The sequence below is a fragment of the Nyctibius grandis genome, chromosome 12 (assembly GCF_013368605.1).
Source record: "Nyctibius grandis isolate bNycGra1 chromosome 12, bNycGra1.pri, whole genome shotgun sequence".
Classification (NCBI taxonomy): domain Eukaryota; kingdom Metazoa; phylum Chordata; class Aves; order Nyctibiiformes; family Nyctibiidae; genus Nyctibius; species Nyctibius grandis.
In genome coordinates, this window is record NC_090669.1 from 20,679,534 (window position 1) to 20,818,711 (window position 139,178).

Below are 139,178 nucleotides of genomic sequence, written 5' to 3' on the forward strand. Positions count from 1 at the left end.
AGAAAAGCCTGGCCATGGCACTTAGTGCCCTGGTCTAGTTGACACGGTGGTGTCAGGGCAATGGTTGGACTCGATGATCCCAGCGGGCTCTTCCAACCTGAATGATTCTGTGATTCATTTAAGTAGGTCTGAAATGTATCCCTCCAAGTTGAAGGCAAGCGATCTGAATTGAATCTACATTGAATCGAGGAGCCGAGACATAGTCTAGGTCAGCTTCTGTCTGTCTTTCTAATTAATGTTTGTTTCTGAGAATGTTTACTGGACAGTGAAGCTTTCTATCAGACTAGTACAGTTCTTGTTGCCTCGCTCCTTGTGGTTGGTTGTCAAACTGACAAGTTTTACTCTTGGTCTTAGCGAGAGGTGGGGTAAGGCTAAAATCTCGTTCTGAAGCAGTGAATAGAAGCAGGAGGCCTCCAGTTGGGTCCTGCTGTGGAGTTCCCTGCAGTTCAGATCCCACAAAAGCAGGAGGTCTGAGGTTCAGCTCCCTGTCCAAGGAGGAGACGAAGGTTTGAACCGTTGTCTCCCTGCTGTGCAGCAGTAAGGTGTGATGGGCATTACGAAAGGGATTGGCTCTTGGTCAACAGCCTTCCCTAAGCGTGAGTCAGGCTTGCGGGAAAGGAGAATGTTTTCACTTGTTAAATGAAAACATGCATCCAGCTCACAAGCAGCGAGATAAACGTGTTCCAGTGGCTGTTTCACTCCACATCCACGGCTGGATGAAAAGATACCCTGGAAACAGCAGTGCTCTGGCAGCGTGTGTGCAGAGGAGACTGCAAATCGCAGGCGCTCCAGGAAGAGGACTGTTGTCTTTGTACAAACACCTCATGAAATCCAACCTATTGTTCCAGAGGCAGATGTTATCTGAGCAAGCCTGTTACATCAGCTATGTGAGACTGTCAGCCAACACTGCCTTCTGAGCTGGTGTGTCTCCTGAGCCACGGGGAACGTATTTTATTCTTCCTAACTAGATGTCATAATCCAGCTTTGATCGTATATGTGCTAATACAGCCTAATCTCTCCTCGCACGTACTCCCCCCTCACCCTCGTAAGACAAAGCAAAATGTGTATCATCAGTCTGTGACCTGATGGAAACGCTCCCTGTGACTTAACTGTTGAGACATGTTGCTGGAAGGAAAGCAGCTTTTAAGGCTTTGTCTTTCCTGGTTTTTTATCTTCTGTTTGCTTTTTAAATGAGATCCTTTGAGTGCTTTGCCACCAGTAGAAGCCCAGGCTGGCTTTAAGCAAAAAGGACAAGCACTGGGGTGCTCAGATCTTATCTCACCTGTCCTATTTGCATTGAAGGCTGGACAAAAAGCAGTAATTTCATAAAGCAAAGCAACCTGCAGCCACGGTGGCTCTTGTGAAAGCATGAGGAAGCTGCTGGGCTCAGCAAGGGCTGTGTTCCCGTTCCCTGCTGATGTACTGAACCTGCTGCAGGAGCAAACGCTTGGGTCCTGGCCGGCCCATCAGCTGGGTTCATCGTCGGAATTCAAGGTAACTCCTTTGAAAATTTCTGGGGAAGAAATCTAGGGGAAGGTGTCTGCGTCTCTGTTGCAGGAGTCCTCATGATAACTGGGAAGGTGGCACTGGGCATGGATGTCTTGCTCTTTTTTTTTTTGTTTTATTAGCAATTAATGACATGCAAGGTTGTTTTTTTCCCCCCCCTATTCACCAAGATTTGGAAATTTGGCATTTGCCTGCCCAGACGTTTTAACTCCCAGCTCTTACCTTATCCATAGGACCTCAGGCACTTGGAAATGCAAAATTAGTCCCATGTGGGATTCTTTTTTTTGCACTCTCAACCCTAATATTTCAAAACAGTGATAAACAGACCCTGCAAGTATCTGAAAATACCGGTACAAAGTGCTTGGGTTTCTGATGCTGGATCCATGTGAGTGCTCACCTTGAATCCTTTAGTTGTGAGGGGGAGAGCGAAGAGCCTTGAGCACGTGTTAACTTCAAGCAGCCACTTGGTTTGAAATAATGATCAAGGTGACCTGAGACCCACGAGTCGTGTCCCCTGGTGTATCACCAGCTGGTGGCCATGGGCGCTTCCAGCTGTGGTCAGAAACTCCACGTACAGATCCAGCTTGAGAAACCCAGCAGAGAGTTTGGGGGACCCATAAGCATTATTTACACTGAAAAATGAGACCGCCTTCAAATTGCTGGGAGAATCAGTGGCTGGTTGGGGCTAGATGCACGTTGGGAATGGTCTGTGCTCCTCCTGGCTTGTGCGGCGTCACGAGTGGGAAGAGCAGATGGGTGGCAAGAGCCAAGGGCTGTCTTGGATCAGCTGCTCACGCTCACGATGAGATACCTGTTCCTGGGGGGACCTACTGGTGCCGTATTCTCTCTGAGCTCATTGCTCTGTGTGTGTATGAAGGCTTTGGGGGTTTTCTTCTTCACCCAGCAAGTGAAGCAGTCTGCAGCTGGAGTTTTTCCCTCTTCCTCCCTCCCATCTGCCAGCTGAGCTGCTCGTGGGACGTTCCCTAGCCTATGTCAGCATGAAAACAAGCAAAGACCCACCACGTAACCTGTTCCAGCTCGTTAGAGCTGACGTGGGCAGCAGCCGAGCGGTTCAGCTGGCAGGATGAGGGAGCCGCAACCTCTTTGCCTGGTACAGCTGGAGCCGGGGGCAGGCAGATGTGCAGAGCCCTGCGGAGATGCCCCGTGAGAGGTGGCCTCCTGCCCCCGAGAGTTTCTTATCTCAGCGGCAGAGACGCAGGCCGAGGAGAGGTGACAGTGACAGATGCAGGAAGCCAGCGCTGGTCTCTTTCCTCCCTGGCTGGAGGCCTAATCGCTGTTTGTGAACCGTCTGGAGGTGCCGGGGCGGAGGGCACGGCCGAGGGGGAAGGAGCAGGCGGAGGCTAATGGAGGAGGCTGTTAGCGGGGTGGGCTTGCGGTTGACTGCAGCTTGGAAAATGGCCTCGAGGGGAAACGCGCTCAGCGTGCAATTTGTGAGCTGCGCTTCCAGTTCGTGCTTCAACTCGGCTGCTGGAGCGGAGCTGGGTCACCCACCGGGGCTGGGCCAGATCGGGCAGAGCAGGCTGGGCAAGCTGCTCCCTTCCCATCCTGCCCGGGCTCCCAACTCAAGTTAAAGATCTCAACCCATCACCCTCCTGCGCCGCAAACCCCTCGTTTGCTTTACCCATCACCCCGCAACCAGCCCTCCCGCAGCAGGCAGCGATTTCACTGCGCTGAAATATCCGCTGAGGACTTCATCGATTTTTCTTTCTTTTTTTTTACTGTTGCTTTCAGACCACATTTTCACCCAGCCTTCTCATCCCAAAGTACACCCTCGCTGCATCTTTCCCTTTGCTTTTCAGCCATCGCCCTGTGGAAGGTGGCAGACGCGGATTCGGAGAGGACGGAGGCGGGTTGCTGGTGGGGGGGAAGGTGGAAGCGGTCCATGCTCCGCGCGTGCCGGAGCTGTCATGAGGGAGGCAGGGAGCTCTGCTCTCAAAAACACCCGGTAGGTGGGCTGGGGGTAAGGGGTAACTCCTTGAGTGCTCCCGGGCAGCACCGCGCCGGCTGCAGCGCGGCGGCACTTCAGCTGGATGCGGGCAGGACCGGTGCCAGGGATGCCCCGCTCTGCGCAGCGTCAGCCCACGAGGGCCACGAGAGACAGCGCAGCCCTTCCTAGAAATGCGCTCCCGAGCTTAAAAGATGGACCTAATTGAAAAAACGCATCGAGGTTGTACCAGGGGATAAAAGGGGAAAGCTGGGCCGAGATTATCCTGGAGCTCAGCGAGCCGAGCAGCGCGGCTGCAGCGGCCAGGTCCCCGAGCCAATTCCCAGCCACGGGCTCCCAGCCGCCCGCTGAACCCATGCCCGGCAGGGAGGCGGTTTGCTCTGGATGCAGGGCTGGCAGGAGAGCCCGGCACGCTCTGGTTCTGGGCTGCAGGTACGTGCTCGCTTTCCGCTTTGCTTCCTACCCCCCGTCGCAGCAGCTCCGGGCTCGCTCCCGAGGGCTGCTGCCACGGCCCGGTGGGTTTTCTTCGGGGTGTTTTCTGCCTGCACGGTTCCTGCCGGTTATTCGCTCTGCCAAGAGCCGGTGCTTGGGGAATGCTGGAGCTGCTCCAGTTCCCCCAGAGCCTGCATCTTCAGCTGCTTCCTCGTGACATCCTCCTCCCTCCCCGCGCCTGGCGTCCCCTCCAGGTACCGCTCGCCTGCCCTGGGCGTCTGCGAGCCTGCCCTGGCTTGGGGCTCCAGGAGGGCCTTTCCTTTCCGCTCCCAGCACCCACGGCCTTGTTGCCACCTCGGGCTTCAGCAAGTCCCACACCATGGCCCTGCAGCCCCTTTCTATGGCAATTTCTGAGCCAGGCTGGGACCAGCCCTTTCTTTCCCTGACCCAGGGGAGCAGGCGGCCTCGTCGCTCCGTTTGCACAGAGCCGGGGTGACGTGTCCCCTGCGTTAGCAGACCCTGGGACTCCGCACCCCAGAAAGCTGCTTCCCCTCCCTCGTTCCTAACACAAGCCCAGCTGGCGTTGGCAGGAGCCAAAGCTTTTCTCGTGGCTGGTGTCTGCAGAGCACATCCCTCTCCGTGCGGTTCCTCTGGCATCTGGGAAGCCGTGAGCTCACCCAGCCCTTCCCCTTCCAGGGAACTTAGGAGATTGCCCTCCATTCTCACCCCCTCGTTGGTGCTTCAGCCCCCTCCACCCTGCTCTGCACCAGGGCAGGATGGGGCCAGTGGGTTGGGGAGCACTGAGCCCAGGGAGAGGAGCAGCGTGGCTGCCAAAGGGTTGTGGCCAGAACTGGAAACCAGTCACCAGCCACATCGGAGGACTACCCAGGGTGGTTGCCTGGGCTGGAGGGACGAGGCTCAACCCCCTGGAGAGGTCAGCCAGCTCCGTACCAAGGTGGCTCTCAAGGTGGCCAGCTCCAAAGCCATGAACTTGCCCCAGGGAGCCTTTGCCTCCCAGCCGGCGGGGAGGAGAGGAAGGGGTGTGCAATGCTGTGTTGGTGCCTATCGCGTGTCGCCACGCCAGCCGGAGCCGTGCTGAGCCCGCAGCGCTAACCACAGGTATTTTAGCAGGCTGATGGTTGTGTTTACCTCCCTGCTGCAGCAAACCATCGCTCGCTCACGGATTTAGCAAATACCGCTGAACCGGGACAGGCTAATTCCAGCCCTCTTGGGTTTGGGGCTGGTTTGTTCTCACCCGACAGCAGCAAACAGGTAGTTTTGGAGAGAGGCATCAAAATAGCTCACGTGGAGGGAGGATTTCTGCTGCTCGGACTGGATTTGTGCTGCAGCGAGGGGTCCCTGACCCCGTGGGATGCTGCGTGCACTGACGTTGGGATGGCACCCAGAAAGCCCGGGCTTGCCAGGCTCTGGCTCAGCCCTTGTCCTCTAGCTCGTGGCCTTTGCAGCTGAACAGGCAAAAAAAAAACCCCACATGAACCAGTTAATTTGTTTTTCTGGGGCAAAACTGGAGCCATGGGTTGGAAACATCCCTGCCCTGGCCTCATGTCCAGGATCAGTGCCTGCAGTGCCTGCAACCTTCCCCCCATGCTCTCTGCCCGGCTCTTGAGCTCGAAGCTTTTGCAATAACTCAGTTATTTGATAAATCCGAGGAGCCAGAAGGGGAAGGCAGTCAGCCCTTTCCATATTTGTGATTTTCACCAAACATGGCAGGACCGGGCCAGCAGAAACTGGAGCAAAACCACCCGTTTCCCCTCCCCGCTCCCCTTTATGCCCACCCCAGCAGGGCTTGGTCTGGCGCGTGGGGCTCTGATCTTGCTGGAGACCTCCCAAGCGCCTGGGATCCGCTCGCTCCCACCTCCCGGTGAAGTTCAAAGCTTTCCCTTCTTCCCTGCCTGTAGCCGCGGGGTGTTTCATGTGCAGTCGGCGTTCCCTGGATGCGACCCGCTTGCTTTTCAGCTCTGAGAAGGAGCCGTCTCGGGGCCTCGCCTCTTAATTGCGGAGGAGGTGAACATGAAAAACCCTCTGTCTGCTTTTAACGCAGGCAAAGGCGGCTGCTCCGGAGGCAGAGCCTTCGCCCAGGCATCCTCGCAGCGGGGTGGTACCCACCCCGGAGCTCTCATCCTGGGGGGGGGTGAGAAACCCTCTGCCTGGTGCCGTTCCCGCTGCTGGGCGGCTTTTTGGGCTGGCAGGTCAGACGGGAGGGAGAGAAGAGGCTTTCTGGAAGCTGGAGAAGGTGAAGGTGCTCCCAGAGCTGCGAGCGTGGCTGCTCTCTAGCCGTTAGGACCTCAGGGATGCTGGTGGGTCCTGCTAGAGCTGGGTGTGGTACCCTCAGAGCAAACCAGTACTTGCCTTTCTAGGCACTTGGTAGCCCATCCGACTGCTTGTAGGGATGTTCAGTGGTCCAGGGGTTTCAGCTGCAGGCGAAGTGCTCTCCTGCTCCTCTCTCTCTCAGCTCCAGGCTGGATTGTGCAGCGGGGTGAGAGTAAAGCAGCGTTTCCTCATCACCCAGGGGCTTTGGGGCTGGAGCAGGGGACGGATGGGAGGAGCCGGGACTCCGCTAACCTGATTAACCAGGTTAGAAACCAACCTTGCAAAAATCCAAGCCGTCTCGCTGCGACCTCCTCCCACCTGCCCAGAGCACGGCTGGTCCCGAGGGGCAGCCCCCCACCCAGCCTCGCGCCCCTGCTCCCCTCCTGCGCCCCAGAGCAGCCGGGGAGGTGGGATGCGACGGCGGGCACCGTGCCTCCGGCTCCTGGGACCGGGTAAGTGTCACCCCCTCGGAGCACCACGGCCAGCTTTGGCCCTGCTACCCCTCCCCAGCGCACCCCCAGCCCCGCACAGCAGCTGAGCATCCCCCTGTGCCGCCGCTCTGGTCCGGGGGGTTTTTGGAGCGTGAATTCATCAGGGATGCAAATACTTCTTGACCTGGTGCTGGCATGGCAGCAAAGTTGAAGCCCCAGCACCAACCCCCAGAAATCCTGCTGAAACGCTGCCCGGGGGGGGCATTTCTCTGCCCAAGCATCCCTCTCGGCGGGGATGGGGCTAAGAGCCAGTGGCGGAGGGGAGGGGGCTGCTGTGTCCTGCAAGGGCTTGGCCACGGGGGTCCGGTCCCAGAGGAGACCCCCCCTGTGCCGTGGGGCTGGGTCTCCCCTACACAACCCTTCTCCAGCTCCAAGTGGTGGGGGTTGCTGGTGATGTGGGCCACCAGTGGGTGCCAAAACCCAGAGAACTCGCCTCAAAAGAGGTTTCTTGATACAATAGCTGCAAAGTGGGGGTCCCAGGGGGCTTCACTCCCAGCCCCAGGGCGAGTGCCCGGCTGTGGGGAGCTGATAAAAAATGCAGAATTAAAACCAGCGATGGCAAGTTCCTGCTTCCTCTTGCTGGCTGCTGCTGGGCCATGTCAAGGCTGCTTGGAAAGGCAAAGTACAGCCATGGCCGAGGTCGGGCAGGGGGAGCGGAGGGTTTGCTCAGCTCTCTGCGGGTCCCGGAGCTCGGAAGAGCCGAAATGAGTCACGGCCCCTCATCCCAGTAAGCTTTTCCCAGCAGCTGTGGGCAGGAGGGATGCCCATTTCCCAGTAAAGGCATTTTTGCCCAGAATAATTTTCAACTGAGTAAGAGAGTGACGTACTGCAATGGGAATCATCCACCCGAGAGCTCTTGGGGCATCGGGGATGCCCAGACAGAGCAGGACGGTGTGAGCCCCAGCAGTGCATCCCCAGCAGCCCAGGGGTGATGCTGCAGCCCAGCATCCCTCTGTTTCCCGCACGTGGGCTCAGGGTTTTCTCTGAAAACACCAATTCCCATCCTAAACAACAACCCCATTCCTCCTGCTCGTGACCTTCTCGCCTGCAAAAATGACCCCGGGAGCGGAGAAGCCAGGATGGGACTCCCCACCTGGCAACAGGCTTCTTCTCCGCCCTCCCAAAAAGTTCCTTCTGAAACTTGGTGGCCGAAATTGAGTCACTAAAACGCCGTGACATCACCGGTGGTTTTTGCTACCGAGCAGCCGTGCTTCCTGTTGTGCCCGAGCACCTATAGATGTATAGATACCGCTCTGAGCGAGCGGGTTCACTCTCCTTCCTCCCAGCGTCGCTTCCCACAACCCTCAACTCTCTTTTTCCAGCGCCGGCGGCCAGGACCGGCGGCGGGGCTGGAGAGCTGCGTCCCGTTAAGAGGATGAAAACATGGGGCTCAAGTTATCCTGCCTGAAAGGTAACTTTTTGAGGGGGTGTCGGGGGGTTTCTCCTGCTCCTTGAAGGCGTCTGGGGGATGGTTGTAGGTGGAGAAGCTTTAGGTGTTTCTGCCGCGGGGAGAACTGGGGTGGTTTTGGTGCTTAAAGGAAATCCTACAAGTGATGTGTTGCTCATGCATCACCCCGCAGCTGATTTCCCCATCCCCTACCCTATAAAAATATAAAGTTTTTGTGCTGCGTTTGCTTTTGCATCCTTTGCTCTGGAGCATCCTTGTGTTGATGGTATCCCTCAAGAAATCAAATGGGGGTTCCTTAGAGGTGGGATGCTTGGGGTCAGCCCGGAGGCCGGGAGCCGGGGTACCCCGGCTCCCGGCCTCCGGGCTGACCCCAAGCATCCCCCAGGGATGATTCGAACGCAGGAGCTTTTTTATCCTGCTATTTTCCTCCTCCCAACTTTAATTTTCTTAATGGAGTTCGGCTGAGGATGGCGGCAGCGATGTCTGCAGAGAGAGGGGAAAGCAGGAGCTCTTAATGCTCCCTGCCTCGCTGCGTCGGGTGAGCAGGCTTTATAGAGCAGCTCCCATTAGCTGAGCCCAGAGTGGTTCGTATTAATCATCCTTGGGCTTCGTTAGCGATGGGAGCTAACGAGCATCCCTCGCTGAGATGCAGAGCTGCTTCTTCCCTGCCTTTTCCCCAAGCCCAAACCCTACGTGAGATGCTGGCGTGGCTTTGGATGCATCACCCAGAAAGGAGCCCTGTGCCCACATCCCCCCCTCTCAGCAGCGCTGGGGGATTTGGGGGTCCCATGGACCCACCCCCCAGCCTGACCCAGGGACATGGGGTGACCAGAGAGGGGAAACTGAGGCAGACAGGGAGTGCTCATCCTGCCTTCCCTCCTCCCTAAAGCCACCAGAGAGCCCCAAAATATCCCCCCACCCCTCCAAACCCCTCCAACGAGCTCAAAGTCTGCAATAAAATAAAAGACACACACACCCGCCACCCTGTTTTCCAGCTCCCTGACGTAAGGCAGGGCTTTAGCCTTAATTAAAAAGAGATTAAAAATATCAGTGTCTGTCCCCTCCGGGTATTTTCCTGCTTGGGAAGAGCTGAAACCTCCCCGGCTGCTGCCTGCGCTGTGCTCCTGATTAAAAAAGCAGATTAAAGCGATCTGCTCCTGGGGGGGACACGGGCAGGCGGTGGGGAGGGGGTGGCTGTGGCTTCTCTGGTGGCTCGTAAGGGGCTGAGCTGGGCATGGAGGTCTGGGGAGAGCGGAGAGGTGGGGGATGCTGCAGCCCCACGCGTGATCACTCCACCTTGGTGTCCCCCCCCTATTTCTGCAGGGTTGAAGTCGTGCGTGAGCAGCGGGAACGGCAGCGACGGGACCCCGGCGGCGGCGTCCCCGGGTGAGGATCGCCTGCACGTGCCCTCCATCATCGTCACGCCGCCCACGCCCACGGCGACCGCGCTGTCCCGCGACGCCCGGCGTGGGGACGGGACGCCGCCCCGCAGCCGGTGCTGAGCGCAGGGATGGGGGACACCAGCCCCGCAGCGTCTGTCCCCTCTCTGCCAGGATGGAGGCGCAGCCGTCGGGATGCGAACGGGCCGGATCCAGCACCCCGGGAGCTGCTGGGGGACACGCGGGGCACCCACCTCGCGGGTGGGCTCGGACACCGGTGACTGGTTTTTCTCTCTTTTCCTAAAACCACCGGGCTCCTCCCCAGTGAATAAAGCCCCCAGGGGCTCCGCGCCCCCCGGTTTGGCACCCACCACCTCCCTCGGGCTGTGTCTCCCCCCCAAGCTGGCCCTGTGCCGGATGGGGAGCCCAAAAGCGGGGTGCCCCCCACCGCTCCGCCAGGACTGAAGAAGCTGGTTGCAAATGGCACCAGAAAAATGAACTCGGCGTCGCCCGCAACCCGCCCTCACGGCCCCGGCAGCTCGGCCGCGTGCCAGGAGGGAGCTGGGGGCGACGCTTCCCGGGGAGCGGCGGCACCGGGAGCCGGCGGGAGGAGCGCGGAAGCAGATGGAAATGTAATTTTTTAATGACAGGAGCAGATGGCAAAAGAGGCGCCGGCGGAGCCGCAGCCGGTTATAGAGCGACCGGCACCGCGGGGGCTGCTCGGTGAATGGATGGAGGGGGGTGATGGGACCCTCCTCCTGCAGCCCGGCGGTGGTTGGGGGGTCCCCAGGGGTGCCCATGGGGTGATCCTCACCCCAAGGGTCGGGGTTGCTTCCGTGTGTGCACGGGGCTGAGGCCGAGGTGGCTGCAGAGGGGGACGGGGGAGAGCTGGCATCGTTTGGGGTGACCCGCAGGCCAGGCTGCAGCCCCCCGAATCGCCCGGAGTGGTGGGTACCAGCACAGCAGGTACCGGTGGCTTCAGCTGCTCAACGGGGCTGAACGTGAGTGGGTGGAGGGAGGGATGGAGGGATGATGTGGTGCACGGACAGACGGCAAGAGGAGGGCTGATGGCAGCTCTGGGGTGAGCAGATAGAGGGTGGGTGGAGGCGTGAATGGATGGATGAAGGCCTGGACGGATGGATGGAGGGGTGGATGGAGGCATGGACTGATGGGTGGATGGATGGATGAGGGCATGGATGGGTGGGTGGATATATAGATGGATGGGTGGGTGGATGGAGGCATGGATGGGTCTCTGGATTGCTGGATGAAGACCTGGATGGATGGATGGAGGGGTGGGTGGATGGATGGATGAGGGCATGGATGAATGGGTGGATGGAGGCACAGATGGATGGGTGGGTTGATCGATGGATGGATGGATGGATGGATGGATGGATGGATGGATGGATGGGGGCAAGGATGGGTCTCTGGATTGGTGGATGGAGGCACGGATGGGTGGGTGGATGGTTGGGCTGATCAACGGAGGGAAGGGACGGATGGGTGAAGGCAGGTGCCTGAGCATGGGTGGCTGCACCGGGACAGTCAGACAGACGGACAGAGGGACCGGACAGAGGGACAGAGGGACAGGACAGCCGGACAGAGGGAGAGGGACTGGAGAGAGGGACAGATGGACAGAGGGACAGCCAGACAGCTGGACAACCGGACAGACAGCCAGACAGGACAGCCGGACAGAGGGTCAGAGGGCCCAGACAGAGGGATAGAGGGCCCGGCCAGCCAGACAGAGGGACAGGGGGACCGGCCAGACGGCCCGAGGGCCCGGCCAGCCGCCCGCCGCCGCCGGTCCGTGCACGGAGGGACGCGCCCCGGCGGGGCTGAGGGCGGCGGCCCTGCGGACACCTACCCGCCGCCAGGGGGCGCTGCCCCTCCCGGCCGCCAGGGGGCGGCAGCGCAGGCCGCCGCTCACATGCGCAGAGCGGGAGGGCGGGGGCGCTGCGGGCCCCGCGGCGCCCCGGCAACAAGTGCTGAGCGCTGATTGGTCGAGCGCCCCCTCTTCCCCCGGGGGGCACTGGGATTGGTCCCTCTGCGACCGACCCAGACCCGCCCCCGCCGGGCCCGGCCGCGGCGGTAGTAGGACAGCCATTCAGAAAGGCGTGCGCCGTGATAACCAATGGGCGGCCAGCGCCGCCCGTGGGAAACCAATCAGCGTGCTCCGAGCTGCGCCAGACCCCGCCCCCTACGCGGAAACCGCGAAAACGCGCCCGGCGGCGGGAAGAGGGGCGCTGTGGGCGGGGCCTCGCCGGTGCGCAGCCAATAGGGAGCGTGGGCGCGTGGCAGGCCCGCTCCCGGTTCCGGTTTGGGGCCGGTGCCGGTTCGGGGCCTGGGCCGGGCCCCGTCGCCACCGCCATGGAGCCGGCCGAGGCGGAGTTCCTGGCCGAGAAGGAGCTGGTGACGATCGTGCCCAACTTCAGCCTCGACCGGATCCACCTCATCGGGGTCGGCGGGGCCGGGGGGTGGGGACAGGCCCTGGGGGGGGCCTGGGGACAGGCCCGGGGGGGCCTGGGGGGCAGGGGCTGGGGGGACAGGGGCTGGGGTGGGCCTGGGGACAGGCCTGGGGGGGGCCTGGGGGGCAGGGGCTGGGGGGACAGGGGCTGGGGGGCTTGGGGGGCATAGCCTGGGGACAGGGCCTTGGGGACAGGGGCTGGGGGGCTTGGAGAGAGTGTGGGGGGGGTTGAGGACAGGGGCTGGGGAGATGGGGTACAGGGGCGTTTGGGGACGGGGAGAGAGGCTGGGGGGACATGGGGAAGGAGCTGGAGGGGTTGGGGTCTGGTGTGATGGGGGGATTAAGGGATTGGGGAACAGGGGCAGAGGTGAGGAGGAGAGGGGGGAGCGGGTTGGGAGAGGAGGTAGGGCAGCCCCCGAGGAGGTTTGGGGGGGCGGTGCTGTCCCCCACATCTCTGGTGCCTTCACCCGTGGCACCTGAGCCGTGGCTGAGGGGGGGGTGACCGGGTGCTGAGCCCCCAGCTCTGGCAGTGGGTGCCAGGATGTGCCATGCGGGTGGCACGAGCTGTGAGAGAAAGCGCCTCGGCCTGAGCCCGGGGGGGGCTGTGTTTCCAGGAGAGATGTAATTTCTGGCTGTAACTTCTGTGAAACGCTTTGAAATAGAAAATGGACTGGAAACGTTAGTTATTACTTCTCAAGGGAAGGGAGGAGAAGTCTGAGAGCAGGAGTTACAGGAAGCGAGAGGAGAAAATTCAGATGCTGCTTGACTCAGGCTTTTCAAAATCCCCTGGAAACTCATGCTCTCTCGAGATGGCCGGGGCCAAATTAGCAGGGGAGTGCTGCGGCGTCCCAGCCCTTACTGCTGCCTTACTCTTGACTTCAATTCATCTTCCAGGGAGATCTGGGTCCGTTCAATCCTGGCTTGCCAGTGGAAGTGCCTGTCTGGCTGGCCATTAATCTGAAGCAGAGGCAGAAGTGTCGGCTGATTCCTCCGGAATGGATGGACGTTGGTAAGGACGGTGGCCTCGGCTCTGGGCTTTGGTGGGTGCAACAGGAACACGAAATAGGAAAAATAAAAATGTTTTTCACCGTTAGTGGGAGGCTTAATTCAACAAACACAGAGTGACTCTGAGAGAAGGATCTAATGTTCCACCACTGGAATTCTTTATGTTTGCAGATGTAATCTTCCCAGTGAGCATTCCTGCTTTGGTCATTCAAGGGCGCAAACACTAATTAGCCCAAGTGCTTTGTGGGTGAAGGGACCATCTCCTGACAGGCGATCGGTTTGAGGATCAAGCTGGTGTAGATCCAGCCTCCCTGCACAGCGTGCTGAACATGGCTTCCATGTCCCTGTCAGCAGCCGTGTCAGCATTCTTCCTAATGTCCAACCAGGGGAGGTTCAGGTTGGACATTAGGAAGCATTTCTTCTCAGCAAGGGTCATTAGCCATTGGAAGGGGCTGCCCAGGGAGGTGGTGGAGTCACCATCTCTGGAGGGGTTTAAGAAAAGCCTGGCCATGGCACTTAGTGCCCTGGTCTAGTTGCCATGGTGGTGTCAGGGCAACGGTTGGACTCGATGATCCCAGAGGGCTCTTCCAACCTCATTGATTCTGGGATTCTGTGTGTGCTTCATTACAGAAACCTTTTTCTGTCCGCACACTGATTCGAGCTTGGACACTGAGTCCATCCTACAGAAATCACACGTGGGTTTGCCTGGGGGGTAAAAATGTGCCTGGAGCATTGAAGGTCTGGCAACGCCTGACCCTTCCTGGTTGTATTTTAGAAAAACTGGAGGAAATCCGAGACCAGGAACGTAAAGAGGACACCTTCACTCCGATGCCCAGTCCCTATTACATGGAACTCACAAAGCTGCTGTTAAACTAGTAAGTAGGAAATGGGACAGTTTCACCCGAGTTTGAGATTTTTCAAGCTTTCGTTGGCAGCGACCCCAGAGGGCGGTGGGAAAGTGAGAGTTAATGGAGGTGTGTTCCACAGCGTGCCAAGGTCTCGTTGCAGCAGTTTTCTCGTGGTAACTTTGGGTTCCGGTAACCCGGGGATTGCTTGTTGTGTGCCCTGATAATTGAGGCTGTGCCGCTTTATTGGGCGGCAGCTGAGCGTAGAGGCCTTGAGGAGCGGCAGCGCGTTCCATGGCTGCAATCTGTTCAGCAGCCCAAACCCTCCAGGCTTCTTCCTTGGCTCTCCTTCAGGAGGAAAGCTCCTCTTCCCTCAGCCTGAGAAGCAGGAGACCAGGGATATTCCGAGTCTGAACTCGTGCCTGCTGAGGCATTTCACTTGTAAAATGTGCTGGCTAGTATTTTTCTCAGCGCAGACTCCTCTGACTTTAAGCCCTCGGTTACGGCAGGGTGGTCATTTAAGCGCTGGCTTTTCCTCTGGAGATGAGGCTCTTGGCGTGCGGCTCCTTCCCTCACGCTACAATAACCCTGACAGCTCTGTGCCTGTGAATTGATCCCATCTCTCGAGGTCCTTATGGCAGCGCTGAATTGCCTTAATGGGAGGATGCGGCACAGCTTGTCCAGTCCTTTCAACTTAATACTCTCTGATAGAGCCCCGAGAGCACAGAGCCGGGGCTCTAATCGCAGCTGAGTCCTTTCAATTCCCTGGCTGCCTGTGACTTTGGCCGGGTTATTGGCCCTCCATGTACCTCGTACCAGCTGGGCAATTAAAGAGCAGAAGGATTCTAGTGAGAACCAGATGCTGCATCAGAGCTGAGCATTCCTGGGTAAATAAACTATCCCAAAAATCCCAGCAGCAGAAGTACCAGGCTGGATTTTAATGTTGAGTTGCAGGTTTTTTTTCTCTCTAGCAAACTGCTTATGCCTCAGAGGGCTGAAGAGCTGCCAACACGACTTACGCCGGTGACATAACGTACGAGTCCCTCGCAGCCTGTTCTGCTCCTCTCTCTCTCCTCCTCTAGTGCCTCAGACAACATCCCCAAAGCCGACGAGATCCGGACGCTGGTGAAGGACACGTGGGACACGCGGCTCGCCAAGCTGCGGCTGTCTGCGGACAGCTTCGTCAGGCAGCAGGAGGCTCACGCCAAGGTGCGGCGGGGACGCGCGGCGAGAAGAGCCTGGGAGGCTTCCAGATGCCGTGCGAGCGCGTGGGCTTGTGACTGATGAGAGCTGCTCGTGAAAGTGCTGGTTGGGGCATGTTTTTCCTGGGCTGTGGGTACGTCAGTTGGGAGCTAAAGCCATATGCTGAAACCTGGCTCTGCAGGCTGGTTGCAGCTCCCCGCGCCGTGTGGAAGTCGTGCTATCGTGGCTCGTGTGTTGCTCTTGACCGGGGGGTGGCAGCTGGGCTGGTCCCTTGGGGTGTCACCGAAGGAAAAGCGTGGGCTGCAGAGCTGCTTTCTGAGTTCCTTGTCCTTCTCTGCGACAGGGCTGTTTCCCCACATTCTGTTCTTTTCCCTTTTAGCTGGATAACTTAACCTTGATGGAGATCAACACGACCGGGACTTTCCTTACTCAAGCCTTAGATCACATGTACAAGCTCCGGACTAACCTTCAGCCTGGCGAGAGTGCCCACTCCCAGGATTTCTGAGGTACCAGCAAACCTCCCGGGAGAGGGCACTGGAAGGGAGCAGGCTCCCCTCCTCCCCCTTGGACCTTCATCTGGCCGACCTCCACCTCCCTGCACAGATCTGAAGCCACCAAGCCTGGTCTCCCCTCAGCTGCGTGCAGCCCCACCTTGGCAGCAGCTGCGTGCGGGCAGGGGAGAGAGCAGGCAGGGGGGAGAGCAGGCAGGCTCAGAGCCAGATGGGAATCACTCCAGAGCTGCCCATGGCACAGGAGCATCCCTGCACGGTACCTCCTACACGCTGCCCCTTTGCAGAGGTGGGTTTCTCCCGTGGGTTCAGAGATCTGCTTGGTGCAGGTGGTGGCTTGCCCAGCGCTGGGCTTGTTGTCTAATGGTGTCAGGCAGATCTCTCCACCCTGGAGAGTGTGGGTGTACTTCATAGAGGGAACTTCTGAGGGCAGCACAGGCCACACACTGGCTTGAAAGCAATAAATTTCGAGGCGGTGCTTCGCCATGAATTTTCTCAGAGCCTTGGAAAGGGGGAAGATGTGGCGGCAGTGAGAGGTGTCTGCTGCTCTGCTGGGGAGATCAGCTGGGAAGCAGGTCCATCTGCTCTTTGGAGAGGGACAAAAGACAATGGCTTTCCCTCTCCAAAGCCAGGTTGTCTTGTTATATCATACACCTGCCTTTTTTTTTAATGTGAAACTGTGTGTACAAAAAAAAAAAAATAAAAAAATAATTGCAGCTGAATGAACGGCATCAAATTAGTCTCTGTCTTGTCACACGCTGCGCATCCAGCGTACGTGGGTTAAACAACGCTCGGCAAAACCCATAGCTCCTCCTCTGGCTCCGGCCCCGCTCCCCTGCGGCAGAGCGGCAGGCGAGGGCAGGCTCCTCGCCGGCGTCAGCCCGTGTCGGTGGCAGATGTAATTATTACGGGCGAGGGGGAGACGCTGGCTCCAGCCCAAGGGTGGCAAGCGGCGAGCGACGCCCGTCCCCCGGCATCTGGGCCAGCCTTGGCGCGGGTCCTGGCACGGTGAGATGGCAGGAGCCAGGCTGGGGGGGTACTCGGAGCAGGGCTGCTTTCACTGGGAGGGGGAGAAAGAATCCTTTGCCATCATTGTGGAAGAGTTTATTATCATTTCTTTTTTTTGGATGTTTTCAGAAATTACAGCAATATATTCATAAATACCTAATTACTACATTCAACAAATAATATATTACATTACAATTAATTCAAACAAGTACACTTAGAACATGTTTAGGGGTTGTTTTTTTCCTCCTTTTTTTGGTTTTTTGTTTGTTTGTTTCCTTTCACAGCATCTAAACTGCTCTGCCTCGCCTCTCCCTCCAGCTGCACCGGTACGTACAGACAGCCCCTGAGGGGGAATAATTCTGAGATATTGGTCAAAAAACGTGACCATGGGCTGGTGAGGGGGGCGAAGCTCAGTACAGAGCTGCTACGAAGCGAGGCTACATCCCAGCCAGGCTCCTGCCCGCAGCCTCATCGTGGCACAGCGATAAATTGCCGATGATTTTCCATCCTCAGCTTCTTCTCCCTCCACCAGAGCACAGGGGAAGGGAAAGAGCGTTATTTTGCCATGTTAAAATTCACTGTGAAGCCCAGGGTTGGCAGCAGCAAGGCCAGGGGCTGGCGATGCGATGGGGGGATTTAAAAAAGATTAAACTAATTTCTGTCACAAGGGCATTTTTGCTTTTTAATCTTGCACAGCTTCTTTTTTATTTGGTGAAGCCAATGGGAGACCGGGGAGCGAGGGGAGGGGAGGGGGGTTAATGCTTTCTTTGCGAGCTCAACAAGGGAATTTAAAGCAGAAAGCAGAGGTCACCTTTTCCTGTAGACGTGAGCTTGTCTCATGGCGAATTAAACAAAATTAATAAATAATTTAAAAAATAAGAATAAAAAAAAAGCCTCCCCGGGGAGTTGGGGCACGTGGTGATTAGAAAGTGGCTGAAGAATGGCACGGGTGGGAAGAGCTCGACCCACGTTGTCCCCTGTGGTGCCACCAACCCCAGCTGCCTCAGTGCCTCTCTGTGTCATTTTTTGGGGGGGACAAGGACACCCCAGTGCCGCCCATCCCCAAACCCTCCAGCCCTCTCGGCGCAATCGCTTCGTGTTTTTAATCTGAGAGACGGAGCCCACGCAAGGCTCAGAAACCACCCCATGCTGTGACACCCACAACTGCCCAGTTGGACCAGAAAAAGACCCAGAAACCAAAGAAAAAGGGTAAAAACAAACCAAAAGGAGGAGAGGGGGGTGGAAGGGCTCAGCTCCGGGGTCCCGAGGGACCGGCGGTGGGACGGCACCTGCCCCGCTGCAAAAAGGGATTTATTCTTCCTGGTTTTAAATTCTTTTAAAACACTTCACTACTCTCTTTTCTGTCCTGACCAGCAGCAGTACAAACACTAAAAGCAAGTTTAAAAAAAACAAAACAAAACAAAAAAAACAAAAAAAAAAACCAAAAAAAAAACCAAAAGAAAATTAAAAGGGGGAGGGAGAAAGGGAGGGATAAAAAAAAAGGAAAAAAAAAAAGCAGAAACATATAAAAAAAAGGCAAGCTTTTTATAACAATAATTAAAGTAATAAAAACATACAAAACTTTTTTTTTTTTAATATATATACACAGTACAAGGCTGAAGCACCTTTTTTTTTTATGACTCTTAAATCGTGAAGCCAGGGTGACTGGCTCGGAGGAGATGACCCCGCCGGGGCCACCGCCAGCGCGTGTCCGTGCCCCTTCCCCGCCAAACAGGAACAAAAAGGGACCTTCAACCAGTTTATTGACTTTATTGTTTTATAGCGAAGTGCATTTCCAGTGGAAAGCCCCGGGGTGGGGGGGGAGGCTCCCGATGCCGTGTCGGGGACCGGGGCAGGGGGGCTCGGCAGGCCGCCCATCCCGCACCCAGCCCCGCGGGGCTCCTCCGGCCGTAGTGTTGTCGGTGGAGTCTTTAATTGTAATTTTTTTTTAAAAAAAAAAAAAAAAAATGAGCACTATAAAGTGTGGGTGGGTGGAAGGGGGCCGCAGCGCCCTGTCCCCGGGAGGAGAGCCCCAGCCGGGCTGGCGTTGGCGCGGGAGGGCCCGGGCCGGGCCGGGGCCTACTGGCCCTCGGGTGGGCTCCCCGCTCCTTTGCTTCATGCATGGCACATTCTCCATTTATTTTAATTTTTTTTTAATTTTTTAAATTTTATTTTTTTAGCTTCAAACCTCCCAGTGAAAAATATTAAATATTCAAGGTAATAAAATAGATTATTATTTCTAGACTATATGTTCGGCCTAGCCCAAGGAGCGTCACCTGGGATACCCCTTGAAATAACCCCTAGACCACTGCATTGCAGGCAAGGCAAGGCACTTCCGCAGGTGATCCAGCTCGGCTTGCAGGCGCTCGCGCTCCGACACCATCTTCTGCTTCTGGGTCCTCAGTTCCTGTGGGCAGCAACGGGGAGAACACGCCGTCGGGGCGGGCAGGGAGATGGGCTCGCCTGGGTGCCCCGGCGGGGGTGTGGGGTGTCTGGGTGGGGGCATAGGGTGGGGGCACGGCAGGGGAGAGGGCACTGCAGGGACGGGGCACTGCAGGAATGGGGCACTGCAGGAATGGGGCACTGCGGGGACAGGGTATCGCAGGGGACGGGGTATCGCAGGGGACGGGGTATCGCAGGGGACGGGGTATCGCAGGGGACGGGGCACTGCAGGGACAGGGTATCGCAGGGGACGGGGCACTGCAGGGACGGGGTATCGCAGGGGACGGGGCACTGCAGGGACGGGGTATCGCAGGGGACGGGGTATCGCAGGGACAAAGTGTCACAGGGGACAGGATACTGCAGGAATAGGGTATCGCAGGGGATGGGGCACTGCAGGGACAGGGTATCGCAGGGGACAGGGTATCATAGCGGACAGGGTATCACAGGGACGGGGCACTGCAGGGATGGGGTATTGCAGAGGATGGGATATCGCAGGGGACAGGGCACTGCAGGGATGGGGTATCGCAGGGATGAGGTATCGCAGGGTCGGGGGTCGGGGCGCGTGGCGAGGCCGCACTCACCGCCATGCTGTGCGACAGCTGCTCGGCCGTGAGGCTCAGGCTGTAGTGCTGGGCCTCCAGCCGCCGGCACTGGCTCTGCAGCACTTGGCGCTCCAGGTTCTGCTCTGGGGGCCCGAAGGAGAGGGGTGAGCACCGGCGCGGGACCGTGCCTGAGCACCGCGGGGCCTACGGCTCCCCAGAGCATCCCCAGCCCCTGCACTGCCCACGGGGACCCGCCAGGTCCCGCTGGGATGGCACTGGGCAGCCGTGAATACACTAATTTTTCACGTATACATCCATTTTCACCAGCACTTGTTGGTTTTATCCCACTCTGCAGCGCAGGGGAGCCCCCAGCACCTCCCCAGCCCGTCCCAGATGGAGCCGGAGACGCCTGCTCAGGGCACAGTGTGGTTTGGCACAGGGGAAACTGAGGCACGAAGTGGGGGTTCACCCTCCCTGCCCCACCCCCTACCTTCTATATGTTCCTGGTAAGCTTCAAAAATTGCCTCGATCCCTTGCCACTTGGGCCTGGGGTACTCCTCCTCCTCTTCTTCCTCCTCCTCTTCCTCCTCCTCCTCCTCTTCCTCAGAGGCCGAGTCGTGGGGCAGGGGAGGCAGCGGGCGGTGGGGCAGCGGCCCCTCGGCCGTGCCGTTGTGGGGGGGCCCGCCCAGGCGGCTGGACGCCTGCAGCTCGGGGATGTTGTAGTGGATGGAGGCGTCGAGCTTGTGGTTCTGCTCCGCCGTCCCCCCTGCGGGCACCCAGCGTCAGCCCCCTCATCCCCCCTGCAAGCACCCAGAGTCAACCCCCCCCATCCCCCTGTAAGCACCCAGCTCATCCCCTTCATCCCCCTCCCCAGTGCTGCCCTCCCTGAGAAAGATGCTCCCCTCGAGGTATTAATCCCCCCACCCCAGGCCATTTTTGGGGGGGCTGCAACATTTCCCGTGGGTTTTCATCACCCCCCCCCGGCACAATGGAGTAACTTGATTTTCTTTAATCATTCAAATGAGTCTGGGGCAGGGGAATGGAGCCACTTTATCCCAGCACCTTCTATTTGTCTCCATCAACGAGCTCCTGGGAGGCTCCAGCAACGGTTACTGGTGGATTTTGTGCCCTCAGTGGTGCCAAACCCCAATGTGGGGGGGGACGAAGGTGCCTCCCACCCCTCAGGGTGGTACCCAGCCCGCTGCCCCCAGCCCTGCCCGTTACCTTTGTGCTTCTGCAGCGCCTTCTGCGTGGACTGCAGCACCGACTCGTGGAACTGGTGGGCGAACTCCTCGGCGATGAAGGGCTCCCAGGGCTTGCTCTTGCCGTTCATGCTGTGGGACAGCGGCACTGGGATGTCCTTGGGCAGGGGACCCCTGACGTAGCTGAGGATGCTCAGCGCCTTCTTCCCGGGGTGCCCGTCGCTCAGCCGGGGCTTCTCCGCCAGCACGGCGGCTGGTTCCTTAGCCCTCGGCAGCTCCTGGGGTCTCAGCTGGTCTAACCTGCCGGGCTCTGCCATCTTCTGCACCTCCGGCACGGAGACAGCGATGCCCACGGGTTTATCGGGGTCCAGCAGCAGCGGCGGCACCGGCAGCTCTTTGGGCAGAGGAGGAGCAGAGTCAGCTGTGGTCCCCCCGTCCCCCAGCGAGTGTAGAGGAGGGCGACCAAGCAGGTGAAGGGTCTGGAGGGTCTGACCTACGAGGAACGGCTGAGGGAGCTGGCGGGTGTTTAGCCTGGAGAAGAGGAGGCTCAGAGGTGACCTTAGTGCAGTCTACAACTACCTGAAGGGAGGTTGTAGCGCAGTGGGAGTTGGCCTCTTCTCCCAGGCAACCAGCGCTAGGACAAGAGGACACAGCCTCAAGCTTGGCCAGGGTGGGGTCAGGTTGGACATTAGGAAGCATTTCTTCTCAGCAAGGGTCATTAGCCATTGGAAGGGGCTGCCCAGGGAGGTGGTGGAGTCACCATCTCTGGAGGGGTTTAAGAAAAGCCTGGACATGGCACTTAGTGCCCTGGTCTAGTGGACATGGTGGTGTCAGGGCAATGGTTGGACTTGATGATCCCAGAGGGCTCTTCCAACCTCATTGATTCTGTGATTCTGTGATCCCACCGGGCAGGGGATGCTCCCGGCCAGCAGGAAGGACCAGGGGTGCTTACCGGCAGCAGGGCCGCTGGGGCTGTCCCGCGGGGAGCTCTTCACCACCACGGCGCCCGGCGTGGTCTTCTGCTTCATGGCCTGCAGCATCTCCACCAGCTTCTCCTTGTCTGCGGCATGGGACACTGAGGTTTAGTGTAGCCTCTGCCCCGTGGCACCCCCAAACCAGGGAGCAGGGACCCCCCCCCCGAGCAGGGCTGGCCCCGAGCGTGCGTGGGGCATGGCTGTTACCTTTCCTCTTCTCGGCGCTGATGTGCGTGAGGTTGAAGATGGTGAGGAAGCGCTTCTTCTCCTCGAAGTTGGGGCTGTTGTTCATCTCGTCGGGGCTGTAGCGGGTGGAGAGGGGGAGGCGCGGGGAGGGCGTGCGGCGCTTGTTCTGCACCGTCGGCGGCGAGGGGCTCCTCTCCCGCAGCATCCGCCGGCGCTTGCGTCGCTTCTGGCTCAGCAATTCCTCCTTCTGCTGCTGCGTGGTGAGGCCGAAGAGCTGCAGGAACTCCAGCTTCTGGGGCAATGAGGGGGAGAGCAGAGCAGGGTCACCCCCAGATCGGTCCCTGTCCCCATCCCCATCCTCATCTCCATCTCCATCTCCATCCTCATCCTCATCCCCATCTCCATCCTCCCCATCATCTCCTCAATCTCCTCAATCTCCTCAGTCTCCTCAGTCTCCTCAGTCTCCTCAGTCTCCTCAGTCTCCTCAGTCTCCTCAGTCTCCATCATCTCCATCCCCATCTCCATCCCCATCTCCATCCACATCTCCATCCTCATCTCCATCACCATCTCCATCCCCATCTCCATCCTCATCTCCATCATCATCATCTCCATCCCAGACCCCCTGGCACCTCTGCAGCCGGCTGGGGACGATGGCTGCCCTGCAGCACTGGGAGCTGGTGCCCGAGGAGGGGCTGCTCCCCAGGGGGACGGTGGAGGGGACAGGGGACGGCAAGCGTCGGCTGTACCTCGGAGGACGTGTCCAGCTTCAGGGGGGGCTGCTCGGCCACGCAGCGGAGATGGGCCCGCACCTCCTCCTCGTCGCTGTCGTCACAGGAGTCGTCCAGGTCGTAGTAGTAACCTGGGGATGGGGAGAGGCTGGCGTGAGGCTGGGGAGACCATGGGGACCCTGGGGACCTGCTGGGACCCAGCCTGGGACAGGGATGCAGCAGGGTGCTGGTGCAGTGGGGTGCCGGAGGGGAGCGTTGGGGGTCCAAGGTGGGTGCCAGCGGGGCAGGGGGTCTAACCCAACAGAGCCCTGTCCCCCCTCCGCCAGCTGCGGGACCCCGGGGGGCATCACCCGCCCCCGTGTCCCCCCTCAGCATCGCTTTGGGACGGGCAGTGGGGTGAATGGGGCACGGCCGGGGGGGCTGCAGCTGACCCCATCCCCGCTGGAGGGGGGACGGCAACGCCCGTGTCCCCCCGCAGGGCTCCATCTCCTCCTCGCCGCTGGCGCAGCCCCATTAATATTTAAAGCCTGTTTATTAGCCTCAGTTCATCATTTATTAATTGGGCACGTCTAGAGTGGAGGATTTACCGAGCCGCTCGGCTTGCGGCAGCGGTTTGCTGCCGGCATCCCGGGGGAGCCCCACCGGCCGCCCCCACCCCACCCGGTGCCGGTGCCGGTGCTGGGGGTCCCCGGCGCGGTGCGAACCCGGCCCCTCACCTTTCTCGCGTGCCTCCCGGCGCCGGCGCTCCTCCAGGTCCAGCTTGCTGACCAGCCTGCGGTGCTGCTGCACGAACTCGTCGTAGATGTACATGGGGTCCTGGGCACGGGGCGGGGGGGGCCGGTACGGTGAGCTGGGCTTGGTGGCCTCGGCGAAGGGGGTGGCCGGGGGTCTTTGCTGGCTCAGGATGCTCTGCGTGGACTTCTCCAGCTCGGCGAGGAAGGGCGCGTGGGGGAAGCCCCCGTGCTCCGGGGCGCCGGGCTCCCGGCCTGGGGGGTATTTCTCCAGAGCGTCCCTCTTCCTCGCCCCCTCCTCCAGCTTCTCGGGGCAGAAGACCCTCTCCACCTTCACCAGCGGGATGCCCTGCCGGCTGGGCTCAAAGGGGGCTGGGTGGCCGTGGAGGGTGTGGGGCTCGGGGAGGCGCCGGGGGGGCTCGGGGGGGGTGTCCATCAGCGAGACGGGGTTCCAGAGGGACGTGGTGACGGGGTGGTGCTGGGGCTTGGGGGAGATGAGTGGTGGGGGCCCGCTGAAGTGCTGCCCCGGCTCCCGGCCGCTCGGCTCGTGGCGGCTCGATCCCGACCTGTGGGGAGGGGAGAGGATGGAGAGGTGAGGGGTCGGCACCAGGCTGCTTTTGGGGGAGAAACACAACGGTTAGGGCCACCCAGAGGGGTTTGTGCATGTGGGGCTGCCACGCTCGTCCCCTCCTGCGCCACCACCCCGAGGGACGGGGGACAGAGCTAAGGCTGCTCCCGGGCTGAGCAGGGATGTGGCTGCATCCCCGGGGCACCGGGCAGCGGACCCCAGGCTTGATCCCCCCCCCAGCTGCCCACCATGGGGACAGGAGCCACCGGTGCTGGCACAGCCCCGCTCTCCCCGCAGCAAGGGCAGCGCCTCGCTGCAACCCTCCTCCGGCAGCCGGGGACGGCGCCAGCCCCTTAACGGGATAAATATTTCATGCGCCCAAGCTGTGCGTTTAACGCTTTTCCGCTCCAGCGCCCCGGGGCTCCGTGCACAGAGCAGCGAGTTCAGCGCCGCGCCGCGTCCATCCACCGCCCCGGCACCGGGTCATTGCCGGGGGATCGCCCCCGGACCCTCCGCGCTGGATGGCGGCAGCCCTGGGATGGGGATGGGGAAGGGGATGGGGAAGGGGATGGGGAAGGGGATGGGGATGATGGGGAAGGGGATGGGGATGAAGATGGGGAAGGGGATGAAGATGGGGATGATGGGGATGGGATGGGGATGATGGGGATGGGATGGGGAAGGGGATGGGATGGGGAAGGGGATGAAGATGAGAATGGGGATGGGATGGGGAAGGGGATGAGGATGGGGATGGGGATGATGGGGAAGGGAATGGGGATGAAGATGGGGATGAAGATGGGGATGAAGATGGGGATGAAGATGGGGATGAAGATGGGGATGAAGATGGGGATGAAGATGGGGATGGGATGGGGAAGGGGATGAAGATGGGGATGGGATGGGGATGATGGGGATGGGATGGGGAAGGGGATGAAGATGAGAATGGGGATGGGGATGGGAACGGGATGGGGAACGCGATGAGGAACGAGATGAGGATGGGGATGGGATGGGAAAGGGGATGAGGAATCCCCTGGCCGCGGGTGTTTTGGGGTGACCTTGCTCTCCCCTCTCCGGTTTGGGGTAGGAGGAGCGCACAGGGAAGGGAGCCTGCGGCGGGCACTCGTCTTTGTGCTGCCTCGCAATCTGCTCCTTATTATCCTCGATGAGCCGCACTAATCCCCTGCACACCCCAAAATAACAAAGGGAGCTGGCGGCAGAGCCGGCTGGCTGCTCCCGTGCCGCTTAAGCACTCAGTGATGGGGGCGAGCAAGCCTCTGCCATCAAGGGGTGCAGGCACGCTCCTCTGCCCCCCCACACCGCCTGGATTCGGGGCAGGTGCCCCCCCCAAAACGGGGCATCCCACCGCCTGGGTCTGCTGCACGGCGGGGAGCTGCAATTAGCAGTGCCGGGTGCCTGGGCAGCACCTGGCCACTCGCCGCTGGCCCCCGGCCACCTCCCGGGCTCGTTGCCCGCCGCCGCACAGATGTCGGGCACCGGCAAGGCCTGGCGCTGCCAGCGCAGCCGGCCCGGCTGGCACCGCGTGACGGGGACCTGCTGGCACCGGGTGCGCAAGGAGCGAGGGGCACATGGCTCCGGGATGCTGGCTACCTACAGCGGGGGCTGGAGCCAGCTAACAGCGGGGGCAAAGCCACAGGGCAACGGGGGAAAATCCTACTGATGTCCCAGCAGGGATGGCTGTGATGGGGCAAACGCCCCCGGGGTTTAGGGGGAAGCCCCATCCCCGGAGCGGGGCTGGCAGCGTCCCTACCTGGGGTGCTCGGGGCGATGCTCGGGCTCGGGCTGGCTCGGGGCGCGCCCCATGTCGAGGTGCTGCTCCAGCACTTGTTGCCGAAATTCGGAGACTTGGGATTGCCGGTCCTCCTTCTCCTGGCGCAGGCGGCGCTGCCGGGCCAGCCACTTCTCCTCCTCGTTGGTGCGGTGGATGAGCAGCGCCGTGGCCGCGGTGCTGCCGGGCAGCGGGAACACGGCGTGGTTGGGGATGAGGCTGGGCACGGCGTGGTGGGAGGCCGGCGGCTGGTGCAGCGGGTGCTGGATGGGCTTCGGCGTCGGCAGCACCGAGTCCTTGAGTTTCTCTGGGGTGGAAAAGGGGTGACAGAGTCAGAGCAAGGAAAGGGAGGGGGTGGCCACGGCCACGAGTGTTTTGGGGTGCTCTGGGAGCCTCCCACCCACAGGGATGCCCTGCCCACCAGTCAGATGGCACAGGCACCGAGAGCAGCTGGGCTCCTGGCAGCCAGGAGAGCCTGGCCCCGTCCCGAGCCACCTCCCGGGGCCACCACCCGCCTTGGCTTTGCCATCTGGAAGGGGACGGTGGCAAGCTGGCAGCCACCCCCCGCCGTGTCACCCGCGGGGACGTTACCTGGTCTGCTGGGCGCCAGCGGCTCCGCCAGCTTGCCCCGCTCCTCGGCCGGGTGCCCCCGCAGCCCGTGCAGCTCGGCCACGGGGAGGAAGGGCCCCTCCATGGCTTTCACCATGCTCAGCTCCTTCTCCCGGGCACGCTCCCGCTGCCTCTCCAGCTCCCGTTCACGCTCCTTCTCCCGCTCCCGCTCCAGCTCTTTCTCCCGTTCCCGCTCCCGTTCCCGTTCCTTCTCCCGCTCCCGGTCGGCTTCTCGCTCACGCTCCTTCTCCCGCTCCCGTTCACGCTCCCGTTCCCGCTGCCGCAGCTCCTCGTCCATTTGCAACCTGCAAAGAAAACGCAAAACAAACAAAAAAACCCCACCCCAGACTCCTGTTAGCAGCCCCCGGGGTGCCCTGTCCATGTCCCCCCGTCCCAGCCATCGCCCCCCCCCCATACCTCTCGGCGGCGAGGCTGGAGATGCGCTCGGACTGCAGGGCGGAGAGGGAGGAGTGCGAGAGCTCGGGGGGGTACCGGACCCCCGAGAGGTGCAGGTGCATGGCCGAGGGGTGCAGCGGGGGCAGCGAGCCCGGTGCCGGCAGCGGGTAGAAGGGGGACCGCAGCGCCGACAGGCAGTACGAGTCGTCCATCCTGGGGAGACGGGGACGCTCAGCGGGATGTGCTGGAAGGGGGGAGGCAAACCCCCAATCCCCCCCCCAGGAGCCATCCCAGGCTGGATGGGGGCTGCCTTCTGCTGGGAGGAGGGTTTGCAGAGCCCCAAAACACCCTCAGTGCAGCCCAACTCGATCAGGCTCCCACCTCCCCAGTCCTCAAGGCTCATCCTCCAGCCGCCCCCCGCCCAGGACCCCCGGGTGGGGGCTCGGCGATGCCCACCTGAAGGCGGGGTGCGGGAAGGGGTGATGCGTCAGGTAGCTGGGGTGGTAGTAAGCGGCGGCGGGGTCGAGGCCGAGGGGTGGCAGGGAGGACACGCGGAGGTCCTCGGCCGTGTGGTAGGGACGGAAGCTACGCAGGTAATCCTCGGTGACGGCGCTCGGAGGGACCACGTGGTGGACCGGCCGCTGCAGGCTGGGGGGGAGCGGGGAGATGGTCACCACCCCACCCTGTCCCCCCACGGAGATGTCACCTCCCGCCCCAGGATGCTCAGTGGGAGCAGACCTCGCAGGGGACGCCCGCATCCCGCATCCCCCCTGCATCCTGCACCCCACCCCGCATCCCACACCTCCCCCTGCATCCCACACCCCACACCATGTACCCCCTCGCCCCATCCATCACCGCCCGACTCACTTGAGAGGCGGGAAGCGGGAGTCCTGGACCACGGAGCTGGGGGGCAGCCCGAAGGAGTAGGGGGTCCCCAGGAGGTGGGAGGGCACCACGGGGCCCCCCGCTTTCTCCTGCACGAGGGGGGGCTCCGAGATGAGGCGCTCGCGGCCGCCGCTGCTGCTGCTGCCTCGTGACCCTGCTTCTTGCTGGAAGGAAATGGGGGAGAAACGCCGAGCTGGGCGTTAGGGGACGGCAGGGACCCTGCGAGGGATGGGATGGGGGGGTCCCTGCTGCCTCCCCACCCTGAGACCCTCAGCAGGTCCCCAGCGTGCCCGTGGGGTCCCGGGCTGGCACTGGTACCCCGGGGATGTGGCATCTGCCAGAGCATCCTCCCGCATCCCGGCTGTCGAAGGGGGGGCGGGAGGGTCTGGGGGGCCTACGCCGGGGGGCACGGGTGGGAGAGGGGGTGCTGAAGCAGGGGCAGCGCTGATGGCAGGACACACGTCACCTGCCTGGAGATTTACGGGCTGCTTTGTTCTGCAGAGCTATTAATCACCCGGGGAGGACACAGACACGGCTGGTGGGAGGCCAGCAGCCCTTTGACAGCGGCCATAAACCCTGGCGCCCCCCTGGCCCCACAGACAGCCCAGCATCAGCACCCCCACCCCACTGCGGGGCCTCCGCCGTCCTCCACCAGCTCCTGTCCACAGCGCTGGGACAGAGGTCACTCCCTCCTGGCACCCCCCCCGACTGGGGAGGGACCCCCTGGCAAGGGGGAACCCATTGGGGTGACAAGGGGCCCTGCAGGGTCCCACAGTTAGGGGGGGGACCCCCGGCAAGGCAAGGTGGGGTTTAACAATGATTATTTTTCATTACATCTTCTCTGTGTAGGGGCTAGAGGAGGATGGCGGCAGCCCCAGGCATCCCACGTCACCATACATCCCCTCCCCATCCAGTCCTGATCCCCAGACCCTCCAGGGCAGGTCGCAGGTCCCCGGCCATCAGGGACGGTCCCAAGGTCACCGCAGCCGGCACAAAGGGCGTCCCCCCCGCCATCCCCGCCGCCTGCATTAAGGGTTATTGTGCGTGCCAGGCTCTGCTCTAATTACCTCCCTGCTCGGGGCGTCACGCTGCGAGCGCGGCTCTGCCAGACAATAACCCCCGCTCGGTTAACCCCCGTGCCGCGGGGGTCACCGGAGAGGAGGTGACACGGCGGGGGGGAGCACCCGGACACCCCCCACACCCCTCCGAGCACCCAGGGAATTGCGGTTCCATTCCTTTTCCTCCCCCCTGCCCTGGGCGTCTCTCATCCCCTCCCACCGCCTCGATGCTTTGTGGTTTAATTAGTCTTTCCAAGTGGCATAATCCCCCCGGGAATCTGCTTGTGGCGTGTGGAGGAGAGGAGAACCACTAACGATGCTTCTTAATTAGCTGCTCGTCCCCCCCCCCTGCTCATTCTTCCTTGTGCTCCCCTCCGGATGGCAGCCTGGGGATGATGGCAGCACAGGGACATGGCAGCACAGGGATGATGGCAGCCTGGGGACGGTGGCAGCACGGGGACATGGCAGCACAGGGACGGTGGCAGCACAGGGACGGTGGCAGGGAGGAGAGGGACAAAATGGGGGGCAGCCCCGCAGTCCCCGGGGCACAGCGTGGCCGTGCAGCTCCTGGCACCTCAGACCACGGCTGGCACAACCCCACAGCATCCCACACCCTCCGTCCTTTGGGGGGGGGCCAGGCACCCCCCAGACACGGCCATACCTGTCTGCCCTCGCTCCTCCAGACCCCGTTGACCGTCTTCGTGGGGGCGATGGTGACAACGGGCGGCGTGCTGGGCACGCTGTGCCCCGCCGGGGGCACGATGATGGGGCCCATGGGGCCGCGCTTGGGCGTGCTGGCAGGGGAGCTGTGGTTGGTGGCCGGTGAGGAGACCGGGGACGACTCGCTGCTTATCGAGGACCCTGAAAAATGAAAATAAGCCCGGAAAAAGGCAGCCATTAACCAGCTGAAACCACCCTCTGAACAAGCTGAAGCCGTCCCGCGCCGTCACCAGTGGGATGCCCCGCTGCAGGGACCAGTGATGGGGCATGGGGATGCAGGCAGGGTGGTTGGCATCCTTCCAGCCCCCCAGGCTGGACACCCCAGCCAAACCCCGCTCGCACCAGCCCAGGGGCCACGCCGAGGTAAGGTTCCCAACATTCCAGCAGGGACAGGCTACTGGCCACTGAGGGGTGGCCCATGGCTACTGCAGGATGACATCCGGCACTGAGAGAGGCCTGGTCTACCCTGGGCATGCAAGGGGGCTCCTCACCCTGCAAGTGGGCAAGCCGGCGCCTTGCCCCATAAGGGTGTAAGCTGGCTCCTTGCCCTGCAAGCAAGGCTCAACAAGGCGCAGTGTTGGGTCCTGCACTCGGGGCACAACAACCCCCCACACCGCTGCAGGCTGGGGGAAGAGCAGCTGGGAAGTGCCTGGTGGGAAAGGACCTGGGAGTGTTGGTCGATGGCAGTTGGATATGACCAAGCAGTGTGCCCAGGTGGCCAAGAAGGCCACCAGCATCCTGGCTTGTGTCAGCACTAATGTGGCCAGCAGGACTAGGGCAGGGATCGTCCCCATGTATTCAGCACTGGTGAGGCCGCACCTCGAATCCTGGGTGCAGGTTTGGGCCCCTCATGACACGAAAGACCTTGAGGTGCTGGAGCGAGTCCAGAGAAGGGCAACGGGGCTGGTGAAGGGTCTGGAGCACAAGTGTGATGAGGAGCGGCTGAGGGACCTGGGGGGTTCAGTCTGGAGAAAAGAAGGCTGAGGGGAGGCCTTCTCGCTCTCTACAACTGCCTGAAAGGAGGGTGTAGCGAGGGGGGGTCGGTCTCTTCTCCCAGGTAACAAGTGATGGGACGAGAGGAAACAGCCTCAAGTTGTGCCAGGGGAGGTTTAGATTGGAGATCAGGGACAATTTCTTCACCCAAAGGGTTATCAAGCACTGGAACAGGCTGCCCAGGGCAGTGGGGGAGTCCCCATCCCTGGAGGGATTTAAAAGCCGTGTAGATGTGGTGCTGAGGGACATGGGTTAGTGGTGGCCTTGGCAGTGCTGGGTTAAGGGTTGGACTCGATGATCTTAAAGGTCCTTTCCAACCAAAACGACTGTGTGATTCTATGACTCTAAGGATGCAGCCTGCCTCCCCCAAGTGTGCAAGCTGCCTCCCCTGCGTGTGCAAGCCAGCCCCTTGCCCTGCAAGCGTGCAAGCTGCCTCACCCTGCAAGCGTGTAGCCCCCCTCCATCCCCCCCAGCACCGGGGTAACACCGGGAGGGAGCCGGGCCGGTAACACTGTGGGGAAGCCCAAGCACCCCCGACACCGGGAAGGATGCTGGACAGTGCGCAGGCCGAGCGCAGGCCAAGCGGAGCAGGCCGCAGCCGCCCGCTCTGCCTTATTAATAATTCCCGAGTCGCTCCGAATCGCTTTCATTGCAAGACCGGGCGAAAGAGAAAGGCTGCCCGCGACAAAGGCGGCCGCCGATAGGGCTCTGACACCCACTGAAGTCTATCTTGTCAGCGCAAGGCCAACAACAATTAGCGGCCTAATCCCCCCTGAGCTGGGGAGCCATTACTCACCACGCGATAGCGTTAACAATCAATACCATCACAATGAGCCCGGCAATTAATGAAGCTAAAGTCTTACTTCAGAACCTTAATTCTCGCTGTGTGGCTTTAAACGGGAGGGTTTGTGATCGTTATAATTAACTGGTGGTATTCAGCCAGGAGTTAGTCAATGAAACTAATCTGGATTGGAGATGACAAGAGGCACAGTGTGATGGTGTCACCTTTGTTTTCTGACCTCCCGCTTTCCGCTCAGCGATAGCAGATTAGCAGCCGGGGCTGACAGGCAAATGTAATTAACAGCTGAGACCCTGAAGGAGGAGGCGGGGGGGGAAAGAAAGGAATCAAGGGGGGAATAAAACCCACCCTGCAGACAGCCCGGGGTAGGACAGGAGCCCCCGGCCAGGCGATGGCTTCTCGGGGCTTTGCTGGGATGGAGTCGGTCGGGATGAGCCCCTGGAGCTGGGGATGTTGTGGGGGAGCGGGACGTCCCTGGGGACACCCCAGCTGCGGTGCAGCCACCGGCACCCATGGCAGCAAATCCGTCACCAGCCCGTAAAGACAGGGAAAAAAGCTGCCAGTCCTGGGTGAACCTGGTCAGCATCACCCCATGGGCTGTACCTGCCACTACCGAACATCTCGCGTGGTGGGTGAGGATTTGGGGGCAAAGGTGTTCATCTCCCAGGAGAAAAAAAACACAGCATGGAGAGAAAACCCCTTCCCAACATGATCCAAACCCACCTCTATTAAAAACCTCCGGGATGAGCCACTTCAGGCACCCAGATGGGCAAGGATGGGGGTTTTTTGCAAACAAACCTCACAGTAATTAAAGGGAAATCCAAAGGGAATGCAGCTGCTTCTCTCCAGCACCACAAAATCAATGCCAGACCCGCTGACGTCCCTTTGGATGGGCTGAGCAGGGTGGTGGGGACAGAAATGCAAAATAATCCCCCAACCCCAACCGACCGCCCCGAAGGAAGCAGATGGGCTCTGGAGGAGGCGACTTGGGAGAGCCTGGAGCTCGCTGTGAGGCTGAAGCATCATGGGGACCCGGTCCCCTCGGCGTCATGGGGACCCAGCCTCCCCACGAGCTTCCCTGGGAGCAGCCGATGGTGGAGGCTTCGGGTCACGGGCGTGCCGGGGTGTTTTGTGGCTGGTGAGGGGCTGTGAGGAGGGTCTTAGAGACGGTGCTTCCGAAAAAAGGGGTCTTCCGAAAAAAGGGGTCTTCCGAAAAAAGGGGTCTTCCGAAAAAAGGGGTCTTGGCAAAGCATCTGGTGTCCCCTCCAAGCACCAAAGTGCCCAGGCGGTGGGCAACGACGCAGTGGGGAGCACCCACAGGGGGAAACACCAGGGATAAAAACTATTTCGTTGCAAATGGACGATGCCAGCAGTATCCTGGTGAAATGCTTCGCAGCCCACCCCGGGGACAGGCTGACCCCCCCTCTGCATGCGGGACAGCCCCAGCGATTCCCAGAATCAATCAGGATGGCAGAGCCCTCTGGGATCATCGAGTCCAACCATTGCCCTCACACCACCCTGTCAACTAGATCAGGGCACTAAGTGCCATGGCCAGGCTTTTCTTAAACCCCTCCAGAGATGGTGACTCCACCACCTCCCTGGGCAGCCCCTTCCAATGGCTAATGACCCTTGCTGAGAAGAAATGCTTCCTAATGTCCAACCTGAACCTCCCCTGGCCAAGCTTGAGGCTGTGTCCTCTTGTCCTAGTGCTGGTTGCCTGGGAGAAGAGGCCGACTCCCACTTCACTACAAGCTCCCTTCAGGTAGTTGTAGACTGCACTAAGGTCACCTCTGAGCCTCTTCTTCTCCAGGCTAAACACCCCCAGCTCCCTCAGCTGTTCCCTCGGAGGTCAGACCCTCCAGACCCTTCACTGTGGCCGCAGCTCACACCCCCCATCGTGACCTGCACCCCACAGAGAGTAAGGGTGCGATGGAGGATGCGGTGGCAGGGCCATTGCAGGGTGACAAGGGACAGGGACATCCCAGGGGCACCCAGATCTGCCGTTTAGCTACGCAATTTGTCCGGGAAGGAAGAGATTTGAGGAGCCTCCAGAAAAAAAACAGCTTTTCAGTGCAGCGTGGCAGGAGGGAGGGCCAGGTCCCCCCGCGCCGTGCTCTCCCAGACGTCCTCCCGGGGTACGGCGAGCGGTACGGCACTGGGATTACTGCAGCTGAATTGAATTTCTAAACTGCCCCCTCGAGACACGATGCCAGGGAGAGACATTAGCTGGGGAAACGGCGAGAAAACGCCGTCCGGGTGGCGGCAGCAGGGACAGGCGCTGACGCTCAGCATCCCCCGGGGTCCTTGTCCCTGTCCCCATCGTGGTCCCCTACCTCTGGGCTCCTCGGCTTGCTTGGCGAGCTTGCGGAGAGCGGCGGCGAAGCTGGAGGAAGGTGCTGCCTGGACGGACAAAGTGCTGCTGGCTGCCGGGCTGCCATTGGGGACGATGGAGCCGTTGAGGGGCGAGGGGGTGAGGGGGCTGACGGTGGCCGTGGTGCGGGTGGCGGTGGACAGCATTCCTAGGGACGGCGACTTCGGCTCATGGCTCATGCCTGCGAAGGAGGGCAGCAGCGTTAGACGGGGACACGGGGTTCCCCAGACCCCACCCGGAGCAGGAACAACCAGCAAGACAAGCAACACCTTCCCCCTGGTTCACCCACCCCAAAACGCACCCCGAGCCCGTGCAAGGGGGAAAAGCGAGCAGGGTTATGGGGCAGCAGCTCGTCTAACAAAGCAAGCGTGCAGCTCGCCTGGGGAAAACACGGTGACGTGGGGGCCAGCGGCTGCCACCAGCATCCCACGGCCCCGCTGATCCCACAGGCCGGCCCCCTCCCAGGTGACAGGGCAAGGGAGAAGGTGTTTCATGAGCACGCGGGAACTTCGGCATCCCGATGGAGGTGATGGGAATGGGGCCAGTCCCCTGACTCCTGTGGTGCTGCCAAAACCCAAAGCACCACCACTGCAGCCCCAAATCCCCAGCATTGCATCCCTGGGTCTCCACCACTGCACCCCCAAATCCCCACCATCACATCTTCAACTCCTCACCACTGCAGCCCCAAATCCCCACCACTGCGCCCCCAAACCCCCACCTTTACACCTTCATTCCCTGCTGTGGCACCTTCAAATCGCCACCCTCAAATCCCCCTTATCGCACCCCCCAGTCCCCTCCACTTCATACCCAAGTCCCCACCATTGCACCTTCAAATCCTCACCACTGCAGCCCCATTGCACCCCCAAATCCCCCCCCCCAGCACCCCAAATCCCCACCACGGCACCCCAAGGCACAGAGGTGCTATAGGGCACGGTGGCCTCCAAGGGTGGGGGTGTGGGTGCTACTGGGTGGGAAGGTGCCGTGCACCCCATGCCCCCCCTGACTGTCACGGGTGGCTGCTCCAGGGCTCTCCACCTCCCAAAACAGCAACTGCTGATGTCAGGGCCCTTAAAATAGCCTGCCAAACGAGGAGCTTCGTTAACACCCGCCTAAAATTAGCCCCGCTCCCAGGTGGGCAGGCAGGTGGGGGGGTTAAGGGGCAGCCTCCAGCTGCCAGTGGGGTTGGGGGCAGCTCGAGGCACCGGAGTGTGCCATGGCAGAGGGTGGCCGGGTGCTGGGGGAGCTGGGGCTGCGAGTGCCACTCAGCCTTGATTAATCTTTGCCCCCCCGGCCCCCGGAGAGGCGGCCGGCACGGCGGCGCGCTCCCCTCTGCCCTCATTATACAAGCGTTTATTAACTCCGGGGCGCTCAGCCATTGACTGCCGCCGTGTTGACACGCTCGCCTCATGTAAATTCATTACCACAACAGCTGGGAAGCCAACGCCGCGCCAGCCCGGCCCAGGCACCCCGCGGACTCCCCGAGATGTGCCTGGGTGGCACCCCGGAGAGCTGGGCACCGGGCTCTGCCTGCAGCGCCGTGCATCCCTGCACCGTCCCAGGGGGCTGCGGCACCCCAGGCACTGCCACACATCCCCTGGGCACTGTCCTGCACCCTGTGGGCACAGCCCCGTGCCCCTTGGGCACTGCCACACATCCCCTGGGCACAGCCCTGCATCCCTGGGCACAGCCTGGCATCCCCTGGGCACAACCCTACATCCCCTGGGCACTGCCTAGCATCCCCCGGGCACTGCCCCACATCCCCTGGGCACTGTCCTGCACCCTGTGGGCACAGCTCCATGCCCCCTGGGGACTACCACACATCCCCTGGGCACAACCACACATCCCCTGGGCACAGCCCTGCATCCCCTGGGCACAGCCCTGCATCCCTGGGCACAACCCTGCACCCCCTGGGCACAGCCCTGCACCCCCTGGGCACAACCCTGCACCTCCTGAGCACTTCCCCGTGCCCCCCAGCTTCTCCCCAGTTCTTAACCCCGGTGTAACCCCCCCAGCCCCACTCCAGGGCTGCAGACCGTTTGCCAACCAGCTGGCAGGGCTCCGCACGCTCGCCGGGGCACGGGGGCTGGCGGGCAGAGCATCGCCCGTGTGACGTTCAGCTGATCTCCATGGCCCCAAACGCCTCCCAACAAACACATGATCCCGGCAGGATTTACTGGGCGATGGTGGGGCAGCAGCTGGCCGGGGAGCGAGCAGGGAGCTGGCACTGCCCGCGGGGCTGTAGCTGTGCCGCTGCCCCAGCCGGGCTCCGAACCAGTTGTGCTGCTCCTGCCCCATGATAAAATCGGCGCCTCCGCCCCGGCTGGGGCCCGAGCAGCGCCGTTCGCCCACCCTGCCCCGACCGACGTGGCGTCCGTCTGTCCGGGCGGCCCTGGGCTGCTCCGCGGGAGAGCTGCCAGCTGGGGAAACTGAGGCACACCGCGGCGGAGAGCATCCACGTGGGGATGTGGGACCGCGCCGCATCCCCCCCCATCCCCCTGGCATCCTGCAGGGAGGAGGAGGAGGAGGGGACGGCAGGACCATCACCACGTCCCCCCCACCCTTCCCCGTGCCACCCCGCATCCTGGCACCCCTTCCCATGGTGGCACCAGCCACAGGGCTGGCACCCCTGACGGCGCAGGACCCCAAGCCCCTGGCTCCCGGGGGGGCCACCCACCACCCCCCCGGCCTCCCGCGTCCCCAGGAGCTGGGACCGTGCCAGCTCCTCTCCATCTGCTCCCGCTGACGCCGGCGGGTGTTTTGGCAGCGGGCGCAGAACCAGTCTGGCTGGGGACGAACCCACCGTGCCACAGGCCAGCGCCGGGCACAGACAGGCTCCCAGCACCCCAAAACCCCCCCGGTGGGTCTCAGGGGGCTCGGCACCGCTGCCCTCCCCACCGCTGCAGGGGCACGGGTGGGTCCAGCCCCCTCAGCACCCCGGAAGGCCCCTGATGGGCACCAAGTGCCCTTCAGAGCAGATTGCCATCGAACTCCACCTCAAAAAGCAGCTATTTTTGAGCTCCCGAGCGCTGGAACTAATAATTTATTACCAAATACGATCAGGCAGCAGCTCCAGCCCTTGGCAAATGGAGCGGAAAAAAACCCAGCGCGGCGGGGAGAGCCCAGAGATGGGCACCCTGCATCCCCCCTGCACCCACCGCACCGCACCCCAGCTCCCCACGCTCCCCCCGGACGGGTCCCCGAGGAATACAGGGGGGATGCTCCACGGCACGAGGTCCCGCAGCGTGTCCCCCCCCTCTCCCTCCCTCCCAGCGCCTCGGCTCCCGCGCCGGAGCCGCATCCAGCTGCACGCTCCGAGTGCCAACAGCTGCTCACACGGATTTTCAATGCTAATGGCCTCGCGCTGTCACCCCCCTCCCTTCCCTGCGCTGCCTGAATGCAGCAGGCAGGGTCCCTGCGTGGGCAGGAGGGAGGGCAGCGCGCGCCCATCGTCCCCCCCCATGCACCTCGTCACCCCCTTAGAGCCAGCGGGCAGGGGACAGGCAGGGGACAGGCAGGGGATGGGCAGTGGGGACCACCTCCCTTCCCAGCGCTGTCCCCGTGATGTCCCACCGAGCCACCGCACATCTTCCACCCCTCATTACAACGGCCGCACCTACGACACGCTCCATTAATTAATTAATTGATTGATCAGAGCCCATGCTCCTGCCCCAACCCCATCCACCACCCAGCACGCAGCTGAAACGAAGGGAGGTGGCTGGGCCTGGTGTCCCCAGGTGTCCCCAGGGATGGAGAGATGCGGGCACAGCCTCTGCCCACCCCTGACGGCAGAGCCCAGGACCCATCCCGGGAGCATCGCCCACCTCGGTCGGCTCCCCAGCACCCTTGGAAGGGTCTGGATGTGTCCCCCGGGGTGGGGACGGCCTTGTGGCACAGCACCGAGCGCCGTGTGCCGGCTGGGCCTCCATCGATCGCTCCTCCACGGACCATTGATCTGGCGAACGACAACAAGCCAACTAATAAGAGCTCGTTTGGAGGGCGCAGCGTGGCGAGGGGCCGGCGTGATGCAGGGTTATTTTTCCCCCTTCCTTGCCCCCTCCGTGCCCAGCCCAACCAGCCCCGGGTGCTTGTGAAGCCTGCATGAAACCAGGCCAGAAGATTTGCTTTAAAAGCAACTTTCTTCCCCATTTTTGCCCTGGCAGAGCGAGCTGGGGGCTTTGAAAATAAAAAGCTTGTGCCCAAAGGATGCTGCTGGCCCCCAGGCCCTCTCCGCAGCACCCAGGTGGGCACGGTGGCTCCTCTTGTCTCGCAGTGCCTGGATCCAGGTGCCAGCCGTCTCCCGAGGCCTCCCCGGCTTTGGGAGAAGCAGGGCACAGCCCCCACCCCTCCTCTTGGCATGAGCTGCTGCCGGGGGCTGGACGGGTATGTGCGGTGTGCGGGGGGTGCTGGGCATCACACAGCACCACTGGGCACTGCACGGGGCTGTCGGGCACTGCACAGGGCTGCTGGGCACTGTATGGGGCTGCCAGGCACTGCACGGGGCTGCCGGGCACCGCACGGGGCTCCTGGGCACTGCATGGGGCTGCTGGGCACTGCATGGGGCTGCCGGGCACTGTATGGGGCTCCTGGGCACTGCATGGGGCTGCCGGGCATCGCATGGGGAAGAGCTGGGCACTGCACGGGGCTGCCGGGCACTGCATGGTGCTGCTGGGCACTGCACTGGGCTCCTGGGCACCGCACGGGGCTGGTGGGCACTGCAGGGTGCTGTCGGGCATCACACGGTGCCATGGGGCACTGCACGGTGCCGTCGGGCATCGCGTGGCACCATAGGGCACCACACATGGTGCCGTTGGGCATCGCACAGTGCCTGGGGGCCCTGCACGGTGCCATCAGGCACTGCACGGTGCCATCGGGCATCGCACGGTGCCGTCGGGCAACCCGTGGCTCAGAGCCGGGCACCGCACGGCGCTGCCAAGACTCGCACAGCACCACCAGACACCGCACAGGGCAGGAGCGGGCGATGCCCAGTGCGGCCAGGCTGCCCTCCCGTCCCCATCCCCGTGCCCGTGCCCGGCGGGCAGCGCTGGCTCTGCCGTCGGCGCCGCATTGTTCTCAGCGCGAGAAGCCCCTGCCCGGCAGAGGCAGATGGCAGGTATAACAAAGCAGCTTGCTGCGGCCAAGCCAATTATTTATCTAATTATGATTTACCACTTAACCACATGATCTTTCTGCAGAGTTGCGGGCAATTAAAACCGGGGTGATTATGTGGATTATGCAAATCGGCTGGAGCCGAGCGAATCAAATTGGAGATTAGAGTTTTCACGCAGGCTGGAGCTTGCACGGGGCAGGTCCCGGCGGGGCAGGGGGCTGGGGGGGGGCAGGACCCCGCTGAGCCGGGGGCGATGGGGCACGGTTAGGAGGTGCCAGGGCAAGGCGAGGGGATGCCCCCTCCACCCCGCTGCCTTTGAGGGATGGAGGGTGATGTGATGCTCGCTCCAGCACAGCCAAGGGGGTCCATAACCAAAACCAGCCCCCCACCACGGGGGTGGGTGCCCGCAGGGGACCCCCCCGCTGCCAGCGGCTCAGCCAGTGCCAGGGATTTCCCAGCGGGCACCCGAAAAGGTGAGGGGGCATCACAGGGTGCAGACCCCACCCGCCAGCAGCCAACGAAGGGCTCCGGCAGTGGGTATTAATAACGGGTATTAATGACGGGTATTAATCACCCCGCCTGGCAGATTACTCTGCCCGCCCGCCCCGGTATGAGCTTTACGCGTGGCGCGAGCTCCGGAAATACAGCGGCATTAATGGTAATACCTCGTGTCCTGGCAAAGGGCACGGCCAAGCTCCGTCAATCCCACTGCGGCGGCGGCAAACCGGGGGGGCTGGGTGGCACTGGGGGTCCTTTTCCTAATACTGGCACCTCCTAGTACCCATCGGTGCCCCACATCACCAGCAAAGACGCTGCGGTGATCTTTGGCGTGTACCACCCCCAGGAGCCCTGGGTCTAACGGCCCATGGGGTCCCCATGGTGCCACCACCACCTCGATGGGGCTCCCCCTTTCCACGAAGCCCCCCAAGAAAGGGGCACCAGCGAGGAGGGTTTGAAGCAGCAGCGATGCCCGTGGAGCCGGGTTGTGCCGGGGACGGGCACAACCACGCTGCCAGCACCGGCGGGATGGATCCGGCATGGGCATCGCAGGGGAAGGGCAACCAAACCCCAGGTGTGAGGATCATGGGTGGCACTGTTGGGTGCCGAGGGGAGCGGACCCCCCTTCCCACGCCGGGATTTAGGGTGGTTAGCGCCGGTGATGCCACGTGCCGGTGCCGAGGAGGCTGGCCGGTGCCCTCGCGAGTGCAGCATCTTCCCTTTTCGCCCACGGTAATCCTCAGCCTTTCGAGCAAATTATTAAAATTCACTTATATTTAATCTGCCTGCTGGAATTAATTGAATTTTTACGCTTGGCAAATGTCAGTGGGTGCACGCTGCCTCCCGAGGGGGGACCCGGCTGCGGGTGCAGCGGGCGCAGCCCCAGGGTTTTACCCCTCTCCGGGGACAAAACCCACCCTGGGTGGTGGGACAGGGCACCCACAGCACCCATCGGCAACGGGTGGTGGGACGTGTGGGTGCCAGCACCCCCCCAGCTCTCCGGGGATGCACGTGTCCCCCAACCCTGCTTCCCTCCCCCATTAAATGCTCCCCAAACCCCACGGGATTCCTGTGGCAGCTCCAAAGCCTCGATGGCTTCGGAGGGGACACGGGGAGCCCCTCACCTCCCACCCCACTCCTTGCCACTCACAGGAAGGGAGAGGGTCCCTCCTGCTCGGGGGGAGCCCGCACCGGGACACGGCACAGCATCATCCCGGCGTGACCCACGCGCCCACGGGGTCCTGAGTGGGTGGTGGGGTGGGCAGCATCACCGGCCACCACGCCGGGGACACTCCTGCCACCCCAGCTGGGTGAACCAGGACCGGTGCCCAAGTCCCTGCTCGGGGACACCCTCCCCATCTTCGCACCACGATGGAGAAGCTGATGGGTGGGACGAGCCCCGCGGGACCCCGGGGCCTGGCAGGCAACTTCCCAACTTGACTGGCGCTCGCACCCCTCCGCCGCCCACCCGGGATTATCATAAATTAAGACGTAATTACTCCATGGAAATTTACAGCACAAAGCTGAGCGCTAACAAGTGTGTTTGGAGGCACTGGGAGGGGGGGGATACAAAGCGCTATTGTCTGGCGGGCGCCAAAAAACCTGCTCTGCCCCCAAAGTGCCACATGCCAGTGATGGGGACGGGGATGGGGATGGGGACGGGGATGGGGCGACTCCATCGCAGTCACCTGAGTGCCACAGCGAGCCAGGCGCGGGGCTGGAGAGGGGCACGGTGCCCCAGGAGGAGGGTCCCAGCCCTCCAAGGGGGGGCGAAGGCTCCCTGGCACGATGGGTGCCCTCCTGTCCCACGCCAAGCGGTGCCACAGCTCTGCTCCCCGCCGGCACCTGCTAACAAAGACGTCGCCTTTGTCCCCTCGAGTAACTCTGCACCCGGCCAGCTCCCACCCAAGGGTGCTCCCACACAAGGGTGCTCCCACCCAGGGGTGCTGCACCCAGCAAACCCCCACCTCTGAGACCCCTTTCAGCACGCAGGGGGTTAAAAATAAATCCCCTGAGGACCTGGGTGAGGGGGGGGACACATGGGGACCGGTGCCAGCGCTGGCACGTCGTCCCCCCCCCGGCGCTACCACGCTCCCCCAGCTGCCACATGCATTAAAAAATAATAATCAACGTGGAAAAAAAAAATAAACCAACCCCAACAACCCAGCGCGACAGAATTCAGGCGGCTAAAACAAATCCGGCAATAAAGGAGCTGGGGATCCTCGCAAAGCTGGCTGTGCAATTAAGCAGTTTTCTGCTGTACGCCGATAATCACCTAATTATACTATTAATGACAGTTCAACCTGCTCGGAAATAAAAGGACATTCTTCCATAACAGGATGCCAGCTGTTTGTTACAGATGTCAAACATCTTTAAAGCGTTATTATTAAAAGAAAAAGGGGAGGGGGAAGGAGAAAGCTCGGTGGGGCAGAAACGCGGCCGCTTTCCCCCCCCCGCCTCAAAGCCCCTCGCAGGGAGGGGGGTGGGTGGGGGTATGTCCCCCTCTTTTTTAACCTCCCCGTCGAGTTTTGGTGTGATAAATCCCCGTGTTGGGGAAATAAAGTTAAAAAAAAATAAGATTAATAAAAAAATGGGGTGGGGGATATGCGCCCTGGTGCCAGGCTGGCCCCGCTCCCCCCCCCGGTGCCATGCCGTGCAGTGCCATGCCAAGGAGGAGCGTCCCTGGCAGGTGCCACCAGCCGGTGCCAAGGCGGTGGGTAGGGAAGGGAAAGGGGGGGGATACGCTGTAAAGAAAGGAAGCACCTGCTCCCCCCTAAAACCCCAGCGAGCGGTGCCCGCAGCACCCCGGGGGTGGGCATGGGGGTCTGGCGGGGAAGGGGGATGCTGGGGGACACGGTGGCAGGGAGGTGGCAGCGGTACCCCCGCTTCCATCGCGGGCCACATCCCAGCACCGCGGCTCCGTGCCAGTGCAGCCATCCCTGGGGGGCACCCGGGCGCCCACCCGCCGCGGGGCGATGCCGGCGCTGGCATTACACACCCCCAACACAGCCTTTACCCCCCGTCCCAGATACCTCCAGGCAAACCTGCCTTTGAACCCACGGGGAGCCAGGCTGAGCCCGGGAATAAAGGGATTACGGGGAGGGGGGGTGGGAAGAAAAGAGGGAGAAAAAGGGGGTGACTGGGAATAATTCACCCCCCTCCAAGCCATGTGGCTACCGACATCCTGGGCACCAGCACGAGCAGGATGGGTGCAGACAGGCACCAGATTTTGGGGGTGCCACCCACCCGATCGAGCCCCCTCCCCAGGGCAGGACCCCCAGCTCTGACCCCTTGGCACACACGGGGCTGGCACCAGCCCCCGGTCACCAGACGGGACCCAGCAGGGAAAAACCATCTGGGAAGCGTCACCCCGGGCGATGCCCCTCGTCCCCCCCGCCGGCGTACAGCCCTCGCCGCCCCCCCCTTCCCCTGGCTCCCCTCTTCCCTCCCCTCCTCAAACCATCACGGGGAAGCTGGAAAGTGGTTGACATGGTTGCCATGGCGACTGAATTTAGGACTGGCAAGAGGAGGAGGAGGAGGAGGATGGTGGGGTGGGCAAGGGAGGAAGGCGGGAGGGCTTCCTGGCACCCCAACACAGCCCGGTCCCCCCTGGCATCACCAGCACCCCACAAGCATCACCCTTGACCACACACCCGGCGAGGATGAGGAAGGGCAGCCCCCAACCCCAGCACCCAGCCGGGGGCTGTCACAAGGGGGGGGTTCAGCCCCCAGCACCCCAAACCCAGCCTGGGGGTGGCCGTCCCCACCCGGCGCTGCCAAAAGCCGCCGGTGACTCACGCCCCGCACCGGCGGCACCCGCCGAGCCGGTGTTTACCCGGCTCCCTCCATCTGCTTTGATCCACCGGCTAAATATGACCGGCCCCGGTGTAAAAATAGGAACCATTTGGGAAGGTCCTGAGTCAGTGGCACCCGCTGCCACCCTCCCCGTCCCGCCGAGGCGCCCAGGGCCCCGTCCCGCCTCGTCGGGGGATGCACCGGGGAGCCCCAGGGTCCCTGGAGCACCGGGGGGCTGCTGGCCATCTGGGGACACCCACAGGGAGACGGGACCCCAAAAGGCTGCGTGTGTTTGGGGGCCACCCTCGTGCTTGCTGGGGCAGCCAGCCAGGCCCTCTGGGGATGCTCCATGTCCCCAAAGGGTGCCACTGTCCCCAAAGGGGGATGCTGTCCCCGAGGGACGCTGGCACCGGCCATAGGGTGGCAACTGCACCCACGTATCTCAAGGCAAGCCAGCCTGAGCACGGTTCCCACACGTAACGGCACAGAATGGGGTCCCCTCCCTGGCCCCCCGATCTCAGCTACGCTTGATGCCGGGTCCCCACCATGGCCAGTGTCCCTTTGCAGCTGGCTGAGCCCCGTTGCACTTCTCCAGCCCCATGAGCAGAGGGATGGAGGGGACAGAGCATTGGTGACCAGAGGGATGCAGGGGACAGAGTATCGGTGACCAGAGGGATGCAGGGGACAGAGTATCGGTGACCAGAGGGATGCAGGGGACAGAGCATCGGTGACAGAGGGATACAGGGGACACAGAGGAGCTGGCCGGATCCCACACCAGCCAACTGGGAGAGCGTGAGACACGGGCCACGGCCAAGCAGTCCCCGAGGCGGCGACAGTCCCCAGCAGGACTCACGCCGCTGAGTCACGGCCACCAGCTCGGCGCTCCCGAAAGCCCTGCGAGCCCGCGGGGGGGAAGGTCCCCGGCTCCATCTGCTCCCACCCAACCCGGCCCACCAGCATCTCCCGACGCCCCGGCAGCTGCCGCCGGCGATTTCGCTGCTTGCCAGCGCCTCGAACATAATTTCCCTTAATTGCTTTAAATCTCACAGCCTGACACTTCCCTGCTCCTCTCCCTCTTGCTTTTTTCTCCTCTTGATTTTTTGATTTCCCCTCCGAGGCGGCTGCGAAGCCGAGAGCCGGTCGGAGCAGGGTTTGCCGGGGCGCAGGAATTAGCGCGTTAGCGACAATGGCGAAGGCAGAAGTTTCACGCAACAGGAGCCGCCGCCGGGAACCCCCCGCTCGCCCCGAGCGAGCTAAATATGGAATTTAAGGAGAAAAAAAACCCAACCACCCCCCCACAAGCCATCCCCCTGCACCTGCAGCCTTCGGAGGAGTCCCCGAGGCCGGGCAGGCATCGCCCGTGGCCGCTGTGGAGCAGACAAGGGGACGGGGTCGTGGGGGGGGGGGACAGGGAACGGACCCCCGCAGCCGGCACGGAGGAGGGCGCAGGGTGGGAGCGTGCCGGGAGCGAGCGGGGTGCCACGGGCAAGCAGGTCCCCACCGTGGCACAGCCCTGGAGGGGGATGTCACGGCACAACTCCTCCTGGGGTGGGGGGGACCCCCCAAGTCCGACCCCGTCGCCCCTCCGCCGCCCTCCTGGGCTCGCCTTCGTGCGCCCCGGCGCAGGCGCGCTCGGGTAGAGCCGCTCGGTCCTGGAACAACTGCCACATGCAAAAGCCATTTCCTGAAACAAACAACCTTCCGCGGGGAAACCGCCGCGCGGGGGGCACGGCCCCCCCACCAGAGGGGCCACCCCAGTGCCCCCCGGTGCCCCCCGCCTCTCGGAGCGTGCCTCGAGCTCACAGCCTGAGCCTGCACCCCCAGAGCACCCCGAGCTCCCCCCCCGAGCTCACAGACCGAGCTCACAGCGTGAGTTCACGGGGTGCACCCCGAGCCTGCACCCCAAGAGCACCCCGAGCTCCCCCCCCGAGCTCGTCTCCTGAGCACACACCCCGAACACGCACCCTGAGCATGCCCCCCCCCAGCGCGCACCCCGAGTGCCCCTCGCCACCGACGCTCTCCAAACCCCCCACCCCCCCCGTCTCTCCCCAGTTGCTGGGGGGGGGCGGCTGAGCCCGCACAGCAAACTTTGCTGCCCCAAGTCCCCGTGCCCGGGCAGCAGCGGGGCTGCCAGTGGGGACCCCCACCCCAAAACACAGCGCACCCGGCATTTCTCCCCATCCCTCCTCGGCCAGACACCCTCCTGGATCCCCAGGGAGGGGAGAAACCCCCCAGGGTGGGGGAGCAGCAGCAGGACACGAGCGGGGGATCCAAGCACCCCAAAACCCCACGGAGCCGTGCCGGGGCTGCCCGCTCCCCCCCACTAAAGCTCACCAAAACCTGCTGGGAGAAAGTAACTTCACCCCCAAACCCCGCTCGGCTGCCGCTGGTTCGGGTGGACAAAGGGGTGTCCCCAGGCTGGGGGGGACCCCGCAGGGAGACCCTGGGGGGGGGAGAGGGGCTGGGGGGGGCCGGCGGCAGCATCACCCGGTGCCTTACCTGGTAAGTAATAGAGAGGAGGTTTCAACCCAAACATGATTTATGTTACAGTTCCATTGCGGCCAGGAAAAAAAATGAAAATAAAAATAAAAAGAGCCAAGGTGAAGAGGATGTGTCAGGAAGCAAGAAAAAACATTAAAGAAAAATATAAAAAACAAAAAAATTAGCACCAAGCCACACGGAGGGGGTTGGAAAAATAAACCAGAGGCGAAAAAATACGGTGGAGAGGGGAGGAGGAGGAAGAGGAGGAGGAGGAGGAGGAGCGGGGGGAATCAAGTGCGTGGGGGGGGAGGAGGAAAAATAAAAATTGAAAGAGCAGCGAGCGCAGGGCGGAGGGGCGGAGGGGTGGCTGTCACCGTCCCCGGCGTGTCGCCTGCCCGGGGGCTCTCCTGCAGGCACACAAAAAGGCAGCGAGGAGGAGGAGGAGGAGGAGGAAGGAGGAGGTGGTGGTGGGACCCCAGAGCCGGTGCGGTGGGGTCCGTGTGCCCCAGCCCGGAGCAGGGTGCTGGTGGCGTGGGGGGGTGGGTGCGAGCCGGTGTCCGTCCGTGTGTCCGTCCGTCCCGGGGCCAGCAGCCAGCCCAGGCTCCCCCCGGGGCTGCGCCGGGGCGAGCGGGGGGGGGCAGGCGGCAGACTTGCCCCCTCGATCAATTTTCATGCAAGAATCATTATCGGTAAATTGGAAATCTGGCTCCTTGACAGCAGATTTGTCTCCCCTAATGACGGGGAGCGGGCAGGGGGGCGGCGGGCAGCTGCTCCCCCCGGCACCCCGCTCCCCCCGGGGTGCCCCACCACCAGCCGCCTTCCTCCCACTCCTCCTCCTCCCCTACAGACACAATAATTTCTATTTTATATTTTTTTTGTGGGGGCTTTTCCAGGATGCTGTTTTCAAACACGATGAGGGCGGGGAGGGGGGAATAAAATAAAAATAGAAAATCAAGCCCCCCCCCCCCCCCCCCCCCCCGCCCAAGTCGCTTAAGGAGGAAAATTAATAAATAAAACAATAAATAACCCAACTTTCCTTCACAAAAGGCTGCCTGCCCCCGTCCCTGCATGGGGGGCTGGCTGCCCCCCCCGCACCCCCAAATCCCCCCGCCGCAATCAGCCCCATCGCATGCCCCCCCTGCTCCCTCTCCGCTGATGCATTAGCAGATCCGGGAAGACATGCTCGCAGGCAAATCGGGCTAATAAATGCTATTAGGGGAGCGCGAGGGAGGCTGGCGAGCCCGGCTGCGCCATAGTAACGAGGGCCCGGCTTCATTTGCTTGAAGCAAACGATCTGCCAAGGCGGGGTGGAAAAGGAAGGCGGGGGAAGCGTGGCGCGCTCCAGGCACGCATGGGCGCGCTCGCATGGGAGGGCGTTTGCATGGGCGCGCTCGCATGGGCCCCACTTGCATGGGAGGGTGTTTGCATGGGTGTGCTTGTATGGGAGAGCGTTTACATGGATGTGCTTGCATGGGAGAGTGTTTACATGGATGCGCTTGCATGAACACGCTTGCATGGGAGAGCACCTGCATAGATGCGCTTGCATGGGAGAGTGCATGGATGTGTTTGCATGGGTGTGCTTGCATGGGCCCCACTTGCATGGGAGAGTGTTTGCATGGATGTGCTTGCATGGGCACACGCTTGCATGGGAGAGCGTTTACATGGATGCACTTGCATGGGTGCACTTGCATGGGAGAGTGCATGGATGTGTTTGCATGGATACACGCTTGCATGGGAGAGCATTTACATGGATGCGCCTGCATGGGAGAGTGTTTACATGGATGTGCTTGTATGGGAGAGTACTTACATGGATGCGCTTGTATGAGCACGCTTGCATGGGAGAGCACTTGCATGGATGTGCTCGCATGGGCGTGCTTTGCATGGGAGAGTGCATGGATGTGTTTGCATGGGCGCGCTTGCATGGGAGAGTGTTTACACGGGCACACGCTTGCACGGGTACGCGCTTACAGGCGTGTGCACGTTAAGCGTGCACATGTGCTGCCCCCCTCCCTGCTCACCCCCCCGCCCCAGCTCTGGCCCTCTCTTCCCAAACCGCCGGCTGCTTCTAACACCAGAGTTCACGCAGGCGACGTGTGATATCTCGCCCCTGCAAGAGAAGCCACATCCTGTATGATAATGACCAGCCCTTCGAGCAGTGCGAAGATACGGGGCCATTCCCAGGCCCTTGCTGCCTGCCCCTGCCTGCCCCTGCCTGCCCCTGATCGGGGGGGTCCCCGTATCACCCCAAACCCACCCAGCCCCACGGCGGGGCGATTGGGCCCGGTGCTCGCTGCAACACACATGCACACACACACGCACCCCCCCACTCCTCCTCCTCCTCCTCCTCCTTCACCCCCCGTTAAATATTGCTTTTCTAATTCCAGGTCGGGGGATTATTATGATGTCTTTTCTTCCTTCCTAACCTACATCTGTCAGGCTCGGCGCTGGCAGTATTTCTGGCCTGTCCCCTGAGTCACCACCGCTCGCGTCCCGCTCCCTCCGCCTCAGCTCCCCCGTGCTCCCACCCGCAGGGTGCTGGGTGCTGGGTGCTGCTGCTTCCCCTCCAGGGCCAACCCCCCCCTCGTTGGTGCATTAGGAAATGTCACTTATGGGGTGACACGGCTCTGGGTACCCCAAACCCAATGCCCCCCATAGCGTGGGCACAAGGGGGACCCCCCACCATGGGCTGGGAAGGCTGCGGGGTCACCACGTCACCCAATCCCCCCGTCACCACCCCGCTTTTACAGGACCCTTCCTCTGCTCCCCCCCTCCCCAATCCCACCCACCCCATGGCATGAGCTGTAAAAATTAATTTGCAAACATGTCATTACACAAGAGCTGTACAGGCAATCAACCTGTAATTACCGGGGGAGCAGGCAGGGAGGGCAGGGAGGGCAGGGAGGGCAGGCCTGCCCGCCAGCCCCGGCTTTGGGGTTTCGCCTCCCCCCCCTGCTCCCTTTGTTCATTATGCAAACGAGAGGATTGCTTCACTCCTGGAAGTTGGGCTGCACTTCAAAGGGGCACCCCCCACCCTGCCAAGGAAGCCCCAACGCCGCCAGCACCCAGCACCCCCACCCCGAGAACCCCCCGTTGCTTCGCTGGGATGGGGAAACCGAGGCACGGCGGCCGCGCGGCCCCATTGGGAAACCAGCCCGGCCCTTTGCGACATCGGCCCAACCGAATTACCCGCCACCCTCCTCCTCCTCCCCGCTCTGCGGGCGATCGCCCTGCCTCAGTTTACCCACTTACCACCCCGCGGGGAAACGGGACGCAGGGCACCGGCCTGAGACACCCGCCCGGCCACCCGGCAGCCGGCTCTGCCACGCCTCGCCTCGCCCTTCGTTAGCGGGAGAGCTTGACGAGCCTGACCCACTTCCCCGAGCGCCGGGAGGATTAATTGGTTCCTCGCTCGCGCGAAGCCGCCGGGAGCTGGGGCAGGTGCCAGGCGGGATTAGCAAAGCATGAGAGCGCAGCTCGCGGGGCCGGCCCTGCCCACGCCGGGTGGCGGGTGGGCACGGCGCGCTCCCGGCTCGCTCGGCCCCGGGGTACCCGGGATGCCCGACCGCCTCCGGGATGCTCGACCTCCCCTGGGATGCTCGACCTCCCCATGGGTGTCCCCAAGGAAGGGGATGGCGCCGTGCTGGGGACATCCCGGCTGAGGGGTGCACGTCCAAGCAGCCCACCCTGGGGAAACTGAGGCACGGCCGGTCTCTGCCAGCCACCACCTGGCTCCGTCGCAACGCGGCACCCCAAAAGCGCCCGCCGACGAGCGAGGAGAGGAGCGAGCGGCCGCCCCACGCCGTAAATAAGCGGCTCAGCGATGATTTCCTGCTCTTGTTGACCTTTGACTATGCAGAATAACGACATAAATCCGTATTTTAAACCCATCTGAGCGGCAGCCAGGCCCACAAAGCCATTTACAGCCTGCGATTTGGACGGGGCAGTGAGCAGGAAAGCGATGGTTTCTCGAGGTGACATTCCCCAGGAGGGAAATGAAGTGTTTTATTTGCAGATATATAGGGCACGGCCGTTCCTCCGCTTCCCCTTCCCTCCGCCCTCGGCTCATAAATAAAACATACGGCCGCGTAACCGGCTAATTACGGCAGGATGGCAAAACCCCGCCGGGTCGCTGGGAAAAGAAATCAGCTTTTTTCATCGCTCCCTGTCTAACTTAAGGAGAAACGGGGCATTTCAGGTGCTGGGATGGAGCCAAGACTCTCGGGTGGCTCGTAGGCTCCCGCCGGGGTTGTGCACCCTGATCTCTTGACGCAGATTTGGGTTGGGATGGAGCGGTTCGAGCTGCTTCTTTCTTTCCCCTGGCTGGGCAAAAGGATGTCTTTGAAAAGTCTAATTGTTCCTTACACATTAGATACATTAATGAGGTCTCTGATCAAGCGGCTGGCTCTCCAGCGAGGAGGCTTCAAGTAGCAATTTTCCATTTGTGTTTCAAATTTTAATGACTGTCCCTGTCTCCGGCTGCGATGCGCGGTGATAATCCGCGCGGCGCGGGTCAGCGCAGGGGCTTGTACAAGGGTTTGATTTCTTTGGGGAATAGTTCCTACAAAAAATGGTAATGGCAGAAGACAGTCTGCCTTCCCCCTCGGCTGCCGGAGCCCGAGAGCTACAAATCAGAGGGTTATTATTTCTTTCCGATGTCCCTAAAGTATCCTATATCTTTAGCAGCAAAGTTCAGCCCTGATAAGATTGTGGCGCGGGGTGAGACACGCTTTTCCTTTCCTCCTGCCTTTTTTTTCCCCCCTCCATCTCCTTCTCCTTCTCCCTCTCCCTCCATCCCTGGAGGGGTGTCCCCAGGGCCAGCACCCCCAGGGCCACCCACAGGCACCCCATCCCCTCCCATCCAAGGGCCGGATCCGGAACCCACCCCGCCAGGACAAGATTTTTATAACCTTGTTTTGGCATGCCTGCCATTAACTTAATTTAACATCCATATTGCCGCTACTTAATTAAATAGATGAACTCATTTTACATTTGCAAGTCTTAATTCATCCTGAACAAAATTGGCCGTGTTTCGTTCTTTCTACGCTACCAGCTCCCCGGAACAAATGACTGCCTTTTGTAGTTAACTGCTAGTACAGGTTAAAAGCTAATTAGCAGCCCGGGTTGGGTGTTAACTTCCTTATTTATCACCCGGCGCCACTCGATTAGCGAGGGGGCGCGGGCTGGCACGTCCTTGGCCATGCGTGGGCCCCGCTTCTGCAGGGCTGGTGCCCGTGCTCCAAGGGCAACGGTGCTGGATGCGTGCACGACGCACGGTGCTCGGTGCGTGATGCACGATGCGTGGTGCTCGGGGCATGGTGCATGATGCGTGGTGCTCAGGGCATGGCACACGATGCGTGGTGCTCGGGGCATGGCACATGGTGCATAGTGCTTGGGGTATGGCACATGGCACATGATGCGTGGTACTCAGGGCATGGCACATGGCACATGCTGCATGGTGCTTGGGGTATGGCACATGGTGCATGGTGCACGGGACATGGCACACGATGCGTGGTGCTCAGTGCGTGGCACATGGTGCATGATGCTCGGGGCATGGCACATAGCGCTTGGGGCATGGTGCTCAGGGCATGGTGCACGACACATGGTGCTCAGTGCATGGCACACAGTGCTCAGGGCACGGTGCACGACGCGTGGTGCTCGGGGCATGGGGCATGGTGCTCAGGGCATGGTGCACGATGCATGGTGCTCAGGCCATGGCACATGGTGCTCAGGGCATGGCACATAGTGCTCAGGGCACGGTGCACGACGCGTGGTGCTCGGGGCATGGGGCATGGTGCTCAGGGCATGGTGCTCAGGGCATGATGCATGATGCATGGTGCTCAGTGCATGGCACACAGTGCTCAGGGCATAGTGCACGACGCGTGGTGCTCGGGGCATGGGGCATGATGCATGACACACGGTGCTCAGGGCATCGCACTCCTGCAGCACCCAGCAGCACAACAGGGCAAGCTCAGCACCACCCAACCATCTTGCAAGCACCCAACCATCGCCCAGCACCCCAGAAGAGCCCCCTCCCAACCCCGCCGTCCTGCCACCCCACTGTGGGCTCTGCCGTGCCCAGCACAACCTCCCCGTGGGTATCTGGGGAGAGGCCCCAAAAGCAAACGTCACCCTGGTTTTTCCAGCATGGCCGTGGTGCTCCCACCCAGGGCAGCTCGCGGGGTGCCCACACTGACTGGCAACGCCTGGGTGCTGCCGGTGGGAAACCGCATCCCGTGGGCGCAGGCTGGGGGGGCCCGGCAGAGCCGGGGGGACGCGGGGGGACCCGCCAGCGGGTGCTGCCAGCCTGGCAGGAAGCTGCTCCAGGAAAGGCTCATCTGGTTTGACTAACAAATCGCTAACTGCTTCCCCCGAGGCAGGTGGAAGGAAACAAGCTGTAAACAACCCCCCCCTGCCCCCCGCTTCCCACCCACGGCCCCCCACGGCCCCCCCAGGCACCGGCTCGGGGCAGGTTGGGACAGGAAAGCGCTTGTGAAACACCCCCCCATGCTCTGACGCAAGCGCCGACGGGGGGACGGGGCCCCCCCCCCCAGCCCCTGCGCGGCCCCGGGGGACGCTGGCACCCCGGGAAGGGCGTGGGGTGACGCAGAGCCCCGCGGGACAGCACCTCGCCGGCGCCCGCCCCGCCGCCCCGTGACTGGAGGGGACGAGGCGGCGTGGTGGCTGCTGGTGGCACGGGGCAACCGGGATTGAAGGCCACCATGCCGGGTGACACCAGGGTCCCTCGGCCAGCACGAGCCGGCGGTGGGGATGGATGCACCCCAGAGACGGGGTACACTCTCTGGGTGAGGAGACCTGGGCACTGGTGGTAATTGCCATCACTGGTGATGTCCACCCCGGTAACGGGGCCGTGGCGGCGGTGGCACGGTGGTGACACGGGGACAAGGCGGCAGGAGGGGGCCGATAGGCATCTGCCTGGCCCCGTAAACCGATCTGCCCCCGCCTGCTGAAATAACAGTGAGGGGTGGCAGCTCCGGTTACCGGCGGTGCCAGGGGCCGGCCGGGTGCCAGCACCCTTGGCCGAGGGCCAGGCGGCTCCATGGGACCCCCGTGTCCCCCCCCTTCCCGCCGGCACTGCACGGAGCTGCTCGTCCCGCTCCCCGGCGTCACCACCCCACCGAGCTCCCCACCCGGTATTTCAGGTCTGGCACCCAAGCCAGAAACTCCCGGAGCCAGCAGGCCCGTGGGGACGTCACCCTCGCCCGGGGCCACCGCCGTGGGGACGGCACCGGCCACACCGCGTAGGAGCAAGGATAATTAATCCCCTCCCCACTGCGCACGGGGTCACCCAACAACCCCCTCCCCACAGCACACGGGGTCACCCAACAACCCCCTCCCCACGGCACACGGGGTCACCCAACAACCCCCTCCCCACGGCACACGGGGTCATCCCGAGTGGGGAGCAGGAACAACCTCCTCCCCACGGCACATCCCGAGCGGTTTTGCCCCCATGCCCCCGGCACACGGGCTCAGAGCCCGGCAGCACCAGGACGAGGAGCCAAAAGCAAAGCGTGAGGCCGGATCCCAGAGGGAGGAGGGATGAACGCTCCCGTGTCCCCCATCTCCCCCCAGCCCCCAGCAGGACCCCATCCCAAATCCCCACCACCAGAAGCGAAGGAGTGGGGCCGTAAGGAGGGTGACAGATCCCAGCCCTCTGCACCGGCGAGATAAATGGCCCCAGCAGCACCAAGCTGGGAGCTAACAGGGGCTGTCGGGGCGGGTTAGAGGAGCTGAGCAGCGTTTCGGGGCCCAGCGGAGAGGATGAGGAGGGGAAGCGACAAGGAAGGCGAGCAGAAAGCGACAGGCAGCACACAAAGAGCGTGTCCTCTGTAAGTGGCGATAAACCTTGGGAGGGAAAAAAAAAGCAGCAGAGAAGCTAAATCAGTTGTTTAGGCGATGTACCACATGCTGACAGGGCAAATGTGAAGGCTTTTATGGCCACACGGGTTTTCATTTGCAGTTATTCATAGCGGAGCCGGGCGCTTTATCTCACTTTACATTATGTGCAACCACAATGCGGCCGCTCGCCCCGCGCCGCCGCCCCGGGAAATATTAATATGGAAATGTCGGGGTGGGAGGGCAGCGGGGGAGCGGGGGGATGCGGGGGGAACCGGCCCTGCGGGGGAGCGGGACCCCCAGCCTGCACCCACGGGGTGCAGGGAGAGGGGAGGCAGGGGCACACGTGTGTGCACACGCGGGCTGGCACGGGACGGAGCGTGGTCTGTGCAGGGTGGGGTGTGTGTGTGTGAACACACGTGTGTGCACAACATACACCCTCTGCAGAGGGGATGCGTGTGTGTGTGTGTGTGAGAACACACGTGTGCACAACATATACCCTCTGCAGGGCGGGATAAGTGTGTGAGAACACACGTGTGCACAACACACACCCTCTGCAGAGGGGATACGTGTGTGTGAGAACACACGTGTGCACAACACACACCCTCTGCAGAGGGGATGCGTGTGTGTGTGTGAACACACGTGTGCCCAACACACCCCCTCTGCAGAGGGGGATGTGTGCACGGGCCGTGCCCGGTGCCGGTGCGGGCGCAGCCGTGCCCAGCGCCATGCCCAGCGCCGTGCCCGCACCCGCGGAGCCGCCGGGCAGCGCTCCAGCCGCGCCGGCTGTTCCCGGGCCCCGCGAGCCCCCGGCCCCGGGTAGTGCCAGACTGCCAGCCTGGAGCTATTTACTCGCAGGCAGCGGCAGCGGGAGCTGCTGGCGGATGCAGGCGCCTTTGTCCTACAGGGAAATCTGCTCCTCGCCCGCCCCGGCTGCCCCCACACCCCCACGCACCATCCCAACCCAGGGTGGCACCCAACCTCCAGCCCCAATGCCCACCGTGCCATCCCAGGGGATGCCAGCCCGCTGCCACGCTCCCCCCCCCATCCCCGGCACCCCTCGGCATCACCCGGTGCACGGCCCAGGGTCTGGAGGTGGCACCCCGGAGGTGCCGAGGGTCCGGAGGTGGCACCCCGAAGGTGGCTGGGGGCAGGAGAAGGGGGGGGCACCCAACGCTGGGGCTCAGCACCACAGGGGCACCTCCGAGCCGTGGCCCCCTCGGCCGTCACCAGGAGAAGCGCTGGCACGGGGACAAGCCTGGGAGGGAGCCTGCCCCCAGCACCTCCGGGAAGGGAACAATCCCCGGGCATTGCTTTTGGCAGGCCCCCGGTGCCCCCGCTCTGCACCCCCCCGTCCTCCTCCCGCGCTCGGGCGCGGGGACACAATTAAATCAGTGTTCTGCTAACAATCTGCCGGCTAATAAGACATTTTCCTCCCTCTCCCTCCTCCCCCCCACTCCACCCCAATCCGCGTGTGATGGGAGCGCTTTGATATGAGAGTGGACTCTAATGGGTTCGGTGTAAGGGAGCCTTAATTTATTACGTGCCTGTAATTGATGTTTGTATAAAGTAGCTCTTACAGCTCCTCAGAGCGGGAGATGAAAAGCAATCAGTCAGCCATTTGCCTCGAAAGGAAGGAGCGAGGAGAAGACAGACAGCGAGAGAGAACCAGACGTACTCATCAAGCCCGGAGAAAAACCCAGAAAGCGAGGGAACAAAACAAAATCCCCCCCCTCCCCGTGCAGCCTCACCAGCGGCTCCCACACTGCCAGCATCGCTGGGTACCACCACCAGCATCTTCGGGTACTGCCACCAGCATCCCTGGGTACCACCACCAGCATCGCTGGGTACCCCTACCAGCATCCTCGGGTACCCCACCAGCATCCCTGGGTACCCCCTTCTGCATCCCTGGGTACCAACACCAGCATCGCTAGGTACACCCACCAGCATCCCTGGGTACCGCTGCATCCCTGGGTACCACTGCATCCCTGGGTAGCCCCATCAGCATCCTTGGGTACCTCACCAGCATCCCTGGGTACCCCCACGAGCATCCTCAGGTACCCCCCCAGCATCCCTGGGTACCACAACCAGCATCCCTGGGGACCGCTGCATCCCTGGTACCCCACCAGCATCCCCGGGTAGCCCCTTCTGCAACCCTGTGGGTACCCCCTTCTGCATCCCTGTGGGTACCACTGCCAGCATCCCTGGGTACCGCCGCTTCCCTGGGTACCCCTACCAGCATCCCCAGGTACCCCACCAGCATCCCTGGGTACCACTGCCAGCATCCCTGGGTACCCCCACCAGCATCCTTGGGTACCACCACCAGCATCCTTGGGTACCACCACCAGCATCCCTGTGGGTACCCCCACCAGCATCCCTGTGGGTACCCCCACCAGCATCCCTGGGTACCACCCCTGGGTACCACCATCGCCCCAGCGCCCCCAGGGCCAGATCCTGCCGGGGACGCTGGGGGTGGGCAGCCTCGTGGCGCCGCGCCAGGGCAGGACGCGGCTCCCTCCCGCGCCGGCAGCACACGCGGGGCTGATTAGGCGAGGCGGGCTGCAGCAGCCTGTGCTGAGCTGCTCTAATGACGGCGGGCGCTGGGGAGTCACGTGCCGCCCAGCGCCGGCTGGGGAGCCGTACGTCACCAACCCCGGCAAAAAAAATCGGTGCTAAATTGAATCAATCCATCTTGGAAATGGCTCTTGTCAGCCGGTGTCAGGGAGAGCGTCTGCGGGAGAGGGAGCAGGCGGGGGCAGGCCGGCGAGGCCAGGCGGGTGGCACCGCTGCCGCCTCTCTCCTGGCCCCCCCACGGTGGGTATATGGGGGGCCTCCCCACGGAGGGCAGAGCAGGATGGGGGGGAAAGCAGAGCCCAGAGCAGACTGGGCACCATCAATCCCCATCCATCCCCCATAAGTGGTTTTAACATCCCCACCTTCCCATCACGGTGCCCATCCCACACCGATGCCAGGACAGCTTGTGGGATGGGCGCCACGATGGGACGTTGTGGCGCAGGAGCTGTCCCCACGCTTGGAAAAGGGATACAGGCATGGGGACGCATACCCAGGCTCCTAACGAAGGCAATTAGAGGGGAAAGCATCCTCACGCCGCTTCTCCTAATTAAGAACCACCCAACTCCCCAACCCGCCCGTTCCCCAGCGCCGGTACAGCCTGTTATTTACCTGCGAGCTAATAGGTTGGGCGCAGCTAATGACAGTCTTGTATCAAATGGCTGGATCTTGGCTCCTGACAGCTTTAAAGACCCGTCTCGGGGACACACGAGGGTTTCTAATTACGGGGTTCGTCACGAGAAGGCTGGGTTCAACGCCAGCCGCTCTCCCCGGGTGACATTTCTGCCCGGATTGGAAATCTAACCACAGCCCAGCCGGTTAAGGTTAAAAATACGGCGCTCGACAAGACAAGGGATCATAATTTGGGTCAGCGCCGGGTTTAATTAATCGCAACGGAGCAATCAAAGCGCCGCGTGCGGTAATTACAGCCCGGGTTGGAGCGGGGCTGGGGGAGGCAGCGGTGGCGGGGCGAAGGGATACAGGGGGGGATGCCCGCAGGGATGGGCATCGTGGGAAGGTGCCAAGCGAGCCGGGAGCTCGCCATCGCACACCGACCTCGGGAATGGTGACCAGGCAAAGCAGGGTCCGTCCCCAAGTGTCCCCGTCCCCAAGTGTCCCCGTCCCCACGGTGCCCCGCGGACGCAGCCCAGGCTCCCAGCCACCCCGCCGGGCAGCCACCGCCGGCGAGTGATTTATTTTCACCAATTACCGGGGCACTTTTCTCCTTCCCCGAGACCACGCTTAATTGATTGGAACCTATTGAAAACAAATTAACCGGGCACCGGGGCGCAGGGACCTGTTTACGGCTCCTCGGTGGGGCAGCGGGGAGGACACGTGAGCGGCGCCGGCACATGGGTGATGCCGGTGAGGAAGGTGGCACAGCCCAAATACCCCCCAACGCTGCTCGACGGCTCCTCTGCAAGGGGAAACTGAGGCACGGAGCAGCACGGAGCCCAAGTCCTCGCTGAAAAAAAAACCCCTCAGACCCAAAACGTTCATCCCCGAGGAGGGATGCTCGCAAGCAGCTCGCACCGGTGACCCCATTAAGCGAACCCAGCTAGCATTAATTTGACCCCATCCGCCGCGCGCTAATCAGCTGTAACCGTGGCACCCAGCTCAATCCAAATTGATTTACCGAGGCTGGAAATGGATACAAATGTGATTAAAGGCTTTTTATTTTTCCATAGGTCCTCTCTAAAATGATTTAAATCAATTGCTACGTGCAGGGTCCTCCCCTTCCCCGGTCGACCCCGCGGCGCCACGCGCCGCGGGGTCGACCGGGGAAGGGGAGGACCCCAATTCCCACCACCAACCTCTCAGCACCCACCCAAGGGGGGAGCAGCACCCCAAATTCCACCACCGACCCCCCCGGACCCGGAGCATCCCTCGGCGGCGGGATGCCGGGCGGCCCTGGCGAGCGATCAAAGCCCATTAGGGCTGAGCGCCGATGCGCGCCCGTTGTTCGTCAATTATTCAAACAATAATTGCACCCTTATTTAAAGTCTAGTCTTGCGTGCGGCGGCACCGCAGGCTGCCAAGGCTCCGGCGCGGTAGATTTACACCCCCGGCGCGCTCCCGCCGCCAATTAATTAAGCAAACACATTCCTCGGCACGCTCTCAGGTGTGTAACCTGCCCTGGCGTCGCATCCCGCCTGGCCGAGGGGTTCCCAGCCCCCTGGGGGGGTTATGGGGTCATTATTAGGGGGTTATGGATCATTATTAGGGGGTTATGGGTCATTATTAGCAGGGTTATGGGGTCATTATTAGGGCTCCTCGTTATTATGACCAGGGATGGGGATGGCTGCTCTGGCCCCGTACCCCCAAACTGATTAAAGATGAATCAATCCCCACGCTTTCCTACACATTTCCCCTTTGGAAAGGAAAAAAAAAGGAGAAAAAGAGAGAAAAAAGGAGAAAAAGAGAGAAAAAAAGAGGGGGCTGACACCGACATCCCTTCTTAGGGGCCCGCTCATCCCCACCGGCTCCTAACGAGGGGGGAGGCTGGGAGTGACAGTCACCAAGAGGTCAATTCATTCATCTGGCCATGTTGTTACAAGTCCAAATTTATTGTCACCGGGCCACATTAGCGCTGGCACCGGGGACGGGAGGTTGCAGCCCCTCCTGAATAAGCAGATAAATGAAAGACATCTGGAGAGCAGAGCGGAGGGGCAGGTTATTAATGCTGAAATTTAGAAGCCAAGGTCTAAGCCACGAATCCATCAGCACAACCGGTTATGTCCAATAAATTAGGAGAGATAAGGATTGAAGGATGGTGTATTAAAGGCAACATTCATTTCTGGGCTGGCACGAGGGCGAGCAGGCGTCCTCCCCCCCGGCGTTAACCCTCGCTGGTGGGGATGGGACGGGCCAGGGAGGCAGAGGATGGGGAGGACAGAGCCCGTGCCCCGGTGATGGGCATGGGGCCCTGTGCAGAGCCCACCCTGCCACCGGCTGCCTGAGTCGGGGTTGTCCTTGGTGGCCACGGGTGGGTGTAATGGAGAGTGTACAATGATGGGGTGTGCACGACGATGGGGCGTGCACGATGATGGAGTGTCCACACGTGTGGGAGAGACTGGCACGGAGAGCAGGGCACCGCACGGCCACCGGCCAGGGAGGGCAGCAGGTCCTCAGCCCTCCCCGCAGCCCCCCGCTCCTCCCCAGTTCGGGGGCTAACAGACTGGGGGCCTGTGTGGCTCCACGCAGCCGCAGCATCCGTGACCTTCACCCCGGCCTGTCCCGCTCCGTCCCGGGGCTGGGGTTCAGCTGGCCCGGATGGTTGTTTGGGGACTCAGGTGAGGACGGAGGGGACAGAGCCTGTCCAAGCACGGGGCCAGACGGCTGTCACCAGGAATTGCCCCCCCCTTGTTCCTCCTGCCCTCGGCACCCACAGCCCCATCCCACGCCACACTGCAGGTCCCACCACACTGGCACCTCCCAGTTGCGTCTGCCTCAGTTTCCCTAATGCCATCGCAACGGGAACGGCAGGGTCTGGTTCCCTGGGACAGCTCGGTCCCCATCCCGCTGGCCCTGGGGGTGATGCTGCAGCCTGGCACCCCCTGGTATCCCCATACCCCCGAGCCAGCTCCCATGCAAGCAGCTTGGGGGGGTGACTGCTCAGCAGTGGGGACACCCACGTGTGTCCCACCTTGGCACCCCAAAACTGGCACTTGGGAGAAGAAGTGTGGGCTAAAATGGGGAGATGATGGTGAAACGGGGAAGCTCCTGATGCTGGTCCCTCCTGGCCCAGCAGCAAAGGGGGGTAGGGCAGGAAGGATCCCCCAGATGCTGACCTGGACCCCATAACATCCCCCTGCCCAGCCCCAAGCTCTCCCAGCACCCACGCAGCTCCAGCCTCCCCAGTGCTCCCAGTTCAGCAGCCCCACTATATCCCAGTGGGGACAGCAATGCGCTTCCCGGGGGGGGTTTCAGCGTCTCTGCTCCCTCCCCACAGCAGCTCACGAGCAAATTTCCAACAGCCTCATCTGGCATCAGAGGGATTTGGGATTTGTTTAAGCTCTTTTCACCCGCCAGCCTTTAATCGGCGCATTTGCCCGACCTCCACCCCGGCCAAACCCCGTCCGTGCCCGCGGTGACACCGACGGTGACACCGGAGGGTCCCAGTGTCACAGCCCAGGGCTGCCCCCGGCCCCGGGCCAGGATTAACTATCAAATAACTTTGCATTTAAACCCTTTTTAACGGGGCTGGAGGTCGGGAGGGAAAGGGCAGAGGTTAAGCCTGGCCGTGGCCGGGCGCTGACCCCGAGGAAGGGGACACCGGGGAGGGGACGGGGCGGCACACGGGGTGCGGGACCCTCACCCCGGCCATGCCACCCACCCGCCTCCCCTTGCACGGTGGGGACAGCCTGTGGGGACCGCACAGGGGGGTCCCGCAGCCCCCAGCATCACTTACTGAGGCTCTGCAGCAACGACAACCAGCTCTTCATCCCCAGCATGGCGGGGGGCCCGCGGCCCCGTCCCCGCCCCGGCGCTCAGGCTGCTGGCGGGGTCCGGCACCGGTCGCACGCCCCAGCGTCGGGACCCACGGCACCGGCGACGAGAGCGACCATTTTATTCCCTTTTACCTCTGCTCGCGTCAGCCAGGCGCTGGGCCCTGAGCTGGGGGAGCTCGGCGGTGCCCTCCCTTCCCTCCTCCTCCTCCTCCTCCTCCTCCTCCTCCCTCCTCGCACTTGATAGCAGCCTTGTCAGGGCTGCCGCTGACCCCTGCCCCGCCACTGCTAATTAAGGCTGCGCAGTGACAGTTCAAGTGCCTCGCTGCCAGCCTCCAGCACCGCTGCTTCTAATTGGGGACGCTTCTCTGTCCCTCCAGAGCTGCTGTGGCAGGGTTGGGGGGGGGGGGTCTGCACCCATCCTGGGTGATGGTGGTGGTGCAGGGGGATGCAGCACCCATTGGTACCCCCAGCCACCAGGCTCCAACGTAGAAATTATCCCAAAGGTGATGGAGAAGTGGATAAAAAGCGAGGAGGAAAGCGGGGAGGGGGAGGAAGGAACGTCCCCAGGCGGGGAAGGGTGGGGGGCACCCCGTGCCGGTGCCTCCCGAGGTGTTTTGGGATGGTGAGGAGGAGCGAGGGCAGCGGGCACGGCGGGGAGCTGAGATACGCAACCGTATCTCCCCGCAGCAGAGCAGGGGCTGGCACGGGTGCGGGGTATCGGCTGGGACACCTGGGTCCTTGTCCCTGTCCCCCGTCCCTGGCCACCCCCCTGCTGAGGCCCTGCCAAACTCATGACGCTTGTGCGCACCGCAGCACGGGTCGCAGGAGCACCCCAGCACCCATCCGTGTCCCCAGCCGTGACCCCCGGCCGTGCCAGCAGCCTGACAGATCTATTGTGTCGTGACAGGCGAGCTGCTTTATCGCGGCGAGGGAGCCAGCGCCAGCCGCCGGCCTGACCCCGCCGGCGGGCTGAGGAGAAACAGAGGAGGGTTTGTGTCAGCCCGGCGGGTCAGGGGGCACGGGAGGCCTCCGGCCCCCCGCGCTGCCGGATTCCTGGGATGCACGCCCGGGCGGGCGGCTGCGGCCCCTGCCCTGCAGGTGGGGGGGCTGGTGGGAGGGGGACAGCCCCCAGCACCCCGAGTTCCCACACCACCCACCCATGGTCACCCCCTGCCATGGGGACTGCTCCTTGGAATGGTGTCCCTGACCTGCCCCATCCCACAGCACCCCTGAAATGGTGTCCCCAATCTGCCCCATCCCACAGCACCCCTGAAATGGTGTCCCTGACCTGCCTCATCCCACAGCACCCCTGAAATGGTGTCCCCAATCTGCCCCATCCCACAGCACCCCTGATGTCCCCAATCTGCCCCATCCCACAGCACCCCTGAACTGATGTCCCCAATCTGCCCCATCCCACAGCACCCCTGAAATGGTGTCCCCAATCTGCCCCATCCCACAGCACCCCTGAAATGGTGTCCCCAATCTGCCCTGTCCCACAGCACCCCTGAAACAAGTGTCCCCAATCTGCCCTGTCCCACAGCACCCCTGAAACAAGTGTCCCCTATCTGCTCTGTCCCACAGCACCCTTGAAACAGTGTCCCCAATCTGCCCCGTCCCACAGCACCCCTGAACTGATGTCCCCAACCTGCCCCATCCCACAGCACCCCTGAAATGGTGTCCCCAACCTGCCCTGTCCTGCAGCACCCCTGAAGTGGTGTCCCTGACCTGCCTCATCCCACAGCACCCCTGAACTGATGTCCCCAACATGTGCTGTCCTGCAACACCCTTGAACCAATGTCCCCAACCTGCCCTGTCCTGTAGCACCCCTGAACCATGCCCTGTGCTGGGCACAAGCTGCCACCTCAGGGGGACACAGACGGGGGACAGGGACACTCACAACCACCCCAATGCTCACCCACAAGAGCCACCCCAATCTCTCCCCACCCAAACCACGAGCAGGGGGGGTCACCGTCCCTTCTTCCGCCACCCCAAAAGCTGGTGTCACCTCCGTGCCAGGGCTCTGGCGGGACAGGCAGGGTGGGACGGTGAGCGCAGCCGTGACTCATGGGGAACTCCCTGGAAAACACGGCCCTGAGGCCAGCACGGTGTCCCGGCACGGTGTCCCAGCCCGGTGTCCTGGGCCGGTGTCCCAGCACGGTGTCCCAGCACGTCCCTCTCAGGCCGCTCCTGCTGGGCTGACGTCCCCAGCACCCGGCACAGCCGAGCTGCGGGAGCACGACGGTGCCAACTGTGGGGTCAGAGCCCGTCTCTGCCCCCCTCGCCCCAGCACCGGGGGTCTGCCCAGGGCAGCGGGCAGCAAAGCCCCCCGTGGGGGGCTCGCCAAGCCCCCCCTGCCCCTTCCTCCCCTCCCCACAGCCTTTGTGCCGCCTCCGTGCCGGCACCTCGGGCTGGGCGCATTAAGGCGACACAAAGCCGAGGCGAGAGGCGTCTCGGCTGCGATTTTCTCTGCTCAATTATTGACAAACAAGCCGCTTGGCGCAGGTGACGGCGGCCAGGCAGCTGGGGCAGCGCCGCGTGTGCCGGCCCCGTGCCGTGCCAGCTGGCCATGCCCTGTTCAGCCCCCCAGTGCCCCCCGGCGCGGTGCTGGCGGCGATGCCACCCCGAATCGCCGTGGCTTCGAGCGTGCTCTGGGTCACACGGATCCAGAGATGGGGATTCAAGGGGGGGAGAGGCAGCCTGAGCGCTCCGGGACGCAGCCGAGGTGCCCAGCTAGGAGCTGGCGTTGCCACCGCGCAGCCCCCGTCCCCCAGCCGGGGCGGCCGGGCGCAGTCTGTCGTTAGCGCCGTGCCAGAACCCGAAGCGGCTGCTTCGAAACGGCAAATCCAATAAAAGCGCTACTTGTCTATTTATCATCCTCGGGGCTTTTTATCACAGTGCAGATGGCTGCTACCTTCGCAAGGCACAGCAGTGTGCTGGCACGCGCCCGCCCGCACAGAAGCTCCAGCGCCGCCGAGTCTGTGCTTACACCTGCGAGGAGCCGCCGGCCCGCGAGCCGGGCAGTGCCGCCTGCCAGCGCCCAGACACCCCTTCACGAGCAGAGTCCCAGCCTGGATGGTGTTTGCGCTGGGTGCTGGCACCATGCATGGTCACCAGGCATTGGCACGGGGCATCTATATCACAGAATCACAGAATCAATGAGGTTGGAAGAGCCCTCTGGGATCATCGAGTCCAACCATTGCCCTGACACCACCATGGCAACTAGACCAGGGCACTAAGTGCCATGGCCAGGCTTTTCTCAAACCCCTCCAGAGATGGTGACTCCACCACCTCCCTGGGCAGCCCCTTCCAATGTCTAATGACCCTTGCTGAGAAGAAATGCTTCCTCGTGTCCAACCTGAACCTCCCCTGGCACATCACACCTGCCAGCACCACAACACCCCTTCACAAGCCGAGTCCCGGCCTGGACAGTGTTTGCACGGGGTGTTGGCACCATGTGTGTTCACCAGGCATTTGCTCCAGGCATTTGCACGGGGTGTTTGCACGGGGCATCTCTGCATGTTGGCAGAGGGCACGGGCAGCCCGTCGTCAGTCCAGCCGCGCGGTCTGCGGGCGCGGGGCGGTGGGTGGGAGCCGCCCGAGCAGGTGATTAAAGCTGTATTAAGTGTCTGTCTGCACGCGGGAGAAAACACACCTAATTACCCAGCCCGAGTCGGGCGGGAGGGAGGGAGGAGCGGCCCCGATGGCAATCGCCTAATGAAGTGTAACGCTGGGCCAGGCCTGGCGCGGGCGGTAATTAAGAGATGGCAAAGCCAGGATTGCAACGGGCACGGGCAGGGGTCCCCACGCTGCCGGTGGGTAACCCAAACCCCTGGCCCCCCGGGAACCCCTCCTTGGGGAGCCCCCGAGACGGGGCGGTCACATCCCGCGTTGGCCCACGCACCGCGAACCCTTTTGCAACCCCCAGACTCCCGGCACAACGCCGGCGCGCTGCGGTGACGCCCGGGGCTGGGGCGCGATGCCGGCACACCCGTCCCTGCCCGCGGGCACCGGGGAGGCACCGTTGCACGGGGCGTCGAACGCGATCCGCTGGGCAGGCGCCGCTGGAAAAGGCGTCTGCGGGGCGGCGGGGGCGGCCGGCCCCACCTCTCGCACCAAAGCCAAAGCCGCCGACACAAGCCACCGGCTCCCCGAGCGGGTCCGGCGGGTCGGGAGCGCCCCGGGGAGCCGCCGAACGCCGCGTCACCCCGCCTGCGCCCGGCGTCCGCAGCACCGCTGCAGGGACCCCACGCCCGCGCCTCCTCCCCGCTCCTCTCCCCGGTCCGGCCGCCCCAGCCGGTCGGGAAGCGGCCGGGCTTGCCCAGAACACCGCTTGCATCAGCCCCAGCGCAGCTGGCACCGCTCGCAGGCGGGTACGTGCCGTGCCGGCACGCTGGGTCGGAGCCTGGGACAAGGGCATCCCTGGCACCGCACCGCAGGGACCCCCACGCCCCCGGGGAGCGGTGGCACAGGGGACGCTCAGGGCAGGCAGTGACCACCAGGACCCACCCCAGCTCCCTGTCATTTCAACCCAGTAACACCAGCATCCACAGCCCTGTCCCCAGTGCGGTGACAACCCCCAGCTCCCCACCACAGCGGCACGGTGGCAAGCGGCGGCGGGGGCACAGAAAGACATCCCCTCCCTCTCCTCTCCTTGTCTTTTTCTCCTCCTGGTTTTTTTTTTTATCAAAGCTCTCCAGAACACTCTGCCTCTCCAAACCCACCGCCATCTGTCCGTCCGTCTGAGCGCCGGAGCCGCAGCCCCGCCGCCTCCGAGCAGATGGTGCCAGGGGAAGGACGAGGCGCTGCCACGCGGGGCCTCGCCGGTGGCGGGTCACGGCAGCTCCGCCAGCCCTGACCCCTCCATCCTCCCCCCCCACCCCCGGCACGGTAATTACCCCCCGCGCCGAGCAAACAGCCTGCGCCGGGTCATTGTGCCGGACACCAACAAAGGGCGGCCGGCGGCGGGACCTCCCGACCCCGGCCAGCCCCTGCTGACCCCGCCACCCCCTGCCCTCCACCGGCCCCGCCGCCAAAAGAGCAATAAATCACAGGGACGGGACGGGGACAGGCTGGCAGGCGGGGACGGGGGGGAGGACACCCGTGGTGCACCCCCTGCAATGAACCCCAGCAGCTCCGCAGCCCCCCCGGGTTGTGTAAAATACGGGGGGAGCATCCCGCTGCCCCTGGGGACAGGCTGGGGGGGCTGAGGATGCGCATCCCCCCCTGCACCCTCCGGTCACGGCTAATGGGGGATGTCATGGGTGCGGTGGTGCCCAGCCGGAGCCATCTGCTCGCAGGACCTGGGCTGTCACCCTGACCTCGGCACGGCAAACGCTTTGCAGGAGCAGATGTCACACCCTCCGTGCTCACCAGGGCCACCTCTGTGTCACCCCCCCCGGGGCTCAGCACCACCACAGGTCCCTTGCACCGAGCTGGGGGAAAAAACAGGCTGAGAGCAAAGGTGTGTTGCAAAGACCTGGGAAACTCGCTACAGGAGTGACACCTCCCACGGAGCACCGCACAAAGGCAGCCTGGTTCTGCCACGGCACGGCATGGCTCTCCGGCAGCACACCCCGGCCAGATCCAGCCCGGTTCCCCGCAGGTCCCCGGCACTGGCGAGCACCGGTGTCTTTCGGACTGATTAAAATTCATTCTGCATGATTTAGGACCTAATCTCGGTGAAAACTCCACGGCGCTTTATTAATAGCACATTAGCAGATAATTCATGCGTTGGGATGAAAAATCAGCCCGGGTTATTCTCCAGGAGGGGGGACACGGTGGCGGGGGGGGGACATGGGAGCGGGGAGGGGGGCACCCCGCTCGCCCAGCCTCCCGCACCTCCCCGCTGCCGCATCCCGGCGAGGCAGCGGCCCTTCTGACAACTGCCACCGCTCATTAATCTTGACGAGTTTTCTGCTGAATATTCTTCCACGGGCTTTCAAACCGTTCACTAATTGCAATTAATCACTTACCGAAACAGATGTCAGGAACAATGGAATTGGGAAGTCTGGAGGCTTGATAAAGCTGTCAGAGGAGCGCGCTCGTGTGGCGGCGGGTGCCGAGAGGTGACGGCAACACCTTCCCCAGCCATGTGCTGGGGGGGACCCGGTGACCCCCATCTGTCCGCCCCGGCGAGGGACATCGCACGGTGACGGGGCGCGGGGGGCTCCGCATCACCAGCGGGTGGGACAGGGACGTGGGTACCGGCTTTTGGTGACGGAAGCGGCTTTGCTGGGGCTGCGCTTGGGGGAGACCCCAAAGGCCACCCCATAGGTGACCCCAGCAAGGGGCAGCCCCTGGGCTTCTGCTCCCCAAAGAAGGAGCCTGCAGCTTCACCAGCTTCACCAGCACACACCCACATCCCAGTGCTCCCCCCAGGCGTGGGGACATCCTTTGGGAACATGGTTGGGGACAGGCAGGGAGAGGGAGGGCTCCTATAGGGCAGAGGATGCTGCACAACCCGAAGCCACCGAGCACAATTAGCCCTGAGGCCACGATGGGGACACCACCGCAGGGACACATGCGCCTCCCTGGCAGGCAGAGCCCGGGGGGACCAGAGCATCCTTCTGGGGCTGGCGCGGTGTGAGCCGAGCCCGGGGCTCGTGACCGGCGCGGCCCCGACACATGTTACCATAAATATTCCGCGCAGACACCGCTCCATATGTATGATCCGGCGGGGTGATGATTTTTCTCCTGATCACTGGAAGTGACAGCTGTGCGGAGAGCAGGAGAAACAAAGGCACCGCCTGCTCCCCCCCGTCACACTCCGCTAGCGACATGATGGTGTGACACGGAGCGGCAGCATCTGGTGGCGCGGGGACCGGCAACCGGGACGGGACGCCTGTTAGCGCCGGGCACAAAGGGGTGGCAGCAGGGATGGGGTAGCAACGGGGTGGGAATGGGGATGGGGTGGCAGTGGGGACAGGGCGGCAGTGGGGATGGAGTGGTAATAGGGACAGGGTGGTAATGGGGACAGGGTGGCAGTGGGGATGGGGTGGTAATGGGGACAGGGTGGCAGTGGGGACGGGGTGGCAGTGGGGATGGGTGGCCACGGGGATGGGGTGGCAATGGGGATGGGGTGGCAATGGGGATGTGGTGGCAGTGGGGATAGGGTGGTAATGGGGACAGGGTGGCAATGAGGATGGGGTGGCCATGGGGTTGAGGTGGCAATAGGGACAGGGTGGCAATGGGGAGAGGGTGGAAATAAGGATGGGGTACCAATGGGGACAAGGCGACCATGGGGACAGGGTGGCAACGGGTATAGGGTGGAAATATGGATAGGGTGGCAGTGGGGACAAGGTGGCAATGGGGATATAGTGGAAATATGGATGGGGTGGCAGTGGGGTGGCAGTGGGGACAAGGTGGCAATGGGTATAGGGTGGAAATATGGATGATGTGGCAGTGGGGACAGGGTGGCCATGGGGATGGGGTGGCAATGGGTATAGGGTGAAAATAAGGATGGGGTGGCAGTGGGGACAGGGTGGCCATGGGGACGGCTCCCATGAGCCCTCTCGTGCCGCACACCAGCACCCAGCCCCTCCATCTGGCCCCCGCCGCCGCAGCGTACCGGGGAGCACCAGGCCATCGCACCGTGCCCGGCCCAGGCATGGTCAATATTTGCATTTGATTTGCAAGTGTTTCCTCCCCCCAGATACCGGCGGGGCCGCGGCACGTCCGGGAGGGAGAAGCGCTGGGTTCGGTTAATTATTAGCGAACATGCAAATTCCCCCCTTCCACGAGATAACAATAAACACGGCGATTTCAGCGAGATAAACAGGGCTTTAAATTTCCAGCAGCCTTTACTGGTGTAAAAATAAGCGTCCCTTATTTATTTAGCTCCTTGGAGAGCCCACATCAGTCCCCAAACACAGTCTTTTACTGTCAAGCTCCGGCAGAAGCCTTTCGAGGCGGCGCAGAGCCTGACAGCTACCCCCAGCACACCCATCTTTTATTCATGCTCATCGTATAAACTGTATCGCCTCGGAAACAAAAGGATTTAACCCGCTGCTGGCCGGGCAGAGGTCTCCGGTGGGGGCACGTGGCTTTGCTCGGTGTGGGGACATCAATCAATCAATCAGGCTGGAAGAGCCCTCTGGGATCATCGAGTCCAACCATGGCCCTCACACCACCATGTCAACTAGACCAGGGCACTAAGTGCCATGGCCAGGCTTTTCTTAAACCCCTCCAGAGATGGTGACTCCACCACCTCCCTGGGCAGCCCCTTCCAATGGCTAATGACCCTTGCTGAGAAGAAATGCTTCCTAACGTCCAACCTGAACCTCCCCTGGCCACCGCCTGCTCCTCGGGGACATCCCCTGCACATCCCTTTGCATCCATAAAGCCAAAATAAAACTCCCCGACTCAACCCCGAGGCATCAACGGCGAAGCCTCGGTGCTCTGCGGCTCCGAGTCCCACCCGGCGCAGGCAGAGCGGCGCTTACAGGAGTGGTTCGTATTTAATAACGCAATTTATATTCCGCTCTCAACATAAACTATTGTAAAGGCACACTAATGTAAAAATACATCTGGCTTGTCAATAGTTTATCTTCTGGATCTGCATCTAAATCCCTGGGCATTCTTGACTTATGGCTGCACCAGTGTCTAATGAATAAAAAGGTGCAAATTATAGGCCTTACTTTAATGCTCATCATAAAATTAGATGATAGTTGCAAAAGCTGCATTCTCCTGCCCACAGCGCAGCGATGCTGAGCTATAAATAAAGTGTATTTAATGTATCCCAGCGCTGCGCAGAGCCAGGAAACAGTATGTTACCGCACAGCCTTCAATGGATCCGCCACGAGTTCAATGAAGTGATAACTGATCCATCATGTGAATTTATGTTAACTGTCTGCTCGCAAAGTCACGGCCCCGGCACTGTAAATAGCCGCCAATCCTTCCAGCCCGGCCTGCCTGCCAATAAACCTGTCACCGGGAGCAGCCACCTTAGGACACCGCAGACAAGCCATCACGTTCTTGGGTTTCCTCTCGGTTTTTCCATCCGTGCCTCAGTTTCCCCATCCCCGGGGTCTCCCCAGCCCTCTTTGTGCTTTAAATTCTGCGCCACGCGATGCTTTTCCACCTCCCCGGAGCTGTCACATCAGGGATGCGGGAAGCCCAGATGGGATCCGATGAGAGGGGGGGGAAATGGGTGGGATGGCTCCTGCTCAGGCGACAGGCAAATGCTGGTGTGGAGGGGACAGGCTGGAAGTGGAGACCCCCCGCTCCCGCGCCGGGCTGGGGGGCAGAGCCAGGAGGGCACGTGTGTAGGGGGGTCGCTTCACCGGGGGGGTAGAAAGTGAACTGCACTGTGATGGGAAAGCACCCCCCTCCAGCTGGCACCTGGGAAGGAGATGTCCCCAGAAGGAGACATCCCTGGGAAGAAGATGTCCCTGGGAAGATGTGGTCCCCAGGAAGGAGATGTGCCTGAGAAGGACACATCCCCAGGAAGGAGATGTTCCCAGGAAGGAGATGTTCCCAGGAGGAAGATGTCCCTGGAAAGATGTGGTCCCCAGGAAGATGCTCCCAGGAAGATGTCCCCAGGAAGCAGATGTCTTTGGGAAGGAGATGTCCCCAGAAGGAGACATCCCTGGGAAGAAGATGTCCCTGGGAAGATGTGGTCCCCAGGAAGGAGATGTGCTTAAGAAGGACACATCCCCAGGAAGGAGATGTTCCCAGGAAGGAGATGTTCCCAGGAAGATGTCCCCAGGAAGATGTCCCCAGGAGGAAGATGTCCCTGGAAAGATGTGGTCCCCAGGAAGATGCTCCCAGGAAGATGTCCCCAGGAAGCAGATGTCTTTGGGAAGGAGATGTCCCCAGAAGGAGACATCCCTGAGAATAACATGTCCCTGGGAAGATGTGGTCCCCAGAAAGGAGATGTGCCTGAGAAGGACACATCCCCAGGAAGGAGATGTTCCCAGGAAGATGTCCCCAGGAAGGAGACATCCCTGGGAAGATGTCCCTGGGAAGATGTGGTCCCCAGAAAGGAGATGTGCCTGAGAAGGACACATCCCCAGGAAGGAGATGTTCCCAGGAAGATGTCCCCAGGAAGGAGACATCCCTGGGAAGATGTCCCCAGGAAGATGTCTTTGGGAAGGAGAAGTCTCCAGGAAGGAGACATCGCTAGGAAGAAGATGTCATCCCCAGGAAGATGTCCCCAGCAAGGAGATGTCCCTAGGAAGGTGTCACCTACAGGGATGTGTCCCTGGGGAGATGATGTCCCTGGGGAGATGATGTCCCTGGGTGGGAGACATCCCTGGGAAGGAGACGTCCTCCCTTCAAGCAGCCCAAAGCCAGGGAGACCCTGCGGTTGGGGACACACGAAGGGGCCCCAGCCACGGGAGCCGGCAGCGGTGACGGGGACGCGGGCACCCTCGGGGAGGGCGCGGGGACACCGAGAAGCAGCACTCGCCATCACCCGGCTCTCATTAACGCGGTGCCGAGCAGCCCCTAATAATAGCAACAGTAAATTCTCCCAACCCATTCGGGTTCATTTCTATAAATAATGTAGAATCTTTTTATTTACTGACAGGTTGTAAAAGTATCAGCGAGAATAATGCGAAATCAGGCGCTGCTGAATAATTCATGGCAGCGGCTCCGCTCCCCCCATCCCCGCGCTCCCCTGGCCCCGGCGTTTACACGACAGCACCTTGCGCCCGGCTTTATCTCATAAAAACCAGGACTAACGACCTGGCACTAATTCTTTATCAACCGGGACTTTATTTTTACGGCGAGAGGAGGAGGGAGGAAATAGAAAGGAATAAAAATAACCCTGTGTGCACCCTATAAAAACTGCACGGGGACCCCCTCGGCAATTCCCTCCACCCCCCAGAGCCTCTCCAAAAATTAGGGTGAATTAGCAGCACCCGCAGCTCCACGCTGACATCCCAGGTGGCTGGGACACGGGGACAGCGGCAGGACCCATGGGGACAACAGCGGGATGCTCGCTGTCCCCGCGTCACCCCCAGGGATGCCGGCTTGGGGCGGCAGACCCCCCCCAGCCACGGGCAGATGGGTTAAATTTGGGCGTGAAAACCAGATTCCCGGGGCAGCTAATCCCTGTAACAACCCGATCCGGTGTCCCTCATCCCTCCTGCCACCGCCAAGGGCGATGGGGATGGCGGGGACCCCCCCTGAAGCCCCCCCCCTCCCCAGAACAATACCTATCCGCCGCTGTTTTGATGTGCGGCACAAAGCCGGGAGAGCTTTCCGTGTAACATGATAAAAGCAAGTCCCCAGCCAGCACAATTATTTGATAATTCTCCCTTAACACCCATCAAATTAAAGCAATGTCCAAGGGCTGCCTGAAGTGGCACTGATAGGTATTAAACTTTAATGAGATTTAATGGCACTGCCCTACTTTTTAAGCGCTCGGGTCTACGTTTATGAACATTTAATTTCCCGGGCCCTGACCTCTTTTTTTTCTGCCCCCCCTCAGTACAGCTGGTTTCTGTTAGCGCTGGCGGCCGGCCCCGACCCGGGATGCTCGGGATGCTCGGCCGGCCCCGAGTCCCTGGAAAGCTCCCGGCGCTGCGGGGTGAGAGGTTGACTCTAGCAGGGAGCTGAGACGGAGTAGGGTGGGCTCCGGGGAGGAAGAGGAGGAGGTGGGGGGGCAGATGGGATTCACCAGCAGCGAACGCAGCCAAATTCATGGAATGACTTAATTAATTTGCTTCCGGAGTGACATGACATGGCGGGTGGGACCAGTTCGAGGGTCCCACCACTCCATCGGACTCGGTTTGCGAAGGGGTTTCGTGAAGTGCCCCTTAAAAACAAGCAGCTCCCACCACGCTGGGGTAAATCTGGGGGGTTAGACCCCCCTCACGCCCCCAACGCAGCCCGCAGATCCAGTTTGTTGCTGCCCTCTAGTGTGTACGGGACAGGCCAGACCCGCTGTCCCTTGTCCCCCTCCCCACGTGTCCCCTGGGCCACGCAGGATGCTGCGTCTCGAGTGGGGATGGCTCCTGAGATGCTCAGAGCCCAGACAGCTGGGGTACCGCAGAGCATCGCCCCAGCAGCCCACCCTGGAGCCCTGCCAGCCCCGCAAAACCCCACTAACGGGGCTGCAAGGTTGGCACCAGGGCGCAGACCGGCACAGCACCTCCTGCTCCACGGCACAGCCCTGGGGGGATGCGGGATGCCACGTTCCCCTCCACGTCGGGATGCAGGAGGGGTTGGGGTACCATCAGCATCAGCATCCTCCAACAAGTGGGTGCCACCATCGCCCACCCTGGCGTGCCCCCTGGCATGAGGGTTAGGGAAACTGAGGCACGGTCAGCTTCTGTGCTGGGAATGTCCCTCTCCCACCCCCAGCACCCACACCGACTGCAGGGAGTCCAGCTGCAGGAATGCAAAGGCAGGGCAATAAAAGGGAGCGTTATCAAGCCCCAGCAGAGCCAACAGCGGGGAGGAGAGCAGGAGGGAGGGGAAGGAGCAGAGAGAAAAAAAATAACCCACCCTTAACCCCGAGATCACTTATCATTCAGGCTGCATCGCGCATCTTGAAAGTGCAGACACAAAAATGTAATGTCATAACATTCGCAGTTCAATAACCTTTGCTTCAGGAGACGGCTTGAGCTGTCAGAGGAGCTGGAAGGTAAATATTTCAGCGCACAGGCCCTGAATGCAAAGGCGTGGGGAGATGGGGGGGGTCGGCCTCGGCTTCCCCAGCTCGCCTCGACACGTTCAACTATCCCCCGCCGTAAATCCCGGCCGGCGCTGGGGAAAGGCCGCGGCGCGGGTAAAATACGAGCAGATATAAAGCCAGACACCTTTATTGTTCGGCGAAGTCTTCCAAGGAGTTATGAACCCCCAGCTTGACCCTAAGCCATCATCTTGTTATACGGCGGAAACAAAGCCGGTGCCGGGAGCCGGGGCTGGACGCGGGTGGGACGGAGCAAAACCTGCCTCCTCCGCGGGGGACGTTCAGGTGCCGCTCGCCCCCGGCCCTCCCTGCACCCCGGATCTGCCTGCGAGCGGCTGGGGAGAGGCACCGGCCACCCCTCGGGCGCAGACCCCACGCTAGCCCCTTCCGAGGGCCTCCCTGCCCGGTTACAGGGGGGCAAAACCGCCACAGCCGGGGCTAACGGGAGCAGGACCCCGGCAACGGCAGCGCCTCGCCGCAGGGTTAATGGGGAGAGAGGTGTCGCTGTGCCGTGCCATGCCATGCCATGCCAGGCGAGGATCCAGAGGGCATCAGGGTGAGCAGAGAGAACTACCAACGGGGAAAACCCGCTCAACAGCGCTGGAAAGCCTGGGAAGGTGCTGGCACCAGGGCTGTGTGTGCAAAGGGGCTGCATGGCACAGCACGGCACGGAGGGCAGTACCCTGTGCATCCAAGGGGGCTGCATGGCATGGCATGGCACAGTGGGCAGCAGCAGGGTCCTGGGCATCCAGCGGGTTTGCATGGCATGGCATGGCACAGCACAGCATAGCAGCACAGCACAGCGGGCAGCAGCAGTGCCCTGGGCATCCAAGGGGGTTGCATGGCGTGGCATGGCACAGCACAGCACGGCATGGCACGGTGGGCAGCAGCAGTGCCCTGTGAATCCAAGGGGGCTGCATAGCGTAGCATGGCACGGCACGGCATAGCACAGCACAGTGGGCAGCAGCAGTGCCCTGGGCATCCAAGGGGGTTGCATGGCGTGGCATGGCACAGCACGGCATGCAGCAGCAATGCCCTGTGTGTCCAAGGGTTTTGCATGGCATGGCATGGCACGGCATGGCACGGCATGGCACGGCACGGCACGGCGGGCAGTAGCAAGTGCCCCTGTGTCCAAGAGGGCTGCATGGCACAGCATGGCACGGCACAGCATAGCACAGTGGGCAGCAGCAGTGCCCCTGTGTCCAAGAGGGCTGCATGGCACAGCATGGCACAGCACAGCACGGCACAGTGGGCAGCAGCAGTGCCAAGCAGCTTGCACAGCGCATGGCACACATTGCACGGGCCCCCCCCAGGTTCCAACTGTGTGGCACAGCACGGCACAGCCGGGGACAACCGGAGACACCTGCCTGCAGCTGGGCTGGCTCTGCCAAGGGGCTCTGCCCGCCCCCGGGGGGGGCTCCGCACCCCAAATGCCGGGGAGCAGGAGGGCAACGGCGCACGGGTGGCGCGGGGGCACCCCGGCGGCGGGTTCCACGGCAGAGGGGCACCGCAGTGCCAAGCCCTGGCACCGCCGCTACGCCCTGGGGGGAGCAGGGAGGGCAGCCAAGGGGGCCCGGCCGCGGCGAGGAACAGTTAAACGGCCCCCGCCTGCACCAGGCGTGTGGCAACAGGCACCGTCGTGCCCTCCCCAAACACCTGCTACCGCGGCGCTGGCACGGGGCGGGCGCCCGCGGCGGGGGGAGCGGCGGCGGCGGCGGGGAGCGCGCCAGGGCCCCCAGCAAGAAGCGGCATGTCTGCTGCTTGGCAGCACAACAGAGAGCAGGTGACAAGCGCGCCGGCGGTGGCTTTATTGCAGGAAGCCAGCACGCAAGCATCTGACGCCGCTCTGCCCCAAGAAAAAACACACACACACCCCCCTGCCATTAACCCTCCTGCAGCGGGAGAGGGGCCCCGCGACGCTGGGGGTGCCCCGGGGATGCTGGGGGAACCCGGGGATGCTGGGGGTGCTCCGGGATGCTGGGGGAGCCCCGGGATGCTGGGGGTGCCCGGGGATGCTGGGGGAGTCCGGGGATGCTGGGGGAGCTCGGGGATGCTGGGGGTGCCTCGGGATGATGGGTGAGCCCGGGGATGCTGGGGGTGCCCGGGGATGCTGGGGGAGCCCGGGGATGATGGCGGTGCCACAGGATGATGGGGGAGCCCCGGGATGCTGGGGGAGCCCCGGGATGCTGGGGGTGCCCGTGATGCTGGCGGTGCCCCATTGCAAACCCCACTGCAAAATGAGGGGGGATCAGGTCCCGAGGGCCCCCCCACCCCGGTGGCATCACAGCACGGTCCCCCCGCAGCCGCCACCGTCGCACATCGCTGCCAGGGCCAAGCGAATCCCAAGGGAGTAAAAATCCACACGCGTGTGCGTGCACAAACACTCCTCCTCGGCAAACACCCCCCGAGACAACAAACCGAGCCGGCGCTGCCGCCCCTGCGCCTGCTCCCGCGCCGACCCGCTCCTCTGACACAGCAATTAGAGGCAGGCATTAATATTTAAATATTGCCAGCGCCGGAGAAGAGAAATCAAACAAAAACGCCAGCGTGCCAGCAGCGCGTCACGTTCCCGCTCCGTCGGGTGCCCCGCAGCGCGGGGGCGTGGGCTCCCATGCCATGGGGGGGACGCCGGGGCATTAATGCCACGAGGAGAACCCCTTTATCTGGACCAAATCAGTGTGAGCAAGGAGGTGGCGAGCAAATGGCGAGCAAGAGGCGAGCAAGCGGCGAGCAAGCGGCAGGGATGCTCCTGCCAGCGCAGTGAGGCTGGGGGGCTGCAAAGGGCCCCCGACCCCACGCTGGCCAGGCTTTAGGGGGGCATTTGGGGATCCCAGCTCTGTCCCAGCCCTAAAAGCACCCGCCTGCACGGTGCCAGGGCCGGGGGGGGGACACACAGTCTGGGCCCCCCCCTGGCGTCACCCCGCGGGTGCTGAGAGGCGGCAGCGGCCCAGCAAAGAGGATTTACCGCTCGGCGCGAGGGGCTTTAGAGGCAATAACTTTCCCTCCTCTTGACTTAAATGGATTTTAAACTTCAAAAAAGGATGGCGAGGGGGGGCAGGCTGCCAAGCGGCCGCCCCCGCGGGCGCTACGCCGGGTGCCAGGGGGGGCTAGAGCCGAGCCGGGGCCAACGGCCGCGGCAGATAAGGGCCAGGGGGCCAGGCCGCGCAGAAGGCCCCGTGATAAGGCGGCCGCCGTTATCGGCACAGCGAGCTTCCTCGCAACCGCCGGCGGGCAGCGGGGTGCCGGGGGGGGATGTGGGGTGGCCCCTGGCCCAGCAGCCGAGGCACAAGGCACGAGGCACGGCAAGGGCTATTTCAAGGGCAATCCCGCTGGCAGCATGCCCGGGCGGCCGCGGCGTGCCAAGCTCCGGCTGTCCCTTCTCCCGGACGGGTGCTGGGGCTTGGCGGTGCTGCCCGGTGGCCCCCCCAGACCCCCCCTCCCGGGGACACCCACCACCCTGCGACGCTGGCACACGGGGGTCCGGGTTGGGTGTCCCCACCGGGACGCGAAGGCAGAGGCAGGCAAAGGCCATCTCTCCCCGGCCCACGCTGTGACACCAAACCTTGCACCCGGGGCTTGGGGACAGAGGTGTGACCCATGGCACCATGCCCCCCCGATGTGGGGGGGGAGCACCACCGCCTGGCACCCACCCGGAGCACGGCCAGCGCAGGCAGAAACACCCCAGGCACAGCCCCTAGACCCCAACCCAGAGGCCAGGGTGACGGGCAGCGCCTGGGGGAGAGGGCTGAGGGGCTGGAGGGAGGAGCAGGAGAGTGGAAATTAAAAATACCACGCACACCCCCCACCTCGAGCCGCCCCCCAACCTGCAACCCCATCCTGGGCGCTGGCACGTCAGGAAGCAATGAACTGCCCTGTGTCCCCAGCACCTCCCCGCCCCGGCAGCCTGGCCCCCCGCCAACGCCGCTGGCTCCGCTGTAACGCTCCCTGCCCTGCAGCCACACACACACCCCCCCCACCACCCCAAAAAAGCCCCGGGCATGCACGCTTGTGCGTGCACACACAAGCTCGTGCACGTGCACACACGCACGCTCGCACGCCCCAGCAAGCACCCAACATGGAGGGGGTCCCGCACGCTCCGTGCGCACCCCTCGCCCCAACAGCTGCCAGAGCACCCTCGAGCCGTGCAACGCACGCACACGTGTGTGCACGGACACGCGTGTGCACAGCCGGCCCCACCGTGCCCAGCCCTGCCACCGCCGCCGCTCGCCATCGTCACACCCGACGTTACGCCAGGTGACACGAGCGGGCTGCCCGGCGCGCACGCAGCCCGGCGCACGCCCGCCTCGGCACACCCACAGACCGCACCGGCTCACCCCGGTGCCCGCCCGGGGCCGACGCGCAGGCGCACGCTTGCAGGAAGAGGCTCTGGCTTCCCGCTGCCTTCTCCCTCCATTAACTCCCGCCGTGGCTCCCGCTCGTGGCCCGACGGGCAACCCCATGGCACCCCGGCACCCGCTCCAGCTCTGTGCCCGCTGCCCGTGTTGAGATGCCCCGGTCCAAGGGGCTGGAGGAGGAGGAGGAGGAGGAAGAGGGCCAGTCACTCACCCTGCTGCTCCAAGGGCTGGCAGCGGGCGCTGGCCCGGCGTTTGGGGACAGCAACCGGGCACTGGCACTGGCTCCACCGTGCCAAGTGGTCGCTCGGACGCGGCACAACATAGGGCACGAGCGCGGTGCGGCCGCAAGCCCGGCACGGTGAACCGCCAGGCCCCGGGGCGAAGGGCAAGGCAGGCAGGGCTGGAAGAGCGAGGATGGAGCAGAGCCATAAACACACCGGCAGGCGATGGGCCGGGAGGGACACCGGGGCCGTGTCATCACCCCACGCGGCCTGCGGTGCCCGGGGTCCCTGCGTCGGGGTCACTTTGGTTGGCAACACGCTCCCTCCCCAGCCCCAGCGGCCCCAAGGGCCCAGAAACACGGATAACACGAGAGTGGCCCGCTCAGGCAGAGCGCTGCGGGGTAAACTGAGGCACGGCCCCGCGCGCTGGGCTCGGGAAACACAGACAGTAAGGCAAGGAGACACGCGCGGTCGGTGCCACCAGCCAAGCTACCAGCACGGCCCCACACACCCCCGTGTCCTGCCACCCTGCAGGCCGGGCTCCCCCCGTGTGGGAAACGACCCCAAGGCAAGGAGCACCTCAGCTGACATCACACCCTGAGCCCGCAGAACCCAGCGGGTCCCATCTCCCCCCAACATGCCCCATGAAATGCAGCAGATGGACCCCCAACTCCACGGCAACCTCCATCCCCCGTGCCATGGGGTCCTCAACTCCAGGGTGACCGCCATCCCGCGCACAACAGGGTCCTTCAACCCCACGGCAACCTCTGCCCCCCACATGACGGGGTCCCCCAAACCCAGGGCGACCTCCATCCCTCACACCATGGGTTCCCCCAAGCCCAGGGTGACCTCCACCTTCCACATCATGGGGTCTCCCAAATCCAGGGTGACCTCTGTCCTCCACATCATGGGGTCTCCCAAATCCAGGGTGACCTCTGTCCTCCACACCATGGGGTTTCAACCCCAGGGTGTCCTTTGTCCCCCACACAACGGGTTCCCCTTAGCCCAGGGCAACCCTCATCCACCACACCATGGGGTCCCCCAGCTCCAGGGCAACCTCCATCCTTCACACCACAGGGACCCCCAAGCCCACGGTGACCACCATCCTCGACACCACGGGCTCTCTCAACCCCAGGGTGACCTTTGTCTCCCACACCACGGGGTCCCCCAAGCCCAGGGTGACCCCCACCCCCCAGCCCCAGGGTGACCCTCACCCCCCAGCCCCAGGGTGCCCTCTGTCCCCCACACCGCAGCCCCCCAGCCAGCAGCAAAGTGACTGAGGTGGGGAGGGGGGGTCAGCGGGTGGCGGGGACCCACCGGACCCAGCGCAGCCGGTCACCGTAGCCTCCAGCCCCCCCGAAGCTGGCACGGGGGGTACCCGGGGTAGGGGCGGGGGGGTGGCCGCACTCACCCGCCGGCCGCGCCGTCCAGCGGGGGCTGCGCTCCTCCATGGGGGGAGCGGTGGAGGGAGCGGAGCGGAGCCGTGCCGAGCCGAGCCGTGCCGAGCCTTCCCCCCCCTCCCCGCGCCGCCTTCACCGCCGCTTCCTGCTTCCCTCGGCGCCCGCCCGCCGCCCCGGGAGCCGCACGGCTGGAGCGTGACTCACCGGGGGGCCGGGCCGGGCAGGGCCGGGCCCCGACGGGGCGGGGGGGGGGCGGGCGGCTGGCACCTTCCCCCCCTCCCCCGGGGCAGGGGGGTCCCTAAAAGGGGGCAAGAGTGTGCCCCCCACCTCACCCTCATCCTCCGCTTCCCCTCCATCCTCCTCTGCCTCCGACGCCGGTGCTGCCCACCACCCCCCCACCCCCCTTTTCCCGTTCTATTTTAAATTTTTATTGCCTTCTTTTTAAAGAATACGGAGGAACAAATGCCCTTATCAGCAATTCTCACAAGGTATAAAGAGCCGCTGTTATCTCCCTGCCTTTACTAATCCAGCCCGAGCCAATGCCTGTTAATTTTTTTAATTTTCCCAGCGAACGCGTTCGCGGCCTCGTCAGCATCCACGCGCGCTCTCCTCCGCGTCCCGGCACTGCCACGGTGCCAGCAGGGCAAGCACGGCTCGTGGTTTTGCAACCACGAAGGAGTTTGGTCCGGTGGGAAGTCCTGTGTGTCACACGAGGCTCACCGGGACACCCTGGGACGTGCCACCGAGCTGGGAAGCCCCGAGATACGGTGGTACCACCACTATGGCAGGCCATGGAGTGGGTCCCCATCCTCGGCACGGGGATGGATTCCTGCACCAAGCCAGCCAGCTGTCACCCGCTCTGGCCGAGGTCCCCATGGGGTCACAGGGGGGGTCACCCCTGTCCTACCCCAGGGAATGGAGGGCGGGCGCAGGCTGCCCACACACCGGGGCTGGGAGCGCCGGCAGCCGGCCGCGGTGCGCAGATGAGATGTGGCAGGCGTGTAACAAGCCATTAGTCACTGTCACCTTTGCCCGGCAGCCACTGGCAGGGTAATAAATCCCGAGCTGACTCCGGCGGGCCCGTTCCAGGCCACGGCTCCCAGCTTGCCTCCGCGCCGCTGCCGCCTGGGCTGTGAGCAGCTTGCAAATGTCCCCTCAGCCTCCTCAGGGGACAAGGCGCTTTGCGGGGTCCCAAACGGGGGCCGAACCCCCGCGGGGCTGATTGACGGCCGACGTGAACCACCGTGTCCCCGGGAAGTGCCCTTCCTCGGGGACACGGGGGGTCACAACCCCCCTTCCCCGCTCCAAGCAGCCCCCTCGCCCCACGGAGGCGGCGATGCCCTCCCCAGCTCCCTGCCCGCCCCAGCTCCCTGCCCGCTGCACCTTGCGGTTCCCAGTTCTCCCCAGCACCAGGAACCGGCACTGGCAGTTGCAGCCAGATCAAAGCAGCCTGGCGTGGCACGGCACGGCACGGCACAGCACGGCGCGCCCGCCGGGAAGGGCTGGCAAACAAGCCGGCCCAGAAAGGCGGCAGGAGGGAGGCACGCGTGATACCTCTCCCAAAAATGCTGCCGCTCCTGACAGACGGGGCGGCCGAGTCCCGGGAGCCGCGGCCCGACCCAGCCCCGGGGGCCCCCCCGGCTCCCCAGCATGGCCAGCCCAACGCCGCGGCTCTCCCCGGCGCCCACGGCCTGACTCACGGCCCCAGGGATGGCAGGCAGGGAGCGAGGTGCCGTTGGGGTCACCTCCCCAGCGGGTTTTGGAGCCCCAACCCCAAACCGCTCGGCGCAAGCCTTCGCCGGGAGACCCAAACCGTGGTGGCACCGCGCAGCAGGGCAGGGGACGGCCCTTGGGGACGGCATCCCCATACCCCCCAGATCACCTACTTGTGGCTCCAGCGTCCACGCCCTCCGCATCCAAAACCGTCCGCTGGCCGATGTCCGGGGCAGCCCCGCCGCCCGTCCCCGGGCTCTCCCCGGCGCTGGCCGCCCGGTGCCGGGGCTCGCCGGTGGCAGGCTTGGCGGCGGCTGTCTCAAAGGACGAAGAGGACGCCTGGAAGAGAAGCAGGACAGAGACTCAGTGCCTTTCCCTTCGCCGGCACGGGGTGGGGGGCACGGGGGGTGCCGGGGCACACAGACACAGGATGCTTTTGTTTTCCTGCCCCGGCCCGGTGCACGTGGCCGGCGCGGGGAGCCGCACGCCAGCCCGCGCCGCGGGGCTGCAGCTGGATCCGGCCGATGGCTCCCGGCGCGGCCAGACAAGAAAGGCTGGAGCCGGGGGGGGAGAGGACATGAATCAAAGCGGCGTCCCCTCGCCCGCCGGCGGCAGCTGGCCGGTTAGGCAGCTCCCGATTACTCAACCGGGCAGTGTTTACTCGAGATCAACAACCCTCCCGTCGCCGGCCCAGCCGAGCGGGCGAGGCGAACGTGCCGCAGGGACGGGGACGGCGTCGCCGCTGCCTCTCGCTCGGTTTGGGGACGGTTCCATCCCTGACCTCCACCATCCCCGGGCGCTGCCGTGGCCCTGTGTTTGTTATAGCGCACAGCTTGGGCTGTCACCGCACCCCAGCATCGCCGCACCGCGCTGGGACAGACGCACGGACAACCCGGCCCCGGGTCTGAGTGGGTCCCCGGGATCCTGCACCCACCGCAGGATGCGGGTGACCTCCCCTCCTGCCATAGGGGACACCCATAGGGGACACCCCGCTCCCGATTTGGGGACATTAAGGTTAAGGTTACGGTGCGGTGAGGGTTTTACACTGATCCCATTTTTCTCGGGATTACTCTATGAACATGGAGAGCCAAAGCGAGACGGACGGCAGGTGAATTCTGTGCTGGGAAGCCCTTAGACTCAATGAGCCACGCGAGCAGACGTATAAATTTACCGTTTGCTTCCCGGAAAGGTTTAATTTATGGAATCCATATGGCAGCGTCGCACAACCTGAGTGCTCGGCACAGCCTGCGAGTCCCCAGGTGCCACCACGGACCGGCTCCCACGGTACGGCGATGGCGGGGTGCTCTTCCCTTTCCCATTGATTAACAGAGGGTGACTGTCACAGCGGGCAGGGGACATGTTTGGGGACAGGTCCCCATCCCTGAAAGCTTGGTGTGGGATCCCTGGAGGTGGCAGGGACATCTCCCCAGGGTCCCAGGGGGGTGCCACGCCGCCGCTCCTCCTCCCGGGGCGATGCCACCGGCAGCAGCAGGCAGCAATCCCCTACCTGTGGGCACGGGAAAGGGCTGGGGCACACTCTGATACTCGGAGCATCTAATTGTTAATTAGCATTAATCATCCCCCGCCATGCGTCACAGCGGCGTTGGGCAAGAGGCAGGCAGGGAGCGGAGGGTCACAGCGGAGAAGAAGGATTTCGACAGCGGTCGCCAGGCCGAGGCTGGCACCCTCCTGCTCCCCGGGCAGCCCCCGCAGCACCCCTCACCCCAGCCCACCCACCAGCCCATCGGCGGGGCCACCCCCCACCCCTTGTGCTTTCCTGCCAGGGGGATGCTGAGATGCAGAAGCACCAGCGATGGGTCCTACCTGCCCAAGGGGCAGCCACGCTCCGTCCCCACTCCCCGTCTGTGCCCCCCTGGGACCCCCAGGCAGCAGCCGGGGTGGGCGCGGAGCACCGTCCGCCTCCTCGCTTTAACTTCACTATCTGTCAGCAAATCACCCCCGGTTCCCCAGATAAGGAATAATTGATGCAAAGGAGCCATCTGTTTGCGAACACGGAGTATCTGCTCAATTAGGAGGGATCTGTCCGCCCAGATAAAGCGTCGCCGCAGCCCCTCCGAGGGGGGGGCCAGCCTCCCCGACCACGTCCTCAAAGACTCACCCCCAATTAGAGGCGAGCGGGTTGATTTGCGCGCTAATTTGCTAAGCAGCACCCTGAGGTGCTTGGGCAGAGGCTGGGAGGGAAGGGTGCTCTGCCACTGAAACTGGAGGGGAGGGCTGGCAGCCCTGCCACGGCGATGCTCAGCCCGTCCCAGCGCGGGGCTGGGGGAGATGGATGTCCCCGAGAGAGGGGACCGGCTGGCAGCACCTGCCGAATGGTGCTGAGGCCGGCCCGCTCGTTGCATGGGTGGCTCTCTGCAGAAACACACCCAGACAGAGGGACGGAGGGATTCGGGGACGAGTCTGCAGCACGCGCTGGCCACGCACAGCCCCGGTGGGGAGCAGGGTCCAGGTCCGGGGTAGGTGTGTGGCGAGGTGACATCAATGTGACATCGTTACGTGATGTTAACATGGGAAAAACTGAGCGGGTGGGCAGGCTGCAAGCCAGGGGACATGGGCAGGGAGGGCAGGGCAGCTCCGCAGGGGACAAAACTGGGGAGAAAAGGCTCCAACCGGAGCCGGCACGGATGGCCCCATGGCACGGTGCTCCCTCAAACCCCGCCACGTGGCATCTGCCTCCATCTCCCCCGAGTGGGTCCTTGGTAGGATGGACACAGCTCGAGCCAGGTCACAACACAGCCGGTGGCCTCGAGGGAGAGGCACTGCCAGCCCCCGTGCCACCCATGCCCCCCACCACCGGCACGGCAGCACTGCGGTGCCCCACCTGCGGTGGCAGCAAGGGCAGGGACCGGTGTCCCCACATCTGTCCCTCCCCACCGAGGGCACACTCCCTCTGCTCCCATCACCGGGATAAATACCTGCCACGGCACCCAGCTCACCCCCCGGCCCTGGCTTCGGGGCAGCGGTGACGGAGCAGGACAGCAAAGGGCCACGGCAGCTCTCCAGCGAGGGATCCACGGCCGCGCCGGCGCCTTTCCCGTGCCTTCGGGACACCAGAAAACGCGGCTTCCCCGTTCCACCACCCGGGCAGGCTGCGGCGCGATGCCGCCCACGGGGATGCCGCCCACGGGGCGCCCCGGCAAAGCCCCCCCCTGCCCCGGCAGCACCGCATCCGCCCAGCCCCAACCTCCGCCCTCCCCGGTGGCAGCACCCCGGAAACCCCCCGCACACCGGGGGGGGGCGGGATGCGGTCACGGTGATGCTGGCATAGCCATGGCGGGCACAGCCCCAGCCGCCTGTTCACCCAGGCGGCTTCAGCGCCAGGAAGCCTTCACCCTCGTCCTCCTCATGGCCTGAAAACAGAGGGTTTTCCCCCAAAAGCAGGCTGTGCCCAGAGACCTGGTGCAGGGGGTCCCTGCCGGTGGCACGGCATGGCACGGCACGGCATGGCACCCCGGTGGGGTGGTGGCTGATCCGTGTGTCCCTGCCCGTGTTTAAAGTTCCTGAGCGGTGTTTGCTGGCGGGAAGCTGGAACCTGCAATTAGCGCTGTGCTAACCCCTCATTAACGAGGGGAGGGGGGAGCAGAAATGGGAAAGGCACCAAAGGCTCCAGGGACAGACACGGTGCCGTTAACCCTCCCCAAGCCGGCGACGTGCCCAACCGCGGGGTCCCCCCCCCGGTTGTGGGGACATCACAGCGGTGGCAGGGAGCCGGTGGTGACACCGGGTGCCGGGGGTGACCCATCCCCGCAGCCACGGCATCACTGCCCACCCAGATCCCCCCTCCGGGTCCCGGTGCACCGGGGGTGTCGCAGCATGGCCCAGCTCCCCGGCGGCGCCCGCGTGGGCACGGCTGCGGCTGTGCCAGGGCCATTTGTCGCGGCGGGGCCGCGGTTCCCGTGACGCCTGCTGCAGGAGCCCACGCAACGTGTTCGCACTCAGCCCGCGGTGCCGCGCTCCTCCCCGGCGCGGGGGCCGGTGTGTGCCGGTGGAGCCACGGCACGGCGGCCAGCCCAGGTGGGCACCGGCAGCGGGGCAGGCGGCAACGGAGGGGGCACCCTGCGGTCAGGCTGGGCGCCATGCGGGGAGACGATGCTGGAAACACCACCGGCACCAGGACGGGATGCACTGGTGGCCCCTGTGCCCCAGCACCCCGACCCAGGGGCCAGGCTGTGCCCGGGGACCACCGGGCAAGGGGAAAGGGGTGACCCTGACCCAGGGGCCAGGCTGTGCCCGGGGACCACCGGGCTGGGGGAAAGGGGTGACCCCTACCCAGGGGCCAGGCTGTGCCCAGGGACCGCTGGGCAGGGGGAAAGGGGTGCCCCTGACCCCCGTGTCACCACAGCCCCCCCGTGCCAGGGAAGCAGGTTGGCATGGCGGAGGAAGCCCTGGCGGAAGCGGGTGCAGCACCGCCCCGCTCGTGGCTGCTTTTGGGGTGGAGCGCGGCGGCCCCCGGGATCCCTCCCCAGCAAGAGCCTGGCCCTGCGCCCACCCTAGCGTGGCTGCATCCCCTCATCGTGCCTCCATCCCCGGGGAGCAGCGGGTCCCCGCGTCACCCTCCCGCCCCCCCGCCCCTGGCGACACCGTCTCCCCCGCCGCGGCCGCAGCGGCTCTGACAGCCAGCTAACGAGCTGCAGGCAGCAATTTGGGTTATATATAGCCCTGAAGTGACTGCATCTAATTGCTCCAGCCCGCACCGGTCGGGGTGCTGGGTGCTGAGGGACGGGGCGGGCGGCATGTGCTTGCCCCCCCCCGCCCCAGCCATCACCCCGTGTGACCCCCCTGGCCCCCCGAGGCTGGCGGGGTGCGAGCATCGCCCCATCCCACACCGGCCCCAGGAGCGGGGCTGCTCTCGCCGGCTTTGTGCCGTGGCCATAAGCGGCTTTGGCTAAAGCTGCCGTCCCAGCCCGTCCCAGCCAGGAGCCCTAAGGAGCTTTTGTCCCCTCTCGTTACGGGGTTTCGGCCGGGGGGCTGCGGGGTGCAGCACCCCACACCCCCTCACCGCAGCCAGCTGCTCCGGTAGCCCAGGAGGGCGGGAGGTGGCCGTGCCGCCGGCCCTTTGTGGCAGCCCCCCGTCCCCTCGCAGCAGCTGCCAGGCGAGGCGGCGGGCGCGCAGATGCGGGGTTGGGGAGGGGGGGGTGGTGGTGGTGGCGGGGGTCCCCCCCGCAGCGGCTCCCCACGCCGGCGGGGCGAGAGGCGGCCCCGGCGGGGAGGGGAGAGCCGGAGCCGAAAAAATTGTTTGCCAGCTTCCTCGAGGCGGCACAATGGAGGGCGCGCAGGCGGATCCGGGGTCAGGGGTGAGAGCAGCAATAAGTGGTTTATGCCTTTTGTGAAGAGGCTGAACTGACAGCTCGCGGGATTAACAAAGACGTCCTCTGTTCCCGGGCAGGTCATGTGGAAAGCGCCGCGCCGACCCCTGTCACTTCTTTTTTTTTTTGCCAAGAACAGACATTTGTTCGGGGAGGTGATGGAGGGGGAGGCGAGGGGAGCGCAGCCGCCCCGCTCCCGGCTTTCCTCCAGCCCTCACAGGGCTCTGGGCGTGGAGACCAGTGGCTGCTCGCTGCTGCGGCAGCCCTGCCCACGCCACAACCCCTCCCCTGCCTCAGTTTCCCCAGGTTGTGGGATGAGCCACGGCTGGTGGCGATGCACGAGGTGCCCCAGGGGATGCCACCACCTCCACCCACGTCGCCCCACTTCCACACCGAGAGCCCCCCATGCTCGCCACCCCATCACCCCAGGGCCAGGCTGGCTGGGCAGGATGGGACCTGTGCCAGTCCCTACCAGGCTGGGACATGCTCCCTCCACCCTGCTTTCAAGGCAGGGAAACTGAGGCAGGGGAGGACGTGTGCATGCCATCCATGCACAGAGAGCAGGGAACAGGGAACAACCAGCCCTCGAATCCTCAAGGATTGCCCCAAGGCTGTGCAGCACAGAGCCTTCACCGTCATCATTAGACTCCAGAGTAAACAGCTCAAATAGTGCCATTAGACACTGACACAAACTACCCTGGTGGGACCAGTGACACCCTTGGCCTCGGCTGTCCTTGCAGCTCCCTCTGCCACCACGCCACAGCCCTGGCTCCAGGCCAGCACTGAGTCTGTCCCCTCAGGACCACAGGCGGCGAGGGATGCAGCTGGCTGCGGAGCAGGGCCTGCCACCCAAACCCTGCAGAGACCCCATGGGACACGCCGCTGCTCAGCCCCAGGGCCCTGCTCCATCCCCCGCGCTCCCCATCCCCATCTCAGGGACACCTCGGCACGGCGCCCAGCTCACCCACCTCCAGCTCCGGAGCTGCCGCGCAGTCTGCGGCCGCCGTCCCCTCCCCGCCACCCTAAATACCCGCCGCAGGGAGAGGCGGCTGCCCCAAGGGGCTTTTCACTCTGGAAAATCCCACCCGTCCCACGGCAGCTCATGTTTTCGGGGCATTCCCACACGTGCCAAGCCCCACGGCGCACTCAGGGGTAAACTGAGGCAGGGAGGAGCAGTTGGGTGGGTGCAAGGCTCTGCCACGCCAGGCGAGGTGACCCAGCTTGGGGGACCTCATCCAACTCAGGGGGGGGCACGTCACGGCAATCGAAAACCCTCGACGAGGGCCACGCGCCGGCCGGGCAATCAGCTTGCGACGTGGCGGCATTAAAGCCTCAGTCCCCCCCCACCCCACCCCGTGTGCCCCATCCTCATCCCGGCGGTGGCTCAGCCCCGGCTCTCAGCTCCCACCTGCCATCTAAAGCCGGACTTACCGCCAGGGCCGGCGCTTCGTTACGCCGCCGACTAAACGTGCACCATGTGCAAGGGGAAACTTACTTTAACGCCCCGGGCACGTCAGGTAGGTGGGCACCGAGCCCCTCGGTGGCACCATGTCCCTTCGTGGGGATTTTGAGGGCTTTGCATGTGCGAGCGGTACCCGAGTTGGATGTCCCCATCCTCCCCGCTGTCCCCATCCTCCCCGCTGTCTCCTCCTGGCACAACCCCACGAGGACACACGTCTGGCTGGGGTGGGAGCTGCCTCCTCCCCACCGGCCCCTGTGTCCTCCTAGGGCAGCCACCCCCAGGCAGGGGACACCCAGGGGCTGTCCCAGCCATCCCCCCACCTCGTTAATTACTTTAAGCGCCCCCCAGCCCTCCTCTCCCATGGGACAACACGGATCCCAGTGTCCCCATTTTTAGGAGCAAATCCCACCTCTCCAACCCCACAAAGGTGGCCCAGGCCAGCAGCGTCACCGCGGGGTGCAGCGGGGACACGCAGGCTGTCCCTAGTGATGGTGGGGACAGAGCTAGGCTGGGTGCCACGCGGAGGCAGGAGGGATGCCGGGTACCGCTGGGCAGGGAGGAGGGATGCTGGCAGGGCACAGCGCACCCCAAAAGCGGGTGGGGGAGGACGAGGCGCCCGCCTGCCGACTCAGCACCCCGATGAATTACACGGGATTACAGCACCCTGCTCGGGGCAGGGAGCCAAGGAGCCTTTCTGCCTCCCGACCCGCTCCTGACGGAGAATTTACGGCCAGGACTCGGCGACGGGCTGAGGAATTAGTGCCGGGAGGGAGACGGCTGAATCAGCACCCAGGAGTCGGCACCGAGGGGATGGAGCTGGAGGAGGGGGGATCACGCAGCCCTGGGTCGTTCCCTCGAGATGTCACGCACTGATGGCACACAGAATCCCCCCATCCCGCTCGCTCAAACACCAGCATCGCTCTGGTCCTCCCTTCACCGCCTGGATGCTGCATCCCAGGACCCTCAAGCCCCGGGATGCCCAAGCAGGCACCCAGCCGTGCCCGGGCAGCCTTCGCGGCTGCCATGGATTTACCGGGGTTGGGGACAGCGCGGGTTGGCTCCCCGGCACAGCCAGCCCCCGCTCCGCAGCCCATCGCAGCCGTTCCCCCTCCCCGCTGTCTGCCTCCTGCCTCCGTCTGCTGCCTGGTTTTACGAGGGCCATTTCCAAGAGGTCGCTGGAAATAGATTTTTATCACCTCGTGATAAATATCGTTTACGGTGACATTACTGCTGGGAGGAGGGAGGAGAGGCGGGCAGGCGGCCGCCCGCCCGCAGCCCCCAGAGCACCGCCTGGGCCCCTTCTTGTCCCTGTCCCTGTCCCTGCAGGTTCGGGCAGTGCCGAGCCCCGACACCATCCATCTACACGAACGGAGGGAGCCGCATCATTAGCCCCGCGCGCCATTAAGCACTTAAAAAGCCATCGGGATAAGCCGCGTCGTTAGGTGACAAGCGAGCTGGGAGGGGAGCGGGGGGAACCGGGGACCGGGGGATGCCACCACCCTGCGTGCCATGGGGTGCCCACAAACCCCCTGGGAGAGACGCTCTGGTCCCCCCGAGTGCGCCTGGGAAGGGGGAGGACAGAACATCCCCCTCCTGCACGCAGCTCCAGGGTGGAAAACCAGGGGCTTTCAGAGCTGACACATCCCTTCTGCGGCGGTGAAGCCGCTGGGCACGGCTCCAGAGGGACTTTTCAGCAGGGCAGGGAGAACGAGCTCCCTGCACGTCCCCTCCGAGCCCGCCCCAGCCAGGCTCTGCTTCAGGGATGGGGCTGGCGCGGAGAGACCCGCGAGAAAAAGCCACCGCCGGGCTGAGAACGGCAAACTCATGACAGCCCCGGGTGTTGCAACCCCGCGCAGAGGCGACCCGGCAGCCCAGGGGTCCTGCCCCGGCGCAGCCCGCAGGCAGGACGGCTGCCAAGCCGTGCCCGCAGGCAGCTGCCTCTGGCAAAGGGCACGGGGCGGGCAGGGGGCCAAGGCCAACCCGCTGCCCACGCCGGCCCCGCCACACACCGCGCGGGGGCCACCCGGCCACCCCCGGCGGGAACAATCGCCCCTTTCAGCAGCACCGAGGCGGGGGGGTGTCACCGGCGGGGACGGAGCCACGGTCCCTGGGGTGCAGGAGCCGGGGTGCAGCCCAGCAGCCAGCCCACAGCACCCGGCAGAGAGCAGCCCTGGCCCGCGGGCAGAGCGTGGCGACGCCAGCCTGTGCCAAGAATCCTGTTTTCTTGCCCCAGCCCTGGCACTGGCTCCCTCGGGCAAGCCGCCTCCTGCCCCGCTGCCTCAGTTTCCCCAGCACCCAGGGATGCCGGGGGCACGGGCAGGGGGTGGGCACCCACAGGGGGAGCCCAGCCCCGTGTTTCGGCTGCTTCTCAGAGCCCCAGCGTCTCGCTTGGCAAGCGGCCCCGCGGCGTGGGGCCGGGAGGGAGGGAGCCAGCGGGGCTTTGTGTGGGGACGGGCCCTGGCGAGACGGCGGCAGCGGCCACCTGCCGCGAGCCACCGCGGCGGCACGGCCCCTCCTCTGCTCCCCACACCCGGCGGGCAGAAAACAACCCCAAACGGGGACAGCCCGGCCACCCCGGCGGCACAGGCGGCTGCGTGGGGACAGCCAGCCCCACATGCAGGGACGTGGGCTGCTGGTGGAGTGGGGTCCACCCTGCCCCCCCCCTCTGCAGCAGGGATGACACCACACTGCCAGGACATATGCGTGGGTCAGCCGTGCCATCACCCCCACCGAGGCTGTGCCAGTAGCTGGCACTGTCCCTCAGTGCCCCGTCCCACCCCAGCACACGGCGCTCCCCCAGCTGCCACATCCCTTTGCAGCCCCCCCAGCGCCGAGGGGTCCCTCGCCCGCCCCTGGAGACCCCCACGGCAGGCAGCGTGCCCGGGATGCCCGGCAGCAAGATGCGTGCCGAGCCAGCTGCCTCCGGCGAGCATGAAAGGGGGTTTGTTCACCTGGCGAGGTGGCCCCGGGGGTCACCCCCCGCCACCGCCTCGTGGCTCCCGGCACGCAGGAGCCGCCGCCGGAGCCAGCACGCCCTGGCAGGGCCACCTCCCCGGCGGTCACGGTGACCTTACGTGTCGCCGCAGCGAGAGCCCGTGCGCTGCTGCCAGCCCAGCACTTGGCCCAGCACAGAGCTCCAGTGGCCAAGGCGGGCCCGTGGCTTGGCACCCCCCTGCCCGTGGCTTGGCACCCCCCATGCCTGCAGCTTGGCACCCCCCCCTCCTCTCCTCTCCCCTCTGGGCAGGGGCTGCAGGAGGTGCAGACAGACCCCCTAAGCCCCGCGGTGGAGGTTTGGGCACCCCCTGCCCACGCCAGGACCTGGCAAAGCCGGGGTGCAGCGAAGGGCCAGCAGCCCCCCCGGGGGACAGACAGCTCCCAGGGCCCCCCCCAGGCACAGGCATCCCTTGGGGATGGCTCCAACCTCAGCACACCCAGCTGAGCGCCTCGGGGGGGTCTTTGCCCCCTCAGCATCCACAAACGGAGCCTCGCGCTGCCAGGGAGGCGGCGGCCACGTGCACCAAACCCCTTCGCCCCCCTCCCAAGCGCCGCTGTGCCCCCCCCGGGAAGCCGGACCCCAACCCCCCGACGATGAGCGTGGGTGCTGCAGCCCCTTGGCTGGGGTGCCTCACCCCATGCACCCCAGAAGAGCTTGTTGGGGGCCCACGGGGGGGCAGAAAGACCATTTTACTACTTATTTTTTTAAAAAAATACTAAAAACTCCCATCAGCGTAAAGTTTACAGCGAGTTGCGCTGAGCCCCCCCCCCCACGGGTACCCACGGCAGGTCGGGGTGCCACAGGGGTCCCACCGCTGTGCCCCCCCCATGTACTCACACCCAGAGACGACCCCCCCATCACCCCCCCACCTCGGGACCCCCCCACCCCATCACCCCCCCCACCTCGGCACCCCCCCACCTCTCGGGGGGGCACACAACGAGTCTGGGGGGGTCATCACCCCCCTTCCCAAGGCTGGTGCGGTGTTTCCCCCCCCGGGCAGGGCTGGGGTGCGGGGTGGGGGGGGGGGTACAGGCACCTACCTGTGCGGTGCGGGGTGCGGTGACCCCACGCAGCCCCGGCAGCGGCGAGAGGGAGGAGGCGGCACCGCGCACACGCACGATCGAATCCCGGAGCCGCCGGCGAAAGGCGGGGGGGGGGGGGGGCGGACAGAGAAACACGGTGATGGAGTTTGGGGGGGGGGTCAGGGAAATGAATACCCGAGAAAAAGGCACTTACCCCCGGGCCGGGGCTCGCCACCGTGCCGCGGGGGTGGCTGGAGGGTGGCTGGGGAGGATGGGGGGGATCAAAGGCTGGAGGGGTTTGGGGGTGGGGGGGGGTCTCGCCAGCCCCCGCTGCCTGCCACAACAAAGAGCCAGACACAACAAAAGCAGCATATGGCCAGAGCCGCGCGGGGCTGTAAATTAAACATAAAGGGAAGATTAGATAATTAATGAGCGCTCCCGGGGCCAGCCTCGGAGGGGAGGGGGCTGCCTGCTGCGGGGAGCCCCCTTCGCCCCTCGCCCAGCCCCAATGGAGCGGGGAGGGGGGGGTGTCCCCCTCCTGCCCACCCGGGGGGGGGTCCGGGGTCCGGGGGGGCACCTGTTGGTTGGGGAGGGGGGCACCGACCGGCCCCAGCCCCGCCAGCTGCTCCGGGGCACAACCCAGCCGCACCGCCAGCGCCTTAAGAGGATTAGCGGGGGCACAGCCCCCCCCCCCCCCCGAGGGAAACAGGCCTGAGGCTGCAGGGCTGGGGGGGGGGAATGTCCCCCGACCCCCCCCTCGTGGGGTCCCACCTCTGCCCCAGTATCCCTGCGGGGGTGGGTGAGCATCCCTGCTTCCCACCGCCGCCAGGACCGGGGCCCACGGTGTGTCCCCCCCCCAGGCAAAGTGGCTCCTGCTCCCCCAAAACCGCCCTGCTTGGCAGGAGGGGAAACTGAGGCAGGAGGGGAAATTGAGGCAGGGGGGCAGTGAGTCTGTGCCTGAGGCTCAGAGCTGCATGGGGGCAGATTGGGGCTGTCCCCACCGAGCCCTGCGACCCCAGGACATCACCGCCGGCATCCCCCGGCGCACTGGCAGGAGGATGGGGTAGGGGAGGGGGGTACCCCGGGCAGGGGGTGCCAGAAGTGGCGTCAGGCTCGGCCCGGCCGGGGGAAGGAGTTAATCCCATTACTGGCAGGCTCACAGATGGCGGCACCGATCCCCCTTTGTGGCAGATTGAAGCGATAAGGCGGGAGGGAGGGAAGGAGGGGGGGGATCCTCCCCCCCAAACACATGGGGGGGCAATAAACAAGGGGGGGCAGACAGGGTGGGGGGGACTTGGGGACACCCAGGCTGCATGCTGTCCCCATGCCAACCCCACAGCCCCAGCAGAGCACCCGCTGCCCCCCCAAGTTTCTCGGGGAGGTCTGGGGCCAAGTCCTGCTTCCCTGGCTCGGTGCTGGGAGGTGGCACCAGAGCTGGGGCTGGAGCCTGGGATCAGAGTGTGGGAAAAGGCTGGTGGGAGGGCAGGGACGGAGGGGCTGGAGCATCCCGGGATGGAGGGAGGGATGGGGAGATGGATGGAGGGATGGAGGGAGGGATGGAGGGATGGAGGGAGGGAGGGAGGGATGGAGGGAGGGATGGAAGGAGGGAAGGAAGGAGGGATGGACGAAGGAGGGAGGGATGGAGGGATGGATGGAGGGAAGGAGGAATGGGAATGGATGGAAGGAGGGATGGAGGGATGAAGTGAAGGAGGGATGGAGGGATGGGGGGATGGATGGAGGGATGGAGGGAGGGATGAACAGGATGGACAGGAGCCAACAGCTCCTCATGGCTCTGACACCAGCGTGTGCCCCCCACGCTCTGCCCAAGCGCCTCCATCCCTGCCACGAGCTCGGCAGGGCTCAGCCACCGTCCCCTCCCACCACGGCCCCCCCGGAGCCCCCGGATAACCCCAGCCGCAGCTGCCAGGTCCCGGCGGCGCCCAGCCCGGCCCCAGCGGGCAGGATGAGGCCGGCAGCCTCCAAAGCAAACCTGCCCACTCTCCTTTCAAGCTGTTGCAAAACACTGCGCCTTTGATTCTGCGGGCGGCGGGGCGGCTCGGGGCAAACAGCGAGGCTGGCACCCTGCAAACTAACCCCCCCCGGCCACCCGCACCAACCCCCTGAGCCCCCCTCGTCCCCCCGGGGGGGTACCCCAGGGATGGGAAGGGCACATGTGAGACATCCCCTCGCAGAAGGCTCCGCGTTGCCACGGCAATGGGAAAGGGGGAATCGGGGTGGGAAAGGGGGATAACGGGATCCCGCAGGGATGGGGGGGCACGGCACAGTGCTGGGGCCTCAGAGTGCAACGGGAGGTGGGTTGGGGGGCTGTGGCACCCCCCCAGCTTCTGCCCCAGGCAGGGAATAAGGATGCCCCCACCCCCTGCACCCAGCCTGGCCCCTCTGCTCGGGGCTGGGTGCCTCCATGCCACCCTCCTCCCGCTGGCATCGCTCCCTCGGGGGCCGCTGGCAGGTTTGGGGGTGCAGGAACATGGGCACAGCCCTGGCATCCCGGGATGGCTTGTCTTGGTGGCAGTGACACGGAGGCAAACCCAGCTGGTGTCTGAGCCCTGGCAACAGGGGACAGCCCCAAAGCCTTGGGGACACGCTGCATTCAGGGGTACGGGGGACATGGGAAAGCCCCCCGGGGCACCCTGTCCATGTTACAGCGCAGGGTGGGACCCAGGGTGAGACCCCAGCAGGGTCAGGACTGCCGGGAGGGGGGGCAGGCTGCTCCCCAGCCCTGCCGTGCCTCAGTTTCCCCTGCCATCAAGGCCTCACAGCTGCAGGCAGGAACGCTACAGGCAGTTTCCCCAGCCCCACGGCTCCCCCAAGACACCATAAACGAGGGATGCGACGATCCATCAGCGGGGAGCAGAGGGGCTGGGGCTGGAGCTGCCTTCCCCGTGCCAGCCCCGACAGCCCTCCCAGGGGACTAATACCGGCATGTAAATATTAGATACTTTTGTCTCCTCCGAGACCAATTACACAAATCGTGGCAGCTCCCGCAGGACTCTCCGCTCCTACTTACTGTATCATCATTAACAGCTTATTAGAGAACAGCTGCTCAAAGAAGGGGGAAAGGAGAAAAAAAAACCCAGGAGGAGAAGAAGACAAGGAGACGTAGGAGGACAGGCTGGGAAGGGTGACCTCCACCCTGCCCGTCCCCACAGTGTGCCCAGCCCTCTGCAACCCCAGCACTGGGACCAGTCCAAAAGCTGTGCTGGGATCCGCTGTGGGATTCCTGGGAGGTGCCGGGAAGGCGGCACAGAGGGATGGTCCCCGGGGGTGTCAGAGCGTGCGGTGGTTGGGGACAGGAGCGAGGTGGCCGCGGGACCTCCAGGGAAACGTGGGAGCTGGAGCGGAGCCACCGAAGCAGCCTGGCACCGAGCGGGGGAATATTGGGGCTGGGAGGTCCCTTTGTGCCCAGGAGGGAGGTTATTCCTTGCAGGAGGAGGAATATGGGGGGACAAAAGGTATGGGGGGGGGACACAAGGTTTGGGACAAACCCCCCAGCCTGCCCGAGGGGGAAGCGCTCCCTAAACCAACTACAGCGTCATTAACGGGTGCAGCTAATTTGGAGCCCGACCTCCTGGTCCCCCGGGGGCGATGCTGGCCAGGCTGGGGGACAGGGGTGTTTTTCAGGGCACCGTGTCCCTCCACCCCTCCCAGTGAGGGGCGAAGCCCCGGGTGCAATTAGGCAGCATCAATCACAGCCCTGCCATCCACTAACCATGTCCCCCTGCAGCCACCGAGCGCAGCCGGGGTCCCCAAGGGGGTGGCAGGGGGTGCCCCCGGGGCCACCCCGGGGTGCCCGTGGGCAGGTGGCGGTGGCAGGTGGCCGTGGGGGCTGCGGTGTCCCCAGGAGGGTGCCATGGCATGGTTCTGGTGCGCTCTAGCGTCAGCCAGCATTAATGCAGCACGGCTGGATGCACCGGGGTGGGGGGGGACGCCTGGCACGGCCACCAGCCCCCCGGGGGGGACACGGCCACCAGCTGCACCTCGGCCCTGCACGGGTGGCTTCGTGGGGCAGATACCCCATGGGGGGGGAGGGGGGGCAGATACCCCATGCTGGGGTCGGGGGCTGATGTCCCATAGTGGGGGGGACAAGAGCAATGCCCCCACCCTGCAGAGGGGGACCTGCGAGGCAGGGGGGGAGCGGGGCTCCCCGGGGCTTTCGGGGGACGGCGCGCAAGCAGGGAGGTAGCAGCTTCCCGTCTGATTGCTAATTATCCTCGTTATTCCGTGTCAGACACTTTATGAAGCACCGGAGCGACTTGCTCTTTCCCTGTAATTAGGCACGTCGCAATTACCATCTAATTCAAGTTCAAGCGCCGCGTCCTCACGACCTTCCCGGCCTCGACACCAAGTCCCTGCTCATCTCTCCGGGGTCCCCCCCCCCGATACCCCCGCCCCGTGCCTGGCTCTCCTGCGTGCCAGAGGGGACGGGGTACCACATCCTCGCCTGGCAGGAGGATGGGGCACGAGCAGCCCCATGGTCCCCCCCAAAAAATTCCCACAGCTCAATAGGATGCCAAAAGCCCCAAGACAGGGGTCCCCCTCCAGGGATGGAGGGTGACAGTCCCCAGCACAACACTCCCGAGCATCCTTGAGCCCTTCAGATTTTGGCCCGGCTGCAGCAGAATCCTGCCCTGCCTGGGCACAGCTCCGTGCCAGCTGCCACCTCGTCCCCGTTAGGGTCATTTTAGACCCTACAGAACATATTTAAGTGATCCTGCCACGTCCAGGTCCCACCCTCGGCTCAGGAACAACCACAAAGGAAAACCCAGCCCATAAGGCATTATTTTTTGCAAAAAAAGAGGGAAAAAAGAGAGCGAGTGGTGGCTCTCGTGGCTTCCCAGTGGCTCTCGTGGCTTCCCAGTGGCTCTCGTGGCTTCCCAGTGGCTCTCGTGGCTTCCCAGCACTGCCTCGCTCGGGGATCTCCTCTCTCCGGGAAGACCCGCGGCTCCTTTCGGAGCATCCTCCCAGCATCCCCAGCCCCGACCGGTGCCGCAGCACCGGGCACCGTGCCGTGTGCCAGGCTCTGTGCCGCAGCACCCTGGAGCCACCGCAGCAGGATGCCCTCCCCTCCCTCTCCCAGCAGCTAATTAATCCTTCTGCTCAGGCAGAGCTCATTAGCGCGGGTGCAGCGCAGGGCTACCCGGCACGGCCGCCCTTCGCGGCGCAGAGCAAGGTCAAGGCGAGGGGCCATGCGGCACTGGCGCTCGCCCTGCGCTCTGCCTCCCGGCCCCTCCAGGGCCATTCCTGCAGCCTGGTGGTTTTTTCAAGCTTATACCATAGGAAATAAAATTAAAATTAAAAAAAAAAAGGGGAGGGGGTGGAGAAAAGCCCCCCCCCGAGCGCTAACGCGAGGGAGAAGCGGCCAAGGCAAGCAGCGGAGTCAGCCAAGTGCCTCGCTCCGTGGCAGGCAGGGCGCGAGTGGGCCGCCCTGTAAATGTTTTGAATTTCCAAAACAGGAGGGAGAAGCCAAGAGCTGCCGAGTTCCCCCGCACGCCAAGAAGGACAAAGGGCATCCCTGTGCGGCGGAGGCGCGGGCAGGCGCCCAGCACCCCGGTTCCCCCCCCCCTCCCCATCCCGGCTCGCTCCCGGGATGCGATGCTGCGCGGGGGTCCCCTCCGGCTCAGCTCTGTGCCAAGGGTGCCAGGCGAGGGTGGCCCCACAGGCAGGTCCCACGTGGGAACGATGGGTGGCTGGCGGACACACACCCAACTGGGACAACCTGGCACGTGGCAAAGCCCCCGGTTCCCCGTCCTGGCAGAGTAGGAGCCTCCCAGCTTGCACCTCCTCAGGAATCTGCCCCCTTCGAGGGCCAAATCCATTGGAAAAACCCCAAAGCCGGTGCTCCGGGGGCTCTGCTCACTGCAGGACGCCCCGACGCTGATCCCTGCTGCACGCCGGAGGGAAATCCCAGCGCCCACCCCGGCTGCTGGCAGGGATGCGAGGATGCTGCATGGGTGGTCCGGCCCCTCCGTGTAATCCTTTGTCCCGAGGGGGTGATGCTGCACCCCAAAAAGCAGAGCCTGCCCCACAGGAGAGAAGGGAAGGGCTGTGGGAGACGGGGCGGCATCCATGGGAACGCCGGCAGCGCAGCTCCCACGCTGCCCCCCCCTACTGCAGATTATAACCTCGCACAGATTATAATCTTAAATTATAATCTTCAGCAAACCCAAAGCCCCATCTGCCTAATCCTGCCCCCCCGCCAGGTTTATGCCCTGGATGGGGGGAGCGGGGCCGCCCAGCTGCCAGCCCAGCTACCGGCGTGGAGGGGGGAGAAGTGATGGGGTAAATCCCCCCCCAGCAAGGTACCGCCGGATTAGGAGCAGGCAGGGAGACAATATAGGGACTATGCGGCCTCCTCGCCGCCAGATGTGTGTTAATAAGGCAGCTGCCCCCGAAGCTAATAAGGTCACTTACTGGCTCCAGCAAGACGAGAAAACAAGCAGGGGCTTGGCTGCGGTACAGCCTGACTTGGCACTCGCCGCGCGCCGGCTTCCTGAATTCTTGCCGCTTCCAGAGCGGCGCAACGGGGTGGAAAAAAAAAAAAGGCAGATCTGAAACACCCCCCCATACACCAAAAATAAAAAAAAAACCCACAGCCCACCCGCCTCCAGCATCCCCAGCGCTGCCCTGCATCCCGGGGGGCTGGTGTGGGGTCTGGCTCCTGCTGCAGAATGGGCTGTGTGGCTGGGAAATGGGCTCTGGGGGGGCCAGGACACCCCCACCCTGGGGAAAACCTCCCAGGAAGGGCTCTGGGGAGGGGGGTTCCTGCAGCCTTTCCCAGCACGGAGAGCAGGGCCCCCCCCTTCCCTCCCTCCCTCGCCTGCCCCCGATCATGGCGCCTACAACTCCCTTTGTTTTAATATTATAAAGCGAGCCAGATGCCGGCTTTAATCCCCTCAGCTGGTGAGGATTTGCAAACACACGAGGAGGCAGAGCCGCTGCGCGCCGGCCCCGCCGCCGCCGCTCCTCAGCCCCAGCTGCCGCCCGGGCCAGGGGAGCCCGGCCCCTAATTGCCTTCTCGTGTCCAGATTAGGAGCTGACAAGGTGTTCGACGAGGGGGGACACGGGCATCCCTTGCCGCATGCGGTTGGGGAGCACCGGGGAGGGCCTTTTGCTTCCTTGGGAAGATTTGCCTCGGGTGGCGCGATGCCACGGTGATGGGCGCAGTGGGAAGGGATGTGGGGTACGGGCAGAGGTTGGCCAGGCAGCCCTCCTGGTGCAGGGAGGATGGATGGCGTGTCTGTACCACAACGGCTGCGGGACCGGAGTGCGGCTCCCGCATCCCCAGGATGTTTGGGGCCAAGCTCTGCGGGTCCTTCCCGCAGCGCTAACAGGGGAAGGGATTGTCCTCCCGCCCTCCATCGCTGCCAGCTCCCGCTCTGCGATGCCCCGAGGTTGCCGCTGTGTCTGTTCGCCGGGTTTCAGGGCACAAGGCTGAGATTAACCAGGTACCAGCGGGCAGGAGCGAGAGGAGTCGCTCCCAGGTGTCGCATCCCGCAGGAGCGGCTCTGGGGCCGGAGCAGGGGCCAGGCGTGCGTTTGCCTTCCCTGCCTGGACTGCATTTATCCCCTGCAGCTGACAGCATCCAGGCCAGCTCCCCTGCACCCCAACCCCAGCTCCTCACCACAGCCAGGAGGGGGGAAACATCTGCAAAGCGGGGAGAGGCGGCTGCAGACCCCAGGAGCCGGAGGGCGAGGGGGATGCGATGCCCCAACCCCGCAGCATCCCAACGCGAGACACTGCCACCACCCAAGGCACCCCCTAAAGCCCCTCCTCACCTCCACAGCGTGACCCTCACACCTTCCCAAAGCCTGGGGGTTTCCCTCCAGGCACCCCAACCCAGGCTGGAATTTGTGGGGGGGGGATCGAACAGCCCCCAGCCCCGCAGGGACCAAGTGCCCCCCTGGATGTGGCTCCCAGGGGACCTCCCCACTGACAGCCCCTCGGCACCACGGTGGCCCCCAGCTCATGGGGAGCACCCCGCTCCATCCCAGTGCCCCGCCGGAGGTTGCTGCCCAAAGAAATGGCTCCAGGAACACACACAAAATCTTCCTAAGCTGCCCCAGACCCTGTATCTGCGCTGCAAAGGCAGCGGGACTTTTCTGAGGGTGTGTTTTCTGGGTTTTTTTTTTTAAGAGCAGGATCTCCTACACAACACTTCGCAGCCAGGAGTTCAGAGGGAGCAGAGCTCAGCGCTTTAAAATGACGCCTCGTTTGCCAAGAAATAATCCCAAGGAACAAAAAAGAAAAAACCCAACCAAAAACCCAGACTCAGAAGATAATTAACTCCACAAAGCAGCGACCCCAAGTACCAAGCCTCTTCTCCAAGGGCTTGTTTCTTGCTGTCTGCAACACCACGGCACCAGCGCTTGGATTTTATTAGCATCCCCCCCAAACCCCGCTGGCAGATTTGCCCCCCCCAGGCACGGTGGGGGGCCCGGCCCCACATGAGACCCCACGTCTCCGAGCAGAGTTGCAACGGGGTCACTCTCCATCCCTATACTGGATGTGGGGCTCCATCCCTGGTGCCACGGGAGAGGGGGTCCAGGAGCTGGGGAGGGGTGCTGCTGCCCCCCCAGCACCCTTCGGTACCCCCGGCAGGGAAGGAGCCGCCTTTCAGGGTTCCCTCCGCAGACAAACAGCCAGAGAAGGGAGGGCGGCCCCCCCACGCCCCCTCCCACCTCTGGGGCTGGGCGGAAGGGATGCTCCCGCAGGACCTGGCACGAGTGACCCCGGTAGCATCATCCCTGGGCAGCATCACCCCCTGCCTGCTCCTGGAGGGGAAGAGAAGCGAGAAGAGGCAGTGGGGAGCCAGCCCTTCCCACCGCCGCTCCCCCCGGCACCCCCTTCCCCTCCCGAAGCCAGCGTCTCCCCGCGCCCCTCCAGCCAGGGGATGGGAATGTGGAAGCAATTGCACTTGGCAAGGCAGCAACAGTGAGTCAAAAACAGTTGTTTGGCTTGTCAGCCACCCAGGCCCCGCAGCACTCTTGTTTTCCTTCGCCTGCCTTAACCCCTTCCAGCCCTGGCCCCTCTCCCCGGCGGGACCCGCAGCCCCCAGCCCCGCTGCAGCGAGGGGTCGGGCACTGGGGAAGGGGCTCGTCCCACCGCCCGGCCACCCTGCTCCTGCCACGGTGCCGGGAGCTGCACGGGGCTAAGGGACATCCCGAGGCCACCAAGGAGCGGGAGCAGGATGCCCAGGGCTCCCGGAGCATCCCACTTGCTCGTCCCAGCAGATGCTGAGGGGTCCTTGTGCCTGCGAGGGAGAGCACCCGAGCTGCCCCTTGGCAGGGCGAGGGGACACGGCCACGTGTGCTGGGGACCCCGTGTCGCCCCGGGGTGGCCGGACCCCCCACGCAGAGCCAGCCCGGCGGCGTGGGGCTATTTCAAGCCCTGAGCACAGCCTCCCCCGTCCCGTTTACAACAGTTTAGCACATCCCAGGCTGCTTCCCACCGGCTCCTCCAGCCTCTTCCCTGCCAGCCATATGGTGGCGAGGCCAGAAACGCAGCCAGAGCCACCACATGCCGCGTGGGGGTCTGGTCTCCATCCCCAGGTCACCCCTCGCACCCCAAGATGGGGGACTCAGGCCAAGCACTCAACATCCTCCCACCCAACAGCATCACACGCTGCTGGGACACCATCTCCATTCAGGCCACCAATTTGGGGCAGGGTGGGGGGACAGCGGGACCATCCACCCCCTTCCCACCATGGAGGGATGGCCATGGGTGTCAGGGCGTCCCTGTGGGCACCCACCCCTCCGTTCCCCTCCAAGTCAGACCTGGAGGAGAAGGAGACGAGGAGGGAGCCCAGGGAAGGGGCTGCTCCCTCTCCCCACTGGGGGGGCCCTCCCTGCACCCCCACGGTACGAGAGAGCCGGGGCAAGGGGATGGATGGGGAAGAGTTAAACCCGAGGGAGCGTGTTGGGGAGGAAAAGAGGAGGGCAAGCGCCCTGGAGAGACAAAGCAAGGTGCTAGAGCCAAGAGATGAAGGCGAGGACGCGATAAGAGGGGGAGCCGGGGTGTGTGCGCCCGAGCGAGGGAGAGGGGAGGAGGAGGAGGAGAGGTGGGTGATGACCAAAGTCATTGAACATTTTTTGGCACGCCTACCCCCGAGTATCCTGGCCGTTGGCCCAGCTCGGAGCTGAACTTAAACAAACTCCTGTTGCAGCCATCTGCTTGATTTTAAAATAAATCAAACAATCTGTTGAGCCGTGGGTGATCAAATTTCCATCTGTGCGGACGCCTGCTCGCCTCCTCGGAGCCTCCGCTTGCCTCTACCAGCCAAACACTCCTGGCAGCATGTGGCCTCCCTAATTCCTCCAGGAAAGGGAGAAACCGGACCTCCCCCCTGCACCCCGGCCCCCTCCCAGCCCTGCCCCGCCACCCTCCTAACTCAAACCAAGCGCTATTTTTACAGCCGCCCACCAAACAGAGACGGACACCATGAGGAAAACAGGGCTGGGGGGCAGACCCCGAGGGGTCTCGAGCTCCTCCATCGCTGCCCACACCGGGGGGACTCCTCGTCCTGTCCCCATCCATCCCACGGGTCCGAGGGCAGCAGCTGCCAGGAGCGGGACCCGGCCTGCCCCGGCGCTGGGGACCGCGGCGCAGAGGCCACGGACCGGTCAGAAATAGCAGCTGCAAAGCCAGCGCCACGCGGCTGTCCCCAGGATGGGGACATGGGGCACACGTCACCTCCCGGTGCCCGGGGGTGCCCAGCCCCGAGCCCTCCTGCCTGGCAGCGTGCTGGCCCTCGAGACCCCCCAACATCACCCCATCCCGAGGGTCCCCCCCTCCGGGAGGAGGAAACCCAAGGGGACGCAGCGTCGCTTGCATATTTAGGCACTTGCCCCAAGGTCCCCAAAGTGCCAAAAGAGGGGTGGCACCTCCCTCCTCCGCTGTGCCTTTGGGTGCCGCAGGACCCCAGCGCACCCCGGGCTGCGACCCACCCACTGGCTCCGCACATGGGGACCCACAAGGGAGGTGGCACCCACGACGCCCCTGACCCCAAACACCCCCTGATCAGCCGGTCCTTTCTCCAAGCAGGGGTCAAAGCCCCGCTGGCATCACCCAGGCTTTGCCCTCCTTCAGCTCCGAGCCGAGGGTGCCAGGCATGGGGCCAGAAATAGGGCAGTGAGGCGGGGGGAGCACAGCAAAGGGACAAAGAGGGAGGAAAACGTCGTGCATGAAGGAGAAGGGGGTACAATAAAGGATGGAGCGGGGTTAGGGCTCGCCGGAGCCCAGCAGCTCGGGCGCAGGAAGGTCAGGTTGCCGAAAGCGAGGGGTGCCCGTGCATGGGGAGAGGAGGGAGGAGGGAAGATGCAGCAGGATTTACTCCTCCTCGAGGGCTGCAAACATCAGGGCGACGCACTGCTGAGGGTCCCCATGGCATTGGGGAAGGGGCAGCGAGGAGGAGGAGGTGCCTGGGGCACCCAGCACCCAAGCGCAGCCTTGCAAGGAGCCCGAGCCAGGGCTGCAGGAGGAACCTTGGCTGGGGATGCAGGATCAGGCCTGAGAGCATGAGGATGGGCGATCAGCAAGGGAAAAGCGGCTGGAATAAGCGATGGAGCAGCTTGTATGACCCCAGCGCATCCCCGTGCCACCAGCCACCCACCCTGGGGACAGCCCCGTGGGTAAACCTGCTCCTGGGGGAGTCTGCATCCCCAACCAGCTGCTTGGGGGGGGGCTGAGACGGGGGGTCCCCCAAAAGCCACCCCTGCTTTGGAGTAAAACCCTGGCACGGCCCCAACAGGATGCAGGGAGCAGGTTACACGGCACAAGCGACGGAGGGAAAGGTGGAAAAAAAACCCAACCACCAAAGCCCTTTTTGGAGGAGGAAGGGACTGACAGGAGCTGGCCGAGAAGCAGGAGAAAGCCCAGATTTCCCCGTTACTGTGCAGATGTCCTGGACTGAACACAGAAGACGGCAGGAGCGAATTCATCTCCCCCTCCAGAGCCGCCACGGCCAGGGCATCTGGACTGTGTCTGCAGGCAGGAGAGGCGGCGGGGAGCCCCCGAGCCCCCCCCGGGTGCCACCCGCACCCCAGGGCACTGTCCCTGCGACGGGCTGACCTTGGCACGGTCACCTCCCGGGAAAACCGAAGGGCCTTGTTTTTGCCCTGTTTTCACTTCAGGATAACTCCTGCTGCCTGCTCCGGGGAGGTGGGGGGAGATGGAGGGAAGAAAATGCAGCTGTTTTAGCAGTGAAGACAAGGAGGGAGGGCGGGAGACATACACACACATCTATATATATTTATTCCTGGCCAGGGTAATAACTGAAATCACCAGCACTTGATCATCACTCGATGAAAAGCTTCACGGCCGACTGAAGCCAGCTCGCTTCCAGAAACATGCTGCAAGCAGATGGGAGGTGACGGCGGCTGCTCGCCCCGCGCCCGGCCCCCGAGACGCCTCGCGCAGCTGTCTGTCCGTCCCTGCGTCTGTCTGTCCGTCCCTGCGTCCCTCCGTCCCTCCCGACGTCTGCCCGCCCCACCGCAAACCGCCGAGCAAGAGGCTGACGCCTTGGCTGTCACCAAAATGTTCCCGGCTCCGAGGGTCCCTGCCAGCGACCGCAGTGTCCTCACGCCCGGCTCCCCCGGGACCGGGGTGGCTGCCAGCGGCCCCCACTGGCACCGTCAGCTGATGTGCTCCTCCCTTCCGAGGGGGGCGACACAATCAAAACCACTGTGGAGGGTCAACGGGGGGGAAGCCACCCCGCGTAGGGCTGCGGCAGAGCCGGGGCTGTGCCATGGGGCACAGCGGGTCCCGCAGGGGCGAGATGCCCCCACGATGGAAGCCCCCAGCCCCAAAAGCAGCAGGTGCCGGGGACCCACTGGGTGCCAGCGCGCAGGGACGCAGCCTCGAGGGGTGACACGGAGGGGCAGGCAGCCCTGGGAGCAGCCCGGGCTCTGTGCTACGCTGGCCACGGCATCCTCCCTGGCTGAAGCCACCACCACGCTCCTGCCCTCCGGCCACAGCAGGCAGCGGCCCGTCCCCGTGGCAAAGGGGGGATGCTCCTGGCTGCAGGGCCACCACCACCCATCTCCCCTAACAACCCTCCCTTGCATCCCAGCCTGCGTTTAGCTCTAAACCAGAAGCCAAAAATTCACCGTGAGGAGCTGGGAGAGAGCACGGGGTGCAAACCAGTCCCTGCAAACCCCCTCCGCATCCCTCACAGGGGGTGCCAGGACACTCCCCACGCACCCAGCCCCAGAACCCCGCGCCCCCGGGGAAGCACCCATGATGCGAGGGCAGCCCGGGGCAGCCGCGGCGCTGGCCCGGTCCCGGCGCAGGTCGCGGCACGCTCGGCACAGGCACCTCGCCGCGGGCCGGTGCAGGGAAGCCGGGGCAGCTGCTGCTCCGAGCACGCCAGCTCCACGGGTAAACAGATGACTTCAGCCTCCCGAGAGCTACTAAAGCCCGGCAGCACTTGCACTAACGTGGAAGGAAAATAAAGAGGGAGCAGCAGCGTCATACTCGCGCCAGGCTGCAAAGTGCACCCAGGTAACATCATCCTCCTCCTCCTCCCAGCCCAGCCAAAACTCCCTCCCGGAGCATCCCCTTCCTTCTGACAATCCAGGGAGGGGGGAAAAAGCCTGGGGGAGGCCAGGCCAGCTGCAAGAGGCTGTTTATCCAGCCACGCCGCAGCTCGGCTCGCGTGTGCCGGGGCCGCCAGCGCCGCAGCAGTTGCTCGCCCGGCAGCGGGGGCAAACCGCGACCTGCCCGCGGCGGCCCGGGCTGGCACCGGGGCTCCGGCACCCCCCTCCGTGGCACAGGAGTGATGCCTTTTGCCAATGGGGGTGCAAGTAAGGAGCAGCACCGCATCCTAAAAGAGGGGCTGGCACCCACCGGCGCGTGGCGCTGGCTCTGCCGGGAGCCAAGGCACGCTCGAGGCACCGCTGCCCGCCTTGGCGCTGGGGGGACCTGGAGCCGTCAGAGCCCTGGGCCGGGGCCCGGGAGGATTGCGCCGCTGGAAGGGCTCCCATCGCCAGCTGCTTGCGGCCGAGGAAAGCCCGGCGTGGCTGGGAGCCTGCCACCGCCCGCCGAGCTCCTTCTTGAGCTCCCACCCTGCTCCCCACGCACCGGGATGCTCCTGCCCCACCATCCTCACAGATTTGCCCCCTCCAAGCCCCCAGCGGCAGTGTGCCCCCCGCGACACACCTGAGGGACATCTCCACGCCATCCCTTCAAGCCCAGGATGCCAGCGTGTGTCACAGGCCTTTTGCTGCAGGGAGGAAGGGCAACATCTGGCCAGATGCTGCCCAGCAGCGTGGGAGCAGCGGGAGCTGCTTGGCCAATGACCCTTCCTGGGGAGCCTGGGAGCCTCAGAGAGCTCCCTGCTCTGAGCGGTGCTGGCAGGGGGCAAACAGAGCCCCTCTCCCCCAAAAACCAGCACGGGAACAGACCCAGGGCACAGCGAGCACCCAGCAAAGTGCAAACCCCCTGGCAAACCAGCTGTGCCCAGGAGGTCCCCAAAACCTTACACATCCCTAAAACCTGCTCGGGAGATGGAGACATCGCCTTGGCCCCGGTTCAGCCTCCGAGGACAACGACAGCGGGGGGTGTTGGCACAGGACCTAGCTGGCACGTTGGGGGGCACAGGACAGTAAAAAGCCACCTCCTGCCTTTATCAGCTTAGCTGTACAACCAGGCACCCATGCTGCTGCAGGGAGGCTCCTCCTCGCTGGGAAGAGGCCGAGGAGCATCCCGAGGAGCATCCCACAAAGATGCTCCAGCGGTTGCAAAAGCATTTTCACTGCAGGGGACCAGAGCGGAGCCATTCCCTGTCCCCCCAGGGGGGCTGCGGGGGATATTTTGGGGGGTGCAGGCAGGGTTCCCTGGGCAGCACACGGTTCAGCCCAGCGTTTTTGGCAGGTGCCTGCAGAAAAGAGGCAGCGGTTGAGCTGCCAATCCTCTGCTGCTGCTTTTGGGAAAGGCAGAGAGAAGGCAAGGGGTGGGGAGTGAGGTGGGGGGGCTCGTAAAAATAAATATATAGCAGCCAGCTGGTGAGCTGTGGAGTCAGCACAAGGTCTGGAGGCCACGGCGGCTGGCAGCAGCGCAGGAGCCCTGGTATTTCGGACAGCTGGGCCAGCAAGGTCAGCCCAGCCACAGCAAAAGGCCCCTGTGCTGAAGGACACACACCCTCTGGCTGGAGACCCCGGGGACACGAGCCACCAACCCATGGGGTGACTTTGAAACAACCCCCGTAGCGGGTGAGGATGAGGAGGGATGGAGGGGTGAGGGTTTCCAGCCCGGCTGGGTCCACACCAAACCCACCCTGACCTCACCGGCAGGAAAAAGCGAGCGGCACATTTTCCTCAGGGTGTTTCTTTGTTTGCCATCTGGGAACACGATCCCGCGGGAGGCCATGCCCCGAGACATGAAGTCATATCACGATTATATTGCCACCTCCGTGCCGGGATGGAGATCTCATCCGAAAAACGCCAGACCCGGCTGGTGTCAGCCGCAGCGGAGGAAGCTGCTCTGCTGAAAGGCAACACGAGCCTCGCTAAAAACATCTTTACTATATATATGCTGCAAAGAAAACAGGTTTATCCCAATAAAGTTGGCTTAAAATACCTTGGCCTGATTTCTCTCTGTATCTGCTAGAATTAGTGACAACAAAAAGTGGCACAAGCACGAATATAACCACCAAAGCCAACCCGACCTGGAAGCCAAAAAAATTGAGATGTGTGAGACCAGCTCTGCTCCTCCCTTGCACGTAAGGGACGAGCAGAGCCCCAGGCAGCCCGCCTGGCCACGGCCTGGGACCCTTCACACAGAATCAACCAGGTTGGAAGAGCCCTCTGGGATCATCGAGTCCAACCATTGCCCTCACACCACCATGTCAACTAGACCATGGTACTAAGTGCCATGGCCAGGTTTTTCTTAAACCCCTCCAGAGATGGTGACTCCACCACCTCCCTGGGCAGCCCCTTCCAATGGCTAATGACCCTTGCTGAGAAGAAATGCTTCCTCATGTCCAACCTGACCCTCCCCTGGTGAAGCTTGAGGCTGTGTCCTCTTGTCCTAGCGCTGGTTGCCTGGGAAGGCTTCTCACTTCTCCCGCTGTGATACACCCAGGTATCCGTACCCTCCCAGAGAACACGGGGTCAGGCATCACCCTCCGCCTCCGGGGTTTGCTTCCCTGGCATCCAGGTGTTTCTGCTGCTGCCCAGCTTAGCCAAGAACACACGAACTCTTTGGTGTTGGCCCAAAACCTTTTCCAAAAGGCACGACGGAAATGCCCACCAACAGCTGTAAGCGCGACGAAGCCCTTTGGAAACGCAGCACGACCTTTGGAGCTCCAACCCAAAAAAAAAGGGGCCAAGTCCCCAGCCAGGACAAGCACAAGCAGCCCTTGACCCGGGACTGCCAGGGATGGAGCACTCTGCCCCTTCGGAGAGGGCAGGAGGGCTCGAGGGGCGGCTTCGTCAGGCATGGCTGGGGCCAGGTCAGCATCACCTCCAGACACCGTCCAAGCCTGGGCTTTTTATGGTTTATTCACAGCAATCGGCCTCAGCACCTTCTCTGCTTTCAGTGGCCCAGCATTGCCATTTTTTCTTGGTGGGAGAACCCAAACCCACCCCACGCAAGCCAACGGCGGGGTTTCTGCAGCAGCCCCCCCGCCAGGCAGCGCTTACCTCCAGGAGACCCTCCTGCAGCAGGTAGGACCACCGGCACCTCCACACAGCATCCCCTACCCCACTGCTCCCCAGCACCAAACCAGCACCAGAGCCACTGCTCCACCCAAAATACCAGAGCCTCCACCCTCCTGACGAGCCTCAGATGTGGGGTTCCCTCGTTAGCATCTCCAAGCTGTTATAGAGGGGACCTGAGCCCCATCCTGCTCTTGCTGCCCTGCTAAAAGAAGGGGGGCGTGGAGGTATCTCATGGCATTTCATGCGTTTACCCAGTGCCTCAAACTTTGAGCCATCGGGATTAAGTCCTTGCAGGCAGGACAGCAGCAAACCACCCGCTCTACGTGCAGGGGGGTGTCAATCCTGGGCGTGCAGAACAGCAAGTGCAGTCCAAAAACGAAGCTGCAGAGCTGCAAGGAACGGGGAGATGGTTTTAACTCCTCATTCCCTCCTGCCTGGTCCCATCTGAGCAGGGACCTGGGTGTCACACGAGGGCAAAAGGCTCGTCCAGGGTGGCTTCCAGCAGGCAGCAGGGCTGAATGAGGGTACAATTAAATTAGCCAAGAGCCCTACCCAAGCATTAAGCCATGTTTTAAATAACTTTGATGTCTGTGAGGTCTCAGCCTGATGGAGAGGGAAAAAGGCAAGAGGACCTCCTGGCCAGCCCCAGTCAGCACCAGGACACGGCAGCGCCCAGCAGACCGGCCGTGCCCTCCCCAGGCAGCTTGCCAGAGGACCCGCTCTGCCTTGCCTCCTGCCACCCTGCTCGTCAGAGCAGCCCCTTAATTTGCTCATTAGCAAACCCAGGAACAAGAGGGAGGAACTGAATAGCATCCCTTCCCCGGGACACCCTCCGCATCCTCCTCCCCCTCTGCCTTTCATAGCCCACACAAAGGCTTTTCAGAGCCACTCGGGTCGGAGACGGGGCTGCGGGCAGGAGCCCAAAGCAGGAGTTTGGGGCTGGGGCCAGCGGGGACGAGGACTGGCGTGCCCAAGAAATGCCAGGCTCTGGGGGGTCACTAACGAACCCTGCAGGAAGCACCCTGAGCACCCAACGCCGGCATCCGAGCTGGGGCAGAGTCGCTGTCCACAATGTCCCCATGACATGACCCGGGGACACTAACGGGGCAGAGGCTGGGGACACACGGGTGGTGCCCCCCTCACCGGCTGCACCCACCTGGGCTCTGCTGGAGCGTCACCCCAGCATCACCCCCTGGGTTAGCACTGCGGGATGCTCGCCTGCCTCCCAAACCCTCCACCAGCCAGCAAGAACTCCAGCACTTTGCAAATGCCACCAGACCAGGGGACAGACAGACAGGCAGCACAGCCACGACCATGGGGGCATCGCAACCCACGCAGCCCCACACCACCTCCAACACCCAGAAAGTCTCCACCGCCTCAGACCCTTCCATGCACGGCAAGGCGTGTTGGCTGAAATAAATCATCTGCATCCAGGAATGACCTGCAATGATGTTGGGACCATCCAGCTCGGGCTGGAAACCACCCGAAATCCTAAAGCTTCTGAAGGATTCCCATCACCGGCACCAAGCCAACCTCCTGCACCGTCCTGGCGCTCCCCGGGCCGACCCTCCGGTGCACGCAGCTTTCCAAGCATCATCCCCCCCGCTTGCAAACCGGCACGGCTGAACGGAAAATCATCTTTGCAACCAGCCAAGGGATGCCCCCGAAGCGCCCTGTGTAACCCCGGTTGGCTGGCAGCACCCAGGCGATGGCACCCACGACACCCTTCAGGGCCGCAGGGCTCCGTCGCGGGGGCACGGGGGGCTGGAGGCACGGGGGGACGCTGCCTGGGGGTCCCTCGCTGCAGGACAAGCCGAGCAGCACAGGTGGGGGACACCCAGCCCAGAGCCCACACACCAGCCCCCCTGGCTGCGGGAAGGGCTGGGGTTTCTCCGAGGGGAAACCCTTTCATTAAGGCACCTTATAAAACCAGAGAGAACTCGAGAAGTTTCCTCGGCAGCGGAGGCCACGCGCTCCCGTGACCTTCCCGAGGATGCTGCCATGGAGGACAGGCCGGCCAGCCCTCCCTCCCCTCCAGCACCTCTGATCCCCCCGACAGCGAGCGGGACGGGATCGGGATCCCCTCCGTGCTGGCCCCCACCTCCCTTGCACAGGGCTGCAAGCGAGCAGGCGCCAGTAACACAGACACACGCTTCGGCAACGGGACAGCTCTTGGCTCTCCCCACCTCTTGGAAGGATTTTTATCTGTTCCTTCGCAGCTTGACAGCTCCAAAAGTTCATTGCTAAAGGCACCCCATCCATTAGCGTTCGCCCCCAGGGACCAGACCCGAAAGGAGAGCATCCATCTATGTCACCGCTCCACCTCCTCCTCCACGCCAGAGCTGGGAAACATCGGGAGGGGAGGGATGGGGTCCGGGCCAACCGCCTTACCTTGGGGAGGAGAGCCGGGGGTGCCGTCCCCAGCAGCTCCGGCGAGGTCATGCTCTTGCCGGCCAGGACCACGGCACCGCACTCGGCACAAGCGCCGATGGTCAGCTGCTTCCCGTCATCCACCAGCAAGCTGTTGGCCACGCGGAGAGTGTAGAGGAAGACAGGGAGCCTGGCCACTTGCACCGCTTTTAATCCAAGGCATCGCTTCTTCTCCTGCCGGCAGAAGAAGCAGACGAAGGTCTCCACTTTGTATTGCCGGGACCAGGCGCTGCTGGGGTGGTGGGAGTTCCTGCCCTCGTGCTGCAGCCACTGCCCCAGCAGGTCGTGGTAGCAGAGGACGCAGGTGGCCACCAGCCCAGTCGAGTCGGCCGGTCTGGCCCGTGGGGCGGGTGGGTAGACCGTCAGGAAGGGGAAAAAGGGCTCCTTCTCCCCAAATCGCCCCGGCGGGTTGACGTTGAGCTGGAACTCTTTGCCGGCTCCCAGCTCGGCCCCGCAGATGTAGCAGACGGAGGTGGGACCGGGCTTGATGGCGGGGTGGCCGGCCAGGCCGCCGGGGTCACCGGCAGAGAAGACCTGGTGGTACCGGCCCAGGAAGCTCTGCACCGAGGTGATGAGCTCCTCGTTGTGGCAGGCCCTGTACATGGCCCACAGGTCCTGCAAGACCCCAAAGCACTTGCGGCAGCTGCTCACCTCCCAGTGCTTGTTCAGCCCCTTGGCGCTGGGCGGGCAAGGCAGGAGGCTGAGGAAGGGGAAATGCATGGTGCTCTTCGCGTTGCCGTTGGTGATCTTGGCCGCCACCGGCCTCGCCTCCTTGCCGCACTCCTCGCCGCAGAGGTAGCAAGCCTCGGGCACCGGCGGGGCCCCCGGCCCGTCCTCCTTCAGCCCTCGCCGGCCCTTGGCGGGCATGGCGCCGGCATTGAGGGGCACCACGTAGAGCCGCTGGAGCACGGGCACGTTGGCCAGCTCGAAGCTTTGCCACTGCTGCATGAGGGAGGCGAAGCAGCAGGGACACACGAGGGTGCTGCCGGTGGGCGAGAGGGGCTGGGCGCCGGGCGGGGGGCTGTGCAGCCAGAGGAAGGGGAAGAAGGGCGCCGGCGAGGCCTTCTCCTGCTTCTGCACGTGGACGCGGTGCTGGGCCGCGGGGGACAGGGCGCTGCCGCAGATGTAGCAGGCGCTGCCCGACGCCCAAGCGGGCCGCTCGCTGCCTTCCTCCTCCTCCTCTTCCTCCTCGCTGGTGATGTTGATCTCGCTGTCCTCCGAGGAGCAGCACGGCGGCCCCCGCTTGCCCCCCGCCACCGCCGCCGCCGGGGGGGCCCGGGCCCCGCTGCCCTCGGGCTCCGAGAGGGGCTCGGCGTCGGAGAGCTCGGAGAGGTCAGACCCGGCTGCCGGCCCTTCCTCCTCCTCCTCCTCTTCCTCCTCCTCCTCCTCCCGGCCGGCGGGGCGGCGCGGCGGCGCGGCGGGGTCCCAGCCCGTGGCCCCCCGCCGCAGCCCGGCTCCCCCGCCGCCGCCGCCGCCGCCGCCTCGCACTGGTGGGGCCGTTTGAGCCAGTACATGCGCTTCTCCACGGGCGTGCGGCTGCGCTCGAAGGAGTCCCACTGCTCGCCCAGGAAGCAGCGGCAGACGGCGCAGACCAAGGCGCAGCCCTCCGCCGAGACGGCGCGGGCGCCGGGCGCCGGCTCCTGGTGCTGCAGGAACGGGAAGAAGGGCCGGTGGTCGCGGGGGGGTCGCACTTGAAGCTTTAGCTCTTTGCCGCGGCTGATGCCGCCGCCGCAGATGAAGCAGCAAAGCGGAGGCGCCGGGGGTTGAGGAGCCCCGGGGCCGCCCGCCGCCGCCGCCGCTTCGCCGGCTGCCAGCGCGGCCATCAGCCGCTGCTTGCGGGAGAGCGGCCCCGCCGCCGCCGCCCCCGGCCCCGCCGCGCTCATCGCCGCCCCCGGCTCATCCCGCGGCTCCGCCGGACACGCAGGCTCGGGGGGCGGGTTTGCAGAGGGCTCCCCCCCCCCCGTCCCTCACCACCCCCCCCGCTGCCGCCCGCCTCCTCCCGCCGCCGAGAAGGCAACGAGAAAAAAAAAAAAAAAACAAACCACCAACAATAAAAAAATCCTCAAACAACAATAAAAAAAAAACGGAATAAAAAGTTCGGTGCGAAAGTTTGGGTGCCGCTGGCGGCGCGGAGGAAGGGCGGCTGCCCGCCGCCTCCCGGCCCCGGCGCCCCCGGCCCGGCTCCTCCCCGGCCCCCCCGCCGCGACCTGCCCGCGATGGGGGGAGCCGGGGGGAGGATCGAGCCGCTGCCGCCCCCCCTCCCCGCCGCCAGCCCGGCTCGGAGCTGCGGGGGGTGCGGAGGGACCCCACGGAGGGGAGGGGGGGGGTGTTTACAAACCCACCCCACCGAGGGGGTTTATAGCTGGTCCCTCCCCCTCCGTCACCCGCGGCCCCCTCCCCACGCCACGGCCCTTTGTGCGGCTCCCCCTCCCCGAAGCAGCGGGGAGAGGCACCGTGTCCGCGTCCCCACGGGTCCCACGGCGCTTTGCCGAAGGTCCCTGCCCTTCACAGCGCTGCCCACCGCCCGTTAACTCCGTGTCCCCACCACCGCTCGGCCCCAATAATTTATTTCACATTTTTACAAGTCCTGCTGCTGTTCCAGTTCAATACCAGATTCTATTTCCCGCTCGGTCCTAAAATGCTGCATCGCTTTGCCACTCGCTGGTAAATAGCTGATGTGTTCCCAGCCGGAGCTGGCCGCGTTTCAGCGACGCATGCAATAATCCCGGTATATCCTTACCTGCCTTGCAGCCTGCGATAAGATTTAATGCTTGTAAAGCACTTTGCTGTCCTTGGACAATAGGCACCGCGGAAGTGCAAACTGTACCCAGGTCCAGCCGCAATTAAACCTGACTTATTAACTGCCTGAGCACCTAGTCAGCATACCCACCGGCTCGGCACCCGATAAAAAAATATATATATTAGCAGCTGTAAGGATATTTTTCAAGCAGTTATTTTAGGAGGAAGCCAGCACCCGGCAGTGCTGTTGAGTTTGACTTCATGGCAAGTCACTGCAACGTCCCCGGTCCTGTCCTTGCAACGCCCTGAGCCTGGCTTGCTGAAGGAGGGTGCAGGATCAACCCCAAAGAGGCAAGGTCGGTAACTACAACGGGACGCAGGGACAGAGGGACAGGCGGGACCGCGGGCTGAGCGCCCGAGCCACACATCGGGACACCCCGCTGATGCGGAGAAGCCACATCGTCCCCGCTCCTCATCACCCCTGGTGCTAGCACAGTCCTCACCCTCAGGGCACCCTGGCTGTGTCCCCCTCGGGATGACCAGCCCCTGGTGTCATCTCCCACCCAGACCAGGGGTGACGGCGTCTGGTGCTCCCCGGCAACTGGCCGTGAGATCAAACAGCTTGTGTGACATCAGCTGGAGCGCGGGCCGGGGGCAGGAGGGCTCTTCGGGGACCCGGATCCGGTTTCCACGCAGATGGCTCCGGCAATAAAGCAGCAAGGCGGGGTGGGAGGTGACACACAAAGCGGGGAACACGATACCTTGGGAGAACTGGCTCTACGGGGCTTTTTTCAGGGGGTTCCAGAAGGCAGCAGGGCCTCGTTATATTTTATTTATTTATAGGCCTGATGTGGCGGCTGCTCTATGCACCGAGGGCGTTGGGAGCGTCGGGGTGGACATGACTCACGCGTTCTTTAGAGGGGCACGTGGTCTCTCGCTGTCACCTCTTTTCCCACGTGGGATGGGGCCATCCGGGTGGGATAGCATCCCTGGCCCTGGGGAGCAGCACCGGGGCGGGGAATGCCTCACCCCATCCGTGCATCCTTTGCCGCTGCTGCCTCTGGGTTCCCCCCAGGGAGCGGGGCCCCGGGCTGCCCCCGACTGCCCAGCTGGACCTCCCCGGGGCTCAGCCCACCCTTCCAGCGCGGCCGACAGACGCTCGCCCGCCTGCTCCGCAGATGGGCGAGAAAACAACGCTCTGCATTCAAGGGCCGGGGCTCAGCAGGGCCAGACCCCCCCCTCCCCACCCTGCCCCAAAACACCAACCCTCCGGAGGCGCCGCGAGCCCCCGGCTCCCCCCGCGCCCCGCCGGGACGCAGCCTGCCTCGGAGCAGCTTCCCGGGGCCTTGGCTGCGCCCGGACAGAGCAGCTCATTTATCATCCTGTGCCGCCCCGGCCCTGCGGTTGCTGTTTGCAACAGAGAAGCTGGGAGGGAAAGAAAATTTCTCAAGTCGAGCCTCGGCAAGAACTGAAAACATATGCCGTGGCGGCACAGGCGGCCCCCGGGGCGCGCGGGGACCGAGGCGAGCCTCGCGCAGGATTTTCCACAAGCAGCCCTCCTGCCAGAGCCGGTGACGGAAAGCAACCCGAGAGCTGGGGATGGTGACAGCCAGGTCCGCTCCGCCGAGCCCAGCGCCGCGGGGACAGCGGGACGCGGTGCAGGATGGCTCCTCTCTCAAGTGGGACGGCTGCGGTCCAGGTTCAGGAGGTGAACATCCTCGCTGTGCCCGGCTCAGACCTCCTCACTGGCTTGCGGTGCAGGATGGACGCCTTGCAGGAAGGCAAGCCCCAGGGAGAGATGTCCCTTGCAAGGCGGGGGCCGGACATCTGCTGCGTGACCATATTGCGTCAGGACTTGGTGCTGGTTGTGCAAGGTGCTGTACAAACAGCCCTGAGCAGCCTCGTGGTGCGGTGCTCCTCGCCTTGCATCAGGCCGGGGCTCGGGATGGGTACGCAAGCAGCCTGCCCGGTGCTGGGGCCATCCCCATCCTCATTATCATCCCCATCCTCATCCCCATCCCCATCCCCATCCCCATCCCCATCCCCATCCTCATCATCGTCCCCATCCTCATCATTATCCCCATCCCCATCCCCATCGTCATCCCCATCCCCATCCTCATCATCATCCCCATCCTCATCCCCATCCCCTTCCCCATCCTCAATCCCATGCTTGCCCCTGTCTCCATTCCTGTCCCTGTCACCATCCCCATCCTCATCATCATCCCCATCCCCTTCCCCATCCTCATGCCCATCCCCATCCCCATTCCTGTCCCTGTCACCATCCCCATCCTCATCGTCGTCCCCATCCCCATCCCCATCCCCATCCTCATCCTCATCCCCATCGTCATCCCCATCCCCATTCCTGTCCCTGTCCCCATCCCCATCCCCATCCCCGTGGTCCCTGTCCCCATCCCCATCCCCATCCCCATCCCTGTGGTCCCTCGGGCACTGCAGGATTGTCCCCAGCAACACCCAGTTCCCAGCACGCCGGCGAGGTGCCGCTGCACCCTCACAAGCGGGCACATGCTGCAGATCCCCCCCCTCTCCATCCCCATCCCCAGGACCAGGAGGTTAATATGGAAATTACCAACTGCTTATTCCTTCCAGCTGTTGCTGTGAGTCATCGAGTGCCTTAAAGAGCATTTCAAACAACACGGTCCCTCCGAGACAGCGTGACTGTTCCCCCAGCCACCCCCTCCGGATAATCCTCCGCGGGGTCTGGTGTTTGAAAAGGGAATATTTCTCCAAGGAGGCGATTCCCAGCCGCGCATGGCCAGGGAGGAAGAACAGCCGCTGCCTCGCCGCGGCGCCCGTGGGCTCCCACCTCCGCCCGTGGGCTCCCGGCGTCCTGCCACAGAGCAAAGCCAGGCGGGGAAGGGCACAACCCCATCATCATCCCTCTTAAAACCCAACAGGGACGTATAAATGCCACCACACGCAGGCACGGGTGGCGATCACCGCTATGCCACACAGGGAAACTGAGGCACGGCGTGGCCAGCCTGAGCACCACGGTGTCACCTGCCCCAGGCGAGGCTGGCAGGACACAGCCGCGGCATGCTGGGGCACTGGCCTGGGGTTCAGCGACCTTGAACTCTGCGCTCAACAGCTGTGTTTTATTCTGCAAGCTTTTATTTATTTTTTTTTAAAAAAAAAGGCTGATCACTGCACTGGGTTGGGGCTGATTTTTCAGATGGAAAAGATAGGGCTGGTTGATGGTGGGAGTCAGGATAGATCCTTTCTCTGCTGCTTTAACCTTTCTTTGAATTTTTTTACTTTCTTAATTGATTTTTTTACTTTCTTAGTTGTTTTTTTACTTTCTTGTTGTTTTACTTTCTTAACTGATTTGTTTTACTTTCTGAATTGTTTTTTTACTTAATTGATTTTTTTACTTTCTTAGTTGTTTTTTTACTTTCTTGTTTTTTTACTTTCTTAATTGATTTTTTTCCTTTCTTAATTGTTTTTTTATTTCTTCTATTCCTTTCTCTGGAAAAGCCCAGCCAGGTTTTCTCCCGCTTATAAAATCTTTCCCCCGGTCCCTCGCTGTGGCCGTGCAGGTGAGTCAAGGATGCTCTCAGCCAAGATTGCGGCTGGTGAGAGAGGAACATCTGCCTCTGAAATAAAACAAGGAGCTGACCCAAGAAAAGCTGCCTGAGGGCGACAGGGCGATGAGGGGCGAGCGGAGGGGAAGGGGAGGCAGCCACGAAACCGCAGCCGTGGGGTGTGCAGGGAGGGAGGATGCGGGGTGGTCCCTGCCTGGGACGGGGGGATGCTGCGGGGATGGTCCCCCCGAGGCAGGCTGGGGAGAGGGGGCTCTGGGGAGAGGAGGGGGCCACCGACAGCCCCCGCAGGACATTCGGAGATGCTGTGGCAAAGAAATTGCTGCACACGCGTGTGTGAGCGCATGAACACGCGTGTGTGAGCGCACGAACACGCGTGGCAGCGAAGCCCCAGTGGCCTCAGCCCCTGGTGAGGGCACTCGGCAGTGTTACCCTCGCCCCACACTCCCGGCTCACCCCGCCGGGGCCGGGCACTGATTCACCCCGTGGCATCATGCCCTGCGAGGCAGGAGGGAGCCACGTCCCCTGCGAGGCACAAGGGCCGGGTTGCCTTTATTTTTTTTTATTTTTTTTTTTTAAGAGAGTTTTTTTTTTCTTTTCCTTTCCAGAACGAGCTGCTCTGCAAATGCCAAGTGCTGATGCCAAGGGGCCATGTCAACAAAGAAGAATGAGTGTGGCTGTTAGAGGCTGCTATTAAAACAGGGTGGAGAGAAGAGGGAGAGGAGGGGAAAAAAAAGGAAGAAAAGGTTTGTCAGTGCAAATAGTAACAGTCTGCACAGCAGTAAAAATTCAGGAGCAGCAGCTGGGTCACTGCAGTACCCTGTGGGGCTTGTGCTGGGCAGGGACTCTGCACCCCATGTCCTCCCCGGGGTCCAGCAGCCCAGGACACAAACCCATCCCAGCGACTTGGCATCACTCCCCGCGGGCAGCACAAAGTGTTTTCCAAGCTCCAAGTGTTTTCTGAGCCCGTTCTGCTCCTGCTTGGCCACCGAGCCCCGACGCAGGGAGCCGCGGCAGGGCTATGCGTGGCATCGGCTCCCCGGCACGCGGCGGGGCAGGTCGAGGTCCTGCCGCCCGAGTGCCAGGAGCTATTTCTAGGCAAGGCCTGGCCGCTGCTGAGTGGGGTGGCAGGGAAGGAGGCTCTCACATGACGCTGAAGATGCAACGGGAAGATGCTGTCTCTGGTTTCAGCTTTCTATTCCCAGCCCGTTATTCACCAGTTGAAGATGCCATCTGCCCCACCGGGCAGCCGCGGGGAGCCGGGGCCGCAGCCGCGGCTGGAGGAGCTCCAGAAGAGCCCAAAGGAGTTCAGCATCCTTGTCCCCCCGGGAAGCAGGCAGAGGTTGCGGCTCCTGCCCAGCCGAAAATCCCCCTCAGCGTCGTCTCTCCCCACTGCCGATACCTGGTACCCAGGTGTCACGCTCAAGCAGACGCGGCGGTGCCCGGGATGCCCAAGCAGCACGTCATGGGAAAAGGCAAAACGAGCTGGATAAATACAGAGGGAGAGAGAAACAAAGGCTGGATCTTCCTCCAAAATCCTCTCCTGAAAAAATAAAAATTTGGTTAAAATTGGGATGTTCCCAGAGAAATTAGTATTTCCCGATGGAAAAACATTCCATCAGCAAAACGCTGACCCGCTCCGGTTACAGCCTGGTCATGGCGATGAGGCAACGCAGCTGGGAAAGGAATTAAAAGGGAGCTGGAGAGCTGCACGGCTTCACCGCGTCCCGTGGCCCCGGCAGCGAGGACCCCGCTTCTCCCCGGTGCTTCCCGGTGGAGGGACGTGGCTCGGCCGGGAGGAGCCGAGCTGTCAGCACAGCACCCAGCCAGGATCCTGGCACCCGTGGCTGTCACCTCAGCCCCACCGTCACCCCAACCCTGCTGGCACCCCGTGATGTCTCACCGGGGTGTGAACACCCACGGTCCCTGCTCAGCCAGAGCCGACTGCTGCTCAGGCGAGCCAAGGGTACCAGATGTCCCCAAGGGCACCAGATGTCCCCAAGGATGAAGCTCTGCACACAAACCGAGCTTGTTGTGGGGCACACCTCCAGGATTCAGCGAGCTGCGGGAGGGGAGCAGCAGAGCAAGGGCTGGGAGCTCAGCAGGTTCACCACCGGGTCTGGAGATCAAGGGCTGCCGCCGGTGTCTTCACTCTAAGAATTGGTGGAAGTGCTTGTTTGGGAGGTTCTCCTGTGCCTTCGGGTGGCCGAGCGATGGACGGGGTTTGTTTTCTTTCTCTGTTTAAAGGCAGGTTGGTAAACGCAGGCTGGGGTGGATCAGGAATCGATCATCCCTTCTGCAGCCAGAGGGTGAGAAGAGAAATTTCTGCATCGGAAAGCTTGTTGGTGGCAATAAGGGGGCAGGAGCCCGCAGCCCCGAGGTGGCAAGCACCAACGCACGGGAAAGGTGCCGGCCGTGCAGGTGAAGTGGGTACTCATCCCCGCTACCCTGGACTCACCTTCCCTGAGTGATGCTGGATCCATCAGCTGGGACAGACACATCCCTTCGGACACAGGACATGGCCATCGCGCCTGGGGAAACTGAGGCAAAGGGGCTCATCTGCAGGACCATGGGCCCAGACCTCCCAAATTGCTATACCCACCAGCTCATCCCTTCCCTGCACCGAGCCCTTCGCCCCCCGTGCCTGTCAAGAGGCATCAGCAGCCCCCAGAGCCCCCTCCCCAGCTTGGCAGGTACCTCTGCGGCCGCAAAGCCCTCCGTCCTCGTGGGCCAGGCACCACCCCCTGTGACAGCTCCTGTCTGGTTAAAGCACATCCCTGTGTCCTGCCAACCACTTTCCCCACCAAATTTAGGTTTCCAGCAGGGATTTTCCCCCTCCAGCCATGCGGATGCTCTCAGCACCCAGCGGTCCCTGCCCTGGGGACCATCCCACTCCTCCAGTCACAGGGTGTTTAACGGGCAGCACGTCGGACTCGGGAGCACTGGTTACGATGGGGGCACTGAATCGCTTGCCCAGTGCCCAGGTTGCCTCCTGGGGAAACAACATCCCCTTCCCGCGAGGAATTGCGCCTGCGCATCTCCCTCTGCTCGCCCTCGTGAAGCCTGATCCCACGGGGCAAACGTGCCTTCGTCCGGGGGGACCCCACGCGCACCTGGCCCCAAATCAGGGTGCACCAGGGATGGGGTCCCCATCCCCGACCTCTCTCCCTCCCGCCTCTGCTGTAAATCAATGCCAGCAACGTGAACTAAAAGCGAGTTTATCTTAAAGGCTTTTTTTAAAACATATATAAAAAAAATACAGCTTCATCGGAAAGGCTTTTTTTTTTTTTGTTGGGGAGAAAGGTTTATGCCTCCCTGGAGCCCTCTTCAATAAAACGCGTTCTGGCTCTGCGAGCGTCTGACTGCAAATCAGGTTCCAGCCGTTCCCTTCCTGTGCCGACCTGCTGGAGTCGGCTGTTATTCTTGGCAGGGTGCCGCGAAGGAAGAAAAAAAATCCCCCCCCCCTCTCAGCTCCCAGCGGCTGGGAAATGCTGATGACATGACACCTTCCAGCATTCTTCAAGGTCAAGAGGGGAGGGAGGGAAATGAAAGGGGAGAGGGTTTTTTTTTGTTGTTAGCGTGGGTTATTGCCTCGCTCAGGCATTTCCCTTTGATGCTCGCTCCTCGTTACGCAGCCGTCGCGGGCTCGCAGTGCCAGGGGTGCGGGCTCGCCCCCTTCCCCGCTCCCCACGGCGAGGGGCTGCGCTCCCAAAGGCGTTTTAGCACCAGCACCGCGTGGGCTCGGCTTAAACCCCGGCTGGTTTTACCCTCCCGCGCATCCCGAGGAGCGTTGCATCAGCTCCATCCCGCAGAGCTCCATCGCCCAGGGCTGCAGCCCCAGCCAGGAGCCTGCGGTACCCACCCAAACCCACACAAGCCAAAAGCTGCCCCCATGGCATCTCCCTGTGGCACACGGGCTCCCCCGTGCAGAAAGCCCCCGGTCCCCCTCGGCAAGCCCCACGTGCTGATAGGGACACGCAGCATCCTTCGGGGTCCCCTGCCGCAGGACTTGGGCGAATAAAACTTGGCACCTCTCTCCTTGAGATCCAAGAAATCTCTGCTAATCCCCCCGCTCCCGGCTGCCAAATCCTCCCTCTCCCCCCCGCCAAGGTGCCGAGCTTTTCAAGGCAAGTTGCACGCAACCCTTAATCCTCGCAACGGGGCATCGCCCTGCGTGGTGCCGCCGGGACGGGGGGAGTGGAGCAGAGGACGAGCGGCAGCACCGATGTCACGCTCAGCGGGTGGCAGGGGAGGGTGCTGCACCCCTCGGGTTCTGGGTGATGCCCCAACTCCTGGCTGGTCCGAAGGAAGCAAGGAAGGGACAGCGGTGGGGTGCTCCCTGTGTTTGTGTGCAGCTTTGGGATGGGGTGATGGCCCTGGGCCCTGGGAGCCCCTGTGCATCCCTCACATCCCCACAAACTGCACCGGTTTGGGATCTACCCCAGGGGGACCGTGCTCCCCCTGCTCCATGTCCGGCCGAGCTCTCGCTGGCACACCGGTCCCTGAGGCTGCCAAGGATGCTCGAGGATCATCTTTAGGAGCAGACACGAGATAAACCACCCGCACCGGGGACCTCGTTGCCTCCTTTACGCCATGCTTTTGGGTCAGGGTGGTGAATGAGCCTGTGTGCTGTGCTGGGTCAGGCCAGGGGTGATGGGGCTCCCGCCTCTCAGCCCTCCCTCACGCCGTGGGAACTGGCCCATGCTTTGCAGAGTCACAGAATCCAAGAATCAATCAGGTTGGAAGAGCCCTCTGGGATCATTGAGTCCAACCATTGCCCTGACACCACCATGGCAACTAGACCATGGCACTAAGTGCCATGGCCAGGCTTTTTTTAAACACCTCCAGAGATGGTGACTCCACCACCTCCCTGGGCAGCCCCTTCCAATGGCTAATGACCCTTGCTGAGAAGAAATGCTTCCTAATGTCCAACCTGAACCTCCCCTGGCCAAGCTTGAGGCTGTGTCCTCTTGTCCTATCGCTGGTTGCCTGGGAGAAGAGGCCGACTCCCACCGCGCTACAACCTCCCTTCAGGTAGTTGTAGACTGCACTAAGGTCACCTCTGAGCCTCCTCTTCTCCAGGCTAAACACCCCCAGCTCCCTCAGCCGTTCCTTGTAGGTCAGACCCTCCAGACCCTTCCCCAGCTTGGTCGCCCTCCTCTGCACTCGCTCCAACACCTCAACATCTCTCTTGAAGTGCGGGGCCCAGAAGGGGACACAGTCCCCTTGGGATTGCCAGGACCACGAGCACCGGGGCTTGCCACAGGCTGGCTTGGAAAGGAGCGGCAGGGCGTCCCCAGGCCACCCCAGCATCCACGCAGGCTGCAGGTTCCCCTGGAAGCCGGTGCGCGGCCGCATCCTGCTCCAAGGGCTGCTGGAGGAAATCCTGGAAGGCCATCTTACAATGCAGCCCTTCCTGCCCCCGAAGGACCGCCGAGCGCGGAAAAGGCACCGCGGGCCGACGGCACCGGCCGGCCCCGGGGGGACACGGTCCTACCCCCCGGCACCTCGCTGTCCAGCCCACCTGGGGCCCGCTTCCCCCGGGCACCCGGCCAGCAGCGCCGCTTTGTATTAAAAATACAGACACACAATAGGAGCAGCGGGATGGTTGCCCAGGTCCAGCAGGATGGTTGCCCAGGTCCTCGCTGGAGACAGAGACCCAGGCACAGCCGAGGCGGGGTGGGGGGAGATGCTGTCCCAGGGATGCTCCTCTGCCTGCCCCTGACCCCAGCGCTGGTGCCTCTGTTTGCCCTCCCGGTGACATCCCACCTGCCCAGCAAAGGGAAATGTCTCATTAATGTCACCCCGTTGCCCCCTTGCCCTGCCACAAGCAGCCCTTCTGCCCCTGCCAGCCCCGCGATGCCCCCAGGGACCCACGGCCCCGCGTGCGGGCAGGCAGGGTGGCAGCGGGTCACGTCCCAGCACTGCCCGTGCCGCGGTGACAGGCTCGGCGCGGGGGCTCCCGGGTTATTGTTGCCGGTTGTTTTCCAGCGGGGAGGCCGCGGGGCCAGCTGGCTGCCGCCGGGCTGGAACAGCGTGGCCTATTTTAAACCGCTTGCACAAGGAGTCAGCAGCTCCAGCTCGGATTTTTTCCGAACTTTATTTGTCCAAACGCTCCGCAGGGAGAGAGTGAGGGAGGGAGGGAGAGCCAGAGGGGGGGGGAGCAGCTCCCGGCTTGCCCCACTGCCAGCCCCTCACCTGCCAGCGTGTCCCTGGGCACGGAGGGGTCCCCAAACCCCGCAGGGAGAAGCTGTAGGCGAGGGGGACAAAGCATCAAAGCTCAGAGACCCCCAGAAAAGGGGGCTGGGAAACCCTCCTGCACCCACGGTGGCTCCAGCCCCGTCCAACCCCCCGTGCCCCCAGCCATCCTGCTGCGACCTGTGCATGAAAACGCTGCGTTTGCAGTGATTAAACATCCACACCTTTAAATTAAAATCCCCCAATTTGCTTCTTTCTGCCCCCATCGGACCACATCCACTGCAAACTTTTCAAAGGGCAACCCTTGGTCCCAAAACACAGAGCAGCACTCGCAGGGAAGCACCTTCTCCCCGGCAGAATCCCAGAATCAATGAGGTTGGAAGAGCCCTCTGGGATCATCAACCATTGCCCTGACACCACCATAGCAACTAGACCATGAACACTTTGTACTCCACAGCACCACCAGGGCATCCATCGCCCAGTAATTGTCTCCATCCCATTTTCTTCAGACCAAGCTCCTTACTAAACCTCTTTATGAAACAACAACTCCTGCCCCAGGCTAAGGTGAGCTCAGAAGACCCCTTCCAGCTCTTGTCTGAAATCCAGCATCTCTCACAAAGGTCGGCAGCCAAAGTGATGATGAAGACCTCATCCTGCTGATGGGAAAACGCTGTGAAGAACTGGGGGGGATGATGACTATGGTTTAAAAAAATTTAATTGTGCTCAAAGATTTTTTTCCCACTGGGGAGGGACTGTGCTTCTACTCGGGGGTACCCGGCCAGCGATGGGGGTCCCGGAGCAACCTGCACAGCAACGCGTGAGTTTTGTAACCGCTGAACCACCCAGCTCACAAACCCGACGTCTTGGGTTTTCAGCTGTTGGCTGGAGGCCCTTTGGAGCTTTTCAGCTCGAAGAACAACTCAACTCTTGGAAGAGAAGAGGTGTGGGGGGGAAGTTATCAGCTGTTGAGTGCTAGCTGGATGCGGGAGAGCCGCTGAGCTGCGCGCCGGCCGGGCGGGCGGCTGGGGAGCTCCGCGGATGTCACGTTGGCCCGAGGCAATATGTTTATGGCCCTGGCTGGAAGCCCTTCTGAGAAACCCATCGCGGTGATTTACGGCGCTTCCGTATGTATACGAAGCCGTTGCTCTTCCACTGACCAGCTCGAAAAGAAAACATCTGCAATACGTCAAAGTCAGCGAGAGGGACGGGGGCACGAAGAGGTGCATGTGCCGGAGGGCAGGGTGACACGAGCCCCGGCACGTCCCAGCGCCACTGGCATCGAGGATGCCCGGATCCTGCCCACTGCCCTTCCCAGGGCTTTCCCTCCAGCAGAGAGGTATTAAAACATGCTTTAAATAAACAGGCTGCCTTTCCCACCGGAGCCGGTGAAGGGGGATGGAGCCCAGCTCTGTTTCATGCTGGATCTACCCTGGCAAGCGCAGAGCGTGGGGGTGAGTGTAGCCGGTAGCCCCCCTCTCGCAGCCCTCCCGCCCCAGCCAAATCCAACCCCCGCAGCAGCATCCCAGGTGTTGAGAGCAGGTCGGAAACCCCTCGGCTGCACCCGCACCCTCCTGGCACCAGCCCTGGGCAGGTGCTGCCAGCAGAGGGGTCTGACCCACGCGGAGCCCCCCTGGGGGCTGGCTGAGGTCCCTCCTTGGCTGGGGTCCTGGGGTCCCCCTCCTTGGCTGGGGTCCTGGGGTCCCCCTCCTTGACTGGGGTCCTGGGGTCCCCCTCCTTGGCTGCACGGCTTTGCCATCCATCACGGTACCCGGGGACTGGGATGCGGGAGGCGAGCGGGATCGCTTCACACCAGCGATGGACAGACCCCTGGCTTCAGGGCAGCCACCGCCTTGGGGAGCAAACAGCAAATCCCACCAGGGAAATGGGATTTTTCTGTGCAAGCAGGTCCTGGATATTGCTAGAAGCGAGACACCAGTGCCAGTGACCCAGACTGGGGACAGCATTTTGAGCCTGACTGCCAGCCATGTAAACGCACCAGCGTCTGCGTTGCTGATGGTATGTGAAAGTACCTCGTACAAGTCACGGCTACGACCTCAGCACACCGCCACGCACTCAGCCAGGCTCCATCACATCAGGGGCAGAGCCAAGGGCAAGTCTAACCCTGGGAGATCTCCTACACAGAGCCTGGGGTCAGCTTCCATCACACCCCCTCGATCCCAGAAGGACTGCGAGCTTCCTCCCTCCTACACACCCTCAACAGCAGCACTGCCAGGCTACGAGGTGCAGCCCCACCAGGACCACCCTGCTCTGCGAGATGATGTCCTCTGCGATGGCATTAACCCCTTGTCCTATTTGGGGGCTCCTTGGCAGAGCCAGCGTTCCTCCTCTTGGCACCCAGAGGGAAAGGTGACCCTGTGGTGTCCTACGTGAGACCCAGAGCTCCCCCAGGCATGCGAACACGGGGCTGTTCAGGCTGCAAAAACCAGAAGAGACCCCGGAGGGGACAATCTGCTCCCACTCAGACCCGCTGCGTGACGGGCAGGTCCTTCACCCCTGGGATGAAGGAGGGACGGGGGAGCAAAGCCCATCTCTGCCCCAGAATTCAGAGGTGATGTGAGCTGGGAGTGCATCCAGAGCAAAATCCTCGAGGGGTTTTTTTTGGGTGCCTTCCCCTGCTCCAGCATCCCCAGCCAGGCAGCCGCGATGGGAGCAGGCTCAGGGGATGGAGGGTCTGGGCAGCAGCTCCCAGCGCTGAGCCACAGATGTGGCCACGATGGCTGGTTTCCTCCAGCTTTCACTTCAGCTCTTTGGTGGGGGGGGGGAAGGATTTCAGTCTATTTCTGGGCACCAGAAGTGAAACAGCAGCAGAGAAAAGGGACCACAGTCCCTCCCACCCACTGAGCCGGTCTCCCAGACTCGAAAGGAGAAGCGGGGGCGATGCTGCTGTCCCTGAAATCCCCCAAACCCACGCTCACACCCACCCCCAGGTCAGCAGAGCAGCCAGGGTGCGATTGCAGCTGAGTAACTCTGCCCTGGCTGCTGCCAAGTTGGGTTTTTTTTTTTTTGATTTTAGGAGCCTAATTTCATAGGAAGGAAAGAGCTTTTAATGCAAATAGCAGCTGGGAACCTTGGGCTGGGGGCTGGGGGGGCTCCTCCTTGGCAGCCCCCAGCCCCTTTCTCTTCTTCAACTCCCCATCCAGCCGCTGCTGGCTTGGCCAGGCTGCAAATCCTGCACGCTGGAGGTCGAGAAATGCAAGTGGGGAGCCTGCCCAGCCAAACAGTTCCTCCTCCAAGCCCTTTGGGGAAAAAAAAACCAAACCAACCCCACAGACATGGAAAAAAGCCGGATCCCACAGGAATCACAGGCAAATCGCATCCCCGCCGCCCTCGCAGACGCAGAGGAGGAGCGGGCGGTCGGTGTCTGCCTGAGCTCGTGCCAAGACCTGCCCAGCTTGCCTGGTTTGGTGCTCGGGAGCTCGAAGATGCTGCAGGATGCTCAGTGGGGGACAGCATCGCCCTGGGCTCTGCCCTCGCCAGCGAGCCCAGCACCTGCCCACGCAGCAAACACCCTTGTACAGCCTTGACGTGACTTTCCCAGCCCATGCATGGGTGCAGGTGACCTGGGTGGCTTCACCTTCGCTCCAGGGTGGTGGGATTTGGACGTGGGTTGGATGCAGATGCTCCCAGCTCTGTGACCCGCTGCTATGTGCAGCCACCAACCTCTCCCCCATCCCAGCTGGTTCCCAGCACAGGATGCATCAAATCCCCACTGCAAACACAAACAGCCCCCGGGTGATGCACAGCAGCTAACAAACAGGGCTCATCACCTGCTCCCAGGGACAGACCTGCAGCAATCACAGAATCAATGAGGTTGGAAGAGCCCTCTGCGATCATCGAGTCCAACCATTGCCCTGACACCACCATGGCAACTAGACCATGGCACTAAGTGCCATGGCCAGGCTTTTCTTAAACCCCTCCAGAGATGGTGACTCCACCACCTCCCTGGGCAGCCCCTTCCAATGGCTAATGACCCTTGCTGAGAAGAAATGCTTCCTAATGTCCAACCTGACCCTCCCCTGGCCAAGCTTGAGGCTGTGTCCTCTTGTCCTATCGCTGGTTGCCTGGGAGAAGAGGCCGACTCCCACCCCACTACAACCTCCCTTCAGGTAGTTGTAGACTGCACTAAGGTCACCTCTGAGCCTCCTCTTCTCCAGGCTAAACACCCCCAGCTCCCTCAGCCGTTCCTCGGAGGTCAGACCCTCCAGACCCTTCACCAGCTTGGTTGTCCTCCTCTGGACTTGCTCCAACACCTCAACATCTTGAACTGTGGCCCTGCAGCCCCCAGTTTGCCTCCTAACACAGACCATATGGTTCCAGTCACACAACCAGCTCGGACACCATCAAATGCCTGTGCGGAGGCAGGAGGGCTCCCAAGGGCCACGGGCAGCCCCCGGCGCAGCCTCGGAGAAGCAAAGGGCTGTATTCCCTTCCCAGCGCTCACACCATTAAACACGCACATGTTTCCACCACGGCTTTGAGAAAGTCAGATTTGGGAGGGGGAAATAAAAAGCGCCCTCAGGCAAGAAACACCAGCGAGCCCCTGCTCCCCCCCCCGGGATTTATGAATGAAAACACGCTTCGCCTTGGCACTGCAGATTTCCTCGATGCACGTGGGCAAGGAGGGGGGGAAATCCTGGAATTATGAGGCTCCAGCACCAATTAGGGCTGTTTACATTGACGTAAAGTCTGGGTGAAGTCCCCACCCCTGCTCCCAGCATATTTATGGAATTACTCCTGCTGACACTGACAAATGCAGGAGGGAAAGTCCCGGAGAACACGGATCCAGCCCGGCACTACGGCGGGGGGGTTTCAAACCATTGCTGAGACAGCCAATTCCTATAAAAATGAGCCCAGACCCCCTCACCCCAGCTGGGGCAGAGGGGACCCCCAGACCTCAAGCCATCCCTCCTCGCTGGGAGCCAGCAGCATCCCCCCAGTGCTCCCGGAGAGGCAGCAGCAGACCGGGGGAGGGAGGCTGCGCTACGTAGGCAAACCCTCCTCATTTTGGAAATGCCTGGATAAACGTGGTCCAAGCTCCCCCTCCCCAATTTAGGGACCTCAGGCCACCATCTCCATCTGGGAGAGGGTGTTTGGGTGGCTGCAGAAAGGGGGGTGCTCTGGGGGACCCCACTGTCCCCATCACTCGCTGCCAGCAGGATGCCCCAGGCTCTGGAGTGTCTGTGGAAAAGAAACAGCAGCTTTATGGCTGACAAACCCCCAGGACAGCCTTTCCCCCTGCCCCACGAGGGGAAACTATCCGAACCTGCTCCCCACCACCCACGCGGCAGCCCAGACGTGGTGCGGGGTGCCAGCACGGGCGGGTTGGACGTGAACCTTTGATTTAGGGAGGATGGCCAAGCCGAGATGCTCCCGCTAACGGCTGCTGGCACGGGGGCAGAGCAGGATGGGTGCAGGGAGGGCGATGCCGCAGCCGGTGCGTGGCGGGGGGCACGGGGGGGAAGGATGGAGGGTGCTGCCAGATGCTCTGCGGAGGTCAGTGACGTGGGGAGGGCTGCGAATAGCTCCGGAGGGAAGGACCGGAGGCCTGATGCAGCCAAGCACGCCGGAGCGTGCCGGAGGGGCCGTGGGGCCGGCGCCGAGCACGTTCGGGGGGGTTTGGGGAAGGGCCTCGGGCGAGGCAGCAGCAGATGAGTTTCAGCACCGAGGAAGCACGTGAAAGATGGAGCGAGTGATTCCAACGTGCTGCCGGGCTCGAAATAAGCCAAACATCTCTCGGGAAGGAGATCTAAGCGTGGTGGCAGAGGGATCAACGCAAACCGCTCCGCTCGCTGCACGCCAGCGCAGAGGCACAACCAGAAAGGAGGCGAAGGATGGAGGAGGAGGAGGAGGAGGGGGAGGAGGAGGAGCAGGCAGCCCTGCTGCCCAACACTGCCGGCTGCTCCCTCCTGCAGCGAAGCTGGGGGCAGAAATGCAAGAGCAGGGAGGGAAAGGAGGAGAAACCCTGGGGCGATGGGGTTACGAGAGACCAGAAGAGCTGCAGAGGAAACATTAAGCAGAGGGAGCCAGCCCATATAAAGCGAAATATTTCCCTTTTTTGCCCCAAAGAGAGCTCAGTGCTAACCTGGGGAACTCCTCACTGCTGTACAGCAGCAAAGCTAGAAGTTCAGCTGGATTAAAATCATGGATTAATTCCTTTTTCAATCGATAAACATCTGTTAGGCCGCTGTATGGACACCAAGAGCCACTGCGGGTACATTTATTTTGGTAAGAAGCATGGAAAGAAGGGTAAATCTCAGGCTGTAGAGCCATAATCCGGTCAGATCTGAAGATAAATTTTCCCTGCTGATACCCAGCCCCTGGCAAAAGAGCAGATTTGCTCAATTTGATAAGAAGAGAGGAGCCTCAGAGCAGGTTTTTGCAGCCCGTGGGCACGCTGCGAAGCACGAGCAATGCCCAGCAGCCGGTTCCCGGTGTGACACCCGGAGCATCACCTCACCCTACACCACAGCGCTCTTATTAACAGATTATAGATCAGGAATTATTTAACACAGGCTGCAAAACAACACGTTTCCCATCTGGCAAACCTGCTCTCTTTCACCAAGGCAGCTCCACGCCGACAGCCCGCGCCGGGGGGAGTAACGGGAACTGCCCCCCCCGTGCAACGCCCCGGCGACGTCCCGAAAAGCAGAACTTCCAGCAGCTCACACTAAAAATGGCAAATCCCCTTTCATCTCCCCAGTGTTATTTTTACCCGGTGTCCCGGTGCAGAGATGAGTCACTTTGATTTTATCATGAAATAACTCCCCGCGACGGGCCATGGGCACCCTCCCGGGGCTGGACCTGCTGGGGTTGGTGCAGCCGGAGTTTTTGCTGCAGGAAAGCTCTCAGGTGTTGCTTACCCTGGGTAAAATAATGCAGCGTTTTCATCAGCAAAACAAGCCTCTAGCAGGGAAAGCAACTCCCCATCACCACTCCCCTGGCTTATCTAGGCAGATTTCCTCTGGTGTCTGCTCAGATCCAGGCTACCGAGGACCAGCACCCACCGGGGTGGGTGCAGGGGGAAGGAGCTGCATCCTCGCCCCGCCATCCGAGGGCAAACCATCATAGGGAAAGAAAGGATATTCCCACAACAACAAAGCCATAGGGGGAGGAAAAAAATCCCTTTTGTTTCCCAGGCCAGCGGCTGGAGGAGTTCCTGTCCCCGCGATGGTGTTAGCGGTGTTGCTGTAACACTAATTACGCAGCAGTGGTGATGGGGGAGGGCTCGGCCCCTGTTTTACTTCTTTTTCCCCTAAATAAGTCAAAGTCAAAAAGGAAGGTGCAGCAACAGAGCAGGGAAGTCACAGCACACATGCCCCATTAGCTCCTGATAATGATCTTATTTGTAATAAAGCCCTGGGATGAGCACAGCCTGGGCAGACAGCAGCCAGGAGGGTGCTGGAAGCTGCAAGTGCAGTGGGGATGGGGAGAAATACGGACCCCCTCCTTCACATTCCCCTGTAGGCACTGGAAAATGAGAGTTTTTCTCCCTAAAGGGAAGGTATAAACTGTGCCATTTGGGGGCTGCCACCCGGACCCAATAGCTCTGAGCAGCACCGCTGCTCCCTAAGCAACCACGGAGCAAGGGGCTGCCTTATTTCCCCAGTGCCGCTCCCCGTAGCCAGGCTGGGAGCAAAACGCCAGAGCAGAAAAGCAGAAAATATTTGCTATTTTCTTCTGCAAACCCCACATCCTGAAGGGAGGCATCCAGGCTCCTGCCCCGACAGCGGGGCTGTGCCATCCTGGGGGCTGCTGCCCATCGTCACACAAACACTGCCCAGATAATTTGGCTGCCGACCCTGGATTTTGCCTCTGACCCCACTGGGGAGGGGATGCTGGACAGCCTGAGGTGCAGCAACAAAAAAAACCCCTTTGCTTTAACACCCTTCCCATTCAATGGCCACAGGTGCAAGATTTTCTGGGGGAAAAGAAATAAAATCAAGGAAGGTTCTTGTCCTGTCTCCCAGACGAAGGGAAGGGAAATGAACCATGAAAACGAGAAATCAGGGAGTTGAAATAAGTGGCAGCAACCCAGACCAGCTCCGGGCAGGTCGGCACCACCTGGGATGCCCTGGGTGGTTTTGTACCGTACCGGGAGGGGAACGGGCTGGGGAGGACTGGCTCTGCCTCCGCCACCGGGCTGACCCCGCTCCACCCTCTGTGGGAAACAAACCCCAGAAGCTCCCGTGCCTGTGTCAGGGCAGCCTCAGCTCTGGTTTTCACGCCTGGTTGCAGTTCGCAATAGCAAAGAGCCAATAACTGGGTCAGAGCATCCGTCCGTGCAGGCAGAGCCGGCGAGGCTGGGGCAGGAGGCTCGGAGCTGCCCGAGCCCTGTGCTACCAGCCCGGGCACGGCCGATCTCCCCTCCTGGGTGTGAGCTGGGGAGATCGGAGCCGTTTATGGTAAAACAACCGGTGTCTCCAGCCTTGCTGCCCACCCCAGCTCCACGCTGCCAGCGGCACACAGGGACTCCTTGTTCTGCCCAGGGCCAGGAGATAAATCCTCACCCGGCCCCTGCACAGCTCCACCAGCCCCTTCTCGCCCTGCCCCACAAGTGCTGGCGCTGTGGGGTCCAGGGAGACCCCCGGGTACTCCAGCACGGAGCCGGGGCACACACAGCTCCCACCAAGCATCCCTGGGGCAGCGCTGCCGGCTGTGCTGGGGGCATCTGTCCTCTTCTGGTCCCCAAACCCCTGCGAAGGCTCCAGCCGGCTTTCCCAGCACGGAGCAGATGGCACAGCACAGGGAGGTGGCACCAGCTCCATTTCAAGCCCCCCCACCGGAGGCATTTCATCCCCGGAGCAGGGATGCGTTTTGCCCCATCACTGCAAGCGTGGCAGCGAGGGGACAGAGAGCTGCCACCCCCTTCTGTGGGCGTTTTCCCCATCTCTAAGGGGTTTGATGGCTCTTTTCCTCCTCCCCGACCTGGGATGGTTTTGTGAATGGGCTATTGTAACAGGAGAGGGAAGGGAGCAGATGGGGAGCGGGCTCGTCCTCGACACAAGCCGGTGGCCCGAGCCCTGAGCGATGCAGCCAGGTGCTAAAGGCCAGCCTTGCTTGAAGGTTACCCTGAGCAGAGAAACACGAGATGCAAAAGACCTTGCAGAAGGGCAGACCCATCCTCACAGGCCCTCACCACCGCTAAAGGAACAGAGCTTCCCTCCTGCTTACACCCGTTTTTTGCCACCCCCTTTGCCCCAGGAACCCGGCGGGGTGCAGGCTGGGCAGCAGCCCCCCCATCTCTCTGCTTTCCAGGGCAGGAGCAGCCCCAACCATCCTCCTCGGGCAGCCGTTCAAGCTTGCCTGCGCTTCACAGAAACCCCAGGCCAAGCTCCCAGCCCAAATACGGAGGCACTTTGGCCCCCGTCCCTCCCCTGTGAGCCTGCCCTCGCCCCGGCGGGTCCCGGTTCAGCACCCACAGCAGCCGGGGGGCCAGGGCAGGCTGCGCCCAGCGGTCCCATCCCCGCTGCAGGGGCACACACCCCCTCAGGCATCACCTCCTCCATCCCTTGCTGCTCCCCTCGCTCTGGCAGAGGGGATTTGGGGGGGCAGAGCAGACCCCCCCCACACACCCCCTCCGACACACGCATTCCAGCGGCTTTACCCTTCGGAGTCGCAGTGGCTGGAGAATTCCAGCTATTCCAGCATCTTTATCTTTTTTGGCTACAATTTCTCTTTTGGCCACGTTATAAATTAAAAGCTGCTTTGCTTTTAACCTCCTCCAAGCTGCACCTTTTAACCTCCCTCCTCGGGCCGCTGGCAGGAAGGGGGCTGCCCCTTGCCGGGGCCGATGCTCTCGCCTTGGAGGTCTGCCGCAAGCCAGCGAGCCTGGGGTTTTTTCCCCCCCTCCTCTCTCCCTGGCTCGGCACGGGGTGCCAACAAAGGCTCCTTGCAGAAGGAGCTTGTCATCGCTGATGGATGACGTGGCCGCGCGGCGGCTGGAGCCAGGGAGCCGGGCTGTGTCTGCGCGGGGGCTCAGCCACCACCTGGATGGCACTAAGGGGCTACCCGGTGGCTGCGGGGGCTCCGTGGTGCTTCCCGGGTAGGGGGACAACCGGGGGTCCCTCGGGGGGGTTTGCACCTAGAAGGGAAGGGCTACCCTCGCTCGGAGCAGAGAGCCAGATCGGGGTCCTGTGGGGACACGCCACCTGGGGTGAAGGTGGCACGCAGCCATCCCAAGCCCCAGCCCGTGGCCAGCGGGTTCGGAGGGGCTGGCCGGCGGCTGGGGGGTGACAGACTGCCAGCTCTGCTCGCTGAGCTCCGAGAAATAATTCTCTCCATCCTATGTGGCTTCCTACATAAGGTATCAGTGCTGCTCTTGATTAGAGAAAAGCTTCCCATATTACAGGCTTTTGGCTCCAGGGAGGAACGAGTTGGCCAATTGCAATTATTAAGACATTTAAAGTGCATTTAACCCAGGAGCCCTTATTTTCCCCTTTCAATGTAACCACTAATTCCTCCTAAATGGTCTGCTCCTCGCTCCCAACCAGACAAAGGCTTTAATGTTCGCCTGAAAAGGCTTATGGCACAGGCACCCCGTACGGCGAAGGAGAGCGAAATGAAAGGCTGGTGCAGCCTCCAAGGGGAAATCAAAGGCGAGGAGGGGAGCTGAGCACGGCTGGGAGCCCACGGAGGGGTGCGGGGTCCGGGCAGGACCAGCCTGGAGCCGACTGGGTGGAAGTAGAGCTCAGCAGGACGAGGGGAGACATGGGGAGAGGTTTGCCTTGCTCGAAGCGTTGCAGGCATGGGAGAGCTTGGCCAAAGCCACCCCGGGGAGCCAAGAGCCAGAGGGAACACTACCCACTGTCCCCAAAGGCTGGTGTCCCCAGGCATCCTGGGGGCACCTTGATCACATCTTGTTTGGGTGAGCGACTGGCTGCTGGAGCGGAGGGGGCTCATCCTGCTGCCTTGGGGGTCCTGGTCCTCAGCCAGCAATCCCCCAGGACACAGCCACTGAGCTCGGGGACAGCCCCCAGCCACCCCCCTGGATTAGCCTGGGGGCTTTGTGCTTTAGCCCATGGCCAGGGGGCTATTTGCCCTTCTGCTGGCTGCTGTTGGAGCCCCCTTGGGCAAGGATGGATTTGTACCAGGGATGAGCCTGGGGCCGTGGTCTGTGGTAGCATCACCCCGTCCTCGCGAGCCAGGCAGCCCGGCAGCCCCACCAAGTGCTCCCCATCCAAAAAAAAAATCGATGCTCCAGAAGGAGCCTGGTGGGGTGCGACCGGCATCCTCACCCCCTCCTCAACGCCGAAAACCCCAGCTTGGATTTACCACCTCCGGAGGGGTCCGAGCCCCCGGGGGGACGCCCAGACGCCCACATCCCCCCGTGTTCCTTCACACTCTGTTCCTCCCGGAGCCAGGGGCTCGCCCAGGAAGGTTTTTCCCCCCCCCAGCCCCAGCTCGCCTGCAGGATCCCATTCCCAGCTGAAGATTTTGCCACGCTCAGACCCGATGGGTAAAACAGATGCGGCAGCAGATGCGAAAATCATCGGCTCCTCCGGGGCGGGGGAGAGCCGGGCCAAAAAAAGCAGAGCAGGATGGGCAAAGGGAAAACAGATTTTTTATTTTCCTTTTTATTTTGGCGCTGGGGTAACCAGGAGGCGGCACGGCAGAGCCGGTGCGAGCCCGGCTGCGCCGGATCCAGACCTTTTCCCTGGGGTTTATTTCCCAAACAACAACAACAAATTGGTTGCAGATTCCAAGCCGGGTGGGGAAATAAAAGGAAATCAAACCAAAAATCCTTTGACTGCAGAGATTAAAGGGGATCAGAGGCCAAACACACAGTCAGCACCCAGCTCCTACCACTCACATGATGGAGGCTGCTTTGCATTCAGGCTGTAATTAAACAGCTGTGTTTTCTTTAAAGTACAGTTTAGAGCTTGTTCAAACACCAGTTTTGCAGAGTATCACGGGATTTCAAATGAAGACACTTTAAAAAAAAACATATTTTGCAGGGTGGCCTTGAATTTGTGATGGAGGAAGGAGGCGGGAGGATATCTGGGGAGGGGGGAAAAATAAAAGGAGGGATGAAAATTGCCTGCAGAGCAAACACACCTCGGCAGCAAGGATGGGCAAACGGAGCTGCCATACGAGAGGAGAGGCAGAGGACTGGCAAGCGCAGGGTTAAGGCTCCAACCAGCCCCTCTGTTAAGAGCTGAGCACATTTAATGGTTTAATATTAACCGAAGCGTGACAGCAGGATTTGAGCCCAACTGTCTCACCCTGGAGCGCGCAGCCTCGCCGGGAGCTCCAGTATAAAACCCGACACCAAGCCCAGCCGGCTCCAGCATCCCTTAGAGCCGTGGGACGAGATGCCAGCGGCCCCTTGGCATGGCCGGGGGGTCCGGCCACCCCATGCACCCACACGCGTGGGCACGGCCACGACTGGGCTTACAGCAGGTCGTGCTGCCTGGCGCGGCAGATAGTCGATACCTCATTTGAGGTTTGGCCTTTTGACCATTTATTCCCCATTAATTTCAGCAAATGGATTGGGCTCCACGGTCCGATCGAAGGGCCCCCCCTGCCCACCCCTCCCGGTGACCAGGCAGCAGCCGCCAGACTCGCCCTCCCAGCAGCTCAGGGCGTTAATGGGAAGTCGATGCGATGGCTAATGACTGCTCTGGGTTTGACCTTCGAGGTTCTGAGCTATTTCATTAGGAAAATTGGGACTTCAGCCTGCCGGCTGGTTCAGGAGGCTGATGGCAGAGGGGTCGGCGACTGAGAATTGGGGTTGCTGGTTCATGTCTACTCTGTGTTTCAGGTTCCTCCAAAATACTGCTGAGCTGTGTCCAGCTGTGACCATCTCCCACATCCTAGCCCTCCCCTGGCACCCCTGCGAGGGCTGCTCCCCCACTCCACATCCCACTGCCCATCCCTGCATACATGGGCACCCACAAGCCACAACCTCCCAAAGCCTCATGGCTGCAACTTGGGCTTCAAGGCAGCCTCCAGCCTTCTAACATGAGTATTACAGAGGTGCTTACCTGGAATCCTGTCTGGAGGATGCACGGTGTAGGACACACAGCAGCTCTGCTAACAGTAACTGTTAGCCATCACACTCCAAGACAGTGCCAGGAGCAGAGCCAGTCCTGCTCAGGTCCAAGGTTTGGGCAGAGAGCAGCTCTCCCTGCTATGTAGCCCACCTGGGGGCCTGATGATGGGGTAATGATCCCCACCTTGGAGCCCATTGATGGGGTGATGATTCCCACCTTGGAGCCCATCAATGGGGTAATGATCTCTACCTTGGAGCCCATCAATGGGGTGACGATCCCCACCTTGGAGCCCATCGATGGGGTAACGATTCCCACCTTGGAGCCCATCAATGGGGTAACGATTCCCACCTTGGAGCCCATCAGTGGGGTGACGATCCCCACCTTGGAGCCCATCGATGGGGTGACGATCTCCACCTTGAAGACCATTGATGGGGTAACGACCTCCACCTTGGAGCCCATCGGTGGGGTAAGGATCCCCACCTTGGAGCCCATAAATGATGGGAATCGTCACCCCATCGATGCGGTTACCATACCAGGTCAAGCATGAACCTCACCACTTTGCACAGCAGATGATGATCACAGCCCATGTTTCACAGGGAAAGCCCAGCTCACCCACCCGCTGCCATGGGACCCCCTGGGACCTCCCTGTCCCCTGCAGCCAGGATGCACCAACCAAGCAGCCCCCACCCTGTGCAAGGAGGGTGATTTTTGGGGACAGCCGTTGCAAAGGTCACTGTTGCCCTCTGCTGTCCAGGGACAGGGAGAGCTGGGACAGCTCATCTCCCACCCCGGGGCCAGGCACCCCGGCTGGCAGGGACCCTGCTGGCACACGTGCGCTGAATGTGCCCGTGCTCAGCCAGGCTGTCACTGCCTCGGCAAGCTCGTGTGTGCGCTGTGCCATCCCCCTTGCCAGCAAAGAGCCTTTCTTGTCCCGTGTCCATGTCATCTCTCTCTTAAGGATTTTTCTTACAGGCACCACCACGGGTTGAGCCCTCAGCGATGCTCTGCTGACCTGGGGAGCAGGTTCCATGCGGGAAATAAATCAAATCTCCAGGAAATAAATCAGATCTCCAGGAAACAAATCAAATCTACATCCCTTGAGATTGCAACCTACCTCCTCTGCCACAGGGCCCCCGGGGCCACTCTGCCTCCCACCCCCATCTCCATCCACCCCCCAGGCGGCAGCTCTCCATCCCAATGGGCAACCCTCTCCTCCTTCCCTTGCTCCAAGCTCAATATTTTTCCCTCTCACAAAGAAATCCAGAGGAGGTACTGGTGACCAGAAGGCAAAGTCCGCAGCTCGCTAAATTCAAAGCTGTCCTTGCAGTCCCAGCGCTGGCGGAGGGCCCGGCTGAAGCTGCCCTGCCTGTAGGTCCTCAGGCTCGGCACCGGGGACGCTGAGCCAGACCCTGGCTCCTGGCCTCGAAATCTGCAAAGCACAGGGGGAGGAGGGATGCTGTGGGAGCAGTGGGGATGGGAGATGCTTCAGGACCCCCGGGGAAGAGGAACCCCTTGGGAGCCTGGTTACGGGGCAGCAGCACCAGCTGGAGGGGTTGGGGATGGGCACACCCACGGGTCTAAGGTGAGACAAGGGTCTTGTGTGTGCATGGTACCTCCTGCCAACAGTGCCCCAGGGCACAGGGCTGTGCTGAGCCCCAGGAACCCCCCAGGGTCAGCCCTATAGGGAGATGCCCCAAATAGCCTTCCCTTCCCCTAGACAGGAGCAAGGACCACCACCAACGTACCTGCGTATCCTACACCCAGCTCCTACATCGTGCTTGCAAACCCCTGTCAATAAGCATTAAGAAAGCATCCAGCTCCCTAGGGAAGGCAAAAATCTGTAGGGTTAAGATAAAGCCAAGATGACAGAGCAAGACAGGGTGTTATCTCGGGCACGGTGGAAGGAAAGGCGAGCGTGGAGGGAGGTAGGGAGGGAGGGAGGGAGGTAGGGAGCGGGGCTGTTTTCCGCTGCGGATCAGCAGCCTGCCAGGCTGAAGGTCAGGAGAGGTCTGCAGCAAATCAGCTTTTAATGGAAAATGAGCACAGCAATCGTGCCCGTCCATGGCTACCTGCACCCTCATGCTGTGAGCTGGCTGTCCTACCACCTCGCTCCCCAAATACACCAGCTTTTTGTCCTCCTACCAGCATAAGCGGCAGCCGTGTGTTTGTAAACGCAGCCCCTCCTGCGTCCCTCTCGAGGGGGGAGAGCAGAGGGAGAAGCAGCCTGCTGTCCTGCCACCTCCCAGCGAGAGCGAGAGGAGCAGGAGAAAGACCCTGCTCGGGTCTGGCGTTTAAAGACACATGCAGAAACCACAATTTCCTAGAAACTTTGCATCTGCCGGAGCCGGGAGGCTGCTCTGACAAACACGGCGTGTGCTCTATTGGATCCATACGTTACGCCGTGCAACCGGAGCCAAGATCTCGCTGGGGGATTTGTGGGGCCTCGTCAGGAAAAAGCACCAGAGCCCAAGAGGTTCCCAGGCAGCGACAACTGGGCTGCAGCCTCCTTCCTCCCCCCAGGTCTTCCTCCCGGCAGAGAGGCCCTTCTCATCCCCACCACCCTGCTACCCGGCAGGCAGATGTGGTATGGAGAGCTGCTGGCTCTGGCTGTGGTGGTGTCCCCAGGAGATCACGGCTTCAAGCTGTGCCCCCCACCAGCCCCCGAGCTGCTCAGCATCTTCTTGCTATTGCAAGAACATCCCTCATCCCCGGAGTTGAGAGCATCTCCCAGACATTCCCTCAACTCCCCCAGCTTTCACTCACTCTTCACTAGCATTTCAGCTCTTCCCACTTCTCCCTCACTGTTCCCCGTTCCCTCCTCTTGCTGGTCCCCACAGAATCACACAGAATCAACCAGGTTGGAAGAGCCCTCTGGGATCATCGAGTCCAACCATTGCCCTGACACCACCATGGCAACTAGACCACGGCACTAAGTGCCATGGCCAGGCTTTTCTTAAACCCCTCCAGAGATGGTGACTCCACCACCTCCCTGGGCAGCCCCTTCCAATGGCTAATGACCCTTGCTGAGAAGAAATGCTTCCTAATGTCCAACCTGACCCTCCCCTGGCGAAGCTTGAGGCTGTGTCCTCTTGTCCTAGCGCTGGTTGCCTGGGAGAAGAGGCCGACTCCCACTTCACTACAACCTCCC

The 139,178-nt window shown here is 62.9% G+C and overlaps 2 protein-coding genes across 3 annotated transcripts; one reads left to right on the top strand and one right to left on the bottom strand.

Annotated features, from left to right (window-relative positions):
* The first annotated feature begins 11,774 nt into the window (after positions 1–11,774).
* GINS2 (GINS complex subunit 2) lies at positions 11,775–16,245 on the top strand. The gene is made up of 5 exons (XM_068411481.1): positions 11,775–11,964; positions 12,866–12,980; positions 13,752–13,851; positions 14,904–15,030; positions 15,404–16,245. The coding sequence occupies exons 1-5, from the start codon at positions 11,875–11,877 to the stop codon at positions 15,527–15,529; spliced, it is 558 nt and encodes a 185-aa protein (XP_068267582.1). The 5' UTR covers positions 11,775–11,874; the 3' UTR covers positions 15,530–16,245.
* Positions 16,246–18,132: 1,887 nt separating this feature from the next.
* Positions 18,133–111,556, bottom strand: GSE1 (Gse1 coiled-coil protein). Of its 2 annotated transcripts, XM_068411276.1 has the most exons (17): positions 110,485–111,556; positions 80,785–80,950; positions 33,488–33,706; positions 29,304–29,503; positions 27,567–27,748; positions 27,156–27,347; positions 26,721–26,912; positions 26,286–26,608; positions 25,677–26,001; positions 23,332–23,912; positions 22,634–22,746; positions 21,909–22,179; positions 21,680–21,787; positions 20,750–21,121; positions 20,016–20,291; positions 19,565–19,668; positions 18,133–18,948 (listed from the first exon to the last, which is right to left on the bottom strand). In XM_068411276.1, the coding sequence occupies exons 1-17, from the start codon at positions 111,469–111,471 to the stop codon at positions 18,814–18,816; spliced, it is 4,746 nt and encodes a 1,581-aa protein (XP_068267377.1). In that variant the 5' UTR covers positions 111,472–111,556; the 3' UTR covers positions 18,133–18,813. The 2 variants fall into 2 exon arrangements, with proteins under 2 accessions (XP_068267377.1, XP_068267378.1); XM_068411277.1 differs by lacking the exons at positions 80,785–80,950; positions 110,485–111,556 and adding an exon at positions 78,910–78,979 and having other exon boundaries at positions 21,680–21,802.
* Between the last annotated feature and the right edge of the window lie 27,622 nt (positions 111,557–139,178).

What these genes read in the sequence shown, in the direction of transcription:
- GSE1 (XM_068411276.1), bottom strand. Translation starts at nt 111,471, where the DNA reads ATGCAGCAGTGGCAAAGCTTCGAGCTGGCCAACGTGCCCGTGCTCCAG. An exon ending in CCCCGGCTCTCCTCCCCAAG is followed by an intron (nt 80,951 to 110,484) that starts GTAAGGCGGTTG and finishes CTTCTCTTCCAG; the next exon opens with GCGTCCTCTTCGTCCTTTGA. An exon ending in TTACCAGGAACATATAGAAG is followed by an intron (nt 19,669 to 20,015) that starts GTAGGGGGTGGG and finishes TCGGGCCCCCAG; the next exon opens with AGCAGAACCTGGAGCGCCAA.
- GINS2 (XM_068411481.1), top strand. Translation starts at nt 11,875, where the DNA reads ATGGAGCCGGCCGAGGCGGAGTTCCTGGCCGAGAAGGAGCTGGTGACG. An exon ending in TCCGGAATGGATGGACGTTG is followed by an intron (nt 12,981 to 13,751) that starts GTAAGGACGGTG and finishes GTTGTATTTTAG; the next exon opens with AAAAACTGGAGGAAATCCGA. An exon ending in ACAAAGCTGCTGTTAAACTA is followed by an intron (nt 13,852 to 14,903) that starts GTAAGTAGGAAA and finishes CTCCTCCTCTAG; the next exon opens with TGCCTCAGACAACATCCCCA.